The following is a 121,896-nucleotide window of genomic DNA, read 5'->3' as shown; positions in this document are numbered from 1 at the left end:
TCCTTCTCTGCTTCTCAAGAAGCAGTCTATAAGGAAATAAATTTTCTGAGAATTATATTTCTTTGAAAGGGCTTTGTTAGGTTGAAGGTAAGAGCTTGGTTCCTTTTTAGAGCAGGGGGATGAGACAATCACATATAAAATGGGCATGTCTTTTTTGCTACTTACGAGCGATAAAGTTAATAAGGCCTTGTTAAAAGCATTCTTTCATGGGTGTGCCGTGAACTTGCCAGTATAATAACTGCGGTACTTGTTAAGTATTTTCTGTGTACCAGGCACTGTACTAAGTGCTGGGGTGGATACAAGCAAATCGGGTTGGACACAGTCCCTGTCCCACATGAAGCTCACAGTCTCAATCCCCATTTTACAGATAAGGTAACTAAGGCACATAGAAGTGACTTGACCAGGGTTACAGAGCAGATAAGTGGCAGAACTGGAATTAGAACTTATGACCTCCTACTCCCAGGCCCATGCACTATCCACACCATGACGCTTCTATGGAAGATGTATAATACCCAGGTGGCAGAGCTAGAGGCGAGATGCAAAGTGTAATCTCAGTAAGAGGAATGAAAAATACAGTGCTAGACTTGGGGGACTGAAAATTTCCATGGTCAGTACAATTACATCCTACAAAAGTTTCGGCAGTCCCCCTGGCAATCTCACTGGACTACGTGAGGAGAGTTCCAACTCCTAAAAGGGCCCCTGATGAAGGTAGCTAAAGCCTGGTAGGTTTCTGGATATACTCAATGATTTCTTTTGAATTTAGTAGTATTCTCTTTAAATGCTCTTCATTCATTCATTTCATTTTACTCAATCAGTGGCATTTATTAAGTGCTTACTACGTGCAGAACGCTGCACTAAGCTTTTGGGAAAGTACAATACGATGGAGTGGGTAGACTGTCCTCAAGGAGTTTACCGTCTAGAGGGGTAGACTCATTCATTCAGTGATATTTACTGAACATCCTCGGTGTACAAAGCACTGTACTAAGCGGTGTTGGGTGAGACTACAAGGAAGGACACAGTCTTTTAGACTGTGAGCCCACTGTTGGGTCGGGACTGTATATGTTGCCAACTTGTACTTCCCAAGCGCTTAGTACAGTGCTCTGCACACAGTAAGCGCTCCCCTCGTCCCCCTCTCCATCCCCCCATCTTACCTCCCTCCCTTCCCCACAGCACCTGTATATATGTATATATGTTTGTACATATTTTTTTTACTCTATTTATTTATTTAATTTATTTCTACATATCTGTTCTATTTTATTTTGTTAGTATGTTTGGTTTTGTTCTCTGTCTCCCCCTTTTAGACTGTGAGCCCACTGTTGGGTAGGGACTGTCTCTATATGTTGCCAATTTGTACTTCCCAAGCACTTAGTACAGTGCTCTGCACATAGTAAGCGCTCAATAAATACAATTGATGATGATGATGATGAATAAATACAATTGATGATGAAGGACAAGTAAAATTCCCTGGCCCTCAGGAGCCTCCCCACCTGAAATGGGATCAGGAGCATGGCGTAGTGGACACAACACAGGTCTGGGAGCCAGAAGATCATGGGTTCTAATCCTGGTTCGGCCACTCGTCTGCTGTGTGACCTTAGGCAAGTCACTTGACTTCTCTGGGCCTCAGTTTGAGGATTGAGACTGTGAGCCCCACGACGTGGGACAGGGACTCTGTGTCCAACCCAATTTGCGTGTATCCACCCCAGCGCAGTGTCCGGCATGCTTAACAAATGTCACAGTTATTATCTGGGAAGCCGACAGTGGGCACGTGAGGGAACGATGAATACCGAAAGACAAAGCAACATAAGAGCATTAGTGAGCCTGAGAAGACCTCAGGTACACTGGGGTTAAAGGAACCAAGTTCAGGCTCCTTAGCAAACTGGAGCAGCTGCCCAACGTTGTTCACTGTATATGTTCTTAAAAGTTTTGGAAAATATACTGCTGCCACTCGGGTTCTTGCCACCCTCTCAGGGAAGGCAGTTTGGTAGAAGAGACCCAGGAGAATGTAGGAGCCCCACTGATCCCAACCATTGTGGTTGGACTATCGGGGGGCTGGGAGGGTGGGGGTGAAATGCTTCTGGTGTAGAAACATTCTGGACACACTAACCGGGGTGTGTTGTAGGTTGCTAAGCAACAAAGGCTAGTGAAAAGAGCACAGGCCTAGGAGTCAGAAGACCCGGGAAATCCTGGCTCTGCAACCTTGGGCAAGTCACTTAACTTTTCTGTGCCTCCTCTCCCTGGAAAATGGGTTTTCAAAACCTGCTCTCCCCCCTACTTAGACTGTGAGCACTGTGTGGGACCAGATTATAATTAGAGCAATTGGTCTGGGAATCAGAAGGTCATGGGTTCTAATCCCAGCTTCGTCACTTGTCTGCTGTGTGACCTTGGGCAAGTCACTTCACTTCTCTGAGCCTCAGTTACCTCATCTGTAAAATGGGGATTGAGACTGTGAGCCCCAGTGTGGGACAGGGATTGTATCTAACCCGATTTCCTTGTATCCACCCTGGCACTTAGTAGAGTGCCTGGCATTAGTTAAGCGCTTACTATGTCCCAGGCACTGTACTAAGTGTTGGGATGGATACAACCCAATAGGGTTGGACACAGTCCCTGTCCCATTTGGGACTCACAGACTCGATCCCCATTTTATCGATGAGGTAACTGAGGCACAGAGAAGCGAAGTGACTTGCCCAAGGTCACAGAGCAGGCTAGTTTGTTGTGCTATTGTACCTCTACAATAGTAGTAGAAATACTATTTCTTCTTCTACTACTACTGCTGCAGCTCCTACTACTACTTCTCTTACTCTGACTTCCACTCCTGCAACACAGTTTACTATTTACTATTCTATTTAGTTTGTTAATGATGTGCATCTAGCTTTACTTCTATTTATTCTGATGACTTGACTTAGAGAAGCAGCATGGCTCAGTGGAAAGAGCACGGGCTTTGGAGTCAGAGGTCAGGGGTTCGAATCCCGGCTCCACCACATATCTGCTGTGTGACCTTGGGCAAGTCACTTAACTTCTCTGAGCCTCAGTTACCTCATCTGTAAAATGGGAATTAAGACTGCGAGCCCCACGTGGGGCAACCTGATCATTTTGTAACCCCCCAAGCACTTAGAACAGAGCTTTGCACATAGTAAGTGCTTAACAAATGCCAACATTATTATTATTATTATTATTATTATTGTTGATACCTGTCCACATGTTTTGTTTTGTTGGCTGTCTCCCCCTTCTAGACTGTGAGCCCATTGTTGGGTAGGGACCGTCTCTAGATGTTGCCAACTTGTACTTCCCAAGCGCTTAGTACAGTGCCCTGCACAAAGCGCTCAATAAATACAATTGAATGAATGAATGGTACACATAGCAATTAACAAATACCACAATTATTATCTTGTATCTTCTCCAGTGCTTAGTATAGTGCTTGACACATAAGCAGCACTTAATATCACAATTATTATAATTGCTATGGGGGTTTTAAAGGGACTCGGGGCAGATTTGCACAACCTAGTAAAAGTACTAATTGGAGCATCTGTTAAGAGCTGACTTTATGCCAAGCACTGTACTAAGCACTAGGGTAGCTACAAGATAATCAAGTTGGACACATAGTAAGCACATAACAAATACCATAATTACTATTATTAAGAACGATGGATTTTCCTTGGCCCAATCATGAAACATTTCAGGACTGAAATCCTGTATGAAGAAATGGATGAGAAGGACTATTGGTTTGAGCAATGCCACTCACACTCTCTTGTCCATGCCAATCACAGCCCTTACTGGGGCAGTCCTAAGAATATAAAACATTTAGAAGTGGAGGCCTCGATCCAACCAGCTGTGTAAGACTGAAATAGCCCACCTTCTCCATTCTAAGCTCTCTCGTATATTTAAAATGTCTGTGGAGACCAGTATCCACATACACAGTAAAACACAGAAATGTACACAGAAGTATAATTCAAAAGAATATTCAGGGACAGACATAACCATCCTCATGAAAATCGTGATTAAGGCAGGAATTGAATCAGTCCCAGAGGCAGGAATTGGGAAATGCTAATTTAGGGATGGGAACTCTGGTAGAGTCTTGGAATTTTTTTTCCCCCCTCTTTGTTGTTGTCATTTAAGGAAAAATAAAACCAAAGCCTAATTTTCCTTATAAGCAGAGGTTGTTGCAGTCTCCTGGGGGGAACAAGGTTAGAACACTGGTTCACCCTTCAAATGGCAGATGAAGGTACTTTTTGAATGAAACTATCAATCAAGAAGAAATAACAATTTCCGGCAAGTTGGTTTAAATATATCCGAGGGTGTTCGTGAGTATGAAAGGGTCCATTTGGGGCCCTATCTCCAGGTTTCCTTCTCCTTTCCTTTCTTATCCCCGTGTTATCTCTACTGCAGATAAACTGTTTGAATGGGAAGATTAGGGGTTCGATTTGGGAGGGAGGTATGGAATCAGGGGGTCGCCTGGCTTGCTCCCCCCTCCAAAGTCCCCTCCTCCCCAAGAAAAATTGTGGTAGTTAAGCACTTACTATGTGCCAGGCACTGTACTAAGTGGATCCCTGCTCTGCCGCTGCTGTGTGACCTTGGGCAAGTCACTTCACTTCTCTGTGCCACAGTTCCCTCATCTGCAAAATGGGAATCGAGACTGTGAGCCCCTTCAGGGACAGGGACTGTGTCCAGTCTGATCTGTTTGTACTCTTTCAATCTTATTTATTGAGAGTTTACCTTGTGCAGAGCACTGTAATGAGCTCTTGGGAAAATACAATGCAATCAAAAACAGTGACATTCCCCACCCACAATGAGCTTACAGTCCCAGTGCTTAGTACAGTGCCTGACACACAGTCAGCGCTTAACCAACATTATAATCAATATCATCATCTGTTTGAGGGAGAGAGCTGTGAAAAGGCAGAGCTTTCTGGTTCCAGGCTAGGGTACAAGACGGTGGAGGGGAGAGGGGGGAGAAGGTGGGGAGAAGGAGAGATTTGGGGGCAAGTCCTCTGAAGCAGCACAATGAAGTGGACAGATCCCTGGCCTGGGAGTAGAAAGTCATGGGTTCTAATGCCGCCTCTGCCACGGTCTGTTGTGTGACCTCGGGGAAGTCCCTTCACTTCTCTGGGCCTCAGTTTCCTCCTCTGCCAAATGGGAATTGAAACTGTGAGCCCCAGGTGGGACAGGGGCTGGGTCCAACCCGATCTACTAGCATCCACCCCAGTGCTTGGCCCAGAGTAAGCACTTAGCCAATACCACTATTATTATTATTGTTCTGGTATTTGTTAAGCGCTTCCTATATGCCAAGCACTGCTCTAAGCGCTGGGATAGATACAAGGTTATCAGGTTGTCCCACGTGGGGCTCACAGTTTTAATCCCCATTTTACAGATGAGGTAATCGAGGCCCAGAGAATTTAAGTAAATTAAGTAATTCTGCGGCCGAACTGTACTTTCCAAGCGCTTAGTACAGTGCTCTGCACACAGTAAGTGCCCAATAAATACGACAGTGAATGATGTATCTTGCCCGAAGTCACACAGCTGACATGCGGCACATAGTAAGCGCTTAATAAATGCCATCATTATTACTACTACTACTAATATGCTTCACCCCAGAGCCAGCTGCAAGGGGACAGCTTCTCTTTCCACCTGCTGGGACCGACCCCCTCTTCTTCCTCTCCTCCCGCTCAAGGCAGCTTCTCCGGCTGCCTTCGGCTCAAGAAGCTTCTCCGAGAAGCCGCATGGCTCAGTGGAAAGAGCCCGGGTTTGGGAGTCAGAGGCCGTGGGTTCTAATCCCGGACTCCACTTGTCAGCTGTGTGACTCTGGGCAAGTCACTTAACTTCTCTGTGCCTCCGTCTCCTCAACTGTAAAATGGGGATTAAGGCTGTGAGCGCCACGAGGGACAACCCGATCACCTCGTATCGGTGCTCGGCACACAGTAAGCGCTTAATCAATCAATCAATCAATCGTATTTATTGAGCGCTTACTATGTGCAGAGCACTGTACTAAGTGCTTGGGAAGTACAAATTGGCAACACATAGAGACAGTCCCTACCCAACAGTGGGCTCACAGTCTAAAAGGGGGAGACAGAGAACAAAACCAAACATACCAACAAAATAAAATAAATAGGATAGAAATGTACAAGCAAAATAAATAAATAAATAAATAGAGTAATAAATATGTACAACCATATATACATATATACAGGTGCCGTGGGGAAGGGAAGGAGGTAAGATGGGGGGATGGAGAGGGGGACGAGGAGGAGAGGAAGGAAGGGGCTTAATACCATCATTCCTACTACTACTACTAATGTGGTTCACCCCAGAGCCAGCTGCAAGTGGGTTCTAATGCCGCCTCTGCCACTGTCTGTTGTGCGACCTCAGGGAAGTCACTTCGCTTCTCTGGGCCTCAGTTTCCTCCTCTGCAAAATGGGAATTGAAACTGTGAGCCCAGGTGGGACAGGGGCTGGGTCCAACCTGAACCAGCTTCACTTTCCACCTGCTGGGACGGACCCCCTTTTCTTCCTCTCCTCCAGCTCCGGGCCCAAGGCCTTGGGGTTGCTCGGGAGAGGAGGGAGGGGGTCGGGTCGGCTGTGGTCCTTGGATTGGGATGCGGGGGGGGAGGGAGCAGCATCCCTCCCCTCCAGGAATCCCGGGGCCGATCCCTGTCTCTCATAGGCCGCCGAGGAGCCCGGGGGGAGTGGCCAGCCTCGCCGGCATCACACGGAAACCCTCAAAAGAGTCAGAAGCCCAGGATAGCGCAGAAGCGCAAAAGCCTCCGTCCAGCCCGGCCGTCTGAGCCTTGGGAAGGATTGGGAATTGCATCGCTCCCTCCCTCGGGATCCACCGGGATCTTCCATGCCCCTCCTCCCCATTCCCACCCCAGGTCCCCGGGTCCTGGGCTGGCAACAGGTAAGGGACCGGTTACTGGCTCCTCTTTTTGCTCCCTGGAGTGGGAAGGGGAGAGGAGGGGGAGAGTGGATCTCGGAAGCTGTCCATCTTGCCCTCTGGCCGGCTTAGAGGGGTGGCTGGGATTTGGGAGAGGAGGGAGGAGTAAGAGGGGGAGGAAGGCAGGCCAGCAGGAGGAGGAGAGGGCGCCTGGGTCATGCCTAGTGCGCGTCTGGGCGCAGGATTGCCCTCCGAGCTAAAAATACAGAGCCATGCTTGGAACAGTTGAGCAATAAGAACACATTTCTCCCAAGCATCTGTTTGTGCTCATAACTTTAAATGCACCAGCTGCAGCTACAAGATATGGCGTTGGAGAGCCGCCCTGGAGGGTGGGTGGAGAGATTGGAGGCGACCACCCATCTCAGGAGAGGGCGAGCGCCTTGGGGATAGTCGCCATCCCCAATCCCCGCTCTTGGTATTATTATTGTGCTTTTTGTTTTAACTACTGAGCTTTCCAAAGTTGTGTTGCTGGGGAAGAGGGAAAGGCTCTGGAGTTGGATCTCTGCCTAAGGCAATCCATTAAACTTTCCCCTATCACACATTGCCTCCCGTCCTCCTGAGCGGTTTAAGTTATTATTATTGTGATTTTTGTTGTGATTTAAAAAAAAAATCTTTTGGCAGACGGAAGGTATAAGGGAAGGACACTAGTCGAATGACTGTAGAGGGATTGCATCATAACATTGATTCATCATGACAATTGAAAAAAAATTACAGATAGGAAATAACAGATTTATTTACGGCAGTCTCCTCTAAGTGTTTAGGTGGCCTTTTAACCAGATTGTGGCTGCAGGGTCGAATGAAATAACCCTGAAAGGTGGAAACTGACTGGCTCAGAGCACAGGATGAGAGCTGAGGAATCTCTGAAAACCGATGTGTGCGAGCGTCTGTGTGTAAAAGACATCTCCTGTCAGCATCACTTTTCCAATCAAATTAACTTGTAATCAAGATTCTGCGGGGCCTTCTCTGATCCACCATCACTTTGTGGGTGTTGAATCGTACCTTTACACTTGTTTATCTTTGCCATTGTTCCCCACCCCCCTGCATGATGAGAATCCATATCTTCTGTCATCCTCTAGAAAAATCTTGACCCTCTAAGTGAAATGTTATTTCAGGGCAAGGAAAAGTAAATCACTCTCCTTTCTTAATTATGTCTTTCACCGAACTGCACCTCTTGACTGTTCTGTTTTTCCATGTGTTCTTGTCCATCAAGAACTCATCTTCTGAACTTTTCTGCAAACTGAGCTATTGTTTCCCAAAAGCTTAGCCTCCCTTTACCCCCTGCAGGTATACTTAATAACGGTGATAATGACAATAAACAAATTCCCGATAGTAAATGGAGTTGATGCGCAGCTTCAGAGAGGTGCCAAGACAGATAAGGATTGCCACACCTTTTACCTGAACAAACTGCATGGGTTTTGGGGTTGTTGTTTTTTTCAAATATTTCAACTTAATATCTGTGTGCTACATAGCTGCGTAAACAAATGAGCCCTCCTTATATCTGGTATCACGATTCTAGATACGGTTTACCTTCATGAACATACACATAGACACAGACACATTATAATGGCCCTCCTCTGTTTACTGAGCCCCAGTGAGGCTGCTTAGCTAGCAGTTGTGTATACATAGCAACAACCTGTGCCCAACGCCTGCGCACACACATACATACACATATCCAAACCGGGTCTATATGGCGTCAGCTGGGGAATAACTACTCTGAGCACTTATTAGCAATCTCCCTTTCTGCCTGGTAGGCTCCTGTCCGTATTCTCTATCTCCCATAAATCAGAAACCTGGTTGTGCACTGTGTTTCTGATTTTTCATTGCAAATCATTTCCAGGTGAAGAGCCTCATTTTTTTTTTTGACCTGTTGCAGAAATGAATTTTTTCTGTTTTGATGAACCTGCTTTTTTTCCTCTGATGCCTCTCTGAGCAAAAACACTTCTTTTATTACACCCTTTCTATTCCCCATCCCACACCTCCCACAGCTATACTATATGCCTCACTCCCATTATGACATCCACCTAAAATTAAGGTGTTAGAAGCGATTTTTCCATCCCTTCCATTTGAGTTGGGCTTGTGTCTATAAATAGGCTAGACGTGAACAATACCACATGTATCCTGTCAATTTCCCAGGGCTGGAATATGCAGCAATGGTTGTGGGCTGGGTAAAAATACAAGCTCACTTACGTTAAAGTTTGTAGCTTACACTGAAGTCCCTAAAACATTTTTGGTGGCGTTGCGAGCAAAAAGTTCGGTTTTTTTTAAAGAATTAACTTGAGTGACCCCGAAAGTCATCAAAAGTACTTAAATTTTCACCCCCACATCCACACTGGAATATTCCTCAGCACTTCATTTCCTTCTGCACATTGTGTGGAGTTAATCCATTAAAGCTGTACACCTTATTCAGTTCTCCACAGCTGCTCTGTTATGGGTGCATTGTTTACTTACTTTGGTGTCTCAAACACTAGGGCTCACTGACAACAAAAGTAATCATCTTAATGACACATTAAGACAGTTATCGAGCCCTATTCGGGAACGTGTTCTAGATTATTACTCTCTGATGTGTTTCAAAAGGGTACCTTTAAGCTTGCAGAGGTAGGAGATGTCCGAAAGTTCAGCTCCGCGGTGAAGGACGGAGGTGCCAAAATAGGTGTAGCTTTCTGCTTCCGGCAGAGTTATACTTGAAGTGGTGAAGCTTTCAGCTGATTTACTGCACATGGAAAAAAAAAATCTATCATTAGGCATGGAAATAAGACAATCGGCTCTCGATGCATTCTATTTTCAAGGTTCTAAATACAGCAAGCTATTCCTAGGAAGCCGGTACTTTGTGGTTGGAGGAATTTAGACAGATATCCCATAATCAAGACTCTGGGAGAATCATATATCCAAATCCTTTTGATTTCATAGGTTTGCTTGGAGAAGCGAGTGCCAAGGGCGAGGAAATAGGGTCTTAAAGGCTTGTCATCTTGTGTTGTACATCACGGTCTCTACCCTGGGCAAAAATACAGTTCTTGAATCATGAACAGGCAAATCTTATGGCTGATGTGTAAATACAGTAAATCTGCTTTTCTCAGTGAGCTCTTTCTTGTGTGGAGCCAGGCCATTTGCGTTTCTGCAGAAGAACATTGCTTTGAGCTGCTCTCTGAGCCTATCATCGTGACTTGAAATACAGTGAATAATCGTTGCCTTTTTGAAGCGCTTACTAATGTACTAAGCACTGGGTTAGAGAGAAGGTTGTGAGATCAGTTGCAGTTCTCTGTCCCACATCCTGATTATCCCCATTTTATAGATGAGGAAACTGAGGCCTCGTGACTTTCCCAACATCACCCAGTGGGCAGGTGGCAGAGCCGGGACTCAAACCCAGGTTCCCTGATTCCAGTTGCAGAGCTTTTTCCACTAGGCCAAGTAGAAGTCACCGTGATGGGAAGAGTCAAGCACCCTCCTCAGAAAAGTGTCGGTGCATAGATTCCCTCAACGGTGAATATTCTACCAAGTGAAGACAAAATATTAAGCAGCGGAAGGTTCGAAGAGCACCGTAACTTTTTCGTGAAACAATTCAAAGCCATATTCAACTCGGGCATCATTTAGGTGTCAAAAGCTGCCAAAAATGTATCACACATTGCAATTTTAGCAGATGACTAATCTCATGAAATATGTGTTGGGGCGCATTCTTGCATAATAACTTTGGAAAAGGAGGGGAGAGATACAAGGATATACTGGAACAAAAATTTCCCAGAGAAAAGATACCTTGTGTATGTTTAGAATGGACAGGAATAGTTTGGATAAACTGTTTGCTTGGCTTCATATGCATTTTGCTCAATACAATCTGTCCTGTTAACCACACAATCTTAGTGTGGCTTCAGAGAGGAAAAATACAATTCTGGGCTTTTATTATTGGGAGATGAGTTTATTTCTATTATTCAGCATCTGTTGTCATAGCCCTACCCAAAGACCGACTCCACCATGTCCAACCGAAGAATCAATTTTGGGCATCAGCTCAAATTAATTTTGTTAATATCCATTTGTGAAAGAAAACATTTTATCCTCTCACTGTGTTTTTCTGGTCCTTTATCCCAAAATGGGAGGAATTGCTTGGTTTATTAGTGGAAATGTGAAGTCAGTTGTCTTTTTACCTTGGGATGGGGAGGCTGAGGGGGAAGGCTTTTGTTTGTTCATAAAATTAAATCAAGGTGAGTGGTTTCTCCATAGAGACATATCGTATACAACAGCAATTCTGGAGAGACTCATGTGACATTAATGATCGACCATGGATAACTTCATTTCCAGTCTGGGAGGCCAAAACTCAGAGTTTGCCTGAAATGCTTCTGACATTGCTGCTCCTTTTCCAACCCGCTCTTTGTATCAGTGCCCTGCTTCAATCCACATTTTTTTTCTGACAAGTGGCAGCCCCATCCCCCGGGAGAGCTGCGTGGCATTTGTCACTAAGCGACAGAATTGCTTCTCGTTCCCCCAGAGCCAAGCCTACCTTCAAGACAGAATCAACTGCACCACAGAGATGTTATCGGGCATTTTTGCATGCTGGTTGCATACGGTATCCCGGGCGATTTTTGCAAGCCCAAACCAATACCCTAAAAGTAAAAATCCAGCTGCAGTTCAGATAATTACAAAGAATACCCTCCCTGTTGGCTCGAACACACCGAGTCCTGGTTGATTTCTGATTTTAGCCGTGAGGAGAGCCTTCTCCTGTTCTCCCATTCTACACATACGCTCCATCCCGACGTCGCACCTGCGTGACACACGGCCCAGGGCTCTAATAATAATGATGACATTTGTTAAGCGTTTACTATGTGCAAAGCACTGTTCTAAGCGCTGGGGAGGATATACGGTGATCGGGTTGTCCCACGTGGGGCTCACAGTCTTAATCCCCATTTTACAGATGAGGCAAGGTCACACAGCAGACAAGTGGCGGAGCCGGGATTCGAACCCTTGACTAGATTCAAACTCTAGCCCTGTGGCAAACATTTAACCTTACAAACTTGGCACCAATTAATCGGTGGGGATGTTGCCGGGAGGAAAGAGAAAGATGGAGAGTGTTAGAGAGGTAGAGTGCCTTTTCTCCCGATTAGAGGCCATGGTACAAACCAAGATGTAACTCCCGAGCTCTAGGCAAGTCCACCATCTACTCAGTGCTCAGGTCTCTTATGGATGGAAGTTACATCCAAGACCTTTATGGGGATTCATTGGCATTGTGAACTTTTTGAGACGTGCAGGTGAACTCCGCTTTCCCAAGTTTCTTTAGAGGACCGTATTAGATGTACTGTGACTAGCCTAATCAGTGGATCTTACTGCACACTCTCTATGCACAGAACACAGTACCGAGCGCTTGGGTGAATATAGAGAATGTAATAGTAATATTAATAAAAGTACTAGCTAAGCGCTTACTATATGTCAAGCACTGTTCGAAACCCTGGGGTCAATACAAGTTAATCAGGTTGGACACAGTCTCCGTCCCCTGTGGGGCTCACAGTCTCAATCCCCATTTTACAGATGAAGTAACTGAGGCCCAGAGAAGTGAAGTGACTTGCCCAAGTTCACACAGCAGATAGGTGGTCGAGCCGAGATTAGAAGCCAGGCCCGTGCTTTATCCACTAAGCCGAACTGCTTTCTCATGTCCCCTGCCCTCCAGGAGTTTACAATCCACCCTGGATGGGAATGCCCATGCTATGCAGTCCTTCTGACAATAATAATAAGCACGGTATTTGTTGAGCGCTTACTACGTGCCAGGCACTGTACTAAGCGCTGGGCTGGATACAACCAAATCGGGTTGGACACCAGTCCCTGTCTCACGTGGCGCTCACGGTCTCAAGCCCCATTTTACAGATGAAGTGACTGAGGCCCAGAGAAGTGAAGTGACTTGCCTAAAGTCACACAGCAGACAGGTGGAGGAGCCGGGATTAGAGCCCTTGACCTTCTGACTCCCAGGCTGGTGCTCTATCCACCGCGCCATGCTGCTTCTCTTCTAATGCGTGGTCTCTATTTTCTTGCAGACCCATGTTCTCTGGACGCCGGAAAGGTTACTAAGCTAACTACATGTCCGAAGACCATCCTCGGTAGAATCCAGGGAGGGTCCGTGGGGACTCTGCTCGCTCCCCATTTTTACTTTTTTTTTATTTGGGCGGGTCCCTCTGGAGTGTTCAAAACTGTTTCTCCAAAGGGTCCTGCAGAAACTCAGACTGTTTTCCAAAGCAGAAGCACCGGCGTCCGCGACAGAAGCGATGGGCAGCGTGCGGACCAATCGCTACAGCATCGTCTCTTCGGAGGAGGACGGCATGAAGCTGGCCACCATGGCGGTGGCCAATGGCTTCGGGAACGGAAAGAGCAAGGTCCACACCCGGCAGCAGTGCCGGAGTCGCTTCGTGAAGAAAGACGGCCACTGCAACGTCCAGTTCGTCAACGTGGGCGAGAAGGGGCAGCGCTACCTGGCCGACATATTCACCACGTGCGTGGACATCCGCTGGCGATGGATGCTGGTCATCTTCTGCCTGGCTTTCGTCCTCTCGTGGCTGTTCTTCGGCTGCGTGTTTTGGCTGATCGCGCTCCTCCACGGGGACCTGGACGCCCCGGAGCCCTACAAAGCCTGCGTGTCTCAGGTCAGAAGCTTCACCGCCGCCTTCCTGTTCTCCATCGAGACGCAGACCACGATCGGCTACGGCTTCCGGTGCGTGACGGACGAGTGCCCCATCGCCGTCTTCATGGTGGTGTTCCAGTCCATCGTCGGCTGCATCATCGACGCCTTCATCATCGGGGCGGTGATGGCCAAGATGGCCAAGCCCAAGAAGAGGAACGAGACCCTGGTCTTCAGCCACCACGCCGTGGTCGCCATGAGGGACGGAAAGCTCTGTCTCATGTGGCGGGTGGGGAACCTGAGGAAGAGCCACCTGGTAGAGGCCCACGTCAGAGCTCAGCTGCTCAAGTCCCGCATCACGTCCGAAGGGGAGTACATCCCCTTGGATCAGATCGACATCAACGTGGGCTTCGACAGCGGGATCGACCGGATATTCCTCGTCTCCCCCATCACCATCGTCCACGAGATCGATGAGGAGAGCCCTCTGTACGACCTGAGCAAACAGGACATGGACAACGCGGACTTTGAGATCGTCGTGATCCTCGAGGGCATGGTGGAGGCCACCGCCATGACCACGCAGTGTCGCAGCTCCTACCTGGCCAACGAAATCCTCTGGGGCCACCGCTACGAGCCCGTGCTTTTCGAAGAGAAAAACTACTACAAAGTGGACTACTCCAGGTTCCACAAAACGTACGAAGTGCCCAACACGCCGCTCTGTAGTGCCAGAGACTTAGCAGAGAAGAAATACATCCTCTCGAACGCTAATTCCTTTTGCTACGAGAACGAGGTGGCCCTCAAGAGCAAAGAGGAAGACGACAGCGATCACGGGGTGCCCGAGAGCACCAGTACAGACTCCCCCCCCGATATTGACCATCATAACCAGGCGGGAGTGCCTCTAGAGCCCAGGCCATTGAGGCGGGAATCGGAAATATGACTGACTGATGCTCCTGTGGGGGGTTTTCCTTAAAATTCAGTCGGTGGGTCAGAGGCGCGATAGGCTACAAACTGGATCCACGACGGTTGGCCGAGGAAGATGGTACTGGTGGAGAGCAAACGGGCGCGAGGGAACAGAGGCCGGTTTCAGGGCTTCGGAGGAAAGATTACAGAGGACGGACGTTAAAACCTAAAGCACTAAACATGTCTACGCATGACCAGATGGCACATATATGTAGAATAAATTATGTATTTTTTTTTGTTTTGTTTTTATATTTTTGTTTCTTTTTCTTTTGATTTGTTTTTGGGTTTTTGTTTTTTTGGGTTTGTTTTTTTTTTTTTTTTTTGACAAAACTTGAACTTGCAGGCAAGCTTTGGCTCGGTTTTCCACATTTCCAGAATGCTTCTTTCTAGGGAACAAGAGTGTTTTTAATGGCATAACAAAGGCAAGAGACTGCCTTATTATTTGAAAAGCTGCTACTAACTACATGAACACAAACTGAATTTTTGTTGTAGTGTAGTTTTTCTTTTGTATAATTTAAAAATCAGTGTTGAACTTTGGGGGAAGCTCACGATACACTTCAGAGTGGCAAATATTTGGCAATCGGCTGCCAAAACGAGAGCCTGAACTTTTGAGGCCAGTAGTTAGTGAGAGTGAATGTTCTCTCTTCTGTTACATAAGGGGCATTTTGTAACCACAGGCCAAACGGGAGCCTCCGGGGTTCGTTCCTCCCTCCCAGATTTTAATTGCTTCTTTCAAATTTTAAGTGAAACTACCTAAAAGGGATACCAAAGATAATGCGTGATTTTGCACAGGAATGCTTTCTCATAAAAAGGTGGGGGGGGGAGGAGAATGGGGATGGACGGACCCCAAAGCAGGCTGCTTTGGAAGCAAGAAATTGAAATCTTTGAACCTTGCTAAAGATATTGTCCACCTCCTCACGTTGCACCTTATTTAGGAAACAGCGCTCCAGAAATGCTAATTCTCCTAAGTGTATTTTTTTTTTCCTTAGTGCATCCATGAAGTCAGTTATCGGTTGTGGGAGTGAGGGAGAGAATTAAAAAAGCGCAACAACAGAACACGTAACTTCACCCAACATCTGTTCTTCCTGGAAAGCTACTTTAGAAGGTCAGGTGTGTATCTTCTTTGGATGCACATTCCCCAACTGCTCCTAGAGAGTCAGAGCCCTCTCAGTGCTGAACTAGTATTTGGAAAACTGAGCCAAACAGCATGAAAATGCTGTGATTGAATCCCACTGATTGTCAGCAAATTAGCTACCCGGCAAAGCAGCTTTGGGGGAAAAGTGAGCTGAGTAGCCGGGAACATCAAAGGCCTGAGAGAGGCATGAGGGAGGAATAGGTGTGACCCATGATTCAGCACAGTGCTCACTCCAGGCCAAGCACTGTGCTAAGCACTGGGGTATGTACAAGATAACCACAGTCCCTGTCCTACCCAGGGCTCGCTGCCTAAGTAAGAGGGAGAATGGATATTTAATCCCCATTTTACAGATGAGGAAACTGAGGCGCAGATAAATTAAGCGAAGCGCCCAAGGTCCCACGGTAACCTAGGCGCAGAGTTGGGTTTTGAATCCAAGTCTTCTGACGCCTAGGCCTGTGATCTGTCTGCTAGGCTGTGCTGCTTCCCAGAGAAAGCCAAGCAATGGGAGGGAAAGAGAGTGAAGGAGAAACTGAGGGAACAGGTATTCTTCCTTTCCCTTTGCGCGTGATGACGATCTCGGGTCAGCGTCATCTCTGTGGTTAGAGAATCGCACTAGTTTCACTGAAGCTTTTTCGCCCGCCAGCCCTGCTTTCAAACCTTCTGTGCCTTTAGCTCTGTGATGTACAGTAGATGCGCTGTAGAGGCTCCAACGTCTGTGACGTGGGTCCCGGGGGATTTTGGCTTCTCTTTTTAATCCACGACTCCAAGTCAACTCTCACGGTATTAGCTCACTGTATGCCATTAAAAAAACAGCTTGTTCTAGCGACAATGTCTTGGGCGAAGCCCTTCTGGCCCCTGGACCGCCTAACCTGGATGAAACGCCTGCAATTACCTGGTGATCTCTGCTCTCTGCAGTGACCCCGGGAGATGGGTTTGAATTCTATCGACATTTTGCATTGCAACGGAAGAGATTTAAAATCCAAACTTTAAGGCTGGGGTTGGGGGGAGGGGGGGGTCAATGCTCCATGGAGAGTACCGTGTTATACTGTGCTCACCAAAGCGCTTAGTACAGTGCTCCACACACCGCAAGCACTGGATAAGTATGATCGATTGATGGGAAGGGCTGGGTTGGAGCGTGGCGGGGGGAATTGGAGGGCGATCGACGCGCAAGGGTATTGGAGAAGAGCTTTTTCGGTCCTAGACAGTGAAGGGAAACCGAACGGAAAAAGTGCTGCTATTGGGTCGTTCTTGCAGAGGAGATCAGCTAAACCAAAGAGTATTCAGTAACGTGAAAAACAAATGAAGATTCAGAGGCTGAGAAGAGGTTCCCCCCCTGCTCCACACCCACAATGCTGCCACTTGAGACTTGAGGTATTGGAGAGTGTGTGTGTTTCGGGGGGGGGCATCCTGAGTGAGGGCCAGGGGGAACCTTCAGTTGGTTTGTAAGATGAAAAAAAAAATTGAACACTTCTGGTGCACAGGTTTCTTTTTTTCAAGAAAATTTTGCAGAAAATATGTTTTTAAAGTGTACATTTTATAAGATTTATCAGATATTTTCATATTTAAAGCCAAATGTAAATAGAAGTTGGTAAAGGAAAAAAAGAATTGCCATAAAAAGTATAAATTCAGTGCAGCAGTTTCTGTTAGCTAGGTACCTAGATGCTACCGGTTAGCATGGTTTTAACAAATATTTGCAAGCCTTATAGGGCTCTTAATGCTATGGACTTCTGTTATTTATTTAAGCATGGACTTTCATTTGAAGACATTTTCTAGTTACTGACATTGTAAAAGTTAAAAGCTTTCAGGTTGCTAAATTCTTGTCAGGAGCAAAGACAATAGGTAATGCACTGCATTCTTTGTCGTATTTCTTTTGTAAGCTCTTTATCTTTACTGATGGGATCTTGAAAATCTCCTTTAAACAAGGGCAGAGCTGTCATACGCAAACTCTGGCGGTCTATGCCCTACTTTCCAAAGCCAAGCACAATTTGCATTCGGTCTCCTCTCCAGTCTGTTCTGCTGCTAGCAGCTCCTATGCCTTCAGATCTATCTCCTCTGGATTCTTTATTATAATAATAAGGGGATGGAAGAAATCGACGATGTCCTCTTACTCGAGGAATCGAGAGACAGTCTCTCCCCTTTCATGAGAATACTTGAATGAGACATTTTAACGATGTCACAACATAACACTGCATGCTGTTCCAAATTCCGAAAGCAAGTTGGAATTCTGTTCCGTCTCTCTTTCCCCCTTCCACTGACTTCCTCACAAGGCTAGGAGCTACTGAATAGTATCTTTATGTCACCAGCTCTGTTATCATCTCCCTCTCTTTCAGTTCCGGGTCACTGATTCACTCACCAAGTGACTGGATCCCTCATTAAACTGGATCCCTCATTAAAGGCAAAGGACCTGCCTGTTTGATTTTGTTCTGCTAGGTCTTGTTTTTCATATTGGGATTACAAGGTAACACTGAGAAGTACTGTATTGTCTCAAACCCTGCCTGCTCTTGACCATGTTTAATAGGAGAGTGCTGCAGAATTACCATGCCATAGCCAACTAGAATCTCTTTTCTTACAACTTTGGCTTCAAAGCTCTGGCAAGATGAACGATCTAGGCATTTGACAATCGTTGTATGTTACTATTTTCCTGTTTGCCGCCTTTTTGTATCAAAGTCTTCCTATTGTACTGCACAAATCATGGATTGTACAGATTTTTATATATTATTGTCTTATTTTATTATTTCTAAATAAAAAAATGAAAATAAGAACTAGGTCGTGAACAGCCTTTTTAAATGCATAATGGACATGTTGGGAAGTGCAGTGTACCAAAGGGAATGATTCCTAAGGTTCCGAGTGAATGGATAACTAATGAACGAGTGGGTGCCTAAAGATGGAATAGACAGACTCATGCATTCTCTCAGGAAGGATGTCATAGTGCTGTTTGAGAAAACCTACTTCAGGCTCTCTTTCAGACCACAGTTTCCTCTGAGGAGACTCTGAGTTACAACTTTTCAATAGCAAAGACTACAATCATCCAGCTATTCCCCAGAGCTGTGTTCCACTTGACTTTTAATCCGTCTTCCTTAAATACAACCTACCAACACGCCACTTCCCCTATCTGTAATTTATTTTAACATCTGTCTCCTCCTCTAGATTGTAAACTCCATAAGGGCAGGGATCATGCTTAGTACAGTGCTCTACACACAGCACTCAATAAATGTGTTCGACTGACAGTAATAATGATAATAGTAATAATGATGGCATTTGTTAAGTGCTTACTATGTGCAAAGCACTGTTCTATGTGCTGGGGAGGATACAAGGTGATCAGATTGTCCCATGGGGGGCTCACATTCTTAATTCCCATTTTACAGAAGAGGGAACTGAGGCACAGAGAAGTTAAGTGACTTGCCCAAAGTCACGCAGCTGACAATTGGCGGAGCCGGGATTTGAACTCATGACCTCTGACTCCCAAGCCCATGCTCTTTCCATTGAGCCAAGCTGCTTCTAGTACATACAGTGTTCTGCACCTGGTAAGTGAGCAATAAATGCAACTGAGATATATACCACCGCCTCACTCTGAGAACTTTTGACTGACAGGTCAAGTTGTCATCATCAATGGTATTTACTGAACGCTTGCTGTGTGCAGAACACTGCTAAGCACTTGGGAGAGACAAACACCACAGAGTTGGCAGACATGTCATCCCGTTGATTACCCAAGAAGTGGAAGCTCCTGGTAGGCAGGGAGCATGTCTGTTATATTGTACTCTCCCAAGCTGCTCTGCACACAGTAAGTGCTCAATAAATACAACTGATTGTTGGATTGACCGATACTCCAAGTTCATCAGGCCTGACTAAAGCAAAGCTCCCTTTATCTATTACATTTAAAACTCATTAGAATTAACATCGCCTTCCATTAGGTTTGTTCGTGTGTGTTTTCCAATTTAACATTCAGGTGGCGAGATATTTCTCAACCGCCAGCCACAGAGTGCACAGAAGGTCTCGGTGGCAAAATTCATGAAGTCAGATGCTTAAGTGGCACAAAAACAGACTGTCACCCAAGGTACTTGAACAAGGGTTGATTTGCCAATTGTTGGTCATCTTTTGCTGGCCAACATTTCCCCTCCTTCCCTCTCTGAAGAGTGAACTGAGGGGGAAGATGAGATGAAATGTCTATAAACTTGATTCTCCCTGGGAATGGAGCAATAAGCCTCAAAATCCTTCTATTTGGATTGCATACACAATCATCTGATTCTCGTTCTTTTTTTCTAATCAATTGATAGGCTTTATTGAGGGCCCAATGTTGGTTAATTGTGAGATTTATTCAGGGCTTACTTTCTGTGAGCCCTGTCCGAGCCCTGGAATTGATACATATGCTACCTCAGTGCATGATGGGGTAGTGAAGGTAGACAGATGAACAGAACGATAACAGTGAATTATGATCAATGATAAGGAACAGATTCAAGAAACCAAGATAACATCATCAAGTATATAAACAGGTTTTGGAAGGAGGAGACCAAGGAATCCTCATCACTTCCGGCAACACAGTTCTTAGGTGCAAGCTCCTAAATATTTCAAAGCAGAGGGTACTAGTGGAAAGACCACAGGAAAGATCACTTCCTCCAGGAGGCCTTCCCAGACTGAGCCCCTTCCTTCCTCTCCCCCTCGTCCCCCTCTCCATCCCCCCATCTTACCTCCTTCCCTTCCCCACACCACCTGTATGTGTGTATATATGTTTGTACATATTTATTACTCTATTTATTTATTTATTTTACTTGTACATATCTATTCTATTTATTTTATTTTGTTAGTATGTTTGGTGTTGTTCCCTGTCTCCCCCTTTTAGACTGTGAGCCCACTGTTGGGTAGGGACTGTCTCTATATGTTGCCAATTTGTACTTCCCAAGCGCTTAGTACAGTGCTCTGCACGTAGTAAGCGCTCAATAAATACGATTGATGATGACTAGGCATGAGGAGACCCAGGTTCTTATCCAGACACCACTACTTGCTTTCTGTGTAACCCTGGGAAAATTGTTTAACTTCTTTGTGCCTCAGTTTCCTGATCTGTAAAAAGGAATGAGATGCTGCTCTCCCTCCCTCTTAGCCTATGAGCCACAGGTGACACAGGGATTGGGTCTGATCTGATGAGACTATATCTACTCCAGAAACTTAGCACAGTGCTTGGCACATAGTACATGCTTACTATTACTATTATTTTTAAAAGCTTCCAGTGCATGGAGTTCTGGGAACTGAAAATGACCAGTCAGGGCATTAGGCAATGATGATCGAGAAGCAGCGTGGCTCAGTGGAAAGAGCATGGGCTTTGGAGTCAGAAGTCATGGGTTCAAATCCCGGCTCCACCACTTGTCAGCTGTGTGATTTTGGGCAAGTCACTTAACTTCTCTTTGCTTCAGTTACCTCATCTGTAAAATGGGGATTAAGACTGTAAGCCCCCCGTGGGACAACCTGATCTCCTTGTAAACTCCCCAGCACTTAGAACAGTGCTTTGCACATAGTAAGCGCTTAATAAATGCTATCATTATTATGATTCTAGAGGTCCTAGTCTCAAAGGGGTTTCTGGACAGGTGGGATCTCAGTTCTGGCAACATGGCCTAGTGGATAGAGCAGGCGCCTGGAAGTCCAAGGGACCTGGCTTCTAATCCCGGCTCTGCCACATGTCTGCTGTATGTCCTTGGGCAAGTCACTTCAGTTCTCTGGGCCTCAGTCATCTCCTCCATAAAACGGGGATTAAGACTGTGAGCTCCATCTGGGACAGGGACTGCATCCAACCTGATTAACCTGTATCTATCCCAGCACTTAGAAAAGTAAACACTTAACAAATACCATAATTATTATTATCCCATCTCAATCCAGGTCTCTGCAGTGAATGGGGCTTCATGTGCCAATTTGCCAATTTGTACTTCCCAAGCGCTTAGTACAGTGCTCTGCACATAGTAAGCGCTCAATAAATACGATTGATTGATTGACTGATTGATGTAGACAGTTCTGGGGTCTTGGGGAGCCTGATCTGGGCCCCCCTCCTACCTCACCTCACTGTTCCTCTAGCGCCAACCTACTCACTTTCCCTCAATCTCGTCTATCTCCCCACTGACCCCTCACCTACGGCCTGCCCCTGGCTTGGAACTGCCTTCCCCTTAATATCTGACAGGTGATCAATCTCCCCATCATCTAAGATTTATTAAAAGCACATCTCCTCCAAGAGGCCTTCCTCTTCTCCCACTCCCTTCTCTGTCACCCTTGCACTTGGATTTGCATTCTTTAGTCACCCCTTTCTCAGCCCCGCAGCACCTATGTACATAGCCATAATTTCTTTCTTTATATTAATGTCTGCCCCCCTCTCTAGATTGTACACTTGTGGGTAGGGAATGTGTCTACCAACTCTCTCCCGAGGGCTTAGTACAGTGATATGCACACAGCAAGTCAGCAAAGCTGGGGGCAGAGCAGGAAATGTATTTGTTTATTGTTATATTGTACTCTCCCAAGCGTTTAGTACAGTGCTCTGCACATAGGAAGTGTTCAATAAATATGATTGAATGAATGATCTTTGCACGAAGGGCTTAGGAGAGTGCAAGAGAAGCAAAAAACACCATCTAGATTGCAAATTGTGATGGGCAGGGGACGTCTCTGCTAATTCTGTTGTATTGTACTCTCCCAAGCCCTTAGTAAACTGCTCTGCACATAGTAAGCGCTCCATAAATACCCTTGATTAAATAATTCATTGATCTCTTCCCTCAAGCAGTTTTCAGTGTAAGGGGGGAGACCAGCAGGCACAAATAATGAGTGGGAGCAGAATGAGAAACAAGGATGGTAGTTGCCTAAATATAGTAAGACGAAATTGATGAATAATTAAGTAGTATATGTACGTCAACCAATACTTGGGCGATAGAAATATCAAATTTGTCCATTTACACTGTGAAGAGTAACATCATAAATACACAAGGAATATTGATAATCAGCAGCATGGCCTAATGGATAGAGCACAGGTCTGTGAGTCAAAAGGACCTGATTTTTAATGCTGGTTCTGCTACCTGTTTGCTGCGAGACCTTGGGCCAGTCACTTAATTTCTCTTTCCTCCACTTGTCTGTTAAATGGGGACTAAGACTGTGACTGTGGATTGTGTCCAACCTGATTAGCTCGTATTTACCGCAGTGCTTAGTGCAGTGCCAGGCTCATGGAAATGCTCAACAAATATCTGGCAGTCAGTCGTTAAACTAAAAGAAAATGAATAAAGGAGAGCAGGGCTAAAAAGGCCGCAGATTGTTTTCCTGTCTGTCTCCCCCGCCTTTAGAATGTAAGGCCCTTGTAGGTGGGGATTGTATCCGCCAACTCTCATGCAGTACTTTCCCAAGAGCTTAGTACACTGCACAGAGTGAGCACTCAATTGATACAACTGATTAATTGATAGATCTACACTAGGCTCAGTGTTATTAAGAAATCTTATTCTCCTCCCCAGTCTCCAAGCCAGACTGGGATCTAGAAGTTCAACATTTCCATTTTCCTTTTTGGGAGGTGAGAATCCCTGGTTTTAGCAATTGTACCAGGTCACTATCTTGAACTGTTGTGTGTCTTTGAGTTGTCGAAACTTCCCCTTTTGGGTTTCATGCTTCTGTAACTTGTACATAGTGTTTTTTCACTATGTCCTGACAACTGACTGATTTTACCTGATAAATCTGTTTCAAGTTTGACAGAGAAAGATGGGGATGAAAAACCCCACTGTGGCACATGTTCTGTTCTAAGTGGTCACAGAAATGGGCACCGGATTTTCCGAGACATTAACTGTTGCAGCAAGCATCCCTGAGCCTCTTGGATTTTCTAAAGCAGATCGGTAAGAACGCTCCAAGGTTGTCATAGGAACCAGCCGACGCACCTGTTCCAGCAGTATTTTAAATAAAGTCATTCAAATGGAATTAAAAGGCAAAAAGAGGCAGAGGGAAATGATTATGTAAAGATCTTGGTGCTCGATTGTTAATTGCTGCTTTAGGAATATACTTAAACCTAAGCCTCCCCTTAACTCCTACTTTGAGTCTTGTTAAGTCATTATAGAGATGGAATTTAGGACTTGCTCTAATTGAAATGGGATTGTATCGCTCCAGGAAAAGACTCTGTAGTTCGAGTACCTCTACCTAGGTTCATTCTCCTGCTCAGTTCCTTCTGGCTAATTTACCCCTACCTTACCACCACCACTGTTTCATGAGGAACAAGATTTGCCTTTTGGCCCTCAATCTTTAAATGCAATGCAGGTAAGCAAAATCAGTCAGGAGGGAGGAATGTCAAAAGGGTAATTATAAGACAGACAGCAAAATATATATGTTTTCCTGTTACTACCTGCAGCTCCTCCACGCTGGCTGAGGAGAAGAGAGGCCAAAAACTTTTCAAAGTGCCTAGCTATATAAGTATCAGGGAGGACTTAGTCCTGGATTAGCTGTGAGGTTTTAAGTGCTGCCGGGCTGGCCGAGATGGCAAAGATGGATTATCTCTTCATTAGCTAACATACTTCACCCATCTCTCAGAGAATGCCAAGAAGGTGGACTCACATTCTCTTTGGAGAACATCAATCTGGGCCTGCCTGACAACGGGTTTGGAAATCAGATTCACCACCGGAAGTCAGACTCTGACTGATGTGAGGTTGGGTGCGTTTGGGGGTTTAGGAAATTGGAAGGTACACTGTGTTCATCGTAAAAGCCCATGAAACCACACCCGCCTGCTCGAGGCATCTTGTACTCTCAAAGACAAAAAGGAAATCCACCTTCCCTTACAACTGCTCACCTGGTTATTTAGCTGTCAGAAGCTTTCTTTCAGAGGCTTTCTGAAAGCTTGTCTCCTCCAGAAGGTCTTCCCTGATTAACCTCTCATCTCCCTACCCTATTTCCCCCACTACTGCCACTTCAACTTATCTTTAGACTCTGTTGCTTTTTCCCCACCTGCAATTTATTTTGGTGTCTTTCTCCCCTGCTAGATTGTAAACTCCTTGAGGGCAAGAATCATTTTTTTTTTAAACTCTTTTAAAATCTCCCAAACACTAAGGTGCTCTGCAAGGTGTAAGAACATGGTAAATACCACTGTTTGATTCCTGCACTTGGGTTATCACATACCCCATAGCACTTACATCCACATCTTTAACTCTACCATTTATTGAGCATTTACTCCAGTGCTCTGCACAAAGTAAGCACTCAATACAGTGGTCTGCACATGCTATGTGCTCAATAAATATCACTGAATGATAACTGTATTCACCCATGTACTGTTTTGTGCGGTTCACTGCCATAGCAGGTGCTCAGTAAATTCTATTGATTGATAGAACCTTTGCCCAAAGTGGTACTGGGATTCATCATTCCTGTGAAGGGATTGGGATTTGTTTCCCAAGCTCTTAATAGAGAGCTATGCACACAGTAAACACTCCGTAAATATTATTGATTGATTTCTATGTGATGGTACAGATGCTTAAACAAACTGCTACTGTTGGATTAGGCCACGGAGAATGGCAGAAGAGGCTCAGACCAGGTTCAAAGAACCAGCGAGAAAGGATCAATTATAGTGCTCCTGCTTGGTACTGCCAGGAAATGGAGTGCAACGAGCAAACAGGCAGGCAGGGATGCAGCACACCGCCAAACTTCATGCAAAAATTATTTTTATTAAGAATTTGACCTACCAAATCAACTAGCAGCCCAAGGGTGAAGTTGAGCTGTCGTGTCTTCGGCTAATCCGCAGTTACCAAGTTACCACGGTAGGTCTTCCTTTCTAATTCTGGGATTCCTCGTGGCCTTGTCCACCTTGCAGTACTCTGCAGATGGTTCACTGATATTAACTGTGGTATTTGTTAGGTGCTTACTATGGGCCAGGCACTGTAATAATCACTGGGGTGGAAGCGAGGTAATCGGGTTGGACTGAATCCATGTCCCATAAGGGCCTCACAATCATAATCCCCACTTTACAGATGAGGTAACTGATGCACAGAGAAGTTAAGTGACTTGCCCAAGGTCACACAGCGCACCAGTGACAGAGCCGGGACTAGAACCCAGGTCTTTCTGACACCCAGGCCTGTGCTGTACCCACTAGGCCATACTGCTTCTCTAACTTCATCAACCAGCATTGACGCTGCTTCATCAACTAGAAAAATGCTCGGATAAAAATTAGAGTCTTGAATGCAATTCAATTTTGGGCACTCTCTCGGACAGTGATCAAGGGACATTTTTGCTGATTCGAGCATTTGATGGGGAACATAACTTGCATATATTTAAGAATGCAGCCTCAGCCTAAATGAGGCCCGGCTTTGTTCTTTCATCCCCAGGTTTCCTCTTGGTTATTTGAGCTAAGCAAATGAAGATTTTAGATTAACAAAACACCCTCTCCCTGCCAAATTCAGACTAGTTTGAGCCTAACAAGCCTCCATTGGTGTGGGAGATCCTTTCTGGGGGGGGAATTCAGGGCTCTGTGATAGATCTCATGTTTGAAGGACTTAGGGGAGACCCATGGGTGCTTATTTTTTCCCTCCTGCATCATCATTCCTGTGGACATCTAAAAGCCTGGCTTTATCAATTGTCACTTGCTACCTAAGCCTCCTTCTCATAAGCCACTGGAACAGAAATGAATGAACTCCCCTGGAGGTAGGATATGTTTTAGTGACCTTAGTTAGGAGTAATTACTGCTCTGGAGGAGGATATGAAGTTCGGTTTCCAAATGGATTGGGTTACAGAAACGCTATCGTATATAGTGACTTTTGGAATCTACTTGCTTCCTAGCATTTAAGAGCACATTCTAGAAAAGCTCTTGCTCATCCCTGCATTTGAGCTTGCCTTGGCTAGGAATGCTGTGAGCTTTTCCAGAAAATTGTCTTCCTGGATACTTAGACTACTTGGACAGTGATGCTGCACTGCGGAGGGGATGGCTTCAGGTTGGGTGAGCAGACCCACAAGAACATAGCATCTATTAACCGATTGGTGATATTTATTGAGCACCTACTCAGTGCAAAGCTTCGGCAAATGGCTTGCTGCCGACACCCTCCATCCGGCTGGAACTCTCCCTCCCGCCATACACAATAGACCCCTCCCCAACCACCAACTCTCCCCATCTTCAAAGTCTTATTAAAATCACAACTCCTCTAAATCACAACCCCTTATTTCTGCTACACCCTCTCCCTTCAGGGCTGTCTATGAACTTGGATCTGCCCCCTTTAAGCACTTGATGTTCACCCCACCCTCAGCCCCACAGCACTTAATTGTCTCTCAGTCATTTATATATATATTAATGTCTGTCTTGCACTCTAGACTGTTCACTTCTTGTGGGCAGGGCATGTGCCTACCAACTCTGTTGTAGTGTACTGTCCCAAGTGCTTAGTACGGTGCTCTGTACACACTAAGCACTCAATAAATACCACTGTTCGTTTCATTTCCTGCCCTTGAGGACGCTAAAATCTAATGGAAGTGACAGACAAAATCTGTATAAGAGTAGTCAGAGGAGGAGGAAGAAGCAGAATATAACTGGCACTGCTATGAGATAATAGCAGAAGGGCTTTCCTCTTGCTCATGTTCTGACCATGGTAGTGTTTTCCTACTTCTTTTTAATGAGGGGGTTCATTCCCACTAAGGCTGTTGTGTGTGTGTGCTCTCTCTCTCTCTCTCTCTCTCTCTAAAAGGTTTTACTGGTCAGATAAGACTACGTAAGAAACTAAGCCTTTTCTGAATGTCACAATCCAAGAAGAGTGTTTGACTCTATGCCTTTAGAAGGAGAACACGGAGACCTCCTAATCAAGGCCCCATCTTTTTTTTTTTTTAAGGTGTTTTTTAGGTGCTTACTATGTTCCAGGCACTGTAATAAACTCTGGGGTAGATACAGAGAGAAGCAGCGTGGCTTAGTGGAAAGGGCACGGACTTGGGAGTCAGAAGTCATGGGTTCTTATCCCGCCTCTGCCACATTCATTCATTCAATTGTATTTATTGAGCACTTACTGTGTGCAGACCACTGTACTAAGTGCTTGGGAAGTACAAGTCAGCAACATATAGAGACGGTCCCTACCCAACAATGGGCTCACAGTCTAGAAGGGGGAGACAGACAACAAAACATGTAGACAGGTGTCAAAATCGTCAGATTAAATAGAATTAAAGCTATATGCACACAATTAAGAAAATAAATAGAATAGTAAATATGTACAAGTAAATTAGAGTAATAAATCTGTACAAATATATACAACTGCTGTGCGGAGGGGAAGGAGGTAGGGCGGGGGGGATAGGGAGGAGGAGAGGAAAAAGGGGGCTCAGTCTGGGAAGGCCTCCTGGAGGAAGTGAGCTCTCAGTAGGGCTTTGAAGGGAGGAAGAGAGCTAGCTTGATGGATGTGTGGAGGGGGTGTGACTTTGGGCGGGTCACTTAACTTCTCTGTGCCTCAGTTACCTCATCTGTAAAATGGGGATTAAGACTGTGATCCCCATACGGGACAAACTGATTACCTTGTATCTACCCTACTGCTTAGAACAGTGCTTGGCACATAGTAAGCACTTAAATACCATCATCGTCACAAATTAATCAGGTTGGACACAATCCCTGTCCCATGTGGGGCTCAAAGTCTTAATCCACATTTTATAGATGAAGTAACTGAGGCCCAAACAAGTTAAGTGACTTCATTTATTCACTCATTCAATTGGATTAATTGAGTGCTTTCTGTGTGCAAAGCACTGTATTAAGTGCTTGGAAGAATAAAATACAACAATAAACAGTCACATTCCCCGCACGCAATGAGCTTACAATTTAGAAGTGGGGGAGACAGACCTCAACAGAAATAAATAAAATTACGGATATGTACATAAGTGCTGGTGGGGCTGGGCAGGGGGAAGAGCCAAGGGAGCAAGTCAGGGCGATGCAGAAGGGAGTGGGAGATGAGAAAAAGGGAGTCTTTGTCTGGGAAGGCCTCATTGAGGAGATGTGTACTCAGGCTCTGAAGTGGGGAGAGAGTAATCGTCTGTCAGATTTGAGGAGGGAAGACATTCCAGACCAGAGGCAGGATGTGAGTTAGGGGTTGATGGTGAGACAGGTGAGATGGAGGCACAGTGAGAAAGCACCAGAGGAGCAGAGTGCGAGGGCCGGGCCGTACAAGGAGAGAAGCGAGGTGAGGTAGGAGGAAGCAAGGTGGTGGAATGCTTTAAAGGCAATGGTGAGGAGTTTTTCTTTGACGTGGAGGTGGAGAGGAAACCACTGGAGTTTTCTGAGGAGTAGGGTGACATGTTCTGAACATTTTTCTAGACAAATGATCCAGGCAGCAGAGTGAAGTATGGATTGGAGTGGGAAGAGCCAGGACACCGGGAGGTCAGCAAGGAGGCTGATGCAGTAATCCAGGCAGGATAGGATGAGCGATTGCCTTAATGTGGTAGCAGTCTGGATGGAAAGGAAAGGGCAGTTTTTAGCGATGTTGTGAAGATGGGACTGACAGGATTTAGGGATGGATTGAATACGTGGGTTGAATGGCAGAGAGGAGTCGGGATAATGTCAAGGTTACAGCTTGTGAGATAGGACGGATGCCCAAGGTCACTCAGCAGACAAGTGAAAGAGTAGGAATTAGAACCCAGAATCACCAAATATGCCATCAGACTATAGTCAAACACCTTCTTGTTAAAAGAGTGTAGATAAAACCCTGAGGCTGAGTCACTTCTTCGATCCACTGACTGTGTTCACCCTCCCATTATCATGGGACCATTTCTGTGCCTGACCCTTATCCGATAATTTTGGTATTTGTTAAGCACTTATGCCATGACAAGCACTTTGCTAACTGCTGGTGCAGAAACTTGAATCTCCTTGGGAAAACTCAGTGTAACTGTAAGCAGCTACCTAATAAATAACTTTTTGACTGCTGAGGTAGTAAGATACTAGAGGAGGCTGCAAAAAAAAATTGTGGAGTTCCTATTTATGTACCTCTTGACAAAAGAATAAAAACTTGATAACTTTAGCTGATTTGGATGCTCAACTGCTTAGAATGATCACTCTGAATTAGACATCAGTTGCCAAACCCCTCACTTCAAGGAAATGCTCACTTCAAAATGGATTTTCTTCTTCACACCGAATGCCCCACACTTGAATTTAAACCACTTGCCTCCTATAGGACCTGGGTAGGTTGATTCAACTTCCTTGTGCCTCAGTTTCCTCATCTGTAAAACGGGGATGTTCTCCTTCCAGATTAAGACTGTGAGCCCTGTGTGGTGTAGGGACTTCAAGCACGGCAGAGTGGATGGAGCACGGGCCTGGGATTCAGAAGGTCATGGGTCATCTCAGCTCTGTCATTTGTCTGCTCTGTGGCCTTGGACAAGTCACTTCACTTCTTTGTGTCTGAGTTATCTCATTTGGAAAATGAGGATTGAGACTGAGCCCAACATGGGATGGGGACTATCTCCAACTGGACTTGCTTGTATCCGCCCAGCACTTAGTACAGTGCCTGGCACATAGTAAGCGCTTAGCAAATGTCAGCATTATTAACTGATTATTTTGCATCTACCCCAGTTCTTAGCACTGTGCTAGGCATAAGTACATTATTGTTATTGTTTTGTTAATCAATCAGTGCCATTTATTGAGCACTGACTGTATGCAGACCGCTGTACTAAGCGCTTGGGAGACTACAACAGTGTTAGAAGTCATGTTCCCACACACAATGAGCTTAAAATCTAGGGAACTCAAGAGCAGGGACATTATCTTTTACTTTCATTTTACTCTGCCAAGCATCTAGAACAGTGGTGGATGCACAGAAGTGCTCAATCAATAGTATTTCACAATCAGTCATATTTATTTAGCACTTACTGTGCCCACAGCAAAGTACTAAGTGCTTGGGGGAGTGTGAATGAAAGAATGGAAAGCCCAGGAAATAGGATTGAGGACCTTCTTGGTTTTCTTAATGATCATAATTAATAATAATAATAATTATTATGGTAATTTGTTAAGCTCTTACTATGTGCCAGCCACTGTTAAAAGCACTGGGATAGACACAAAATAATTGGGTTGGGCACAGTCCCTGTTCCACATAGGGCTCAAAGTCTTATTTCCCATTTTACAGATGAGGAAACAGACACAGAGAAGTTGAGTCAACTTACCCAGATCCCAGAGGAGACAAGTGGTTTAAATTCAAGTGTGGGACATTTGGTGTGAAGAAGCAAATCCATCTTGAAATAAACAATTCCTTCAAGTGAAGGGTTTTGCATCTGAGGCACAGAAAAGATAAGTCACTTGCTGGAGGTCACACAGCAGACAAATGGCAGAGTCAGAATTAGAACCCGTGACCTTCTGAATCCCAGGCCTGTGCTCTATCCACTAGATCACGCTGCTTCTCTAATGGTATTTGTTAAGTGCTTACTCTGTACCAGGCACTGTACTAAGCACTGGGGTAGAAACAAGCTACACCAGAGAATTTTGAGCAAAGATACATGGTCATTCAAGTTAATTGAGCCTGCTTTGGGAAAAAGGTTTTCCTTGTTGGCAGTTATAGTGTCTACCAATTCTATTATATTATTCTCTCCCAAGCACTCGATACAGTATGCCTTTATACTCTATTTCCTGCTAGAGAATTCCTTCCTCTGTAATTTGCTTCTGTGTCTCCTCCTCGATTGTGAGCTTCTTGAGGACAGATCTTGTCTACTAATTCCATTTAACTTTTCCGAGGGCTTTGGATAGTGTTCTGCACAGTAAGCGCTCAGCAAATACTATTGGTTGACTGAGATACTTCAACATGGTGAAGGCTTTCTATTTTGTCAATGTCTAGGTTATTATGCTTGATCCCTAGGTGATAGTTTAGGCACTATGCTTATCCTTTCGGGACCCTGTTTCACATCAAATGATTCCTCTACAAGCTTCAACGGACAAATTTCTTAACTCATCTAGCCAGGCAGTTGAAAACAACATGCTTGCTCATTACTCAGATAAAAATGCATTTTTCTAATTTTCAAAAACTGCCCCCCTTAATGGTGCACGCTGAGGGTGGCTGTGGCTCTTCTGGCTTCCAATCTAATGGGCCCGGCTGGGCAGTTGACTTCTTACTGACTCCTGGGTAATAGTAATAATAATGATGGTATTTGTTAAGTGCTTACTATGAGCAAAGCACTGTTCTAAGCGCTGGGGAGGTTACAAGGTGATCAGGTTGTCCCATGGGGGGCTCACAGTTTTAATCCCCATTTTACAGTTGAGGTAACTGAGGCACAGAGAAGTTAAGTGACTTGCCCAAAGTCACACAGCTGACAGTTGGCGGAGCTGGGATTTGAACCCATGCCCCTGACTCCAAAGCCCGCACTCTTTCCACTGAGCCACGCTGCTTCTCCAAATGGATCAAATGGAAATGTGGGACTTTTGCCTCCTGATCATTCACCTGTCTGCCACCCTAGGGCACCTCAATTCCTAATTTTCTCCCATTGCTCAATTTGGTTGCATTTTAGTCCTATTTCTGCCAATGGCCTGCTGTGTAACCTGGAGTAAATCACTTAACCTCTCTGAGCCTAAGTTTCCGCAACTGTAAAATGGAGATAAGAGAGATTATAAAGTCTGCATGGGGCAAGGTCTGTGTCCAATAATAATAACAACAATAAAATGAAGGCATTTATTAAACGCTTACTATGTGCAATGCACTGTTTTAAGCGCTGAGGAGGTTACGAGGTGATCAGGTTTTCCCATGGGGAGCTCATAGTCTTAATCCCCATTTTACAGATGAGGTATCTGAGGCACAGAGAATTTAAGTGACTTGCCCAAAGTCACACAGTTGACAACTGGCAGAGCAGGATTTGAACCCGTGACCTCTGACTCCAAAGCCTGTGCTCTTTCCACTGAGCCATGCTGTTTCCTCTGATGGCCTACTATCTACCCCAGGGCTTATCACAGAGTAAGTAATTAATCAATGGCACAATCATTATTAAGGTGAATAGTTCCCATCTCTGTCAGTAGGAGCTCAAAATCGGAGATAGAGAACAATTACGCTGATTTCCCTTCTCTTGTTCTGCCTAATTCTGCCAGGATCAGGAATCCACAAGGCATCCAATCAGTTAATGATCCTCTCCTTTTTCAAATCTTTTCTCAGGGCACGGTCTTTCCGTGAAGCAAAATCCAAACCAACTCGAAACTGAAAAATAAATCCAAGTCTGTGCAGACTGCAGACAGCAGAAATGTAAGGTTATCAGCTGTTTATCTTCAGCTTCTTCTGTTCCTTCCCCCAAAATGGATACACTTTGATTGTTGATGAGGGCTCGTTCTTTAATTAAATATTCAGTATTTTGGGTCAACACAGCGTCAGTGCCCAATAAACGTTAAACAGCCAAAAAGACTTCCATCTCTGTTTGTGTGAAGCTTCCATTGCTTCAGCTTTGTAAATCTGCAAGTCACATTTGCTTTCTGGGCACGAGTTCACACTTATGTAAATCACGTTCACATGCTGTTACAAATCCACTCAAGTCGACTTCTCAGCACATCCCAACACGCACAATCAAAAATTTCCCATGAATTACATTCTTTGTTGTAATCCTGCTTTGACTCATTCTCCTATAGGGGCCACGGTTCCTGCAGTGACTTGACCCACAGAACTCTGTTAAGCACGCTCACTGCATCTCACTGCAACTGGCCAAGAGCTCCCGCCTCCATGGTGTGAAATGAGGTGACTAGGACCCCAATTACTACCATTTAGCTAATGAACCTGGTGCTATACGTCTTCCCTCACACACATTCCGGTATTATACTGTTTTCACTGGACTGTGAGAGTCATTCCGGGCTATTCTCCTCCAATTCCCACAAGGCACCATGCTCTTTTCCCATCTTATCCCTCGCCTTCCAGCTAGAAAATGTAAGCTCAGTGAAAACTCTGCTTAAGACCACTAAGGCTAAATATCATTTGTGTTCCTGTCAGAGAAGAAAGTCATCATCGTTAAGTCCGTGGCAGCACTTCACAGCCTGCTTTATTATTTTGCAATTGTCTCTCTCAGTGGCTGACAGTTTGCAGGGGGAAGAACAGTTCAACACTGTCTCAGCATTATTTACATTTCAGGAAACAGTCGATGATGTGTTAATTTTTTTTTTTTTCTTTTTCTGGCTGGCTCTGTTCCTGATGGAGTTGCACAATACCTCACTCTTTGGGTAACAGGGACAAGTTCAATAGGAGAGAGAGGAAGAAGTGGCACAGTGAACTTCCAAAACAATGATGAGGCTTCTTTACGGCACACAATCTATCTACTCGCCCGGCTGTATCCGCGTGCTGAATCACAACTCTCTCCACATTCAGTCCACTCACTTTTAGTGCACATGTGCTCCAGCCCTTTAGAAGCAAACTGTGCATGCTTCTAGAGTTATTTGAACCTACCTGTTTTTTTTCACCTGAGTCTGAATGGTTCTTTGCCAGCCTTCAGATTCCTATTTCTGAAGGTGCTTTAAAAAACCAGATCCACGCAAAGGAATCAATCAGTAGAATGTACTGAGAGCTTACTATGTGAAGCGCATTGTACTAAATTCTTGGGAGAGTTCAGGAAACAGAATTAGCAGACACATTCCCTGATCTTAATGACCTTACAGTCTAGAGGAAAAGAGTATTAACTGGGGATAGAATGGTAGGAGGAATTCCTAATAATTACTGCAGCATTTCTTAAATGCTTACTATAGGCCATGTGTTTTGGTAGATACAAGATAGCCCAGTTAGTCAAAGTCCTTGTCCCGTAGTCTTAGGGGAGGGTGAACAGATATTTAATACCCATTTTACAGAGGAGGAAAGTGAGGCGCAGAGAAGTTAAGTGACTTTCTAAGACTCCCAGGCTTAGCGCTCTATCCACTAGGCAACATTGTTTCCACTGAAAGGGGTGTGGCCTACCAGCACTATGGGAGCTGGATACAAGTTCATGTAAGGACTTTCCTTTTTTCTGTTCAGATCCTGTCACTGAACAGGCAAACGATCAGTGGCAATTATTTTGCTCCATGAGAAAGCACATGTTTCCTGCCCTTAAGGAGCTTGTAGCTTGCTGTGGGCAAAAACCGTGTCTATTATATTGTTGTATTGTAACTCTCCCTAAAGCTTGGCACCGTGCTCCGCACACAGTAAATGCTCAGTAAAAATTGACTGATTTACTGCTCCCCAGAAAGCCCTTCAGTTTGGGATTAGAGTATTCACTATTGTCGGCCAGTGGAATAACATTTAGCAAACTGATGTTTTGGGGGTTTGACAAAGCCAAGGCTTCTCCTAAAATCCTGATTGATTTATCTAAAAGGAGTGAGCTTAAAAACGCACTTTTCTCTCAAGGATATTTCTAATGAGAATTTGGTATTTATTAAGTGCTTCCAAGTGTTAAGCACTGCTCTAGGCAGTGAGGTAGTGTGATGGTCTGCCCCACACCCATGAGGGTCCCAAATGAGGAAATTCAGGGGCCTACACTGGAAGCGCCGGCATTTGGATTGCTCAACTGGTGAGGTGGCACGGGGTATGTGCTGAAGGAACTTGCTCCACAATGAGGACAATCACAAGAAGAGGACATGGCATCCCTAGGCATTTCAGCATCTGGTGAAAGAAGCTGGACTGAGCTCGTGTCGTTTGTAGCCACCGCAAAGAAGTTATCAGCTGGTCTGGACCTGTTTACATCCTACCCAGTAGTAGTAGTAACAATAATAATAACTGTAATAACAATAATAAAGATGGTATTTGTCAAGCACTTACTATGAGTCAAGCCCTGGGGGAGATACAAGCTAATGAGGTTGGACACAGTCCATGTCCCACATGGCACTCCCAGCCTTAATCCCTATTTTACAGATGAGGCAACTGAGGCCCAGAGAAATTAAGTGATACGCCCAAGGTCACACAGCAGCAGCATGGCATAGTGGATAGAGTACAGGCCTAGGAGTCAGAAGGTCACGGGTTCTAATCCCGGCTCTGCCACTTGTCTGCTGTGTGACCTCTGGCAAGTCACTTCACTTCTCTGGGCCTCAGTTACCTCATCTGTAAAATGGGGATTGAGACTGTGAGTGCCACATGAGACAGGGACTGGTGTCCAACCCGATCTGCTTGTATCCACCCCAGAGCTTAGTACAGCGCCTGGAACATAGTTAAGCACTTAACAAATACCATTATTATTATCATTATTATTATTATTATTATTATTATGGCAGGCACGTGGTGGATCTGGGATTTGAACCCAGGTCCTTCTCAATCCCTCGCCCATGGTCTATCCACTGTCGTGCTGCTTCCCAGTGTGACTAGTGGACATTCACAGTTTTTGTCCAGTCCAAGTTGAAATGAGGAGCTCAGAAGGCCGATAACCGTTAGAGTCATGACAAAATGCTGTCATCGGCTTGTCCCACATGTCGGGACACTGTATCTACCCCAGTGCAAGACACCAGATACCCGCCCTCAAATTCAAGGATGGGCCTGGCAATCAGATGGACCTGGGTTCTAATCCTCGCTCCGCCACATGTCTGTGAGCCTGGGCAAGTCACTTTACTTCTCCGGATCTCAGTTCCCTCATCTGGAAAATGGGGATTGAGAGTGTGACTCCCCCTGTGTAAGACAGGGCCTGTGTCCGGCCTGATTAACTTGGATCTACCTCATCGCTTAGAACAGTGCTTGGCACAGAATAAGCACTTAACAAGTACCATAATTGTTATTATTAAGTTCTAATTATGCCATATTATCTGGAAAACATGCTAGTGAAGACATACCCTATCTCCCGGGCAGGAACAAGTGAGTCACTGGTTAGCAATTCTATTCTATTACTTCCACTAATGGCAACCTGAGGGCTTCACTGCCATCTCTTCCAGAACCAGACGGGAGAGAAACTGCACTGCAGTGCCCCAACGTGTTTCATGCCAAAGCAAAGGTCCAAATGATTCTGAGATGTGAATTCCCCCCGGTGCTCCCTGGCCTGATCAACACCACTTCTCTGAGATTGCCTTGGCATCCCGGGCATCGAATGGCCGTTTTACTCTAATTGCTCTTTTGAATTACCAAAGTGCCTCTGTAATTCTCCTGCAAGCATCAAATCAAAAATGATCTGGATCAGAACCCAGTTTTTTAAAATCATCTCTTGGAGATGTGCCAGCTCTCGGATGGCACCTTCATTCTATCTTTTTTTTTTAAATGGTATTTGTTAAGTGCTTGCTATCTCCCCCTCTGGACTTAAGCTCATTGTGGGCAGGGAATGTTGCCTATTACATTGTTCTCTCCTAATCACTTAGTACAGTGCTGTAATAATAATAATAGTAATTGCTAAGTGCTTACTATGTGCCAAGCACTGTTCTGAATGCTGGGGTAGTCCCTGTCCCCACATGAGGCTCTACACACAATAAGTGCTCAATAAATATGACTGATTAATTAATGTGCCAGGCGCTGTATTAAGTCTGGGGGAGATACAAGTCAATCAGATTGGACACAGTCCAACATGACCAACATGGGGCTCACAGTCTTAATCCCCATCTTACAAAGAAGGCAATGGAGGCACAGAGAAGTTAAGGTACTTGCCCAAGGTCACACAGCAGACAAGCTCTGGAGCCGGAATTAGAACCCACAACCTATGACTCCCAGGTTTGTGCTCTGTCCACTATTCCATGCTGAAGGTTTGGGGGACAAAAGCCAGGTGAACAAACTCACATATTCTGTTCCAGCTTCACACTGAGAAAAAAAATTCATATACATATAAATATATATGTATGTGTGTGTATAAAAATATATATGTGCATATATATATATATATATCAATCTTTGCCTACAGACTGTTGAATTCAGAATTAGCTTTCAACTTAGAACATGCTTGGCATATAGTAAGTGCTTAATAAATACCATTATTATTAGTATTATTATTATTATTAACAAGCAACTTTATAAGGGCAAAATGTTCCTAAACTTATAAAATCAGATGAGAAGGGACACTGGGAGGCCATTACAGCTATCCTCCTGCCTATGGGCAACACCCAATCAATCATATTTATTGAGCACTTCCTGTGTGCAGAGCACCGTACTAAGCAATTGAGACAGTACACTATAACTGAATCGGTAGGCCTGTTTCCTGCCCACAAAGAGCTAACAATCTAGTAAATCATCACAGAGCGAAGAGAACAGAGTACCGTAGGTGTCTGAACTTAAAATCTCGGTCAAAAAAAGATGTGCGCTGACTATACTGTTTTTATCCACTTAACTCATCAGCACATGAGTTACTTGGTATAAGGAGCAGAAGAAAAAATATTTTTAATGGCAAGGGGAGTGAATTCTCCAGGTCACAACAATAGTTTCTGGCAGTTTCACAGATAACTGTTCTTCCTATTTAAGAGTTGCAGGAAATTTAAATTACTGAGCAATAATAATGATAATACCACCCTGAAATTAGGTAGCACTTTCATTTTTATCAAGTTCTGGCATTTATTATCTTGCTTTACCCTCACAATAACCCTGTTAGGTAAGGGCGGTCTGTTCATCACCATTATTCAAATGAGGAAACTGAGGCTCAGAGAGGTTAAGTAACTTCCTCAAGGTCACACAGCAGGCAAGTAGGGGAATTGGGACTATAGCGCTACTCTTCTGTCTCCCAGAACAGAAATTTTCCACTACAATGTTAAAACTTGCAGTCTCTAGCTCTGGACAAATCCTCTAACTTGTTCAAACATGAACCTTAATAGAAAGAGCACTTGGGTAGATGGTATCACAGAGTTGGACAAATACAGTCAGCGCGCAGTTATCCCAGACATTTTTCTTTATAATAACTCTGGGAACTGAAAGCATAGCCATTTGGAAGGAGGAAATATTCAATATTTATGGAATTAATATCCGTGCAACAGTTAAGATCAGAGGGCAATTAATCATCATGGTGCACACATTTTACTTAGAGTAGTCCTAAAACAAGGATTGAAAATGTTAAACCACCTGATATGCCAGTAATAAAATATCACATTCTTTGGATTCTAGATGGTCTTGTGGCCTGAGAATAGGGCCAGAAATTCAAAAATTTCCAAAGAGGTCTACTCCCAAAGACTGCTCTTAATTCTATCATTTGTTGTCAGAATTTAAAAAAAATATAGCTTCACCTCATTTGGACCTCAGAGTTGACATAAATAATAAGAGAATCATTCTTCACCTGGGATTCATGTAGATTCATATTAACATTAGCTGGTTTATATTCTGAGTTGTGCAAACTCTGAGGATCCTTTTTTAATCATTCATTTGCTTGCTTATTTTCTGGGTATGTAGTCATCAGAAAATCAGAGAACAATCGCACACTTTTAAGTCAATACCTCCAGCTCGGGATAGTGGTTTTTTGGTAGGCTGGTGAAACAGCAGTGGCATTTGCTGACTCACTAAATGGAGTAGGGGTTAGAAAAATCAATCAATCAATCAATCGTATTTATTGAGCGCTTACTGTGTGCAGAGCACTGTACTAAGCGCTTGGGAAGTACAAGTTGGCAACATATAGAGACAGTCCCTACCCAACAGTGGGCTCCCATCATTCATCTTTCCAGATTCCTTCCCTCAAATCTGAATAACCAGAGGATGATTCGTATTTGATACGAATTTGATACGTATTCAATCATTCGTACTTAGGGAAAGCAGGATGGAGTTGACAGAGCATGGACTTGGCAGTCAGGAGATCCTGGGTTCTAATCCCGGCTCCACCACTTGTCTGCTGTGTGACCTTGGGCGAGTCACTTCACTTCTCTGGGCCTCAGTTACCTAATCCTTAAAATGGGGATTGAGACTGTGAGCGCCACGTGACATGGGGACTGGTGTCCAAATCACTTTGCTTGTATCCATCCCAGCGCTTGGTACACTGGCTGGCACATAGTAAGTTCTTAACCAATACCACTATTATTATTATTATTTATTGAGCACCTACTTCGTGCAGTGCACTGTACTAAGTATTGTACTAAGTATGATAGTGAGTAGTTTACAATCTAGGGGGGCACTGCTGTAAAAGAGATACAGGGTAGGACTGTGTCTAATTTCAATCTGTGTATTCTTTTCCAAGCCTTAGTACAGTGAGAAGCAGCGTGGCTCAGTGGAAAGAGCCCAGGTTTGGGAGTCAGAGGTCGTGGGTTCTAATCCCGACTCCGCCACATGTCTGCTGTGTGACCTTGGGCAAGTCACTTAACTTCTCTGAGCTTCAGTTCCCTCATCTGTAAAATAGGGATTAAGACTGTGAGCCCCACATGGAACAACCTGATCACCTTGTATCCCCCCAGAGCATAAAACAGTGCTTCGCACATAGTAAGCGCTTAACAAATGCCATTATTATATTATTATATATTATTCTTGCTACTACTCTAAAGCAGGGCATGAGATGGTTTTTTTAGCCCTTCACACACATGCATAGACTCTTAACATCGCTAGTGTCAGTCAAGCAATCAGTCATACTTATTGAGAGTTTACTGCATGCAAGGTTCTGTACTTAGTGCTTGGGAGAGTATAATATAACAGATTAAAGACGCAGCTTGACCCAGTGGAATAAGCACAGGCCTGAGTTCTAATCCCGGCTCTGCCACATGTCTGTTATGAGACCTAGGGAACATCACTTAATACTACTACTACTACTACTACTAATAATAATAATAATGACATTTATTAAGTGCTTACTATGTGCAAAGCACTGTTCTAAGCGCTGGGGAGGTTACAAGGTGATCAGATTGTCCCACAGGGGGGCTCACAGTCTTAATCCCCATTTTACAGATGAGGTAACTGAGGCACAGAGAAGTTAAGTGACTTGCCCAAAGTCACACAGCTGACAATGGGCAGAGCCAGGATTTGAATCCATGACCTCTGACTCCAAAGCCCGTGCTCTTTCCACTGAGCCACACTGCTTCTCTGTGCCTCAGTTATCTCTTCTGTCAAGAGGAGATTAAGTCCTATGTCCTCCTACCTAGACAGTGAGCCCCATGTGGGCCAGAGACTGCGTCCAACTTGATGAACTTTTTTATCTACCTCAGTTCTTAGAACAATGCTTGGCACATAGTAAATGCTTAAGAAATATAACAACAATAATGATAGTAATAATAACGGTAATAATTGTGATTTGGTAGATATGTTCCCTGCCCCTGAGGAGCTAAAGCCTACAGATTAACTAACAGGCTAGCGTCATATTTGAAGTTGAAGGCTAGACATATGTAGACAGAGATTTATATACTTATGTCCCAATCATCATCATCATCATCAATCGTATTTACTGAGCGCTTACTGTGTGCAGAGCATGGTACTAAGCGCTTGGGAAGTACAAGTTGGCAACATATAGAGACAGTCCCTACCCAACAGTGGGCTCACAGTCTAAAAGGGGGAGACAGAGAACAAAACCAAACATACTAACAAAATAAAATAAATAGAATAGAGATGTCACCCCACCTTTCTACCTCCCTCAGCTTGGGCCTGTTTTTTTCTGGCTGGAGGGTAGGGGAATAGTGGCTTGGCCTAATGCAAAGTGCACAGGGCTGTGAGAAGACCTGGGTTTTAATCCCAGCTCTGCCACTTGTCTGCTGTGTGACCATGGACAGGTCACTTAACCGCTCTGTGCCTCAGTTACCTCATCTGCAAAATGGGGATTAAGATTTAAGACTGTAAGCCCCAGGTGGGGCACGGACCATGTCCTACCTGATTAGCTTGTTTCTCTCCTAGCTCTTAGTACAGTGCCTAGCACATAGTAAGCACTTCAATACCATTAAAACATGAAACAAAACAAAACAAAAAAACCCCAAAATAGTGTTGATGGATATGTTGCTTGTCAAGACTTCTGGGGTAACTTCTGAGCTGAGCTTGGTTAGATTCATTTCGATAAACACTATCCCTTGTGCACATTACTGTGACCTTACATGGTCTCAGCATTAGATTTACTCCATTACGTTGGGTAAGAAATGGATATTTCAAATGAAAGAATCATCTCAAAAAATATACTTGTCCTGTGCAGACCCAGCAACAAGACTGAAATCCTACAAGCTCCTGGGCCAGTAATTTGAATAGTATTTATCCATTCTTTCCATATTTTCAGCCACTGTGAGGGATTTTTAGCTCCTACTTATTTATGTTAAATTGCTTCTCCTGACTCCAGGCCTGCTTGACTGATGGCAGTGATTATTTTCACTGGACATTCAAGTGTTCCAGAAATCCTGGAATCTTCTTCGGTGCTTAATTTGTACCGAGAAGGCAACTGAGAATTCAATACCCTAACATCTCTCCCATTGCCATGGGCCTGTTTGTCCTATATCCTCCAGGAGGCCTTTCGAGACTGTTTTCTCTTTAAAAAAATCAAATGAATGTTACTTGTTAAGGACTTACTCTGTGCCAAGCACTGAAGTAAATACAAGATAATCAGATTAGACACAATCTATGTCCCATCTGAGGCTCATAGTCTTAATCTCCATTTTGCAGATGAGGATGCAGAGAAGTTACTTGATTCGCCCAAGATCACCTAGCAGAGAAATGGCAGAGATGGGATCAGAAGCTAGGCCCTCTGACAACTACCACTGTGCTCTTCTCTCTTCATTTTAATAATAATGACATTTAATAATGACATTTATTAAGTGCTTACTATGTGCAAAGCACTGTTCTAAGCGCTGGGGAGTTTACAAGGCGATCAGGTTGTCCCACGCGGGGCTCACAGTTTAAATCCCCATTTTACAGATGAGGTAACTGAGGCCCAGAAAAGTTAAGTGACTTGCCCAAAGTCACACAGCTGACAAGTGGTGGAGCCGGGATCTGAACCCATGACCTCTGACTCCAAAGCCCAGGCTCTTTGCACTGAGCCATTATGCTTCCCAGCATTACTTTATTATTATTACTCAGCACTTCACCCAAAATGTACTACTTCACTCACAAACACCTGTAGCACTTTTATACATAACTTATTACTCAAGCATTCACCTATATATTCACTTCATTTAATCCTTTTATCTGTTTATTTTAGGATTTCTTCTTTCTTTTCTTTCTTTCTTTGATGGCATTTGCTAAGTGCTTACTATGTCCAAAGCACTGTTCTAAGCGCTGGGGGGATTCAAGGTGATCGGGTTGCCCCACGTGGGGCTCACAGTCTTAATCCCCATTTTACAGATGAGGTAACTGAAGCTCAGAGAAGTTAAGTGACTTGCCCAAGGTCACACAGCAGACATGTGGCGGAGCTGGGATTAGAACCCATGACCTCTGACTCCTTAGCCTGGGCTCTTTCCACTGAGCCACGCTGCTTCTTCTCTCCCCGCTTGGATTGTAAATTTATTGAGGGCCGGGATTGCGTCTACTAACTCTTCAGCTAAGTGCATAGTCCAGTGCTCGGCATAGTGTAAGCACTCAATACAAATTATGAGCTGATCTGCTAGGCTATAAACTACATGAAGGCAGCGATCATGTGTATTAACTTGTACATTCCCAAGCATTTAGTACAGTTCCACAAACATAGTAGGCATTCAGTAAATTGGAATTCAATAGATCAGAAGACCCCTGAGGCCAGTAAATGTGTTCCCTCAAGCGCTTAGTACAACACTCTGCATATAGTAGATGCTCAATGAATACTATTGATTAGGTGATAGAGGGGTAAAAATAAAAAATAAATAATGGCATTTATTAAGTGCTTACTATGTGCAAAGCACTGTTCTAAGCGCTGAGGGCGGGGGAATACAAGGTAATCGGGTTGTCCCACGTGGGGCTCACAGTCTTACTCCCCATTTTACAGATGAGGTAACTGAGGCACAGAGAAGTTAAGTGACTTGCCCAAAGTCACACAACTGACAATTGGCGGAGCAGGGATTTGAACCCATGACCTCTGACTCCAAAACCCGGGCTCTTTCCACTGAGCCATGCTGGAAGGGGTTAGTCTGAGGAGAAGAAACTCCTGAACATCTTGAGACAAGTGCTTGCCTCCATTCGATACATGACTGGATTGATGGATCAATCCAGCAAAGGTCTTTGTTAAGTGCTTACTCTGGGCAAAGCTCTTGGGCGGGTACAATGGGGTTGGTAGGCACAATTCTTACCCTCAAAGAACTTCCTGCCCTCAAGGAGCTTACAATCTAGTAATGGATTTGGATAAGGTTAGGAGAAATTCAATATTCAGCCCCAAATTTGGCAGTCTTTCCCTTTAAGACACATGAGCGCACAGCAGTGCTTCCACACACTTTAGAAGTGACGGACGTTTGCCTACCTGGGCTGGCAAACACTGACAAAATGTTGCCAATTTGTACTTCCCAAGCACTTAGTACAGTGCTCTGCACATAGTAAGCGCTCAATAAATACGATTGATGATGATGATGATGACAGCAACACAATCCTATTAACAGTAAGCGATGACTTCAAGGAAGTTCAAAAGACAATTTAGCTCAGGAACAAATACTGGGCTCCCCAATCTGATGTTGATCCATTGTCTTTCAGGTATAATAACTGCGGTATTGGTTAAGCACTTACTGTGTGCTAGGCACTGTATTAAGCGCTGAGGTAGATACAAGCTAACTCGGTTGGACACAGTTCTTGTCAGTCAGTCAATCGTATTTATTGAGCACTTTCTGTGTGCAGAGCACTGTACTAAGTGCTTGGGAGAGTACAATATAACAATAAACAGACACATTCCCATCCCACATGGGGCTCATCGTGGCTCAGTGGAAGGAGCCCGGGCTTGGGAGTCAGAGGTCATGGGTTCCAATCCCGGCTCTGCCACTTGTCAGCTGTGTGACCTTGGGCAAGCCACTTACCTTCTCTGGGCCTCAGTTACCTCATCTGTAAAATGGGGATTAAGACTGTGAGCCCCACGTGGGACAACCTAATCACCTTGTATCTCCCCCAGTGCTTAGAAGAGTGCTTGGCACATAGTAAGTGCTTAACAAATACCATCATTATTATAATTATTGTTATTATTATCCCCATTTTACAGACGATTAACTAAGGCCCTGAGAAGTGAAGTGATTTGCCCAAGGTCACACAGCAGACAAGTGGTGGAGTGAGGATTAGAACCCACAACCTTCTGCATCCTAGGCCTGTGCCTTGTCTAGTGTCATTGCTCCAAATTGCTTTTCAACAATAGGCCTCCAAGTGGAAGAAAGACCCCTGAAAAACCCTATGCTAACAAGTACATTGGCCTATGCTTCACAAAGCCCTTGAGCAATCCTGTAATAATAATCCACACTGAGTGATTTGTTAAAAAGATTAATTATCATCTCCCCTTTAAAAGGGATGTCCTCTGTCTCAGCGGGGATTGGTTGGAGGCATTACTTTGGAGTTTCAATTACACAGATACTTTTATCGGTGTCAAAGCTGGAAATCTGATATTTCACTTCCATTGAGCCTTCCTAAGAAGTGTGTCAAATTTCACTTAAGAAGAATTAGAAGCAAATTTGGTTTACAATGAAGCTGTTTCAACAAAGTGGTTGCATGGCCACAGGGCAGGTAGGAGCAGGAACCAGTTCTTAAGAGAGGAGAAGTTGTCTTGCATGAAACCTGAAGTTATGACATGGGGTATGGGAAACCTGACTTCCCTAAAAAACATTGGAATTAGTTTTCCCACCTTTCAAACCCTAATCTCCGACAAGAAAGCCCGTCCATTTTAGCATTTTGCAGGCTTCAATCAACTGGAGGGAAGCCTCGCCTGCCTCCCTTAAGGGGCCTGCTTGGCCCCTGGAAGGTTAATTTCCTGCCCAAGTGGATTAGCCACCCAGTAGGTCCTACCAGGAAGCAGTGTGGCCTAGTAGATAGAGCACATGCCTGGGAGTCAGAAGAACCCGGGTTCTAATCCCCGCTCTGCCACTTGTCTGATGCAATCCTGGGCAAGTCACTTCACTTCTCTGTGCCTCAGTGGCTTCATCTGTAAAATGGGGATGAAGACTGTGAGCCCTATGTTGTGAGACAGGCACTATGTCCGACCTGATTACTTTCTATCTACCCCATTGCTTACAACAGTGCTTGACACATACTAAGTGCTTAACAAATACCAACATCATCATCATCATCATTATTATTATTATTCCTCCGTACATGGAACAATAAGCTTATTAATGTCTCTTGCCTATGTCTAAGCACGAGAGCAGCAATGAACACTAGGAAGGTCAATGGATGATGGAGAATTTAGGGAAGTCAAATCAAGGGGAGTCACAGCTTCTCCTCCTAGCCAGGATATTGCCTATGGTTCAAAACTTCAAGTCACATGTTGAGTCCTTCTGGTCTCTCAAACGATAGTACTTACTGAGTCCCCACTGTGCACAGAATGCTGCATTAAGAGCTTGGAATGTACAGTTGAGTAGGAGACAAGGTCGCTGACTTCAGGGAATTTCAAAAAGCAGAATTATTTTAGATGGCAGGGCATTTGGGACTTTTTTAATGGTATTTTTTAAGTGCTAGCACTGGGGTACATACAAGATAATCAGGTTGGACACGATACATGTCTCACAGGGGGCTTACAGAATTAATTCCCATTTTACAGGTGAGTTAACTAAGGCCCGGAGAAGTTAAGTTACTTGCCCAAGGTCAAACAGCAGGAAAGTGGCAGAGCCAGAATGAGAAACCTGGTCCTTCTGACTCCCAGGACTGTGCTCTATCCATTGGGCCATGCTATTTCTCTTCTAACGTTTTAGAAGGCCTTCTCCAGGGTAAGGGGCACAAATGGATCTTCTTAAAGAGATATATGTATATATGTTTGTACATATTTATTACTCTATTTATTTATTTATTTTACTTGTACATATCTATTCTATTTATTTTACTTTGTTAGTATGTTTGGTTTTGTTCTCTGTCTCCCCCTTTTAGACTGTGAGCCCACTGTTGGGTAGGGACTGTCTCTATATGTTGCCAATTTGTACTTCCCAAGCGCTTAGTACAGTGCTCTGCACATAGTAAGCACTCAATAAATACGATTGATGATGATGATGAAAGAGGCCTTGGGTTCACCTAGCTCAAGAACCTGAGGAGAAATCTTGAGAGAAAGGCCCTCTTTGGAATGATGGGCAAGATGGCATGCTCCTCCTCTAACCATAATAATAATGATTACGGTTAAGAGTTTATGATATGCCAACTACCGTACTAAGCACTAGGGCGGATACAAACAAATCGGGTTCGACACAGTCCCCGTCCCCTGTGGGGCTCACAGTCTTAATCCCCATTTGACACATAAGGTAACTGAGGCTCAGAGAAGTGAAGTGACTTGCCCAGGGTCACCCAGAAGCCAAGTGGCGGAGCCGGAATTAGAACCCATGACTTTCTGACTCCCATGCCTGTGCTCTATCTACTATGCCATGTTCCTTCTCTATGTACACATGTGCACGCGTATTTCTGTGCGTGTATATATTTATTAGATGGACCAACAATCATGCTCAGTGATATTAAAAGCAAGACTGTATTTCAAAGTGGGCTTGGTTGAAGAAGAACCCCTGAACAATCAGAGCTCACACAACCATTCACTCATCCAGGACACGGAAATGATCCTTTTGAATATTTAAACAGTTCTGTTCCATTTTCCACCTACTTCCTTTGCCCTTTGTTGCAGATTCACTTGTCTTTTCTGTGTGGCTGGAAGTGCCAAAATGTGGCAAGAAGCGATTTAACTGGCTTGACTAGAAACAAGAACTATTTTCAGATGCCTCGAAAAAAAGTACTATTGTGAAATTTCCAGTTCAATTGTGCAACCCTCAAAGTTCATCTAGTTAGCTCTTTCCAAAGTGATTACCACCATAGTTCTGCAGGGGTTAGGAAACCGTATTTAACCTTGGCCAGAGTTTTCCAAATTTCACCAGTTTATGCATTCTTGTTGATGTGAAATGGCGACATGGAGGTTCAAATTTATCTCTAGAAACCTTGATTTCATCAACTAGGACGGTATAGGAATATCCAATAGGATTTGGCTAATTTCTGCATTTTCATTCCACACATATTTGGGAAGTGAACATGCAGCAGGGATGGTATTAGGACTATTTGACAAGATGATAATTGATCAACCAATGGTCTTAACTGAACATTTACTAGGGGCAGAGCACTGTACTAAGCACTTGGGATAATACAACAGAGCTAGTAGACATGATCCCTACCCTTGAGGAGCTTAAGACTCACCAAACTCAATTCTCCCCAGTTTGTTTACCTTGGTTCTGACAGGTTACAGGAGGCTATGGGTGGCAAAGCAACAGAAACTAAACCCATTTTCCACTACTAATGATAGACGCCTTTTCTAGCTCTGTTATGGTAATATAATATAGTAGCTTGGCCCCCACATTAAATTGTTTCATATGTATGAATGTTTCCAAAACAAAGACATTCGTAATTCTTTTCATTCTTCTCTAAACCAAACACTTTCCACATATTTGCTGATTAGAATTGACCAGCAGGATTGAAAAGGAGCTTGGCTTAGTGGAAAGAGAACGGGCTTGGGGGTCAGAGGTCCTGGGTTCTAAACTTAGCATGGCTGTGTGACCATGGGCAAGTAACAACTTCTCTGTGCCTCAGATTCCCCAACTGTAAAATGGGAATTTAATTACTGGTTCTCCCTCCTACTTAGACTGTGAGGCCCATGTGGGACAAGGACTGTGTCCAACCTGATTCATTTCTATCTACCCCAGTGGTCAGAACAGTAACACAGAATAAGCACTTAAGTACAATAATAACAATACTAACTGTAACTTTTGGTTGTTATTTTTCCATGTTTTTCAGAAAACACATTTGATTAACTAAATTTTCTTTTTCCAGTCTCATTGCATTTTCATTTGGGTGGGTGGGGGGGGGGGAATATATATTTTTAACTACCTTGAGTGTTTTCTTCTCCAATGCTGAGAAAAACATGCGTGGAATTCAAAATTCCAGGGATTGACATCCTGACAGTCTAAAATTCATTTGAACAAGACTTAAAATCTAATTCTTCAACTTCTAAGCCCTTTGTAACTATTAGGTTGGATCCAACATCTCTATAAGAATTTTTTGTTTAATGCTCTTGGCCTCTATTTCTCCTTTTCAAAAATCTGGGCTCACTTCCCACCCTGAGTCAGTTGTGAAGCTGAGCTGAAGATGCCATTGCTGATTCAAACTTCTATTTGCTGTCAATCGTATTTACTGAACACTCACTGTGTGCAGAGCATTCTACTGAGGGCTTGGGAAAGTATAAAACAACAATAAAAAGGCACATTCCCAGCCCACAATGGGCTTACAGTCCAGAGAGGGAGAGAGACATTAATACAAATAAATAAATTACAGATACATACGCCAGTGCTGTGGGGCTGGGAGCAAGGGATGAATAAAGGGAGCAAGTCTGCTAACATGGAGGCCACTGACATTCGAGTAACATTAACGTCATTTAGCAGAAATTTCTGTTTCTGTGAAGGGCAACTGAGGGGATTATAGAAGATGAATTCTACTAGCATCCATCATAGCTATTTATACAGAACGGATAACATTTACAATAGAACTCCACTCTCCTTACTTTGAAAGTGTGATTAAAATCACATTTCCTCCCCAAAGTGTTCCCTGATTAAGCTCCCTTTTCCCTACTCCTCTTTCCTGTGTCACTTGTCCACTTGGATCTAAGCTCACTGTGGGCAGGGAATGTGCCTGTTTATTGCTGTATTTTACTCTCCCAAGCGCTTAGTACAGTGCTCTGCACACAATAAGTGTTTGATAAATACTAATGACTACACTACTTGATATTCACCCCACCCTCAGCCCCACAGCACTTATGTATATAGCCACAATTAATTTATTTAAATTAATGTCTGTTTCCCCTTCTAGACTGCAAGCTCTCTGTGGGCAGGGAACATTCACCAACTCTGTTGTGTTGTACCCTCTCAAGTGCTTAGTACAGCGCTGCACACACAGAAAGTGCTCAAAAATACCCCAGATTGATTGATTTATAATGTTAATTTGTATTACTTTGATCTGTGCAACACTTCTCTTGGAGACCTAGCATGCCCTCGTCAAACAAGTTCTCTTTCTGAGTCTTCCACAAAACTGGGCATCTCTAATGCCAACTGTACAAACTGTACAGGCCCGGAGTTGGATTCCATCCTGTACTTTTGGAAATTTTATGATGTGTCATCTGTAATTTTATTTCCTTAAATCTATCCTTAAGGCTGTTACTCATCTTGACTTGAAAGCCCAGGTTGTTTATTATGTCCTTTTTTTTCCCCTTGCAAAACAAGGGATCTTTGTGATCTCCAAAACTCTGATTTTGAAGAACGTATAATTGCAGATCCCCTATGAAGCAGCTCGGCACAATCGTCTGTGGCCAGATGAATTCCTCGGCTGCATTTTAAGTCTGCAGACCTGGTAGATAAGTGCAGTGGACAAAGATTTGGATCTCCGTGTCACCAAGCTAAGTGAGGCCCTGAACTTTGATCTCATATTGCCACATTAATCTGCTTCACTGACCAAATCCCTAACAGCAGACTGTTAATTCCTATACTGTCAATAAATTGAAGCAAGTGATTCAGGCTCTATGCTTCTAATTTTTTTTCCTTTGGAGGAACAGCCTATCATGATTTGAAAAGTGTTTGCCTACACGGTTTATGATCTGAGAAATCTCTTAGGCAACCCAAGCCTTTCTTTTTTTTCCTAGAAGAGCCCCCATGCTTTAATAATAATGATGATGATGATATTTGTTAAGCGCTTACTGTGTACCAAACATTGTATTATGAGCTAGGGTAAATATAAGGTGAATCAGGTTGTCCCATGATGGGCTCACAGTCTTAATCCCCATTTTACAGATGAGGTAACTGAGGCACAGACAAGTTAACTGACTGGCTCAAAGTCACACAGCTGATAAGTGCACGGAGCCAAGGTTAGAACCCATGACCTCTGACTCTCAAGCCCATGCTCTTTCCACTAAGCCATTCTGCTTCTCCAGTAATACTAATAATAATAACAATAATGTACTCATTACGTACTTAACTTGTGCTAAGCACTGTACTAAGGGCTGAGGGGGACACAAGATAGTCAATCTTTAGACAGCATATGCAGAGTTGAACTTAATCCACCTTGGACTTTCATCGCTTACAGAATTTCCCTAGTGCCAACGGTGTGCAGAGCACTGTACTAGGTGCTTGGGAGCACTTCACAAAAGTAAAAGGGCCCTGTCCTTGAGAAGCATATAAACTCAAGGGGAAGGTAAGTAACACCAATTTCCAAGTCAGTCGTTCAATCGTATTTACTGAGCACTCACTCTGTGCAGAGCACTGTATTAAGAGCTTGGGAGAGTTCAACATTCCCTGTCCACAGTGAGCTTACAGTCTATGGATTCTATTAGGATAATGATGGTACTTGTTCAGTGCTCACTGTATGTCAAGCACTGATCTAAGCGCTGAGGTAGAGACAAGGTAATCAGGTTGAACACAGTTCCTGTCCCGCATGGGGCTCACAGTCTTAATCCCCATTTTACAGATGAGGTCACTGAGGCCCAGAGAAGTGAAGTGATTTGCCCAAGGTCACAGGAGGCAAGTGGCAGAGCCGGGATTAGAACCCAGGTCCTTCTGACACCCATGCCCGTGCTCTATCCACTAGGGTAAGCTGAAAGAAACTCTGGGAATCAAGGCCCAGGGCTAACCAGATGGGTTCCACTGATTTTCTCCATCTGAAAAATGGGGATTCAGTTCTCATCCTCCCTCCAGCTTGGACTTTAAGCCCCAGGTGGGACTGTGTCTGACCTGACTGTCTTGTCCATCTGTAAAATGGGGATTCAGTTCTCATCCTCCCTCCAGCTTGGACTTTAAGCCCCAGGTCGGACTGCGTCTGACCTGACTGTCTTGTATCTACCCCAGAGTTAAGTAAAGCACTTTGTATATATTAAGCACTTAGTAAATACCACTACCTAACCCATGCCCTGCCTCTGGCCTGGAACACCCGACCTCCTCAAATCTGACAATGACTCTCCCCCTCTTCAAAGCCTTATTGAAAGTCCATCTCCTCCAGGAGGCCTTCCCCAATAAGCCCCACTTTACCTCATTTCCCACTCCCTTCTGCGTCACCCTGACTCGCTCCCTCTGCTCTTCCCCCCTCCCAGCCCCACAGCAATTATGTATAGATCTGTCATTTTATTTATTTGCATTGATGTCTGTCTCCCCTCAGCTCTAAGCTCTAAGCTCTAAGCTTTGCACACAGTAAGCTCTCATTAAATACAACTGAATATTACCATTTTTATTATATTTATATTAATGGTTGTCTCCCCCTCTAGACTGAAATCTCATTTTTGTTGTTTTGTTTTTATGGTACTTGTTCACCTCCCCCACCCTGTTCACACACTGTTCTAAGCACTGGGGTAGGTACATGTCAATTAGGTTGGGCCCAGTCCCCGTCCTGCATGGGCCTCGCAGTCTTAAGTGAGAGAGAACAGGTACTGAATCCCCATTTTACAGTAGAAGAAACTGAGGCACAGAGAATAATAATAATACTCATTATGGTATTTCTTCATTCATTCAATCATATTTATTGAGTGCTTACTGTGTGCAGAGCACCGTACTAAGCTGTGCCAGGTACTATACTAAGCACTGGGGTGGATACAAATAGGATTGGACACAGTACCTGTCCCACGTGGGACTCGCAGTCTCAATCTCCATTTTACAGATGAGGTAACCGAGGTCAAGAGAAGTGAAGTGACTTACCCAAGGTCACACAACAGACAAGTGGCAGAGCCGGGCTTAGGACCCATGACCTTCTAACTTGCAGGCCCACGCTCTACCCACCTTGCCATGCTGCTTCTAAGTTAAGTGACATGCCCAAGGTCACATGGCTAGCAATTGGCAGAGAAACTGGCAGAGCTGGGATTAGAACCGAGGTCCTCTGATTCTCCGGCCCGTGCTCTTTCCGCTAGGTGACACGGATTCCCGGCTATGGACAGGGAACCTACCTACCAGTTCAATTACATTTTACTGTCCCAAGTGCTAAGTATAGTGCTCTGCACCCAATAAGTGCTCAATAAATACCACTGACTTATCATTATGATTATTATCACTATTATTATTTTCATGTTTCCACCACACCCTCGCCCGTAATCCTTCTGGAACAAAGCCACTACAGTGAAAATGTTCCGTGAGGTGAGCTCTGTTTCCCTGGTCCTAATTCAGGGAGTAGCCACTGGAAGAAGCTGAAAGCCTCCCCCATGGGGTAGGGACAGGTTCACAGGGACAGAAAGGGCAAGGTGCTGTGCGCAGTACACTCTGTTCCCCCTTGCCCCAGGCTCTCAGAAAAGAGTACATGAAATAGCCCTTTCTCATTAAGCATTACGCAGCCAGGTGCATAAAAAGAACTGGAGTTGCTTGGAAACCAACTGTATCCATAGCCATCTGTTGCCAGGGGCATGCCATGGACAATACCCCTCGGCTGAAAGTCCTTTGTTTAGCCCACTCTTCCTCTCCCCTTGCTTAGAAGCTGCTTCGGGTTAATTCCAAACATTCCCTCTTTAGTTGCCTAAAAAGAACAGGCCTCTCCGGCCGGTTTGGTACCCAACGCAAACCCAGAAAAGTGTGATTGTTCTATGCACCTGCCTGAAGTACACATTTGGAGTATCCTTCAGCCTGGTCCCTGAGATGCAGTGTGGCCTACTGGAAAGACCATGGGCCTGAGAGTCAGAGGACCTGGGTTCTAATCTCAGTTCTGCCTCTTGCTTGTGAAGTTGGGCAAGTCACTTCACTACTGTGCCTTCGATTCCTCATCTCTAAAATGGGGATTAAATAATTGTCTCGCTCTCCCTCAGAATTTGAACCCTGAAATGTGTCTCAACTGCTTACTCTGCCCATCCGCCAAGCTAGCTCTCTTCCTCCCTTCAAGGCCCTACTGAGAGCTCACCTCCTCCAGGAGGCCTTCCCAGACTGAGCCCCTTCCTTCCTCTGCCCCTCGTCCCCCTCTCCATCCCCCCATCTTACCTCCTTCCCTTCCCCACAGCACCTGTATATATGTATATGTTTGTACAGATTTATTACTCTATTTATTTATTTATTCATTTTACTTGTACATATCTATTCTATTTATTTTATTTTGTTAGTATGTTTGGTTTTGTTCTCTGTCTCCCCCTTTTAGACTGTGAGCCCACTGTTGGGTAGGGACTGTCTCTATATGTTGCCAACTTGTACTTCCCAAGCACTTAGTACAGTGCTCTGCACACAGTAAGCACTCAATAAATACGATTGATGATGATGATGATGATGATGAATCTACTCTGGTGGTTGATGCAGTGGCAGATAGTAACAAAAGAGCCAGGGCCTGGCAATCAGGAGACCTGGGTTATAATCCCCACTCTGCCAGGGCTTAGGACAATGCTTGGCACATAGAAAGCACTTTAACAAATAACATCATTATTATTATCAGCTGAGTGATCCTGGGCAAGTCATTTAATGTCTCTGTGCCTCAGTTGCCTCAACTGTAATAAAGTCTCCTACTTAGACTGTGAATCCCATGTGGGACAGAGACTATGTCCTAACTGATTAACTGGTATCTACCCAATTACTTAGAACAGTGCTTCACATAGTAAGTGCTAAACAAATGCTCACTATTATTACTACCAATAATAATAATTTCCTTCTCAAGCTGATGTCTAGCTGCTACCACACTGTCAGTTTCTAAAGGATGAGTTGCCCTTCTTGATTCAATTTTCCACTTCTTTGTCTATCACTCTACTTGGGACAATGTGGACTTTCAACTGCCTAGATAACAATATGGTGATGGCCTATAATAACAATAATATTGATAATGATAATCATAAAAAATTATTTAGTAGGTGGTTAGTACTTAATACTGTGCTAAGTGTAGAGAAGCAGTGTGGCTCAGTGGAAAGAGCACGGGCTTTGGAGTCAGAGGTCATGGGTTCAAATTCCGGCTCTGCCAATTTTCAGCTGTGTGACTTTGGGCAAGTCACTTAACTTCTCTGGGCCTCAGTTACCTCATCTGTAAAATGGGGATTAAGATTGTGAGCCCCCCGTGGGACAACCTGATCACCTTGTAACCTCCCCAGAGTTTAGAACAGTGTTTTGCACATAGTAAGCGCTTAATAAATGCCATTATCATCAAGTGTGACAGGGTAATCAGATTGCACATAGTGTCCATCCCACATGGAGCTCACTGTCTAAAGGGAGAAACAAGTATTTAATCTCTGTTTTACAGATGAAGAAACTGAGTACAGACAAATTGAGTGACTTGCCTGAGGTATCACAGCAGTGAAGTTAGGATCAGAACCCAGGTCTTCTGAATTCCTGGACCAGAGTGAACATGTTTCCGGTGGATAGGATTTAGGGAGGCCTCTCTTCATGGCTGTCAAAGGACTTGGGTTCTATTCCTGACTCAGCCACTTGCCCACTGTGTGACCTTGGACAAGTCATATAACTTTTCTGGGGTTCAATTTCAATAAAGTGGGGATTCCTTAATTGTTCTCCCTCCTGCTCAGACTGTCAGCGCCGTGTGGAACAGGAGACTATGCCTGACTCGATTATGCTGCATTCACCACAGCCCTTAGCACAGTGCTTAACAAATAATAATAATAATGATGATGATGAGGTATTTGTTAAGCTTTTATTATGTGTCAAGCAATGTTCTATGTGCTGGGGTAGATATAAGCTCATCATGTTGGACACAGTCCCTGTCCCACATGGGGCTCACAATCTTAATCTCCACTTTGCAGATGAGGTAATTGAGGCACAGAGAAGTGAAGTTACTTGCCCAAGGTCTCGCAGCAGACAAGTGGCAAAGCCAGAATTAGAACCCAGGTCCTATTGACTCTCAGGCCTGTGCTCTAGCTACCAGGTCATGCTGCTTCCCTTATGAGGCCCAGATAGAGGCCAAGTCACTGTCCTCAAATATGTTCTGAGTCTGGTGGGGGGCAAAAAAGTGACTGCCATTTAGGAACAAATGCAATGGCATGCGGGGGACTCTAGATGAACAGTTTAACGGGTGTACTGGAAACAAGCCCACTGGCCTGGAACCCAGCCATCGTCAAGCACCAAATCCCTCTTTTGACTCAATTTCAGCTAAAGAAAAACTTAAGATGAGCTGTTGTTGAATTCACCCACTTTTGAATTTTCATAAGCTCAAGTGACCTTCTTTCCATGAAAGCATAACCAGGAAAAAATAGACGCTCGTGTATCTCTGAACCAATTCACTCCAAGGTGTCTATAAAGGCCTCAAAGACACAATGTCCAGATGGGTAACCTCCGTGCCCCAATGCTGCATTAGGCCAATAAATTATACAGGAACATTGCTGCCTCCCCTTTGTGGAAAACAAATGCAGAAATCTATTAAACCAGTATGGCAGATCTGGGACCCGTTCAGATTACCCTTTTAATTATCTGGATAAACCTGGAGGGCAGCTCTATTTGGGAGCTTTCATCCCTAACCTTAAAAAAAATGCCTGGCAAAATTTTCCATTAAATTTTCATAAGAGGGAGGATTAATAATTTATTTTTAAAATCCAGAGAGAACAGACGATGAGAAAAGAAACACCCCCTGATAGCTTAACATTGAACCCAAGCGAACCTTTCCGCCTTGGCTATTTAAGTATATTCTAAAGGATAAATTCTAGAAATCCCCACAACAGAAATGTGGTTTCACTTCAGATCAGGTGCAAAGCTTGGCCTCACCGTTCTTTCAAAATACAGAGAGTCCTTGGACTTGTGACCCAAGTGGAGAAGCAGCAAATCTTAGTGGAAAAAGCACAGACCTGCAAATCAGAGGACTTGAGTTCTAATCCTGGCTCTGCCAGTTGCCTGCTGTGTGTCCTTGGACAACTCACCTAACTTCTCCGTGCTTCAATTTCCTCAGATGTAAAATGGATTTCAAAACTTGTTGTCCCTCCTACTTGGGTGGTGAGCCCTATTGGAAGGGACTCTGTCCAACCTAACTTGTATTTACCCCAGCGCTTAGAACAGTGCTTGGCATACGGAAGCACTTAACACATACCATTTAAAAAAGTGGTTCTCAAAGGTGCTATCAAGTTCAAGTACTGAAAGTCCAACTAATTTTCCTAAAAGTACGATGCTTTAAATAGGGGATCAGTTCCGGAGTCAACGTATTCTTACCAAAATCAGAGTTGGGTACTAAGTCAATCACAGATGGGTAATATAGCTAAATAGTGCCATAACTCAGAGGGTTCTATCACTGAAATCATCCATCAATAGCATTTTTCGAGAGCAGAGCCTTTGTGTGCAGAGCACTGTACTAAATGTTTGGGAGAGGACAATATAACAAAGTTGGTAGAAACGTTCCCTGTCCCCAGTGAGATTTTAGGATAGGACTTGCCCATTACTTTTTGATCCCGGGGTATCTAAATCATGTTTAATCAAAAATATACTGTTGGAGTTAACCACTCACCAGAATTTTAAGAGATCCATCCCTCTGTCTTTTTTTTTTACCATGTGCTCCTTAGGCATCCAGCAACTTACTACATATAGGGAATGTTTGGTTTCACCCTTAGGTCATGTGTCCCTATTCATCCTACAACTATACTCTGGATTTTCAATATAGTACCAGGGACCTAACTCTGGCTTCATGGGATAGGAATCCTGTGTCGAGAGGGTGGCCTCAGGAGTTTTCTCATACCATTAAATTAACAAGATTTCCATTATGACTAACTTCATGCACTCTGAGGATTTTTCATCACACAGTGCCCTACAACATCATTTTAAAATAGAAATGTCTATAAGAAAGCACTTAATCTTCTTCCCACACGTCTATTTCGTTAAAATATACCTCTGATACTAAAGCCCTATATATTATCATTTTTATTAAATAAACCCTCCCGTTTTCTGTAATTCTACACATCTGCCTCTACCTATGCTATAACTAAAGAAACTCAAGGTTAGACTGGTTTACTGGCTCATGCAAAGAGGCATAATTGATCTGTAGAAGAGTAAATAGTATTTTTCAATCCATAACCAATGATGTCTTTACTACTATTACTATTAATAATTATTATTGTTAACAATAATAATAATACTACTTATGGGAATTTTTAAGCAGTTACTATGTGCCAAGCACTGGACTAGAGTTGGGTTACAGACAAGATAATCAGATGAGACACAGCCCCTGCTCCATCTGGGCTCAGAGTCTAACAGGGAGAGAGAACAGTTATTTAATTCCCCATTTCCAGATGAAGAAATTGAAGAACAGAGAAGTTTAGTGATTTACCCAAGGTCACACAGTAGGCAAATGGCAAGAGATTGTAATAATAATAATAATGATAATATTACTAATGGTACTTACTAACCACTTACTATGTACACCAAGTATTGTTCTAAATGCTGGGGTACATACAAGATTATCACGTTGGATGCATTTTAATTTCCATTTTACTGATGCAGTAACAGGCACAGAGAAGTTAAGTGACCTGTCCAAGGTCACAAAGCAGATAAGTGATGGAGCGGGGCTTAGGACCCATGACCTATGACTCCCAAGCCCATGCCCCTTTCATTAGGTCATGCTATGAAAGAATATATTTACTGAGGCATCTCCTTCAGATATTATTAGCCTCTTTAAACAATTGCTTTTTGTCAAAATCTGCTCTGGTTCTGCGTGTGTTGTTTAGTTCTCCAAGCTGGTCTGTCAGAGTTCACTGTTCCTTGGTAAAAGAAAGAAATCCAGAACCTCCTCCTTAACCTCATTCCATGAAATTGCCTTTGCCTTGCTTACTCTTTGATGGGTCAATTTAATCAATCAAATAGTATTTATTGAGCACTGGCTGCATGCAGAGCACTGTACTCAGCTCCGTGGAGTGTGCAATACGGCCTGCAGGAAGAATTTACAGATAGAAACAAGTACCATAGGTCAAAGTCCTTTGTGGATGTCACTATATGCAGCATCCCTCCTTTCCTACTCCCTTGCTGCACAATTAACAATGATGAGGAAGTGTGTGGGTGCTGAGGAGGCAGGAGAGCACTACGCAAATCACTAGCATGAGAAATTTTCCTATCCTGATATCTCAGCCCTGCTGCACTCTCACTGTTCTAGATGGGAAGCAGATCAAATGGTGTTAAGGCACAAAGAGCTTCTTTACCTCTTCAAATTTTTCAATGGCATTCATTCAGAAGTATTTATTGTTGAAAGAGCATAGGCTTGAGAGTCTGAGATCATGGGTTCTAACTCCAGCACCGCCACTTGTCAGCTGTGTGACCCTGGGCAAGTCACTTCTCTGTGCCTCAGTTACCTCACCCGTAAAATGGGGATTAAGACTGTGAACCCTAAGTGTGACAACCTGAGTACCTTGTATACCTCCCAGTGTTTAGAACAGTGCTTGGCACACACTAAGGGCTTAACAGATACCATTATTATTATTATTATTGTTGTTGTTGTTGTTGTTGAGCATCTAAGGGGTGCAGAGCAGAGAGTACAAGGCAAATCAAACACATAGTCCCTGACACTGAGAAACTCACTATTCAGTATCGGAACATCTTTGAAAAATGGTTAAAATTTGGCCTTTAGAATGGAGATCGTATTGTAAAGCTGGAACTGATATGTCAATTATATCAGTTACATATATAAGTATAATTATCTCATACTTTTTTTAAAAGGGTCTCACTTTCATCGTCATCATCATCATCAATCGTATTTATTGAGCGCTTACTACGTGCAGAGCACCTTACTAAGCGCTTGGGAAGTACAAATTGGCAACATATAGAGACAGTCCCTACCCAACAGTGGGCTCACAGTCTAAAAGGGGAAGACAGAGAACAAAACCAAACATACTAACAAAATAAAATAAATAGAATAGATATGTACAAGTAAAATAAATAAATAGAGTAATAAATATGTACAAACATATATACATATATACAGGTGCTGTGGGGAAGGGAAGGAGGTAAGAAGGGGGGGATGGAGAGGGGGACAAGGGGGAGAGGAAGGAAGGGGCTTTCAATTTGTCTCCCCTAGTAGGTATGGGTTTTTTTTAGGCTATTTCCTTAAGATATAATTTACAAGACTACATCTTGGGAGAATGAAATTGATGCTGAATGGATACTGATTTGTATTTCCCAAGCACTTAGTACAGTGCTTTGCACACAGTAAGTGCTCAATAAATACGACTGAATGAATGAATGACTGAATGGCCTCCTTTAAAGACAAATTTCCACACTGCAGTGGCAAAGATTCCCCAGTACCATGGGGTCAAACCTGAGGAAAAAGGAGTGTTGCATTTTCTGGAACTCTTGAAGTAAACTGGATGCAAGCATGCATGTTGAAATGTTGATTACCTCTTCTGAATCCTGGGGTATTTAGCCACTGGATGCCATTATTTAGCCCTGTCTGTCCAAAGCAAACAATTTGCAAAATTACTGAATCAGTGTTAGTTCCCACACTTCTTCTCCCCACTTCACTGTTTGTTTACAATGAGCTAATGGATGCTAATGTGGAGTGGAATGACAACCATAAAATTTCAATCTATCACCCTGATTAAGAGGGTCTCTCTGGAAGTCATTTGGGAGCCCTACTGTTGCTTCAATGGAAAGAGAGCCTCTTTGGGAATTGGAAGATGGAATCATAATAACAATAATAATGATAGTGGTATTTGTTGAGAGCTTACCAAGTGCTGGGTGGATACAAGCAAATTGGGTTGGACACAGTCTCTGTGCCACATAAGGATCAAGACTGAAAGTGCCGAGGGTTTTTATTTTTCCTGAGAACTGTAACCCATGCACATACGAGCTTAATCTGAACACTTTCCTCCCCCCCACCCCGGAAATTAAAGGCGCTCTCAGAAAATTGAGGTGGACAGTTAACTATATTTTCCTCAGGGCACACATGAACTGCTCAAAAGAACAAGCATAAATTGAAATTCTTCCCAAATGGTCCTTGTCAGTTGATTTCAGTGGTTAGAATCAGTAATTATTTCTTGGGCTTGCTCTTGAATATCTAGAGGCTTCTTAAGCAGAGAGGGAGTCGAGGTAAATGAATTAAAGTGGAATGGTTGAGTTTGAGGTGGAGGTGAATGGGAAACCATAGAATCAACCTTTTTGAGATAAATGGGGACAGCAGAGTGAAGTAAGGATGGGGTGGGAGAGACAGGAGGCAGGGAAGTCAATGAGGAGGCTGATGCAGTAGTCAAGGTGGGCTAGGATAAGTGTTAGGGTCAGCATAGTAGTAGTTTGGATGGAGTAGAAAGGGCAGGTTTTAGTGATGCTGAGGAGGTAGAACAGAAAGGATTTGGTGACAGACTAAATTTCAAGCAAAGCTATTTATTGAGCACTTACGAGGGGAAGAGCACTGTACTAATTGCTTGAGACAGTACAACAGAGTTGTCAGACACGTTCTTTGCCCACAGTGAGCTATATGGGTTAAGTGAGAAAGATAAGTCGAGGATAATGCTGAGGTTATAGTCTTACGAAATTGGGAGGATAGCAGTGTTATCTACAGTAATGGGAAAGTAAGGGGGTGGACAGAGTATGGGTAGGAAATGAAGAGTTCTCCTTTGGAAATTTTAAGTTTGAGGTGTTGAAAGGACATCCAAGTAGAGTTGTTCTGAAGGCAGGAGAAAATGAGAGACGGGAGAGGAAAGAGGAGAGATGGGGTAGATTTGGAAATCATCCACAGAGAGATGACAGTTGAATCTGTGGGACAAATGAGCTCTCCAAGGAAGTGTGTAAATGGAGAATAGAAGGGGATCCAGAACTGAGTCTTGAGGGACTTCCATAGAGAGGAAAGGGAAAGGTGTGGTCTGGTGGCTTGGAAGCAGGTCCAGATGAGAGCAAGGGGACAGAAATGGGAGAGTCAAGACCAAAGCACAACTAGCAGGTTAGCTGGGAAGAATACAGTGGGAAAAGTGGAGCTGGTTACTAAGGAGAGAGCTGATGGGAATGTTTATATAAAGCCAATGGTCAGGAATTCTTTTCTGATGTATGATAATTTCAGGAAAAGCTGGAAAATGTATGTATTTATTAAGCACTTACTATGTGCCTGGCACTGTTTGAAGCACTAGGATAGATACAAGGTAATCAAGTTGGATACAGTCCATGTCCCACATGGGGCTTCCAGCTTTAATCTGTGATTTATTTATTTATATTAATTTCTGTCTCCTCGTCTGGATTGTAAGCTCATTGTCAACGGGGAATGTGTCTGTTTGTTATATTGCACTCTCCCAAGCACTTAGTACAGTGTTCTGAACAAAGTAAGAGCTCAATATATATTATAAAATTAATTAATAATAATAATGGTATTTGTTAAGCACTTACTATGTACCAGGAACTGTACTAAGTGCTGGAGTGGATATAAGCAAACCGTGTTGGACCCAGTCCCTGTTCCGCATAGGGTTCACAGTCTTAATCTCCATTTTACAGACGAGGTAAATGAAGCACAGAGAAGTGAAGTGACTTACCCAAGACCACACAGCAGACAAGTGGTGGAACCGAAATTAGAACCCACGACTTTTTGACTCACAGGCCTGTACTCTATCCACTATGCCATATCTCTTGTTGAATTGTACTTTCCAAGCGCTTAGTCCAGTGCTCTGCACCCAGTGAGGGCTCAATAAATACGACTGAATGAATGAACAAATGAAATGTTGCTTCCCAATTAATTCCCATTTTATAGACGAGAGAACTGAGGCTCAGAGAAGTGAAAGGAGTCGCCCAAGGTCAAATATCAGACAAGTGGCAATGCTGGGATTAGAACTCAGGTCCTTCTGACTCCTAAGCTCGTGCTCTATCCACCAGGCCACGCTTCTTCTTAGGGTCAAAGTTTGTGTGTCAAATGCTCTATACCCTGGCTTAACTGGTGTGTACAATGAATTCAGAGGCCCCAGGCATCCCAGAAAGGGCCTAATGGGGAATGGCAAGGATCACTGCACCTGTTACAAGGCCACTGAGTTTCTTTCTCCCAGTAGGGGTTTATATCCCAACCCCCTTCTTCCTCCCCAACTTGTTCGGAGCCCCAGACTGGTCTAGAAGAAGCATGAGAAGGGTGAGGAGAGGCTGGAACATAGCAGAGAATCAAGATTTTAAGCAGAACTAGAGTAATGCTAACCTTCTCACTGTACCTTCATCTCCTCTATCTCGCCGCCGACCTCTAGCACACCTCTTGTCTCTGGCCTTGAATGCCCTGCCTCACATCCAACAGAAAATTACTCTCCCCGTGGTCCAAAGCCTGACTGAAAGCACATCTCCTCCAAGAGGCTTTCCCTGACTGGGCCCTCCTTTCCTCTTCTCCCACTCCCTTCAATGTCTATCTAACTCAGTCCTTTCATTCCATCCCCCCTCCCAGCCCCACAGAACTTATGCACATACCTGTAATTAATTTATATATATTAAGACTCTAAGCAGAACTAGAGTAATGCTAACCTTCTCACTGTACCTTCATCTCCTCTATCTCACCGCCAACCCCTAGCACACATCTTGTCTCTGGCCTTGAATGCCCTGCCTCACATCCAACAGAAAATTACTCTCCCCGCAGTCCAAAGCCTGATTGAAAGCACATCTCCTCCAAGAGGCTTTCCCTGACTGGGCCACCCTTTCCTCTTCTCCCACTCCCTTCAACGTCTATCTAACTCACTCCTTTCATTCCATCCCCCCTCCCAGCCCCACAGAACTTATGCACATACCTGTAATTTATTTATATATATTTATATCTGACTCGCCCTCTAAACTGTAAACTCATTGTGGGCAGGGACTGTATCTGTTATGTTGTTATATCTGTTACGTTGTTATATTGTATTCTCCCAAGCGCTCAGTACAGTGCTCTGTGCACAGTAAGCGCTCAATAAATATGATTGACTGACTGACCTAGGAGTGACCCAGCTAACGGAGGTTTTCTCCCATCCCAAACTAGGGATGTTTTGGGTCAGGGTACCTCATTCACTCATTCAATCATATTTACTCAGTGCTTACTGGGCAGAACACTGTACTAAGCGCTTGGAAGGGAACAATTCAATAATAATTCAGCTCTCAGGTCCCAAGATGGGCCAGACAAACAGCAAGATGGGAGGGTCCATCTCTTGTCCGGATCCACAGGACACCAGTGTCTGCCAAAAGGAGACTCAAGGATCAGCCAACTGGCAGATCCTGAATGATTCCAGAACATAATTTCTTCATTAGTAGCATTAAGAATGTGACAAAAGTAATAAGGAGACAAATGATTACTTGATTATTTGAGCAAGAGTCGCCTATTAGGACCTCAGGAAGGTCCTGAGAAAGTTTCATACCAGCTCTTGTCAAATATAATACTACAGCCAATTCTGTCAACTTCCATCCACCCTTTTGAGTCTAACTCTTCCCTCCCATTGGTAGAGCCATCCTGTTGATAATAGCCGTCGATTCGCATGAAGCTATTATTTTCTCGAAATGAAATGAGGTAGCCAATCCTGCTTTGTGCTACAAAAAAATGTCATACCACTCACATCAAAAAAACGGTCACTGCTGAACGCATTTTTTGGTTAAAATGGAACTATTTCTGAGAGGTACTTCCACAATCTCTGTAAAAGCAGTGAGTCCTTTATCAGAAACAAATGGAGTCTAAAACCTCATGACATTTAATTTTAAGACAATAATTGCTTATTTCCTTACCCAAATTGGAACTAGATAAAATAAAACAAGAGAAACAATCCTTCTCTACAGTAAACTCTACTCTAAGTTTAATTTTCTTTGCAGAAGAGATAGATATCATCCCTTACTCTCCTTTCTAATAATAATAATAACTGTGGTATTTGTTAGGTGCTTACTATGTGACAGGGACTGTACAAAGGGCTGGGTTGGATACAAGCAAATTGGGTTGGACACCATCCCTTGTCCCATGTAGTGCTCAGTCTCAATCCCCATTTTACAGATGAGGCAACTGAGGCACAGAGCAGCAAGTGACTTGCCCAAGGCCACACAGCAGACAAGTGGTTTTGTGTCCTCTTTGCCCTTGGATCTGTGACCTTTGGATATTTGCCCCACCCCAACTCCACAGCACTTATGTCCATATCTTTAACTATTCCAAATTACTTATTTATTCATATTAATGTCTGTCTCCCTCTTTAGACTGCAACCTCGTTATGGGCAGGGAATGTGACTGCTAATTCATTCATTCATTCGTATTTTTTGAGCTCTGTTGTACAGTACTCTCCCAAGTGCTTAGTACAGTGCTCTGCATATAGTAAGAGCTCAATGAATAACACTGACTGATTGCTCTCTTCAAAGACCATGGTGAGATGAATTTATAGAATAAAGAGGAAATGATTGGTCTCTCATACACTTGTATTATCCCTGTCAGTGGGGCACAAAAGATGATTTTACTGAAGAAAATGAGAAAATCATCTCACATAAAGGAGCGTTTATTTCCTTCCTTGAAGTGGTTGCCTAGGAGGAGCCAAGGAAACGAGGATTTGGTGATGCTCGTATTTTGCCAAGAGAAAGCCTGCCTGTCTAGTTTAATATTAATAATAATAATAATTATGGTATTTGGTAAGCGCTTACTACATGCCAGGCACTGTACTGAGGGCTGGGGTGGATACAAGCAATTCGGGTTGGATACAGTCCCTTGTCGGGCTCACAGTCTCAATCCCCATTTTATAGCTGAGGTAACTGAGGCCCAGAGAAGTGAACCGACTTGGCCAAGGTCGCACGGCAGGCAAGTCGCGAAGCTGGGATTAGAACCCATGACCTTCTGATTTCCAGGCCCGGGCTCTATCCACTACAACATAGGTCAAGGGGACTGGGATTGAATCCAGCATTCTGCAGCACAAAACGGTGCCAACTCCTGTCTTGGGAACTTTCCATTTGGCAAGCTCAGTTTGCAGTGATTTATGTACATGATAACACAGAAGGGAAAGCCGAAAAGCTTCAGAAGTTGGCAGCAGGCTGAAGGTTCAAATCCTACTCCTGCTTCGAAGTGTGAACTTTCACCCGCTATTCGTCTGGACTGTAAACTCCTTGTGGGCAGGGAATGTGTTCTGGACCTCCACATCAGAGAAAGGTCTCAGAATTGGCTTTAAAGCAGGCAATCACCTTGCTCCCTCCTACCTCACCTTGCTGATCTACTAAAACCCAGTCCAAACACTTTGCTCCTCTTATGCTAATCTTTTCACTACGCCTCGGTCTCATCCATCTCACATTAAACCCTCACCCATGGCATGCGTCTGGCCTGGAACACCCCCCTGACTCTGACAGACAATTACTCCACCATCTGTTCAATACTTTACTGAAGGCACATCTCCTCCAGGAGGCCTTCTTGACTAAGCCCCTTTTCCTCTTCTACCATCCCCTTCTGCATCACCCTGGCTTGTTTCCTTTATTCATTCCCCCCTCTCAGCCCCCACAGCACTTACACATATATATATGTAACTTTTTTCTTTATATTAATATCTCTCTCCTTGCTGTTGTGGGCAGGGAATGTATCTGCTTATTGTAATATTGTACTCTCCCAGTAAGCAAAGTGTGGCTCAGTAGAAACAGCATGGGCTTTGGAGTCAGAGGTCATGGGTTCAAATCCCGGCTCCACCAACTGTCAGCTGTGTGACTTTGGGCAAGTCACTTCACTTCTCTGTGCCTCAGTTACCTCATCTGTAAAATGGGGATTAAGACTGTGAGCCCCCTGTGGGACAGCCTGATCACCCTGTAACCTCCCCAGCGCTTAGAACAGTGCTTTGCACATAGCGCTTAATAAATGCCATCATTATTATTATTGACTGACTATTGCATTTTCCCCATGCTTAATACAGTACATCCCACTCAGTACATCCCATGACTACGAATACTACCACACTTAAGCAGCGTGGCTCAATGGAAAGAGCCCGGGCTTTGGAGTCAGAGGTCATGGGTTCAAATCCCGGATCCGCCACTTGTCAGCTGTGTGACTTTGGACAAGTCACTTAACTTCTCTGGGCCTCAGTTACCTCATCTGTAAAATGGGGATTAAGACTGTGAGCCCCCTTGGGACAACCTGATCACCTTGCAACCTCCCCAGCACTTAGAACAGTGCTTTGCACATAGTAAGCACTTAATAAATGACATTATTACTACCACTACTACTGCTACTTCACTTAAAAGAACTGCTTTAAAATGGAAAATGTTAAAGCAGCCTGTAAAGAAGGTTATTGAGCATGGAATGGGAAGATGTGAATCTTTCTCCAGAATTAATATCATTTATTGAGCCGACTCTGTGCAGAGCAATCAATCAATCAATCAATCATATTTATTGAGCGCTTACTGTGTGCAGAGCACTGTACTAAGCACTTGGGATGTACAAGTTGGTAGCAATGTACTGGGTGCCACAGGAATAAAATTCTTGACCTCGAGGAGCTTACAATCAGGTTATGAGCTTTTATTTTCCCGAAATGAAATGAAGTAGCCAATTTTGCTTTGTGCTACAAAAATGTAGTTTTTAATAGAAAGAGCACAGGATGTAAAATTGGAAGAATAAGGTTCTCATCCCAACTCTGCCCTTTGCTGGCTGTATGACATTGGTCAAATCACTTTACTTCTCTGTGTCTCGTTTCCTTTACCTGTAAAAAGTGTATGAAATACCTGTTTTCCTTCTCCCTTAGTTTTTTTTTCCAAATTTATTTTCAGAGTCCATAGATGAATATCACCCAGCCCTGTTTTTCTTTTGTTCTGCAGCATATTGATTAGTCAAAGGACCTGTGTTCTAATTCCTCTCTACCACATGTCTGCTGTGTGACCTTGGGCAGGTCACTTCATTTCTCTGTGCCTCAGGTACCTCACCTGTAAGATGGGGATTAAGACTGTGAGCCCCATTTTCAGTCTGATTAGCTTATATCTACCCCATTGTTTAGTACAGTGCTTGGCACTTCGTACATGCTTAACCCGATACCATTAAAAACAACTGCAACAAAACCGATTTTCATTATAAAGTGACTATCCATATATTCCTCTGAAACTAGGACCTGTCAGTGGCTCAAAATGAAATTATCTTTCCTTGTGGGAGTTAAGGCTAGAGGTTCCAGGAAACACTATTTATCCTATTCATAAACCTTAATTCTACTTCCTTTCCTCAGAAGTTATTCACAGTATCCACAGAAAATAATTCAAACCTCCCAGATGTATCACGGCCCAGTGAAAAGAACCCACATTTAGGGGTCAGGGGACCTGGTTTCTAGTCCCAGCTCTGCCACTGGGGAAATCGCTTAAGTTCTCTGTGCCTTAATCATTCAATTGTATTTATTGAGCGCTTACTGTGTGCCTCAATTTCCTCATCTGAAAAATGGGACTGTGAGCCCACTGTTGGGTAGGGACTGTCTCTATATGTTGCCAATTTGTACTTCCCAAGCGCTTAGTACAGTGCTCTGCACATAGTAAGCGCTCAATAAATACGATTGATGATGATGATGATGATGATTAATTACCTGTTCTCCCTCCCGCTTAGACTGTGAGCCTCATAAGGAACCAGGCTGTGTCTTATTTGATTATCTTGTATGTACCCCTGTGTTCAGCCCAGGAGAAGTGGCAAATAGATGCCATTATTACTCGTTTTACAGCTTGTTTAATCTTTGTGTACCATTTTTTTACCCATGTTCTTTGTCTTTGTGAGCGTTTGTTGGTAGGGTAATTGTACCAATATATTTTTGCTGTTTCAGTATGAGATTTCTATCCAGAACGATGCCAAAGTAAACTATGAGAAGCAGCAAAGTCTAGTGGACAGAGAATGGGCCTAGGAGTAAAAAGGACAGATGTTCTGATGCCGGCTCTGCCACCTTTCTACTGTGTGACTTTGGTTAAGTCCTTTCACTTCTCTGTGCTTCAGTTACCTCATCAGTAAAATGGGGATTAAAACTGTGAGCTCTATGTGGGAAAGGGATTGTGTCCAACCTGATTTGTTTCTATCTACCTCAGCCCTTATTTAGGTGTCTGGCACATAGTAAGTGCTTAACAAATACCACTGAAAAACAACAAAAAAAACTATTATTACCAAAGATTTTTACTCTTACTGTTTATTTTGTTCTTTGCAAAACTCCACATCCTTATCAGTCTGCTCATCCCTCACAGAATTTATAGGCCTACCTCATTTTATCTCATTCATTTTCTCCCTACTGAATCTCAGAGACGCCAGTTATATCAACGCTCTTTATTACCTGGCAAGCCTTCCAAGTAAATGAAGTGTTTTAGTGAGGCAATTATCTAGTTATTTCAGGCCAAGAAAACATTTTCAACTTCTGAAGTACCTAGAAAATTCAGTCCTAATGACAACAGAGACTGTGAGCTCCATGTGGGACAGGGACTGCGTCAACCCGATTTGCCTGTATCCACCCCAGCGCTTAGTACTGTGCCTGGCACACAGTAAGTGCTTAGCAAATACCACAATTATTACTATTATCATCAGACCACACACAATCCCCGCCCCACACTGGACTGACAACTCAGAGGCAGGGAGAAAAGGCATCCCTAGAGAAGCAGCGTGGCTCAGTGGAAAGAGCGTGGGCTCGGGAGTCAGAGGTCATGGGTTCAACTCCCGGCTCTGCTGTGTAACTTTGGGCAAGTCACTTAACTTATCTGTGCCTCAGTTACCTCATCTGTAAAATGGGGAGTAAGACTGTGAGCCCCATGTGGGACAACCTGATTACCTTGTATCTCTCCCAGCTCTTAGAACAGTGCTTGGCACATAGTAAGCACTTAACAACTTGTACCTCCCAAGCGCTTAGTACAGTGCTCTGCACACAGTAAGCACTCAATAAATACGATTGAATGAATGAATGAACAAATACCAAAATTATTATTATTATTTTTATCTCCACACATTTTATAGAGAAGAAAATGAGCCACATTGAGGTCAACAGCTGGTCCATGGTCACACAGCTGGGATTAGAACCCAGGCTGCCTGACTCCCAATTCCAAGCTTTTTTTTTTTTACTAGGCCCCCTTTTCCATAATACACTGTGGGTTGATTCTTTCTTCCATTGTAAGGGCAACCTTCTTACAATGAAACCATGCAAGAAGCCCCTCAATGCCCAGTTTCCCACTTGGAAACCACCAATTCCACTGGAGGTCTTCCTCTGAGGTAGAGAAATGATGCCAATTTTTCATCTGGCCTCTTCACACTCTCAAGGAAAGGGTGTGCAATTCTAACCTTGGGTGGGATTGTTCTGAAATATTTCAGGCCTATACTAACATCACCATTGGCAGGCTCCTTCAATTCCCACTGGCTCATTCAATTTCCAACGAGGCTCCAATCATCTAGTCCTCAGTATTAGATTTATTTTGACTACTGGTGTTTCATTCTTTCAACCAGACATGGTTTATTTCTGAGCTCTGAGTGTCTCCTGCAGCCTTGCATGCCAAGCTCTCTTAAAGAGAACAAGGGGAAAGAAGAATTTGGAGAAATCAAGCCAAAGGAGAAAGCAAAGGGCTGGAGGTTCGAGTAGCAGCAGACTGTGACTACTAAACATGGCTCAGTGGAAAGAGCACGGGTTTGGGAGTCAGAGGTCATGGGTTTGAATCCCAGCTCTGCCACTTGTCAGCTGTGTGACCTTGGTCAAGCCACTTAACTTCTCTGGGCCTCAGTTCCCTCATCTGTAAAATGGGAATTAAGACTGTGAGCCCCACGTCGGACAACCTGATTACTCTGTATCCCCCAAGTGCTTAGACCAGTGTTTTGCACACAGTAAGTGCTTAACAAATACCATTATTATTATTATTGTTATTAAACACGCGACAGATGGAGCAAACCGTCCTTACACTTGCCCTAGGGGGATAGAGCATGGGCCTGGCCATCAGAAGGACCTGGGTTCTAATCCCTGCTCCTCCACCTGTCTGTTATGTGACCTTGGGCAAGTCCCTTAAATTCCCTGAGTCCCTGTTACCTCATCTCTAAAATGGGGACTAAGACCGTGAACCCCATGTTGGGCAGGGACTGCGTTTAACCTGATAAACTTGTCTATACCCCACCACTTAGTACATAGTAAGTGCTTAATAGTATCATTAAAAGAAAAAGCAGCGTGCCTCAATGGAAAGAGCACGGGCTTTGGAATCAGAGGTCATGGGTTCTAATCCCGACTCCGACAATTAATAATAATAATAATAATAATAATGGCATTTATTAAGCGCTTACTATGTGCAAAGCACTGTTCTAAGTGCTGGGGCATTTACAAGGTGATCAGGTTGTCCCACGTGGGGCTTACAGTCTTAATCCCCATTTTACAGATGAGGTAACTGAGGCACAGAGAAGTTAAGTGACTTGCCCAAAGTCACACAGCTGACAAGTGGCGGAGCCGGGATTTGAACCAATGACCTCTGACTCCAAAGCCCGTGCTCTTTCCACTGAGCCACAGCCATGCTGCTTCTCCGATGTCAGCTGTGTGACTTTGGGCAAGTCACTTAACTTCTCTGTGCCTCAGTTACCTCATCTGTACAATGGGTATTAAGACTGTGAGCCCCCCGTGGGACAACCTGATTACCTTGTAACCTCCCGTGCGCTTCGAACAGTGCTTTGCATGTAGTAGGTGCTTAATAAATGCCATCATAATTAAAAAATGTTTCTATCAGAACTGTCAGAAGACGTAAGACCAAGCAGAGCTATTTAATAATAATAATAATGGCATTTGTTAAGTGCTTACTATGTGCAAAGCACTGTTCTTAGTGCTGGGGAGGATATAAAGTGATCAGGTTGTCCCACGTGGGGCTTACAGTCTTAATCCCCATTTTACAGATGAGGTAACTGAGGCACAGAGAAGTTAAGTGACTTGCCCAAAGCCACACAGCTGACAACTGGCAGAGCTGGGATTTGAACCCATGACCTCTGACTCCCAAGCCTGGGCTCTTTCCATTGAGCCACATTATTTGCAAGTCTAATTTGCTGCCCATTGTGTTCATTAACTTTTATAATGTCTGTTATGGGAATTTCAGCTTTCCCTAAAAAACAAAAAAAGCAGATGCAGATAAGCAGAAAAATTTAGCTGGGAACATGGGGCTTTTGCTTAAATGCTTATCTAGGAAGGACCCAATTGATAAAATAGGTAAAAATATTTACACTCCGCTCTCGCTGCCCAGGAAAAAATGGTATACCTAGTCCTAGGTGGGTAGATTAACTAGTGCTGAGAAGACTCAAGTAGGATCCTATACAAGGTCAGGGACTTCCCTCAAGATAATTTTTATAATAATAATACTTATTAAGCACTTATATGGCAGACACTGTATCAAGCATTAGGATAGATACAAAATAATCAGGTCAGTAATTATAATAGTAATAATAATCGTGCCATTTGTTAAGTGCTTACTGTGTGCCAGGCACTGTACTAAGCGCTGGGGTAGATACAAGATAATCGGGTTGAACACAGCCCTCGTCTCATATGGAGTTCACAGTCTTAATCCCCATTTTACAGATGAGGAAACTGAGGCCCAGAGAGGTTAAATGACTTGCCTAAGGTCACACAGCAGACAAGTGTCAGAGCCAGGAACTGTCCCTGGTCCATTTAGTGCTCACAGTCTTATTAGGGAGGGAAAACAGGTATTTAACCCCCATTTTAACAATGACAAAACTGAAGCCTAGAGAGGTTATACAATAATAATGATGGTATTTGTTAAGAGCTTACAATGTGCCAGGCACTGTTCTAAGCACTGGGGTGGATACATACAATCTGATCACCTTGTAACCTCCCCAGAGCTTAGAACAGTGCTTTGCACATAGTAAGCACTTAATAAATGCCATTATCATTATTATTATTATTATTATGGTAAGCAGGTTGTCCCAGGTGGGGCTCACAGTCTTAATCCCCATTTTACAGATGAGGTAACAGACACAGAGAAGTTAAGTGACTTGCCCTAAGCCACACAGCTGATAAGTGCCGGAGGCGGGATTAGAACCCATGTCCTCTGACTCCCAAGCCTGTGCTCTTTCCGCTAATCCCACTGCTTCTCTGCCTCATTATATGTCTCATTCAAGGTTAGATAGCAGGCAAATTGTGGAGCTAGGATTAAAACCCAGGTCTCCCGATTCCCAATCCTATGATCAATCAATCAATCAATCGTATTTATTGAGCACTTACTGTGTGCAGAGCACTGTACTAAGCGCTTGGGAAGTACAAGTTGGCAACATATAGAGACAGTCCCTACCCAACAGTGGGCTCACAGTCTATGATCTTTCCATTAGGTTTGCTTAGATGAGAGGTTGTTCAGAGTTTTGCTTCCAGCCAAGTGTGTAATCTCTCACACTCCAACTAAAATGACTTTAGTTGACTGCTTAAGACCCATCCAGAAACTACCGACAATAACTGACTTTTGACACTGCAGAACATTTCCAGAGAGGGGGAAAAAAGGCATTTTATTCCTGTTTTCCCTGAGACTGCTAAAAACAAGTTTGTTTTGGCAGTTACATTGGAGATGGGATTATTTTATTTTCCATAGTTTGAGAGAGGAAGATTTCACCTTGTGACCAAACTAAATCAATCAAAGACAATTATCGAGGGCTTACTAAGTTACTAAAAGTGCTTAGTACAGAACTCTGCACACAGTAAGTGCTCATTCTTTCATTCAATCCAATTATTGAGCGCTTACTGTGTGCAAAGCACTGTACTAAGCGCTTGGGAAGTACAAGTTGGCAACATATAGAGGTGGTCCCTACCCAACAACGGGCTCACAGTCTAGAAGGGGGAAACAGACGACAAAACAAAACAACGTGGACAGGTGTCATCAGAATAAACAGAAATAAAGCTAGATGCACATCATTAACAAAATAGAATGGTAAATTTCTACAATATGCTCAATAAATACGATTGAATGAATCAATGTGGTGCAGTGTTCTCAGCTCTTAGGAGAGTACAAACCAACAGAGTTGGTAGACCTGTTCCAGTCCGACAAGGAGATTACAGTCTAGAGGAATGAAGCTCAGAAATTACCACAGACTCGTATCCCACAGGGGTCTCGGTCTCATTTGGCTACAGCTACAGCCAGGAGTTCTTCTAGTCTTCTAGACTGTAGGGACCGTCTCTATGTGTTGCCAACTTGTACTTCCCAAGCGCTTAGTACAGTGCTCTGCACAAAGTAAGCGCTCAATAAATACGATTGATTGATTAACACCCACAGACTCACAGAGTTCTGAAATTACAAGTGAATGGGGAACGCCTAAGGTGAGGTTTAGGTGAGCCGTAGTACTGACACTGGCCAACAAAAAACAGATACAATATACTTCCAAGAAAAGCAGAAACAATGTTTTTTAAACCAGGGGCCATGCTGAGTACTGGGACTCAAACTCCTAGCCACTGGTGCTTAGTCAAATCAATGTCACCATCAGAAATCTAGCTATTAAAATGCAAACTCCTTAAGGGCGAGGAGAATTTCATTGTATACTCCCTCCTCAGCACTTAGTACACAGCAAGTATTCACTAAGCACAACTAATTGTGTTGGATTGATTGAAAGGAAAGTTTTACCCCACTGCCCCCCAACCCAGTTGGGTTATGAGAGGTCATCCATTGGGATGCAAAATCAACCATCTGGGAACAACTTCAAAAATGCAATTCAAGGGCCATTCGGAGAAAAGAAATCTCTGGTTTTCCTGCAAGACAGAGCTGAAAGTCTGCAAGGAGATTTCCTAAAAAGTAAAGGATCTGTTGCAGTTTTCCAATGACAAATAGGCCAAGATCACTAAGAGAGAAAGATGGAGTTTCCATTTATTCCTCTGAAATGGGATTCATTCAGTAATAATAATAATAATAATGGCATTTATTAAGCACTTACTACGTGGAAAGCACTGTTCTAAGTGCTGGGGAGGTTAAAAGGTGATCAGGTTGTCCCACAGGGGTCTCACAGTCTTCATCCTCATTTTACAGATGAGGTAACTGAGGCTCAGACTTGCCCAAGGTCACACAGCTGACAATTGGTGGAGCTGGGATTTGAACCCATGACCTCTGACTCCAAAGCCCGTGCTCTTTCCACTGAGCCAAGCAGCTTCTCTAACAATTCAATCATATTTATGGAACGCTTACTGTGTGCAGATGACTGTATTAACTGCTTGTGAGAGTACATTTCAACAATAAACAGACATGTTCCCTGCCCTCAAAGATACGTAAAACATGAAGGTAGCATGTGTGAGCATAGCTGCATATTTATATCAGTCATTTATTAAGTACTTACAGAACAATGTACTAAGCACTTGGGAGAGTAAAACAACAATAGCAGACACGTTCCCTTCCCACAAAAAGCCTATAGTAGTCTATAGGGCACTGAATATAAGAAAAAACATGGCCAATAGTCAAAACGCAATGGTCAAACAGTGCTTGGCACATAGTAAGTGCTTAAAAAATACCACCAAAAAAAAAAAAAAAAAGAATGCTATTACCCCCTCTTATAGAAACAAAGAATCTGGATAATTCGGTTGAAAAAGCCACTTAAGTCCCAATAGCTTGATATTTCATGGAGTGAGGGGCCGGAGGGGAGACTGTTAGTTTTGAGTTGGGTTTCTTGGACAAACTATCTAGATAATTCAGGTCATAATTTTTTATGGTGTTTGTTAAGTGCTTACTATGAGCCAGGACAGAGTCCATGTCCTACATGGGGTTCTCATTCAATCCTCATTTTCCAGATGAGGTAACTGAGGCACAGAGAAATTAAGTGACTTGCTCATGGTCACAGAGCAGACATGTGGCAGTGCTGGGTTTGGAACCCAAGACATCTGACTGTCTCTATATGTTGCCAATTTGTACTTCCCAAGCGCTTAGTACAGTGCTCTGCACACAGTAAGCGCTCAATAAATACAATTGATGATGATGATGATGATCTGGCTCCTAGGCCTTTGCTCTTTCCACTACACCATGTTCCTTCCCATAACGCTTCGTCCTGTAACACTCTTTCCATTTTTGACCTGAATCATCTGGATAATGGGTTACTTTGATTCCACATTAATTTAAATAATAATAATGATAATTATGGGGTAGATACAAGCTAATCAGGTTGGACAAAGTGCCTGTCCCACAGCGGGCTCACGATCTCCATTTCACAGATGAGGGAACTAAGGCCCAGAGAAGTGAGGTGATTTGCCCAAGGGGACACAGCAGACAAGTGGTGGATCTGGGATTAGAACTCAGGTCATTTTCATTCCCAGGCATATGCTCTATCCACATACTTTATAATAATAATAATAATAATAATAATAATAATAATAATAACAACAATAATAATGGCATTTATTAAGCACTTACTATGTGCAAAGCACTGTTCTAACCGCTGGGGAGCTTACAAAGTGATCAGGTTGTCCCACGGGGGGCTCACAGTCTTAATCCCCATTTTACAGATGAGGTAACTGAGGCACAGAGAAGTTAAGTGACTTGCTCAAAGTCACACAGCTGACAATTGGTATGCCTGTATCAGTCTCATTTGACTGCAGCTACAGCCAGGAGTTCTTCTAGTCTTCTAGACTGTGAGCCCACTGTTGGGTAGGGACCGTCTCTATGTGTTGCCAACTTGTACTTCCCAAGCGCTTAGTACAGTGCTCTGCACACAGTAAGCGCTCAATAAATACGATTGATTGATTGATTTGATTACACTTGGTGCTAAAGACAGTGATATCGTGAAGCTTTTGCACACATGCTCAGTGCTACTAACCAGGCTGGAAAATTTATGTGCAGTAAAAATGGCAAAAGAAACACACAGCCATACTATGACAATTAAGCTTGTGGAAGAGGACATCACTTCATGATTTAGCATCTCACACTTCATTATCTGGGCTGGGGTGGGAAAAATATAGGATGATGCCATGTAGACTGTTGGCAAGCTGCTTGCCTTGGACTGATTCCACCCTCTATCTTTTTTTTTTTCCTTTTGGAGCTGTCTCCTGCAAGTACTGACCTTTGCCCTCTCCCAGGCTGTATCCTTGTAAGAGAAAAGCAGGATAAAGGTTATTTAATGTCATTCCTTGACTGCAGGAAAGAGAGAGAATTCAGAGAACACATGTGTTCATTAGTGACTCTGTAAGGGTAATGAAATGGATAGATACATTTCCTTCAGAAGATGGAATTTCACGTGGCAATAGTATTCTGATAGGCAAAATCCCTAGGTTTTACATGCAGTGTCCATATCACACCCAGGGGTCCTCAAAAGTATTATTAATAACAATAATACAGAAAGCTTAGAGGTTGTCTGTTATCAGAGGATGAAAGGGAACTCTAATAATTGTGGGGTTTTTTAAGTATGTGCCAAGCTTAGGGACAGATACAAGATAAACAGATCAGAAACAGACCATGCCCCACATTGGGCTCACGGTCTAAGGAAGAGGGAGAACAGGATTTCACAGATAAGTGAAGCAAAAAGAAGTGACTTGCCCAAGGTTACACAGCAGGCAAAGAGCAGAGCCAGGACTAGAAACCAGGTGCTCTGACTCCAAGGCCTGTGTTCTTTCCACTAGGCCATGCTGCTTCTCTCTAGCTTGAGGAGAAGGTCTAGGACATATCTCTTTCCAATTTTTTCCACAGAAATCTTGCAGTAGAGAGAGGAAGAGCATTTGCTCCATTTTGGGAGGGTTCCAGCCCTACAGCTAAAAGCAGAGGAGGACTTCTGGGGCCTGAATGGTTCCCTTTCTTTGCCTCACTTCCTTTCCCCTAAACCTGGGCCCCCAGACATTTGCGTCACTGTTCCCCCAAAGAGGAAGCAGAAGATAATGCAAAGTCGAGATTGTGACAACCCAATCAGCTGCCATTCCCTAAGCCAAGTGGAAGAAATAACTGAAATTAAAGGAAAGACTGAAGAAGTCTTTAAACCTTTAAAATGTTTCTTGGGAGATTTTCTAACCCAGAGATCTCCTTATGGTTCCCTAAGTGTGTATGCTAACTGTGTTGGGGCAGTCCAAGTTTACAGTCTATTTTGCAGGGTCAGCTGAAATGCCGAAGGGAGGGATGTCATCACTTTGCCTTTCGGCGGGATTGACACAGAGAGAGAGGAGATTAAGTATTGACTTGCTCTGGCCGTCCTAGCATCTCCTGATCAGAGCTGCAGGAGGGAGAGTTTCAAGAGTCTATCTGCAGAAAGGCACTGACAGCTTTGGTGGAAACATGTTATTCGTGCTTGATTATATTGCCATTAAGCCACCACATTTTCCTAAAAGATTTCTGAACAAAGCAGGGACAACTCCCGGGTTATACTATCCTCCCTTCTCTCTGTAAACTCTAGCAATTTTCTGAAGTGATTTTTTTTTTTTTTTTTTTTTTGTGGGGTGAAGGGGAGGGGATTTGTTTAGCACTTACTATGTGCCTAGCACTGTACTAAGCGCTGGGGTGGATACAAGCTAATCAGGATGCACAATGTCCCAAATGGAGCTCACAGTCTTAATCTCCGATTTACAGATGAGGTAAATGAGGCACAGAGAAGAAACTTGTCCCAAGGTCACGCAGCAGACAAGTAGCAGAGAAGGGATTAGAACCCAGGTCCTTCTGACTCTCAGGCCTGTGCTCCATTCATTTGGCCATGCTGCTTCCCTGTGTCAGGGTGGACACAGTCCCTCTCCCATCTAGGTTTATAGTCTAAAATGGAGGCGGGAGGATTTAATCTTAATTTGATAAATGAGGTAAATGAGGCACAGAGAATTTAAATAACTGGTTCAAGGTCATGCAACAAGCAGTTAGATTAGAACCCAGGTCCTCAGATTCCCAGGCCCTTGTTTTTTCCACTAGTTTTCACGCATCCTAGATTAACCCATTTGAGGAAGTAATCTCATGCAAAAAAAATTTATGACTTCAGTCAAAAAGGGAAGCAATGTCCTCCCATGATAAATAATATACCCATCCTTCCTGAGATTGTGAGCCCCAAAGGTGATGGGGATTGTGTTCGAAAAGATCATCTTTTATCTACCCCAGCATTTAGCAGAGTGCATGGTGTATCGTAAGTACCTCTACAATAGGATTATTACTATTTTTATTATTATTATGAAAGGGAAACGAGAATGCTGATTGAGTGGTTTCACTATTCACTCTGATCTAAAACATCTTTGTGGGCACAGGACATGTCTATCAACTCTTTAACATTGCACCCTCCCAAGAGGTTAGTATAGTGCTCTGCACACAGTAAGCACTCAGTAAATATGATTGATTAGAAAGGTTTTCTGCTCTCCATTCCAATACTACTGGCTGGTGGAATCTTTCAAGGATCCACTTTAGGGTGGGGCTTATTTATCCTGGACAAAAAAACCAAGGCTGATGGCTACCATTTTGATTTCAAGAGCCTTAAAATCAACAGTATTTTTCAAAATGGTCTTAGTGGGACACACAAAAATCGCAATTCAAATGTGTCAAAATCATTAATGCATCTGACTGCAGAATAGCCAAAAAGTTGCTTCCCTTCTCACCCAAAAATATAAGTGGATAAACTAAAATAACCATTGCCTCTATTCCTCTGGGCAGTCTGGCTAAGCACTGCGATTGATTTACCAAAATTTTCTTCTTAAAAAGGGAGTCAAGCACTAGTCAAGCCAGTAGGTAGCAGCTGATAACAACTAAAGAATTTCCATGCACTAAACTACAAGCTTGGGTAGGCTGCAATGTGATGCTCTTTGATTTGCAGAAAGTTCAATCTTCCATTTATCTGGAAAATGTCTATACCCAGCTTCCTTCAGCAGACACCATTTAAGTCCAATCCTGAGAAACCTATGTTTGGAAAGCACAAGATTACCAAAACAAGCTGCAACCTCCTGCCTTCTAAGAGTTAGATTGTAAACTCCTCAAGGGCATGGCTCTTGCCTTCTGACTCTATTGTACTCCCCTTAGTGCTCAAAGAAGTGTTCTGCATAAAATAAATGCTCAATAAATACCACCTATTGATTGCAACCCTTGGGAGCAAACTTGGTAAGGGGAGCAAAGAGATCAGAGGAACATTGTTCTGGAGTTCTCTTCGATTATATCTTCCTTGTTAGGAGAAACCTAGGAAATTTTATCAGACAGAAAAACAGTAGATCTAATTCCATCCCTTGAAATGATCTTGTGGTAACTTCCAATGAAGGACCGATGTAAACCAAGAAATACTGCCAATTTCCAAGGGCAGAAAGTTGGCCTTCTGTTCTTTCCTCCCCCAAAAAGATCAGGCTGTTCAAATGGCAGATTAGTCTAATTAAATTTGAAATGGAGTTGGAAAACTCAAAGAGCCACCCAAAGGTCATGTAGTCTACTCCCCTGCTTCTAGGCAGAACTATAGCTAAATCATACCAGGCCTTTATAAGGGATGAGTTCATCACAGTTTAATAAAGTAACCACAAGGAAGAAAGTTACTGGTTCCTGGCCTTTAGAATAGAGCTTTATCAAACCATAGCCATTCACCTTTGATAATGGTGAAAATGAAGACTTTAAGCTCCGTGAAGGCAGGGGTGCCTACCAAGCAATTGTGTAAAACTGCCTCAAGCAGTTAAAAAGGTGCTGTCCATGTGGTATGTGCTCAATAAATAACTTTAATTCATTCTTTTTGGTGTCAGAGAGAAGGTCTTTCCAGTTGAAAATCTACCCCTACTGTTTAAGAGTCTTCTCTTCCTGATCCTTAACTCTTGGTTTAGAATGGTGGCAAGGATCCAGTCAGAGCAAGAGTCCATAGGAGTATATTAAGTTGTTGAAGTATGTGTAAAAGAATAGATATTGTCCTAGCACTTTTCAACGGGCTAATACAGGAAATGAGAGAGCAAAAAACATTACCAACAGAAGTATCTATGCATAGGTGCAAGAATGACAAAAATGAAATCTAAAGGGTCACGGACTGGGCATAGGGTGGGAGGATGGAAAGGATAAATCAGGCGGGCCTTCTGGGAGTGGAGGTTCATGAGCGGTGAGCAGTTGAATGGAAGGTGTAGGCAGCGATGAGTATATTTAGGCAGCCTGAAGCCAGTTGGTGGAGAGGTTGCAAAATATAATTAGAAAGTTTTGTGGCTTGATCCGTCCCCCAGCCTGCTTTCCTCTAATGCTTTTTTCTAACTGGTGCAGAAGAGGAAAAGGAGAAGTGGGAGGCTGATATTTTTATGGTCCTTTTTAAGAACCATATTTCACCAACCCCTTATAAATATCCCAAACTGACTGTCCTCCTTAAAGCCTTTATTTATTTATTTTAATGGAATTTGTTAAATACTTACTTTGTGCCAAGAACTGCTTGAAGCACTTGGGGAGATGCAAACTAATAAGGTTGGATATAATTCCTGTTCCACTTTGGGCTCACAGCCTAAGAGGGAAGGACAGGTATTGAATCCCCATTTAACAGATAAGGAAACTGAGGCACAGGTAAGTTAAGTGGCTTGCCCAATGTCTCATAGCACCAGGGATTAGGACCCAGGTCTCCTGACAACCAGGCTTGTGCTCTCTCCCCTAGGCCTAGTGTCTACCTATGCGGAGCTCCTGTTGTGTAAGAAATACACAGATTCATGAAAAGAAAGGCAGAGGAAGGCTGCGTTTTCAAACCAGAATGTCTAGTTTGTATCTTTCAGATACTACTGGCGCAAGTTCAAAGAACAAGCTCAGCTCCATCTGGGAGTGAGCCAAGTGATTTATGAAGGGAGACTAAAGTAGCTAATGACCAAATACTTGTCTAAGCTATAACTAAGGAGGTGAAATAACAATGTACAGATCATTTAATAAGCAGCAAGAATCAGGGAGGTTATCTAGTACAAGTAAAAAAAACCCAGTAGGAATAATAGTTAACATGAAAAAGGGAAAACACCACATGGAAGAGAAAACAGTCAAAGCTTTCCTGAGGGTGAGTGATTAGATTAAGGAATATGCTATCTGAGGAAAAGGGAGACATTTTCCAATAGCACAGATTTTTTTGGCTGGACTATATCGGAGTAGTTCTAGACAACTTCTAGGGTATAGGTGAGATTCAGTCATTCAATCATATTTATTGAGTGCTTACTGTGTGCAGAGCACTGAACTAAGGCCAGGTGGGCGGTTACAAATCAAAACAATGGTCCTCTACAAGCTTATCTGCTCAGTGTTCAACAACTTCGATGGGCTTTCCATCTGGAGTGACTGGGAACAATCAATCAATGGTATTTATTGAGCAGAGCACTGTACTAAGCACTTTATATTGTATTTACCCCGGAGATTAATGAAGTGCTTGGGAGAATATAACCAAGTTGGTAAACACATTCCCTGCCCACAAGAATTCATTTAGATGGTTCACAAGGACCTCTGGGAAGAAGTGAGACATCAATGAGCCATTTTGCAGCTGCTATCATTTTGTCTTGTGAGGAAGCTATTTTCCAATCGTTCCAATGGGGCAACAGGAGGGCACGCCCATAACAAAATAATACGGCTAGCTCTATCCACCTCGCAAATTCAAAATCGACCGGTATGAGGTTTCAGTTGTACATTTCCCATCTGGCAGTCTCTCAATGAACTTTTCAGTATTTGGGTCAATCTAGGGTACTCAAAGACAAGACCGTTCTTTGATAAGTGACTGGCCCAGTTCAGAAGGATGAGACAGAATTCTATTTCTCAGTTTATGTTAGGTTACAGGCTTGGCCTGGGTCCAAGTGTGAAACAGCTGACATATCTGAATAGGAATTGAAGGATCATTCATTCATTCATTCAATCGTATTTATTGAGCGCTTACTGTGTGCAGAGCACTGTACTAAGCGCTTGGGAAGTACAAGTTGGCAACATATAAAGACGGTCCCTACCCAACAGTGGGCTCACAGTCTAGAAGGGGGAGACAGAGAACAAAACAAAATATATTAACAAAATAGAATAAATAGAATAAACATGTACAAATAAAATAGAGTAATAAATACGTACAAACATATATGCATATATACAGGTGCTGTGGGGAGGGGAAGGAGGTTAGGTGGGGGGAATGGGGAGGGGAAGGATGGGGAGACAGTCTGGGAAGGCCTCCTGGAGGAAGTGAGCTCTCAGTAGGGCCTTGAAGGGAGGAAGAGAGCTAGCTTGGTAGATGTGCGGAGGGAGGGCATTCCAGGCCAGGGGGATGACATGGGCCGGAGGTCGACAGCAGGACAGGCGAGAACAAGGCACAGTGAGGAGATCAGTGGCAGAGGAGCGGAGGGTGCGGCCTGGCCTGTAGAAGGAGAGAAGGGAGGTACGTACGGTAGGAGGGGGCGAGGTGATGGAGAGCCTTGAAGCCCAGGGTGAGGAGTTTCTGCCTGATGCGTAGGTTGATTGGTAGCCACTGGAGATTTTTGAGGAGGGGAGTAACATGCCCAGAGCGTTTCTGGACAAAGACAATCCAGGCAGCGGCGTGAAGTATGGATTGAAGTAGGGAGAGACAGGAGGATCATTCATCCATTCATTCAACCACATTTAGTGAGCACTTACTGTGTGCAAAGCATTGTACTAACTGCTTGGGAAAGTACAGCATAACAATAAACAGACATTACCTGCCCACAAAGAGCTTACTGAAATTACTCAACAGTGTAGATCTACTACAACTACAACCCACCAATCAGAACATAGTTCTAGAATGAGGATCTGGAACTGTGCAGAGGCACCCATCAGAGTGGGAAAGGAGGAATGCATAATAATAATAATAATGGTAATAATAATAACGGTTTTACTGTATAACAAGTACTGTATTGAGCTCTAGGGCAAATACAAGAGAAACAGGTTACACACAGCCCCTGTCCAGCATTGGGATCATAGCTTAACAGAGATCTTCCTGTTAAATTTATGAATGCTTCTCCCAACGTTGAATTGATTTTCATGCCTCCAGATTGGAATCCCCTGGAGATTTGAATCTCCTGGCCTAATGGATAGAGCATGGGCCTGGGAGTAAGAAGGTCATGGGTTCCAATCCCTGCTCTGTCACTTGTTTACTGTGTGACCTTAGGCAAGTCACTTATCTTCTCTGTGCCTCAGTTCCCTCATCTGTAAAGTGGGAATTAAGACTGTGAGATCCAAGTGGGACAGGGACTGTGCCCAATCCAATTACCTTGTATATACCCCAGCACTTAGACCAGTGCCTGACAGTAAGTGCTTAACAAATACCATCATTATTATTAATTCTATTGGACCCATCACTTCATTGTAATTCTTTTGTGGCAATCCTCTTTATCACCACCATTATGGCCATCCTTTTCACTGTCATTACCAATCACTAACTCTCTCCTCAACAGAGAGTTGCTAATAGCTTCCAGGGCATCCAACCCTGTAATTTGGATCTAGGATACTGCTCCCGAAATAAAAGGCAGACAAACCTCTGAGGCAGGATTAGGCAGACCGAAGGGAGGAGGTGCTCTTTAACTAATGGTTTAGTTGTGACAGAGTGTGTTGCCTGGGAAAACATAGGCTAAATCCCCAGACCACAGACCGAAGCTTGCGGTAGAAAAGACAGCGTGTGGCCACAGTCTCTCTTATAGTGTAAGCAACAGCTGGGAGTCATCTGTTCAGTTTTTGCTGATTACTGACTCGTGAGTAAGCATGAGAGAGACACCTGTGAGTCTTGTACATGTGTGTAACACAACTGATTTATTCTAAGGCTAGGGCTTCTGCTCCCTCAAGTCCTTGGGGAAAAAAAATCCTCATTAATAAACCACAGAGTAAGCTCCCAATAATTAGAAATACTCTGAAAAGCAGAGTAAAGCAGAAAACACTCTGCTTTCCTTCACGTTTTTCTCAGACCATTATTAAGTGACTTGTACACATTGTGCTGTACTTTCTCTCTAATCCCTTTCCCCCTGATTCTAGTATCTGGATGAGCCTTTTGGAAACGCAAGCTTTCCTTCTTCTTGCTGGAGACTTGTTTTCACTTCTTGTCCAGTGCTCTCCAGGAGAGATGACTCAGGCATAATTCGGATATTAAAAATCAAGATGAGACAAGCGTCAATGCCTTAGAGGAGTGGGATTATTTTAAAGTCTATGCATTTTCATGTCCTTTACCTGGCTTCTTTTTTTCCTTAAACAAAACCCAGTTTCAAATTTAAACTGAGACAACAAGGCCCTAATCTATGTGTCCTCTCAGCATTCCGATAAAGAACAAATAATTTTCTCCCTCACTCCATAACAATAATAATTGTGGCATTTGTTAAGCACTTTTTACTGAGTGCTTGGAAAGATACAAGGTCCCACATGGGGCTCACAGTCTAGATAGGAGGGAGAACAGGCATTTAATCCCTGTTTTGCAGATGAGGAAACAGAGGTATGGAAAAGCCAAGTGACTTGTCCAAGGTCACCCAGCAGACAACTGGCAGAGCTGGGATTCGAACCCAGGTCCTCTGACTCTCAAGTCCAAGATCTTTCCACTAGACCACACTGCTTCTTATCTTCCAGTGGAGACAATTAGAATCAGAGAGGTTAAGCAATATTCCCTAAATCACTCAGCAGAGCTGGGATGAAAATCCAGAGCCGTTCATTCCCCAGCCAACATTCTCTGCATCAATCCAACTGAAACAGCAGTGTGGCCTAGTGGAAAAAGCACAAACCTGGAAGTCAGAGGACCTGGGTTCTAATCCCAGCTCTGCCACTTGTCTGCTGTATCACCTCAGGCAGGTCACTTCACTTCTCTGTGCATCAGGTACCTCATCTGTAAAACAGGAATAAAAGCTATGAGTCTTATGTGGGGCAGGGCCTGTGTCCAACCTGAATATCTTGTATAATAATAATAATGATGGTATTTGTTAAGCGCTTACTATGTGCAAAGCACTGTTCTAAGTGCTGGGGAGGTTACAAGGTGATCAGGTTGTCCCACGGGGGACTCACAGTTTTAATCCCCATTTTACAGATGAGGTAACTGAGGCACAGAGAAGTTAAGTGACTTGCCCAAAGTCACACAGCTGACAGTTGGCGGAGGGGGGATTTGAACTCATGACCTCTGACTCCAAAGCCCATGCTCTTTCCACTGAGCCACGCTGCTTCTCCAAGCAGTGTATTTACCCCAGTGCTTAGTACAGTGCTTGGCACATATTAATCGTTTAACAAATGCCATTAAAAAAAAATCCAACTTACAATCCTTACCAAGAGTTAATTTGATTGCCCTGGGCCACCTAATTCTTATTTTCATAATGAATGAGTCTGTAAATCAATCTAGAAGACAGGATATCAAAGCTCAAACCCTTTTCTAATTAATAACCTACTGATAGTGATTTGGTAAACATGTTGCTACATAAGATGAAATCATTTTACATTTTCAAGTGCTTTCTAGTAGTAGCAATTCTTGGCAGCCCAGAATTAGCCGCTAACTAAAACAAACATCCAAAATCAATGTTGTACATGATGACTTGGGGTGAGCTGGATAATATCAACATCTCCATTTATTAGCTAATTTCTTGTCTAAATTGATCAACTGCGATAAGAGAATCTGGTGTGCGCCAGAACCAATCCCATACCTTGAAGCCCAGCTAAATAGCTTAAAAGGAAACCAAACCAGCAATTATTCGCGAGCAATTGATTCCTTATTACTGAGCTGTTGGATTGTCTCAATTAGGGTCAGGGTGGACAGACTAATGACATGGGAGGCAGGACTGGATATTACTGATGCCCTATTCTTCCTTTTTTTCCAGTGGAAAATCAGGAATAAGCTCTCACTTCACAGAGCAATTTTGGGTGATTGGAGAGATAGCGCTGAAGCTTATACATATAGCAGTGTGTAGATATAAAATGTATAATTACATATTGAATATGGCATAGATTGTAGCATATTATGGGAGGGTGGCAGAAATGATTCAGAAAACTGCTCAAAAGGAAAACTCTCCCACCTCTCTTGGTGTCTTGGTAGTTCAATCAATCAATGGTATTTGAGTCCTTACTGTGTGCTCAGCGCTCTACTAAGCACTTGGGAAAGCATAATACAAAAGCATAGCTATGGACAATCTTTACCAACAAGGATCTTACGGATTAGAGTCAGTCAATCGTATTTACTGAGCACTTACTGTGTGCAGAGCACTCTACTAGTGCTTGGGAGAGTACAATACACGGACACATTCCCTGCCCACCACGAGCTTATAGTCTAGAGAGGGAGACACACACTAATATAAATAACAGAGAGATAGAGATTAAAATATATTACAGATAGTTGTGTACCTTAAGTGCTGAGGGGCTGGGAAGGGGTAAATATCAAAGTGCTTAAGGGATTACAGACACAAGTGCAGAGTAGATTCAGAAGGGAGGGCTAAGAAAGGGAAATGAGGATTTACCTTGGGAAGTCTTTTTGTGAGAGTTTTGATTTTAATTGGGTTTTGAAGATGGGGGGAGAAATGGTTTGTGGCATATGAAGAGGGAAGTAGTATCAAGTCAAAGGGAGGATGTGGGCAAGGGGTTTGTGGTAAGAAAGGTGAAATGGAGGGACAGTAAAAAAGCTGGTGTTAGAGAAGTAAATTTTGCAGGTTGGATTGTGGTAGGAATTCAGCAAGTTAAGGTAAGAGGGGGAGAGCAACTTTTGTGCCTTAATGTCAGTGGTAAGGACTCTCTGATGTAGAGGTGGATGGGCAACCACTGGAAATTTTTGAGTGGGGAGATATGGACTGAATGTTTTTTGTTTGGTTTTAAGAATAATGATGCAGGCAGCAGAGTAAATGCAAGTACTGGAGTGGGGAGAGACGGGAGGTAGGATTGTCAGAGGAGGAAGCTGACACAGTACTGAAGGCAGGGTAAGCTAAGTGCTTGGATCACTGTGGTAGTAGTTTGGGTAGAGAGGAAAGGGCCGATTCTAGAGAAGGTAGAACTGACAAGGTTTGGTGACAGCCAGTCAGTCAATCAGTCATATTTATTAAGCGCTTACTGTGTGCAGAGCATTGTCCTAAGTGCTTGGGACAGTATAACAGACACATCCCCACAAGTGATTCCCTGGGTTTCCTATGTAGAGGCAAAACATAGTAGTAGTAAAATCTTATCTCTTCCAGGAAGCATTCCCAGACTACATTATCCTCAATCCCACCCTATTCATCCACCCTATTACCTCAGCTATTCATTCATTCAAACGTATTTATTCAGTGCTTACTGTGTGCAAAGCACTGTCTTAAGCACCTGGGAGAGTACAACATAGCAACGGGCACATTTCCTGCCCACAATGAGCTCACAGTCTAGAGGGGGAGACAAACATTAATATACATAAATAAATAAAAGTAATGCGCTTAGTCCCCGGCACTAAGCACTAAGGTACTCACTCTACCCATACCACGCTTATTAGGCACATAACCTAATACTCGGTTGCGTCCACTGCCTGTAATTTATTTCAATATCTGTTTCCTCTGCTAGCTTGTAAGCTCTTGGAGAGCAGAGATTTTTTTAAATGTTATTTGTTAAAGGCTTACTATGAGCCAGGCACCCTACTAATTGCTGAGGTAGACACAGATACAAGGTAATCAAGTTGGAGAGTCTTAATTCCCATTTTACAGATGAGGTAACTGAAGCACAGAGACATGAGTGACTTGCCCAAGGTCACAAATCAGACAGGTGTCAGAGCAGGCTTTAGAACTCAGATCCTTCTGACTCTCAGGGCCATGCTCGATACATTAGGCCACGTTGCTTCTTTACTTACTTGGGTCCACTTACTCTATTGCATGCTCCCCAGCATTTGGTACAGTGCTCTGCACAGAGTTAATACTCAGTGAACATCTATGATTGATGGTAGGGAATATATGTTACATTGTCACATTGTCCTCTGCCAAGTGTTTACTACAGTGCTTGCACACAATAGATGCTCAATAAATACCAAAGACTGATTGATAGCAATAGAAACTTCCTGTATTGTCCACTGGGTAGAAACCTTTGGGAAAAATATATCAAAAGCATAGGACATTTTCCACATCAACACAGAGTTTATGGGAATCAAAGCAGAAAGCAAGGTTTTACCCTCTTACAAACTCAGGCTACATCCAGTAGCTGGTTCTGAATCAGGATACACCAAAACAAGTCAGGGGCATCTTCGGATAACATAGCCAGAGGCCTACGCCAAGGAAACTCATCCCATCGAACCTAATTTTGGAGGCTTCCTTAGTGGATTCCTTCAGAAGTCAGTGCTTGATACAATTTTGGAATAAGTGGGAGAAAGTCAAAAGAGCGAGACCAGGCAGATTAATAAAATCAAGTCATTTACACAAATAAACCACAGCTGTGAGCAAAATAAAGCCACATGCCACAACTAAATTAATTGTCATCTGGATTTCCCCCAGAAAAACGAATTACGTCTGGATAGGGTAACTTTTCTGGCGTCGTTTCTCCCCAAAGAGAGATCTACTTGCGTGTGATAGAAATTCCAGTTCCTCCCTATATCTGGATTGTCAGTGGCCCATCCATTAGGCATAATCGTACTTAACTGAACATGAGATAATACATTGGCCCCTAAGTGTGGCACTTCTGATCCACACCCCAAATCTGGAGAAGGGGGTCCAGAGCCGGATTTATACCTTTGGAAATGTCAGGCAAGAATGTCACTCTGCTAGGAGGCAGCATGGCCTAGTGGATAAAGCAAGAGTCTGGGAGTCAAAAGGGCATGGGTTCTAATTCTGGCTCCGCCTCCACCTCGGGAAAAGTCACTTCACTTGACTTCTCTGGGCCTCAGTTACCTCATCTGTGAAATGGGGATTAAGACTGTGAGCCCCATGTGGGACAAGGACTGTGTCCAACCTGATTAGCTCTTATCTGCTCCAGTGCTTAGAACAGTCCTTGACACATAGTGAATGCTTAACAAATACCATTATTTTTTTTATTTTTATTATTGCAAGATGTCCAGAGCAGGGCCAGAAAAACGGGGTTCAATGAGGGTTTGGAGCAAAGGGGTCTACTGGGCTGATATGGGGAATTCTGCCACGAAGATGTGGTAAGAAGAAGCTAAACTGGTTGGGGAAAAGTTCAAAGGGTAACTGAAACAGCTCTCCGGTTCACATTTAAGCAAGTCCCACTCAGAGCCGCTAATAATAACGGCACTTTTTAAGCGCTTACTAGGCGCCAAGCATTGTTCTAAGCGCTGGGGCAGATACGACATAATCAGGTGGACACAGTCCCTGCCTCACAAGGGGCTCACGGTCTTAATCTCCATTTTGCAGACGAGGTAACTGAGGCCCAGAGAAGTGAAGTGATTTACTTAAGGTCACACAGCGGACAAGTGGCAGAGCTGGGACTAGAACCCGGGTCCTTCTGACGCTCTGTCCACCGGGAGGGAGCTTCCGCGGCTTTGCGGTAAACACAGTGACCCTGAATTCGGCTCCCTCGCCCCGGGGACCGTCTGGATCTCACTCTGTGCCACAGGCCTTTCTCTACATCAGAACCTGCCAATTAAAATGACGAAAGGAGAGGCCATTTACTTTCATTGGTTGTACTTCAGAAGAGACTTAAATTTTTGACTGGAAGAGGCTTGAAAGGGACATGTTGAAGGGTAAAAGCAGGTTTGGTTCTAGGAACAGGAAGATATTTCATCCTTCTCCCCCCCCTTCCCCAGGGCTTTCTCCTATCCCGTCAGACAACTGCTTGAAGAGAGATGAGGCTGTCTGAGGTCTTGTTCGTTCATACTAAGGACTGCGGGGAGAGAACAAGTGTCCCTTGGTCTCTTGAGTGAGATTTTTCACATTTTTTTTCCAGCGAACAAACCCAGGCATTAGGCCACATTAAATCATCATGCACAGTAAATCAATCAGCCTGAACTTAATAAGGCGGGTCTTTTGGCTGCCAAAGAGCAAGTTCGTAAGCTGGTGGTTCATGTCCCTGACTGCGTTACAGAGTTGTGTAACTGTCAGGTAGGCCAAAAATACATCAATAAATCAATCCTGGCTGAACATAAATTGGGACTTGGCTCCTCCGAAGAACAAGAAGAAGAGAAAACGGAGAAACCCGTGCAGGAAATTTCCACATTAAAATCCTATTGTTCCTGCCGAGGACCTGAAACGGCTTGAAAAAAAACAGACATTTCGGTAATTTTAGCAAAAATATTTATGGTACGGCAGACAAGTTCACTAAAACAATCCCTCCTAAGTTCATTTAGAAAATTGCATTCCCTTCCTCAGCCTACTAGCTGCTAGCTCTTGGCTTTCTGTACGGGTTGGAGAGAGCCAGGACAAGAAGTTTCAGAACTCCGAGGATTCTGGCCACCGCAGTGCAGATTTTTCCAGAGACCCCAAAAAAGACTTGCTTGCCAACTGCCCCGCTTGCCCTGTTATAGAATGGAAAGGGAACACGCACAAGCTGGGGAACCACACACACACACACACACACACACACACACACACACACAGGTTCACAGCAATCCCTTTGCACTTGAGTTTATCTCTGCAGTGATTCATTCATTCATTCAATCGTATTGACTGAGCGCTTACTGTGTGCAGAGCACTGTACTAAGCGCTTGGGAAGTACAAGTTGGTGACACGTAGAGAGGGCCCCTACCCAACAACATTGGAGAAGCAGCGTGGCTCCGTGGAAAGAGCCCGGGCTTTGGAGTCGGAGATCGTGGGTTCAAATCCCGGCTCCACCAATTGTCAGCTGTGTGAATTTGAGCAAGTCACTTCACTTCTCTGTGCCTCAGTTACCTCACCTGTAAAATGGGGATTAAGATTGTGGGCCTCACGTGGGACAACCTGATCAGCCTGTATTCCCCCAGTGCCTAGAACAGTCTTTTAGACTGTGAGTCCACTGTTGGGTAGGGACTGTCTCTATATGTTGCCAATTTGTACTTCCCAAGCGCTTAGTACAGTGCTCTGCACACAGTAAGCGCTCAATAAATACGATTGATGATAGAACAGTGCTTGGCACATAGTAAGTGCTTAGCAAATACCATCATCATTATTATTATTATCATTTCATGCTTTTCCCATGTAGTTTGAAGCTTGCTCTTCCTGCTTTCTCTCATTAGAGCAAAAGCCAACTGAGAGCAGTGATTTTTGTCTCACGTCCCCTCTATTTCTTCCCACAATGCTTGCCACGTCTTCTTCAATCCTGTTCTTTAGCTGACTGACTGACTGACCGTTAGGGTGCCTGGGGTCTAGAACAGTAAACGGTGACAGCAAAGCGAGCAGTGCCATCTTCAGAAATGGAGACATGCCCGCAGAACCTTGTGCCTGAGAAGAGGTAGCCTTACTGCTGTCTTGGGCCTCTCAGCTTGTGTAGCGCTTACAGCCTGGGCGTCAAAAGGTGATGGGTTCTAAACCCAGCTCCGCCACTAGTCTGCTGTGTGACCTTGAGCAAGTCACTTTACTTCTCTGGGTCTCAGTTACCTCAGCTGTGAAATGGGGATTGAGACTGTGAGCTCCACGTGGGACAGGGACTGTGTCCAACACGATTTCCTTGTATCCATGCCAGTGCTTAGAACAGTGCCTGGCCCATATTAAGAACTTAACAAATACCACAATTATTATTCTTAACATTATTTTTACCAATTTGTTTCTCAAAAAGCTGCCAGCTACTTTCAAAAAGCAAAAGCCAAAAAAAAAATAAAAAATCCCACAGGTCCATTCTTTAGAGTTCAAACCTTTGAAGCAGTTTGGCCTAGACCCTAAACTTGTCGTCCAGGCTGCAAGCTCATTGTGGGCAGGGAATGTGTCTACTTATTGCTGTATTGTACTCTCCCAATCGCTTAGCACAGTGCTCTGCACTCCGTAATTGCTCAATTAACATGACTGAATGAATGAATCTCTGTGGCTGTTAGGACAGAAGCGGCAGCAGTGACAACAAGAAGCTTCTACCCAATGTTGAAAGTTGGGAAGGGTGCAGAGGCTGCTTGCGGGAATAATGGTCACGATGGCTGTGATGGAGACCATGTTGAACCCTGAACTGGAAGAAGCCCAAAACTCTGGTCCTCCGGCCACGAAACCCTTCTGATTTCTGGTTTTTGTTTCGTTTATTCACGTCCCGGATGGTTCAGTGGAAAGAGCCCTGACCTCGGAGTCAGAGGATGACTCCCAAGCTCCTCTACTTAAATACTACTACTACTACTGCTGCTACTACTAATAATGATGCCAAAATAATAATTGTGGCATTTGTTAAGTGCTTCTTATATGCCAGGCACTATACTAAGTGCTGGGGTGGATACAAGCAAATTGTGTTGGACACAGACCCTGAAGACATGGAGCTCATAGTCTTAATCCCCATTTTACACATGAGGTAACTGAGGCACAGGGGGAAATGAAGCCATTTGCCCAAGGTCAGGCACAACGGACTAGTGGTGGAGATGGGATTAGAAACCAAGTCCTTCCAATTCTCAGGCCTGGGCTCTTTCCACTAGGTCACACTGCTTCTCTTTGCTTCTCAGAGCAGGCAGGCTGCTTGCCCACTACATGACCTTGGGAAACTCATTTAAGGTCTCTTTGACTCAGTTTGGTCATCTGTAAAATGGAGATTCAAAATAGGTTCCAGTAAGACTGTGAGCCCCACGTGGAACAGACACTGCGTCCAACCTGATTATCTTTGTACCAGTGCATATTACAGTGCCTGGCATATAGTAAGCACTTAAATAACATCACCATTATTACTCCCATCTTTAGTACTGTACTTGGCACGTAGTAATCACTTAAATTCCGCAATCATTCCGATTATTACTATTGTCACTATTACAAACTCTATTGCTATTATTATTACTAATTATAGGGTACTCTCCCACGTGCTTAGTACAGTGTTGTGCACAGAATAGGCAGTCAGTAAATAACTGGCTTAGTGGAAAGAGCACAGGCTTGGAAGTCAGAGGACGTGGGTTCTACTCCCGGCTCCGCCACTTGTCTGCTGTGGGACCTTAGGCAAGCCACTTAACTTCTCTGTGCCTCAGTTCAATCAATCAATCGTATTTATTGAGCGCTTACTATGTGCAGAGCACACACAGAGTTCCCTCATCTGTAAAAATGGAGATGAACATCTTGAGCCCCACGTGGGACAATCTGATTACCTTGTATCTACCCCAGCGCTTAGAACAGTGTGTGGCATATAGTAAGCGTTTAACAAATACCGTCAACATTATTACTATTGATTGACTCACTGTTCTTTTGGGTTTATATGTTCTCCATAGCTAGACTGTTACCTCCTTGGAAGCAGAGATTGTATTTTTTACTTCTTCTGTACTCTCCCAAGTACCTAATACACTGACCTGACTACTACTGCTACTATAATGGTATTTGTTAAGGGCTTACTCTTTATCAAGGGTTGTTCTAAACGCCGGGGTAGATACAAGTTAATCAGGTTGGACGCAATCCCTGTTCCCCATAGGTCTCGTAGTCTAAGTAGGAGGGAGAACAGGTATTGAGTCCCCATTTACTGATGAGGTTACTGAGTCACAACTAAGTGAAGCAACCTACCTAATGTCACACAGTATACAAGTAGCAGAGGTAGGATTAGAACCCAGGTTATCTGGCTCCCAGGCCAATGCTCTTTCCAGTAGGCCACACTGCTTCTAGGCCACACCTACTACATACAGCAGGCACCCAATAAATAGCCCTGAAAAATCAAGTAATTCAGATTTAATGCTATGGAAAGGAGGCAAGGTTTGTGGTGCACAAACTCCCAATTTATCTCATGACACCCCAAAATGGGTCTTAGAAGGTAAATAGTTTTTAAATGCCTGTATTCTTTGAAAGCTAAGACCACTTGAATGATAAGTGAGGATTTTTTTTTTGAAGGAAATTTGGAAACAGTCTGAATTCTCAAAGACCATGGGGACTCTCTGAAGACATATCACCGGACTAAATTTCACTTAAACTGGGTCAGGGCACATAGTCAAGAAAGAATTCAGAGGCAAAAGGGCAACCAGCCAGACCCTGGATATGCAGGTTGGAGTTATGTACTTTGCATTTTATTATTCCCCCTTGTAGGATCTGGCAGTCATTTACCTAGTACGTACTGGTATTTCCAGCTTGTAAGCTCTTTTGAAACAACATCTGACCACACAAGATCAGCAGGGTGGATTGAGACAACAACAAAAAAATAAGATGGAAAAGTAATGGCAGACGCATCGTTTCAGTGAAAAACAAGGTGGGTATGGGTGGGCAACAATTTTTTGACACAGTGATTGCAAGTTATATCAAAGAGACAGGAACCGGTCCTGGTCTCTCCTACCTGGGGCACAGAGAATAGAAATCTCAGTCTGGCATTGCTCCTCCTTGCTGTAGATATTAGGGAGACTTGGGTTGTGCAAGGGGAGAGAGAGGCAGGAGCTAAAACAAACAGAAAAAAAAACCTCAGAAATTTTGCCCATGGTGTTGAGTGACCCTGGGATGGTGGAATCACCAAAATGAACTGTTAGAGAAGCTAATCCGGGAGACCTGGATTTTAATCATGGTTAAAAACCACTTGCCTGCAGGTAACTACTCTGTGTTCAGTTTCCTCAACTGTAAAATGGGGTTTCAAAACCTGTTCTCCCTCCCACTTCGACTGCGAATACCACGTGGGACGAGGACTGTGTCCAACCTGATTGCCTTGAATCAACTCCAGTGCTTAGCTTCCACTAGGTACGTGGTAAGCATTTAACATTCTGCAAGTATTATCATTATTAACCGATAGGTCCTGTCAGTGGCTTTATAGAGGAGTGCTCCTTCTGAAGAAACAGTTATTTCCCTGAGCTGAGAAAGTCACATGCAAGTTGGAAAACTGTTTCCCAAAACATTAAGGCAAACCATTCTGTCTTGAAACAAAAAGAAACATTTTTTTTCCTCCCATATTTATTTTCCCCAATAGGCAGCTTGCTCCACATCATCTCCAGTGTTCTCATCAGCATTGTGGAAGAGAAAATCATATACTGGCTGCATCACGAAGGTGTTTGCTCCCCATATTAACCAGCCTCACCCTCTCTCTGGGAATATTTGTCTTTTACAAGTTTAGAAAGAAGATTCTTGGCCTTAGAGAAAAGACAGAAGAACAAATTAACCCTCAGGGAATGACTGGTTGCTTCTGCTCAGCCAATTCGCTTCAGACTGAGAGCTCTTTCTTAAAAGCGATTGACACTGTAGAAAATTCGACTCCCGTTAATGGTATCACCCCAAACTGAAGACAATTATCTTCTTTTCCTGTTCTTATTAGTCTCTGTTTTTCCTGGAGTCACAGACTATACTTCAAATCTCTTAATCTGGGTATGGGTCCATTACCCCGTGCTGTTGGCATCATTTGGATTTGGTTGCTCACAATTGTTTGAATATTTAGTTTATCACACACTTCAAATTACAGGCGTGATAATGACAGGAGGGACAGTGGCATGTGCCACTTTAAATGTAATTCAAAAACACCCTGACAGGGAAGCAGCATTTAGATTCCTTCTCATGCAGTACACATGCTGCTTTCCATTTATTTGATATGCCCACATCTGGCCAAATGACAAAGAGGTCAAGATGATAGGCTGGTTCTTTTTTGTTTGTTTGTTTTAAACTTGCTTGACCTGGCTATGAATCATCAGGAAAATCAACTGAGACCCCCAAGGAGGGCTTCTGGGTCACCTATTACTTAATAATTATGGCACTTGCTAAGCGTTAACTATGTGCCAAGCACTGTTCTACACACTGGAGTAGATAAAAGTTAATCTGGTCTCAGTCCCTGTCCCATGTGGGGCTCACACTTTTAATTCCCATTTTAGAGGTGAGGTAACTGAAGCCCAGAGAAGTGAAGTGACTTGCCAAAGGTCACAAAGCAAATAAGTGGCAGGGATGGATTAGAACTCAGGTCCATCTGCCTTGCAGGCTCATGCTCTATCCACTACGCCACAGTAGGATAGGGGCAATGTCTGATCTGCTTATCATCATCATCATCATCAATCGTATTTATTGAGCGCTTACTATGTGCAGAGCACTGTACTAAGCGCTTGGGAAGTACAAATTGGCAACATATAGAGACAGTCCCTACCCAACAGTGGGCTCACAGTCTAAAAGGGGGAGACAGAGAACAAAACCAAACATACTAACAAAATAAAATAAATAGAATAGATATGTATGAGTAAAATAAATAAATAAATAAATAGAGTAATAAATATGTACAAACATATATACATATATACAGGTGTTGTGGGGAAGGGAAGGAGGTAAGATGGGGGGGATGGAGAGGGGAATCTCATCGCTTATCTTCATCGCCCTGACTTGCTCCCTTTGTTCATTCCAGTTCCCAATCCCAAAGACTTATGCACATACCGGTAATTGATTTATTCGTATTAATGTCCGTTTCCCCACCTCTAGACTGTAAGCTCATTGTGGACAGGGCACGTGTCCATTTATTGTTGTATTGTACTCTCCCAACTGCTTAGTACAGTGCTCTGCACACAGTAAGTGGTCAATAAATACGATTGAATGAATCACCTTGCATCTGACTCAGTGTTCAGTGTTGTACTTGGGCCACAATAAGCACATGACAAATACCTTGAGTTACTCATAGCATTCCAAATTTAGCCCCCGTATCAGTCCTCTCCATCAATCAATCGTACTTATTGAGCGCTTACTGTGTGCAGAGCACTGTAATAATCTATTACATCCGTGTTGTCTCAGAGGACCTCCCAGATTCCAGGGAGTGGGGTTGGGAAGATAGGGCACCAGCTCCTTCAGGGCAGCGATTGTGTCTTAGAACAGTGCTCTGCCCATTGAAGGTATTCAATACATACCGTTGATTGATTTTTCTCAGGCTCCTGGCATGCCCTCTTCATAAGAAGTCTTGAGTCAGTTAAGAGTCTCAGATGAGAAAGTTATCAGTTGACCTTCTAGGCTGTAAGCTCCTGGTGGCCAGCCATCAGAAGCAGCGTGGCACAGTGGACTGAGCACGAGACTGGGAGTCAGAAGGTCATGGGTTCTAATCCTGGCTCCACCTCTTGTCTGCTGTGTGACTTTGGACAAGTCGCTTCTCTTCTCTGGGCCTCAGTTCCCTCATCTGTAAAATGGGCATTGACATTGGGAGCCCCATGTGGGATAGGGACTGTGTCCAACCCAGTGCTTGTATCCATCCCAATGCTTAGTACAGTGCCTGTCACACAGTGAGTGCTTAACAAACACTACTTCTGCCTCCACAATGGTTTCTTTCATTGTGGTTTGGTTTTGTTCTCTGTCTCCCCTTTTAGATTGTGAGCCCACAGTTGGGTAGGGACTGTCTCTATATGTTGCCAACTTGTACTTCCCAAGCGCTTAGTACAGTGCTCTGCACACAGTAAGCGCTCAATAAATACGATTGATTGATTTCATCATATACCTTTCTATTCTGCGTGCTTCTGATTCGTGTTTCCTGAATGCTCCTACTGTCTGTGCTCTATTGGTAACTTCTTTCTCTATTCTATATGTCTGTCCGACTCCACAGAGATTATGAACCACTTGTGGGGCAGGGACTATGCCTTAATTCCTTTATTTTGTGGTACTCTCCCAAGGGCATAGTACAGTGCTCTGCACACAATACTCAATAAACTCCAATGATGATTTCAATTATTAGTACAGTGTCTACAACAAAGCAAACACAGATGCACCATTACTAATATTACTATTACCATTACTCCTCATACTATTACTACTACCAGTACTTCTCTCACTACTACTATACCCCAGTAGTAATAATAATAATAATGGCATTTATTAAGCACTTATTATGTGCAAAGCACTGTTCTAAGCGCTGGGGAGGTTACAAGGTGATCAGGTTGTCCCATGGGGGGCTCACAGTCTTCATTCCCATTTTACAGATGAGGTAACTGAGGCACAAAGACATGAAGTGACTTGCACAAAGTCACACAGCTGGCAATTGGTGGAGTGGGATTTGAACCCACAACCTCTGACTCCAAAGCCTGTAGTCTTTACACTGAGCCATGCTGCTTCTCAGTACCACTATTTCTACTACTATTACTACTGCTACAAATACTACTACTATCAAATTCATTCCACAGGGGTCTTTTTGACTTTCTGTTCTTACATGAGAGGTTTTGCTCTCATTGGGGTCAATTTGGGACAATAACTTCAAACTGGTCAGCAGGGAGAGAGGTCAATATCGGGAAGACTCAGATTTAATTAAAAGCATCAGAACTGCCTGTGTTCCCTGGCTGACAGTTTGGCACCCCTGGGCAGAATGCGTCTTTCAGTGGCACAGATTCCCCTGCTTCATTCATTCATTCGTATTTATTGAGTGCTTACTGTGGGCAGAGCACTGTACTAAACACTTGGAAGAGCAGGACACAACAATAAATGGTCACATTTCCTGCTCACCATGAACTTACAGACTAGATGTGGCTCAATGGAAAGAGCACGGGCTTTGGAGTCAGAGGTCATGGGTTCAAATGTCAGCTCCACCAACTGTCAGCTTTGTGACTTTGGGTAAGTCACTTAACTTCTCTGTGCCTCAGTTACTTCATCTGTAAAATGGGGATTAAAGCTGTGAGGCCGCTGTAGGACAACCTGATCACCTTGTAACCTCCCCAGCACTTAGAATAGTGCTTTGCACAGAGTAAGCGCTTAATAAATGCCATTATTATTATTATTATTATTGTTATATCAATACAAATTAATCAAGTTTCAGCCTCCTGGCTCCTTGCTGCTTCCTCAGATACTGTAGGCCAGAACAAGGTGAACTGGAGAGCAAATTAGCTATGGGTCTGACCTAATAATGCTTTTGCTTGAGAGAATGCTTGTCAACAGATCAAATAATAGCTCGGTAAAAAGCAAGGCATGCCAAATTATGGTCTTCTCATAGCTGTTCATCTCTAAGATTCATCCATTCAGACAGCAAAGCGTCCAAGCTGGATGAACTTTTGGGTGTTAGCTTTTTCCGTTTGACCTCCTCATTCCCGTCTCAATCTCTCGGCCACTGGATTTGGTTTGCTCGAGTTTAACTGAGCCGTTTATTTTTACACAAGCACCCAGGGGCCTGCCATCGCAGGACTGTTTTCCCTTAATGAGACAAATCGAATCATGAAAGCTATTTTATAGTGGGATTGGGTCAGGTCCCATTGATGTTCTAGTCGGTGTTTTCTTTCTTGTTGTTTTTGGGAGAGAGCCTTATAAACATGTCCTGCTGTTGGTAACAAGTTCTTTGTGGCCAACAAAATGTTTATGAATATAAAAGCCAAACACACAAGCGCTGGGGCTGTATCACATCATTCTGCATTGTGTTCCTCACAGGGGTAGATTGTAATCTCTGTTGTGCACAGGAACTTTGCTCTTTGTTTGGGAAATTTCATAAAGGGCATTCACACATTCTATAGTGCAAAAAAACGTTTATTTATGAAAAGGCAGAGTCCCGCTAAATCTCTCTGAAGTGAGAAGGTTCTGCTGGCCTGTGCAATTCTGGCTCCGTAAGAGAAGAGAAAGCATCAGTGAGTAAATCCTGTCCCTATTTTCAGTGACAAATGAGTGTGGCCTAGTGGAAAGAGCACTGACCTATGAATCAGGAGGCCTAGATTTTAATCCTGGCTCTGTCACTTGCCTTGTATGTGACCTTGGCCAAGTCATTTAACTTCTCTGTGCCTTGGTTTCCTCACCTGTAAAATGGGAACTAAATAAATACTTGTTCTTCCTCCCCTTTAGACTATGAGCTCCATGTGCCACAGGGACTGTGTCTGACCTGATTATCCTGTATCTACAACAGTGCTTGGCACATAGTAAATGCTCAGCAATACAATAATAATAATGATAACTATTATTAATGACTGGAGTACCTTGATCACCAGCTGCTGGGGCTCTTTTAGAGTGCTCCCTCACTCAACCAGGACTTGACCTCTCTCACAAGTCTGAGAGATTAACATGGATTGCGTTTATTTTGAAACCTCGCTTCCACAGAGATCTCATAACACACGGATTTCCTGACCCAGAATGCAAATCCGGTTCAAAATGAGAGCTAAATTCCCCTGGTGGTGTGCTGCCAGGTTCTCTTGAAGCCTGAGAAAGAAAGAAGTGACTTCTGTTTTTACCATAGGCTTTCATGTTTACTGAAAGTCCGTCTGAAATCCCACCTCCTCCAAGACACTTTCCCCGATTAAAATTTATTCTCCCCAGATTACACCCTCACAACTACTATTTCTGCACTTTTGTGCACACAACCAATCATACTTTTGTACATAATAATAATATTGATAATTATAATAATAATTAATACTAATCATGAATGGCATTTGTTAAGTGCTCTATGGTCCAGGCACTGTGCTAAGCTCTGGAGTAAAAACGAGGTAATCAGGTTGGACATACTCCCTGTCCCCCATGGGTCTCACAATTAAGTAGAAGGGAGAAGAGACATTAAACAGGTACATATCAACTTATAGCCTCTATTTTTAAAAATGCTTACTCATCTGCATATTCAACTTTCCATTAACTAATTATAGTAAGAATATTAGTGCTATTTGCTGAGCACTCACTACGTACAGAGTACTAGATAGATGCCATTAAATCAGGCCCAGGGACTGTCCTCCTTGGGATTCAGAGTCTAAGGGGGGAGGGGCAATGGATATTTTTCTAATTCCCATTTGATGGATGAGGAAACTGAGGCAGAGACATTTTAAGGCTCAGGGTAACACAGCAGGCAATGGCAGAGCCAGGATTAGAACCAAGGTCTCTGATTCTTAGTAATAGGCTCTTTCTACTAGGCCACACTGTACAGGAACTGTACTAGCAACACTGTACAGGAAGAACTGGAAATATTTGATGATGATGATGATGGCGTTTGTTAAGCGCTTACTATGTGCAAAGCACTGTTCTAAGCGCTGGAGCACTGTTTCAAGCGCTGGAAATGGAAATGGACAAAGTGGAAGGGGAAGGACAGTGAGGAGTCAGAGAGCTCAGAATGACTGCAAGCTTCTGAGACAAGGAGGTTGATGGTATCTTTGACAGAAATTAAAAGGTTGGGAAGAAGAGATGACTGAGAAGGGAAGAGGAAGCATTTAGATTTGCGCATATTGAGTTTGTCAGTTGGTCAGGCCGTCAATCATTCTGCTAAACCCATATGAAACATGGGACTCCTTGTGCTATCACCTTACATAGCTACAAAAGGCATTAATCTCATATCTTTTGCTCACACTTGAGAAGACACTTACATACTAAAGCCACGGACAAGACAGGAAATAAACAATACCAGAATGGCAACCTTCTCGCCTCCTTCAGCTCCTTAGAAATTTTATTCTCTAATTTCTCACTGTGGCATGTGGGAAGCATACCGGATCTAGTTGAGACTCCCTCAGCTCATAAATCCGGCCCAGCCACTCAAATTGGCCATCTGACCTTTAGTTTACTCTTCTTGGACCTAAATGTGGGCTTTTTCAGTATAGATTTAGAAAAGAACTAGCTTGTTTATATGACCCAGTAGCTAACACGGAGCTGTAAAAAGCATATTTATTTCTCTTTGTTGCAACATAAACACTGTTTGCTATTTTTTCCATTCAAGGCAACTTCACTCTCCCCAGCCCCCACTTTCATTGTTCTTGTCAAAATGTTATTTTCATTGCAGTCTAAATGAAAAATAAAAAGGGGAGGGAAGGTGGGCTTTTCCCTGTTAATGAGACTTCATTTGGTGATTCTGGAAAAGGCTCATTCCTGTATTTCCCTAAACTCCCTGGACGGCTTGCTCGTGGCATGGAGAATGAAGCAGCTAATTGGAATTCAAAGATGGGATGGGATGAAGGGTTTGTCAAGTCATGTTTTTGGTTGTCATCCAGAGGGGGTGGAAACTATTCATTTGAGTGAGAAGAAGCTGGGTATTATAGTCATGCAGGTGTCCTTCAGGGTGGCTTTCTGACTGGTCCAGTAGTCTGTGTGATTGACAGATTCTCCTGGAGGCAGTGAGCCCTCTGCCTCCCCCTGCTTAATAACAATAATAATAATGGCATTTATTAAGCATTTACTATATGCAAAGCACTGTTCTAAGCACTAGAGAAGTTACAAAGCAATCAGGTTGTCCCACAGGGGGCTCACAGTCAATCCCCATTTTACAGAAGAGGTAACTGAGGCACAGAGAAGTTAAGTGACTTGCCCAAAGTCACACCGCTGACAACTGGTGGAGCTGGGATTTGAACCCATGACCACTGACTTCAAAGCCCGGGCTCTTTCCACTGAGCCATGCTGCTTCTCAGCTTGCTTCCCTTGCTTGAACTAGTAGTAGTTATTTGGGCGGGGGGAATTATTGCTGTGGGTTCCCCAGGCCTAGAAACCAGGCAGACAATCTGCTGTTCAGAGTACTGGTAGCAGTACTTGTTAAGCGCTTACTATGTGCCAGGCACTCTACTCAGCGGTAGGATAGAGACAAACTAAGGCAGTTGGACACGGTCCATGTCCCACGTGGGGTTCACGGTCTTAATCTCCTTTTTTACAGATGGGATAACTGAGGCACAGAGCATTGAAGGGACTTGTCCAAGGACTCGAGGAGAACATGTGGAAGAATAGGGATTAGAACGCAGGTCCTTCTGACTTCCAGGGCTGTGCTCTATGTACTGGGCGCCACGGTGAGGTTCCAGGGATGGAATTGGAGGTAGGTCTATATAACAGATGACCTGAAATTGCTACTGTTACCCTGCAATACACACTCTGGTCTGTAAACTCCTTTTGGACAGTGGAAGAGTCTACCAACAGCTGTTGCATTGTACTTTCCCAACCACTATGTGCTCTGCTCATAGTAAATGCTCAATCAATACCACTGATGATGGTGATGTTGCTTTAAATTTTCCAAGCCCTTAATACAGTGCTCTGCATACAGTAAATGTTCAATAAATACCTCTGATTGATCGATTGGAACACTGAAGATAAGCTTATTCTGGGCAGGCACCTAACTCCCCCCTCCTCCCTGCTCCCCCCAACACACACACACACAGTTTTTTCAGTGGATAACTTCCTTTCCCTCAAACTTTGCCTGCTTTATCGAAACTCACCCAGTGATTCCTAAATAAGAGAATTAAAGAACCATTTTTCACCTCTTAGGCACAAATGGAGTTTTAGGAAAAAAAGGTATGACTGGGAATTGATCCAGGGCTTTAAAATAATGATGACATTTATTAAGCTCTTACTATGATCTAAATGCTGGGGTAGGTATAGAGTTATCAGCTGAGAGCTCACCTCCTCCAGGAGGCCTTCCCAGACTGAGCCCCCTCCTTCCTCTCCCTCTCCTCCCCACCTTACCTCCTTCCCTTCCCCACAGCACCTGTATATATGTTTGTACATATTTATTACTCTATTTATTTTACTTGTACATATTTACTATTCTACTTATTTTATTTTATTAATATGTTTGGTTTTGTTGTCTGTCTCCCCCTTCTAGACTGTGAGCCCACTGTTGGGTAGGGACCGTCTCTATATGTTGCCAACTTGTACTTCCCAAGCACTTAGTACAGTGCTCTGCACATAGTAAGCGCTCAATAAATACGATTGAAGGAATGAATCAGCTCAAATAGCCTAGTGGGAGTCAGAAGGAGCTGGGTTCCAATCCCCGCTCCACCACTTGTCTGCAGTGTGATCTTGAGCAAGTCACTTAACTGCTCTGTACCTCAGTTACCTCATTTGTAAAATGGGGATTAATATGCTAAATCCCGTGTGGGACATGTACCTACATTTAGTATAGTGCCTGGCGCATAGTAAGCACTTACTGAATACCATTAAAAAAAGATTCTCAATCTATTTATTCACAGTTTACAGATGAGGAACTGAGCCCCAGGGAGGTAAAATGACCTGCCCGGGGTCATACAGCAGAATAGGGAAAGAACTGGTATTTGAACCCAGATCAACTAGGGAATAATAATAATAATAATGGCATTTATCAAGCACTTACTATGTGCCAGGCACTGTTCGAAGCTCTGGGGTGGATACAAGCAGATTGGGTTGGACACAGTCCCTTGCCCCACGTGGGTCTCACAGTCTCAATCTCCATTTTACAGATGAGGTAATTGAGGCCCAGAGAAGTGAAGTGACTTGCCCAAGGTCACACGGCAGACAAGTGGCAGAGCAGGGACTAGAACTCATGACCTTATGACTCCCAGTTATGCGTTCTTTCTATCAGAGAAAGTTATGTGTTCTTTCTATTGGAGAAGCAGCGTGGCTCAGTGGAAAGAGCCCGGGTTTTGGAGTCAGGGGTCATGGGTTCAAATTCAGGCTCTGCCAATTGTCAGCAGTGTGACTTTGGGCAAGTCACTTAACTTCTCTGTGCCCCAGTTCCCTCATCTGTAAAATGGGGATTAAGACTATGAGCCCCATGTGGGACAACCTGATCACCTTGTATCTCCCCAGTGCTTTGCACATAGTTAGCGCTTAACAAATACCATCATTATTATTATTATTATTCTCTGTGCCTCAGTTACCTCATCTGTAAAATGGGGATGAAGACTGTGAGTCCCCTATGGGACAGCCTGGTCACCTTGTAACCTCCCCAGCGCTTAGAACAGTGCTTTGCACTTAATAAGCGCTTAATAAATGCCATTATTATTATCATTATTAGGACCCAGGTGCCTCCCACATCTGGGACATCTTGGCATAACTAGGGAATAATAATAATGGTATTTATAAAGCACTTATTATGTGCCAGGCACTGTTCGAAGCTCTGCGGTTGGGTTGGGTTGGACACAGTCCCTTGTCCCTTGTCCCCCTCTCCATCCCCCCATCTTACCTCCTTCCCTTCCCCACAGCACCTGTATATATGTATATATGTTTGTACATATTTATTATTCTATTTATTTATTTATTTTACTTGTACATATCAATTCTATTTATTTTATTTTGTTAGTATGTTTGGTTTTGTTCTCGGTCTCCCCCTTTTAGACTGTGAGCCCACTGTTGGGTAGGGACTGTCTCTATCTGTTGCCAACTTGTACTTCCCAAGCGCTTAGTACAGTGCTCTGCACACAGTAAGCGCTCAATAAATACAATTGATTGATTGATTGTCCCACGTGGGTCTCACAGTCTCAATCTCCATTTTACAGATGAGGGAACTGAGGCCCAGAGAAGTGAAGTGACTTGCCCAAGTCACCCAAGTGACCTGGGCAAGTCACTGCACTCCTCTGGGCCTCAGTTCCCTCATCTGCAAATTGGGGATTCAAATAACTGTTCTCCTTCCAACTTAAACTGGAAGCCCCATGTGGGACATGATGATCTTGCATCTAACCCAGCACTTAGTACAATACTCGGCAGCTAGTAAGCACTTAACAGATACCTCTATTATTCTGACATATTTTTGTAATCATCATCAATCGTATTTATTGAGCGCTTACTATGTGCAGAGCACTGTACTAAGCGCTTGGGAAGTACAAATTGGCAACATATAGAGACAGTCCCTACCCAACAGTGGGCTCACAGTCTAAAAGGGGGAGACAGAGAACAAAACCAAACATACTAACAAAATAAAATAAATAGAATAGATATGTACAAATAAATTAAATAAATAAATAAATAGAATAAATTTAAGGTCCACCCCCTCCATTAAAGTATAAGATCTTTAAGAAGCAGCGTGGCTCAATGGAAAGAGCCCGGGCTTGGGAGTCAGAGGTCACGGGTTCTAATCCCGGCTCCACCACTTGTCAGCTGTGTGACTTTGGGCAAGTCACTTCACTTCTCTGGGCCTCAGTTACCTCATCTGTAAAATGGGGGTGAAGACTGAGCCCCCACCCTTGGGACAATCTGATCACCTTGTAACCTCCCCAGTGCTTAGAACACTGCTTTGCACATAGTAAGTGCTTAATAAATGTCATTATTATTATTATTATTAAAAGCAAGGATCACATTTAAGAAACAGCGTGGCCTAGCGGAAAGGATATGGGACTCTTCAAGTCAGAGTAGTGGGTTCTAATCCCGGTTCAGCCACATGTCTGCTGTGTGATCTTGGGCAAATCACTTAACTTTCTGTGCCTCAGTTACCTCATCTGTAAAATGAGGATTTAGATTGTGAGCCTCACATGGGACAAGGACTGTGTCCAACCTCCTTGTATCTACAACAGTGCTTAGAAAAGTGCTCGGCACACAGTAAGTGTTTAATACCACAGATATTATATTTACTACCTTTATTGTCTTCTCCCAAGAGGTCAGTAGAGTCCTCTGCCATCAGCCAGTCAATCGCACTTATTGAGTACTTACTGTGTGCAAAGCACTGTACTAAGCACTTGGGAGAGTACATTATAACCAATTCATTTCCTGCCCACAACGAGCTTACAATCTAGAAGGGGAGACAGACATTAATACATATAAACTTTTTACTGATAATTTATAATTCTTCTAATTTATTATCATTTATTCATTCACTCAAATGTATTTATTGAGCTCTTACTGTTTGCAGAGCCACGTACTGATCGCTTGGGAGAGTACAATATAGCACTAAATGGAATATTTATTTATAGCACTCAGCCCATAGTAAGTGCTCACTACGGGCTACTGATTGAATGAGCTCTATAGATTTGAACACCGATCATGAAAATACCCCTCTAGGCCCACAATCATCTCTCCAGTCACTCTCCATGTCTTTGGTCAGAGCGAGCCGCTTGCCAAGCTCACGATCAGGTGCTGTAATGCGATGGGTATATTATTTTCAATTGTTCACTCGCAAATTAAACTGCAGCTGCTGCCTCCGGTTAACCTGATCTGCATGGAGACGCATCATTAGGAAAAATCGATTAATTTTTCCATTCTCCTGGTTGGTGCCAGAGTTGAAGAGGGCAGAGAAAAGAATGAAAAAAAAAATAGGACCTCACTACCCATTGTTCTGGGGAGTTGAAACCAGGCGTATTGAGTAGCTGAGGTAGGAGGTCAGCTAAACCTGGGATGTATTTTCATTTGAAATTAATTTGAGATGTAGCTAAGCATTAGAAGACCTGCAGGGGACATTCACCTGTTGTGTTTGTGGTCTTTGTTAAACACTTCTTTTGTGCTGAGCACTGTGCTAAGAGCTGGGGTAGATCCGGCTCCTCCACTCACCTGCCGTTTGACCTTGGGCAAGTGACAACTTCTCAGTGCCTCAGTTACCTCACCTGTAAAATGGTGATTGAGAGTGTGAGCCCCATGGCTCAGTGGAAAGAGCCCGGGCTTTGGAGTCAGAGGTCATGGGTTCAAATCCCGGCTATGCCAATTGTCAGCTGTGTGACTTTGGGCAAGTCACTTAACTTCTCTGTACCTCAGTTACCTCATCTGTAAAACGGGGACGAAGACTGTGAGCCCCCCATGGGACAACCTGATCACCTTGTAACTCCCCAATGATGGGGACATTATATTGTATCTATGCAAGTGCTTAGAACAGTGCTTTGCACCTAGTAAGCACTTAATAAATGCCATTATTATGTGAGACAGAGACTGTCGAACCCAATTACCTTGTATCTACCCCAGCGCTTAGAACAGTGCACTTAAATACCATAATTATTATTATTATTATTATTGTCCAACTCAATCAGGTCAGACACAGATTCTTTCCCTTTCCCACATGGGGCTAAAAGTCTAAAGCAGAGAGAGGAAACAGGTGTTTACTTCCCATTTTACAGATGAGGGAACTGAGGCACAGAGAAATTAAGCCACTTACCCAAGGTCACACAGCAAGCAAGTGAAGAAGCGGGGATGACAAGCTGGGCCTCCCAACTCCCAGGCCTATATTCTTTCCTTTAGGCTCTTCACTCCACACCCTAATCCCTCCCTCCCTCCCTCACCCCAACTTTCTCTCCTGTGTACACAGAACTTCACCAACCACCGGAAAGAGGAATTAAAGGACATGACCTCTGATCTCAAGAAAGATCTATTAATCAATAGGTCTTGATGTTGCTCTGTGCATTTCTCTCTTTTTCCAGGTATACTCATTAAGTTCCTACGAGGAGCCAAGTACTGAACTAAGCACTTGCATAGATACAATATAATATCCCCAACATTGGTTAAACTGTGAAGACTGGCCTTGCTTTGCTGAGCTGGCAAACGCTTTGCTCTGCAGAGAGGGGAAGGTAAAGGAGAGTCTTTAGTAGCTGTCCAAAAAATCTTGGCTAGGATATTGCCAGCAATAATAATAATAATGGTTTTTTTTAAGTGCTTACTATGTGGCAGGCACTGTACTATGCACTGGAAAAAATATTCCCCTAGGAGGAAAGGCACCGATTCTGGAAGCCCAGCCTGATGCATGGCAACTTGTACTTCCCAAGCACTTAGTACAATGCTCTGCACACAGTAAGCGCTCAATAAATAGGATTGATTGATTGATTGAGAGGATTGAACAAGCTCTGGACCCAACTCCCTGTTCCAAAAATCCATTTATTACATCATCCTCGAATTGAGGACATATCAGACATTAAACTGATAAGAACAGATACTACACTTGATCTTAACCAAAAGGCCAAGAAGTGAATAGAGAGAAGAAAGGAGGAGGAGAGAGGAGAGTGATGGGGGGGGGCGTGAGAGAGAGAGAGAGAGAAAGCAAAAGAGAAGTAAAATGGCCTAGTGGACTAAACACAGGCCTGGGAGTTGGAAGGATGTGGGTTCTAATTCCGCCTCTGCCTCTTGTCTGCTCTGTGACCTTAAACAAGCCACTAAACTTCTCTGTGTCTCAGTTACCTCATCTGCAAAATGAGGATTAAGATTGCAAACCCTATGTGAGCCATGGACTGTGTCCAACCTGATTAACTTGTAGCTACCCCAGTGTTTAGTTCAGTGCCTGGAAAATAGTGAGAACTTAAATACCATTAACAAAATAGAGAGGGAGAGAGAGAGAGAAGTGAGAACCTGAGACTCTGACAGTTTCCACAATCAGTTCTGTCATCTTACAGCCTGTCTCCCACTATAGAATATCACCATACTGTGGGCAGGGATCATGTCCATCAATTTAGTTGTACTGTACATTTCCGAGGGCTTAGTACAGTGCTCTGCACACAGCAAGTGCTCAATAAATACCATTGATGGATTGATCTCATCATGTCGCTTCCAAGCCACCTCTTCCATCATGTACACCTTGCCTATCACTTCCAGACAAGCCTGTCCAATTCATTTTCCAGATTAGAATATTATTTCCAATCAGAATCTTATTCCGATTGGATTAATTTGATTGGGTTATTCCGATTAACTTTAACACAATGTTCTCTCAGGGAGACCACAGGGAAGAGGCACACACAGCTTGAGTCACCGACAGAAGCTCTTTCTGAGTGCCTGCTGTTTTCAATACACCGAAATTGAAGTTCACGGCTTTTCATTCTGAAATCCCTCACATGACATTGCGCACATTCAGAGAAACCACTGCAGATGACTCTGAAAAAGCCAAAATATTATGGAAATGACCCTCGGACCAACCTCGCACAGAAATCATGTGCCAGAAGTACTGTCTGTGGAAAAAAAAAATTGTTTCAAAAATCCAACTGCTTCATATTCCAGCCCAAGGTCATCACCTCTGGGGCCAACTATTCTGTCTGGCATGAACCATGCATGGAAAAAGCACAAATGTGATTTACCCAATTGGCATGGAATAAAAGTTTACCCTGCAATCATTTTTCATGCCTGTTTTTCAGAGAGGATCCCACATGCCTATACCAGGAGAGATGGCAGAGCAGGGTTGAAGTGTGCAAAGAGCAACCGGTATTGTGAAACCCAACTCTTACTGACCAGGCGAATTGCGTCAACTCTGACTTGTGCTTTCCTGCTGGCCAGTTTTAAGCCTATGGGTTTTACCGGATCCAGGGCTGTTCGTGGGGAAGAATCCAGAAATTCTCCCCAGGCTGGGTCTCCCGTGAACAAAGACACTGGACTGGGTGGTGGCTCCATCTCCATTCACCCAGGCTGGGACTTTGCTTTCAGACCCATCCTCTCCTTCCATCTGGTGCCCTTGGAAGCCAACCAGTAGACGTGCTTTTGGGATGAGACAATCCATTTCTTGGGAGATAGCCATCTGGATGGACCCAAGTGGAAGACTCCAAAGGAGGATCTTTCCAACAGTAGATGAATTTAAGTGCCTAACAAGAAGATTCCTGGAAATATGGTGAACAAAAGAAGAGAACAAAGGCAGTTCTGTCGCAAGCCCTGGAACCTGGGAGCCCCTGCCTCAGACTTCGCAATTCACATGCTTTCTTAGCTGCTGTCAGTGGGTGTCTTTTATTCATTCATTCATTCAATCGTATTTATTGAGCACTTACTGTGTGCAGAGCACTGTATTAAGCGCTTGGGAAGTACAAGTTGGCAACATATAGAGGCGGTCCCTACCCAACCACGGGCTCACAGTCTAGAAGGGGGAAACAGACAACAAAACAAAACATGTGGACAGGTGTCAAGTCATCAGAATAAATAGAAGTGAAGCTAGATGCACATCATTAACAAAATAAATAGAATAGTAAATAGTAAACTGTGTTGCAGAAGTGGAAGTCATAGTAAGAGAAGTAGTAGTAGGAGCTGCAGCAGTAGTAGTAGAAGAAGAAATAGTATTTCTACTACTATTGTAGAAGTACAATAGCACAACAAACTAGCCTGCTCTGTGACCTTGGGCAGGTCACTTCGCTTCTCTGTGCCTCAGTTACCTCATCAATAAAATGGGGATCGAGTCTGTGAGTCCCAAATGGGACAGGGACTGTGTCCAACCCTACTGGGTTGTATCCATCCCAGCACTTAGTACAGTGCTTGGGACATAGTAAGCGCTTAACTAATGCCATTATTATTATTATTATTTATTGAGCATTTTCTGAGGGCAATACAGATTAGCACTGGGAAAATACAATAGAAGCAAAAACCACATCCCCCTGAAGTTTAAGGCATTTACAAACTATGGGGTAAAAATAATGGAGCAGTAGGAAAAACAAAGTTTAGATAGGGAGTAGAGAAATAGCAGGATAACATGCAAAATGTGTTCTATAGTCTAGGTCCATTATTTGCTTGTTCATTTAAAAATACAATTTCTCTAGAAAAGGTATGTGTGAGAAAAGGAGAGGGAACTGCTCATGGAAAAATAATATCTCTCTGGGGACAACAGATTGAGTTTTCAATCAACATAATTCTCCTTATTGATTTGCTTTCTCTGGAACTATGGCCCCGAGTGCTAATGACGGTCGATTCCAAAGCACTGCCCTAGAGAATCACCATAACCAGAAGTAGAAGAGATGGCAATTCATTTTCTTCCCCAACTTGCCACTGAATGTATGTTTCATATTACAGACTTCACAGAAAAGGTATAGGTCTTGGAAGAAGTGAGCCCAGAAAAGATAATTAGTGTACTTTTCTTTGTAAGGCACATGACAGATTGAAGGATGATGGTAATATCCAATGTATGACAATCGATTTAAAAAATATTGTACAGATTTTAGGAAGTATAGAATAGTGTTTTTCTTAGTCAGGATGTGACACAGATCATAAACCTATTTATCTTCTCTCTTCTTCTCACTCTCTCTCTCCTGCCTCTCCTTTGTTTTCCCTTCTAAGGGGAGCAGAACATGACAGAGGAAACCCCCATCTCCCCGACAAACACAATTCTGCAGTTCTTAAACATGGGATCGATATCTTCACTCAATCATTTAATCAAATTTACTGAGCACTTCCTGTGTGCACAGCATTATACTAAACTCTAGGGAGAGTATGATACGACAATAAACAGGCACATTCAGGTAGAAGTACATACAATAACACAATCTCACAACAGCTTCTTTCCCCACCCAATTCCATCCTACAATCAATGGAAGCCCAGGTAAGAGTTGAATCCACTGAGAGTGAGATATACACAGAGGCCATACTGTCACCTGCCAATCTCTAGGTTAGTAGCAGTCAGATCTCGGAGTTCAAGGGAGTATATGCATATTAGCAGGAGTATATTTCTTTCGTCCTTCAAGTCATTTTTCTAATACTTGGGCTAAAATGCTTTAAGACCCAACCGGGTCTTAAAAAGAAAGAAGTTGGTTGAGACTGCTCGATACTGGCGTTTTCAGCTACACGTGTTTCCATTGGTGAAGTACTAGAATAGTCATATATCATAAAAATTCATAATCAGACCCATCCTTTTTCTATTCCTTAATGCTTACAATTACTCTACTCTTCATGGCCCAAAAGGCCCTATATCTCTAACCTTACTGAATTATGGCAGAAAAAAAAAAAAACAGAGAGTTCAAGGAACCTGCTTGACAATTTTAACCTTAGTGCAATAGTCCCTGCCAACATGAGAAGTAGCATGGCCAAGTGGATAGGGCATGGGCCTGGGCGCCAGAAGGACCTGGGTTCTAATCAGGTCTCCACCATTTGTTTGCTGTGTGACCTTGGGCAAATCACTTACCTTCTCTGTGCCTCAGTTACCTCATATTTAAAATGGGTGATTAAGACAGTGAACCCCTTGTGGGACACAGACTGTGTCCAGCCCAATGAAGCCTGATGATAATAATAAGCGTTGCTCAGTGGAAAGAGCACGGGTTTTGGAGTCAGAGGTCATGGGTTCAAATCCCGGCTCTGCCAAATGTCAGCTGTGTGACTTTGGGCAAGTCACTTCACTTCTCTGGGCCTCAGATACCTCATCTGTAAAATGAGGAGTAAGACTGTGAGCCCCCCGTGGGACAACCTGATCGCCTTCCCCAGTGCTTAGAACAGTGCTTTGCACAAAGTAAGCGCTTAATAAATGCCATCATCATTATTATTAAGCACTTACTATGTGTCAGGAACTGTAGTAAGCATTGGGGTAGATACCAGCAAATCGGGTTGGACACAGTCCCTGTCCCAAATGGGGCTCACAGTCTCAATCCCCATTTTACAGATGAGGTCTCTGAGGCCCAGATAAATGAATTGACTTGCCCAGGGTCACCCATCAGACAAGCAGCGGAGCCAGAATTTGAACCCATAACCTTCTGACTCCCAGCCTCGTGCTCTGTCCACTATACCATACTGTTTCACATCTACCCCAGTGCTTAGTACAGTGCCGGGAACATAGCACGCACTTGACAAAAACCACTAAAAACACCCCCAAAACCCAAAAACCAATAACAAAAAATTCCAGTCATCTTCCAGGATTGTATAGCAAATGTTTTCAAATGGTTTCTAGAGACCGTTTTGGTGTCTTTGTTTTGACAAGGCCATCACCATCAACTTGATGGTGTTGGTCATGCAATCTGGCACACAAACTGACTGGGGACAGGAGGAGAAGAAATGGACAACGTACTGAAGGATTTAGCTGCTGTAGTGTAATGCCAAATGAGAAAACATAGAAGCAGGAATTGACTCTCCTCTGCTATTTCGCCACATAAAAATGACGACAGGAAGTTGAAAGTGGAAACTTAAGGGATCCAGCCAAGGACTAGTCCATTGGGAGGGCAGGACTGTAAAACCAGGATGGCCTGAATTCAGTGGGAGGCCTGGTTGGCTTCATTATCCTGAATTTGGAGGTGATCAATCCTTAGCTAGGATACTCTTGGAAGAGCCTCCTGACCCAAGCTTGCTCCAATCCCGTAGCTTATTTAAAATACCTTTGATATTAATGTCTGTAATAATACTGATAATTGTGGTATTTGTTAAGTGCTTACTATATACCAGGCACTGTTCTAAGCCCTGGGGTAGATACAAGGTAATCAGGTTGGACACAGTCCCCGTCCCACTTGGGGCTCACAGTTTCAATCCCCATTTTACAGATGAGGTAACTGAGGCCCAGAGAAGCTGAGAGACTTGTCCAAGGTCACACAGCAGGTAAGTGGTGGAGGCAGGATTAGAACCCAGGTCCTTCTGACTCCCAGTCCTGTAGTCTGCCCACTAGGCCATGCTGCTTCTCTCCATGATTCATGAGGGCAAGTTGTCTCTCACCCCTATTGTACTACTCCAAGCATATAGTAGTACAGTGTTCAATCCATGCTTTTGACCAGTTGCAGCATTAAATTCCCTCCAGATCTATTGATTTTAGCTAAATAAACATAAGGCTGCTTCATTCAATCACTCAATAGTATTTACTGAGCACTTACTGTGTGCAGAGCACTGTACTAAGCTCTTGGTATGGTACAGTGGAATTAATAGACACCTTGCCTGCCATCAAGAAGCTGACAATTTAGTGAGGAAGGCAGACATTCATTCATTAATTAATTCATTCAATCGTTTTTATTGAGCACTTACTGTGTGCAGAGCACTGTACTAAGTGCTTGGGAAGTACAAGTTGGCAACATAGAGAGACGGTCCCTACCCAACGATGGGCTCACAGTCTAGAAGGGGGAGACAGACAACAAAACAAAATATATTGACAAAGTAAAATAAATAGAATAGTAAACATATACAAGTAAAATAGAGTAATAAATATGTACAAACATGTTTATGGTGATGGAGAGTCTTGAAGCCAAAAGTGAGGAGTTTTTGCCTGATGTGTAGGTTGATTGGTAGCCACTGGAGATTTCTGACATGAAAATGAAGTATGGATAGAGGGTTCAAAAGAACATAAGATGATATACATAAGTGTTGTGGGGCTGGGGATGAGGGAAACTCAGCAAACTAAGGATGGAATATTGCAAAGTTGCATTCCCATCCATGGTAACAGCAGGTGCCAACTAATTCCACTGGAGCCTTAACCCAAAGAATCAGGTTAAACAATATTTCCTAGGAATGATAACGACAACAAACTGGCATTCCCTTTGCGAACCATGTATTTTTCAGGAGCTCACATAACTCTTCTGCAAAGCATCAAAAATTGCATATTAAAAAAGCAAATATCTCTCTCGACAGAGAAATGATGACATCGACTAAGAAAATCACGCCCCTTTTGTTACCTGAAGTAATTCTCTTCTAACAGGAATTTGGAGGAAGTTGTCTTGTCGGTATAGACCGAAAGAGGAAAGGATATTAAGAGCAAAAAAGGAGGCGTGGACGAGTGGGGAATGAGATGAAAAAGAGGAAATGAGTGGGGGGAAAAGAGAACATTTGGGCCCAGTGGAGAAGAGTTTAGAAGGATAACGGCAGAAGGAAGCCAGAGCAGAGGGGAAGTCAAACTCTGAAATGCTCCCTTACCCATGACTTCAAGAAGGATGTGCCCAATTTTGCCAGACCCCTCCCACCACCCCCTCACTCCCATGCCACCTCCACCTGCTACTGTTTGTCAGCTTTTACTAAGCTGTCGGGTGAGGGTCAGTGAAGCTGGATTGGCAAATCTGACGCTCCCATGTGACTTTCTGGAGGGTTTCCCAACTCTTTCCCTCCCCTCCCTGAGGCCCATAGGGAGTGTGAGATGACTGGAACGGGATCTGTGGGGTTTTCACGGGAGAAGATTACCTGCCAACATCAAATCTCTGGAGGGCTCGTGACATTTTTCTAAGGGGGAAGAAAAGCTTTTAGCAGCTTTTCCCTTCTGGATCATGTTACAATTGACGAACCCCACGCTCTGCTCACCACAAACACTTTGGCGCCGTCTTTATTTTGGAAACTGACTGAAATGGCCTGACAAGGAAAGGGAGGCTCAGAAACCGCAAGAGGAAACAGGCCCCATTCCAGTCCTCAGGATCAAAGAGGGCAACTGATCAATCCCAGTGGCTATCGGCCACCCCTCCACACATTCTCCCTTCGGGCCAGGGGCTGCTGGGCCTCTTAGGTTTAGGAAAAGACAAAATTATCATCACCCCCAAAGCTAACCTGTCCATGGTTTTCTTCCCTGGGATGGCCGTTCCAGACTAATAAATACTGGGTCTATTTCAATGGCCAGGAATGCACAGGGATTTACCTAAGGCAGGACGGAAAATGTGTGTGGAATCAGCCTGCAGTTTCATGACGGTAATGCTATCTTATCGTCTGGTATTAGGATACTGTGTTGCAACAGAGCACGGAAAGGACGAGAAGCTGTGAGATCTGGTGGAAAGGGTGTTTTTTTTAGCAGAATGAGTTCTCATAAATTCCTTCTTATTGGCTCCGGTTCTGCTCTACTGACAGTGCTCTCGAAGAGAGAAGGGCAAGGGGTGTCTAGGAAACTGGCCTCAGTGTACTTGTAGCCCTCCTAACTGGACTCAGAGGACTCAAGGTAACAGTCCTGGGAGAAAGGAGCTCTGCTACTGGGCTGCTGGGTGACCTGGGGCAAGTCACATAACCTCTCTCAGCCTCATTTCCTCAATGGGAACAGGGAGATAAAATACCAGCTCTTCCTCTCTTTTGGACTGTGAGCCTCTGTAGGCGGGAATTAGGCCCAAGCTGCTGATCTTGTTTTATTCAATCGTATTTATCGAGCGCTTACTGTCTTCAGAGCGCCGTACCAAGCGCTTCATAATTATGGTACTTCTATGCCAGTGCTTAGCACATAGTAAGTGTTTACCAGATACCCTGGTTAAACTGCAATCTCCCCTATTAGACTGTAAGCACTCTGAGGGCAGGGATCATGGCTACCAACCAATTTTTAAAAATGATAGCGTCCCTATCCCACATGGGGCTCACAGTCTTAATCCTCATTTTACAGAGGAGGTAACTGAGGCCCATGGGGCTCACAGTCTTAATCCTCATTTTACAGAAGAGGTAACTGAGGCCCAGAGAAGGGAAGTGATTTGCCCAATGTCACACAGCAGACAAGTGGCAGAGCCAGGACTAGAACCTAGGTCCTTTTGACTCCCAGGCCTGCTCTATATACGATGCTTCTATATTTTATTGTACTCTTACAAGCCCTTAGAACATTGTTGTGCACTAAGTGCTTATTAAATACCACCAATTAAGTGATAACTAGAATTATTGGCTTGCGGACAGATAAGTTCAACCAATGCAATCATTCAAAAAACTTTCCACCTATCAGATCAGGCTCTTTATAGAGCAGTCTCTTACCTGCTGCAGAATCTAGATCTCTAGCTTCAAAGGGAACGGTTCGCTTTTTAATATTAATGTGTAGATGTGAGGTAGGAGTCTCAATGATTTGCAAAGTGTCGTGAACATCTCTTTCCACAATTGCCTGAGACCAAAGGTTTATTATACATTGTTCAGACCGACAGGGAGACTCTTAGACTGTAAGCTCCCTGTGGGCAGGGAACATGTCTACCAATCTGTACCTTACATCTACCCCAGTGCTTAGTACAGTGCTTGGCACTTAAGCGCTTGACAAATAACACCAATAAATATACCAATAAATATTCATTTCATTTGTTATACTGCATTTCCCAAGTTCTTCGTACAGTGCACACAGTTAGCACTCCAAAAATACAACTGATGATGTTTTGAGAAGCTAATGCAGCTCTGGTGTAGTTATACCAATTCTGTTATATTGTACCCTCCCACGGGCTTAGTACAGTGCTCTGCTCATGGTAAAAATTCAATAAATAGGATTGATTATGCATCTGCCAGACACTTTTAAACAGGATATAGATCTGCTCATTGTCCTATAATGAGTGAAAGTGATGGAAAGTCTTTTAGACTGTGAGCCCACTATTGGGTAGGGACTGTCTCTATATGTTGCCAACTCGTACTTCCCAAGCGCTTAGTACAGTGCTCTGCACACAGTAAGCGCTCAATAAATACGATTGATGATGATGGAACTTTCTGGCATAAACAGCCTGAAGATTTACCACTGATAACTCCAACCTGACTTTAAGAGCTGCAACTTGGGCTTGACTAGGATGTCTGAGTCTTCACATCAACAAACCAGTAAGGCCAATCCCAAGGTAAAAGAGCAAGACGTTCCTGGATCCGATTTAAAAACTCTCTACCCTCCTGCTCCGTGATCAATCAGTTAGCTATCTGTATTTGCTGAGTGTTTACTCTGTGCAGAACACTGTACTAAGTGCTTGGGAGAGTACAATATAACAGTAAACACATACATTCCCTGCCCACAATGAGCAGGCAGTCTAGAGGGGGAAGACAGTTGATATAGATAAATAAATTACAGATATGTACTTAAGCGCTTGGGGGCAGGGATGATTACAGGGATCAAGTTAGGGTGACATAGAAGGGAGTGGGAGAAGGAAAAAGGAGGGCTTAGTCAGGGAAGGCCTCTTGGAGGAGGCGTGCCAGTGGCAGGTGACAGCACCCGGAACAAACTGCCCCATTAAGCACGTGATGTCGCACTCAGCCTGAAATGCGGCATCATGTTTTGACAATATCATACGTATGCCATCTTTTCCCAGATGCCCTTGACTCCACTTGATCCCACCTCATTTTTCCGGGGTAGAGTGAGAAGAATAATTGTGGTATTTGTTAAGCAGTTACTATGTGCCAGACACTGTAGCAAACACTGCGGGAGATACAAGGTAATTGGGTTGGACACAGTCCCTGTCCCACATAGGGCTCGCGGTCTTAATCTCCATTTCTTAGATGAGGTAACTGAGGCAAAAGAGAAGTGACTTGGTCAAGGTCACACAGCAGACATGTGCAGAGGTAGAATTAGAACCCAGGTCCTTCGGAATCCCAGGCCCGAGCTCTATCCGCAAAGCCACACTGATCCCCTCTAACTGTTCCTGATGACTTCCAGCCCCTTCTGAACATGTCTGTCACTTTCCAGCCTTGGAACTCAGCCACAGGAGATATGCCAATACGATTGAATGAATGAATGAATATCCTGTATATGTGTATATATGTTTGTACGTATTTATTACTCTATTTTACTTGTGCATATTTATTCTATTTATTTTATTTTGTTAATGTGTTTTGGTTTGTTCTCTGTCTCCCCCTTCTAGACTGTGAGCCCACTGTTGGGTAGGGTCCGTCTCTATATGTTGCCAACTTGTTCTTCCCAAGCGCTTAGTACAGTGCTCTGCACACAGTAAGCGCTCAATAAATACGACTGAATGAATGAATGAATATCCTGTATATATGTATATATGTTTGTACGTATTTATTACTGTATTTATTCATTTATTTATTTTACTTGTACATATTTATTCTGTTTATTTTATTTTGTTAATATGTTTTGTTCTCTGTCTCCCCCTTCTAGACTGTGAGCCCACTGTTGGGTAGGGACCGTCTCTCTATGTTGCCAACTTGTACTTCCCAAGCGCTTAGTACAGTGCTCTGCACACAGTAAGCGCTCAATAAATACGACTGAATGAATGAATGAATGCCAGAGGGAAAATGGGCACCAAAACCCAGGGGCATCTTGGGCCACGTCAGCATCAGACAGGCTGGCTTGTAAGGGCCTGAGAGTCAGAAACTCATCCCACTTCTGCCCCTTGCCTGCTGGATGAACTTGGATAAGTCATTTTAGGTTCTCTGTAACTCATGTTCCTCATCTGTAAAATGGGGAATAACTGCTCCAAGCTCCTACTCTGACCGTAAGCCCTGTGTCAGTCAGTCAGTCATATTTATTGAGTTCTTACTGTTTGCAGAGCACTGTACTAAGCACTTGGGAGAGAATGATATAAAAATAAGCAGACACATTAATGCCTTGCCCACATCAAATTTATTCATTCAATCGTATTTACTGAGCACTTACTGTGTGCAGAGCACTGTACTAAGCGTTAAGTTTACAGTCTAGAGGGGGAGACAAACATTACCATAAATAAATAGATGACACATAAATTAAAGACTTGGATCCTGGGTCTGTATCTGATCTGTATATACTGCATCTATACCAGCATTTAACATGGTAGATAATTAATACCGCAATTATTATTATACTAAATAATGCTATGATATTTATTATTATAAGAATGGCATCAGAACCACGGGATTAAAGTGTTAATTGAGCTTCTAAAGCTCAAATAAAGAAACATATGAGCACTGTGGGGAAGAGGATTCAGAGAAGCCTCTGGGGATAATTAATTCAGATAGAAAATAGGACTAGCATTGGCATTGATTACAGAGAATGTATCTACCAACTCTGTTGTACTGTCCAATGCTCTGCACCCAAATGATTGATGGTTGCACATGATGTGACATGATAAGAGCAGAAAAACAAAATAGAAAAGTTCCTACTCCTCCACTTTTTATTCATTGGAGACAAATGTCTTTCTTCTTTAGCATTGGTAGATGCTATATGACAGGGCATCAAAACATATCCAGGATGGTGGTAATGCTTTAGAATTATTGTTTCACACGTTTAGATTACTACCCAGAACAAAATCTACTAAAAAACAGTGTTGCCTCATTGAAAGTTTTAGTGCAAAGCAGCATAACCTTTTGCACTGGGAAGTTGAATAAAGCAAGGCAGCACAATATACTGTGTATACATCAGCTTGAGGCTACAGCCCACAAAACAATGGTACAAATAGGATTAGAGTCAGAGCACATTTTTTCTGTCTATCCTTTAGCTTCGTCTTTGCTTGTGCTACTGATATTTTTAATGTGGTTGGTAACTCTCCAGGAAGGAACAGCCCTTGAGCAATATTTCCTTGAAGAAAGACGAGACAAAGGAAAAGAAATCGTTAAGGCTTATTCATCCAATGAAGATAACTTGTTTTTCCAGATCCAAGTATCAGTGAGTGCTCTGCTTTCCTATTCCTAAATCTTAACAAAGATCACGAAGATATTTATACTATACTAATGGTGCCATTTGTTAGGCCTTTATTCATATATCAAGCACTTTACTAAGCAGCGTGACCTGGTAGAAAGAGCAGAGATCTCAGAGGCAGAAGACTTGGGTTCTGTCACTTGTCTCCTGGGTGACCTTGGGCAACTCACTTAACTTCTTTGTACCTTAGTTACCCCCTCTGTAAAATGAGGACTGAGACTATGAGCCCCATGTGAGACGGGGACTGTATCCAACCCGATTATCTTCTATCAACTGCAGGGCTTATAACAGTGCCTGGCAAATAGTAAGCACTTAAATACTATTATTATTATGACTATTATTAATAAGCACTGGGGTAGATACCAGCTAATCAGATCAGCCTCAGAACTCGTCCCAAATGGGACTCACAGAATGTAGGTGGGAGAGCAGGTATTTTTCTGATGGGGAAACAGACACAGAGAAGTCAAGTGACTTGTCCAGGGTCACACAATAAGCAAGCGGCAGATCCAGGATAAAAAGTTGTTCCAGACATTTAACTCCTTCCTCAAACCCCCTGTAGCTCCGCCTCCCCCATCTTGCCCCTAATGACCTGGCCACCTACTTTATTGAGAAAATTGACACTATCAAGAGCAACCTCCCTAAAATTTTACCTGCTCCTCTCCATCCTCCATCCTCCTTCCCTTTCTTCCATCTTCCTTCCTTCCTCTTTTCCCATCTTTCCCAGTAGTATCTCAAGACCAGATCTCCTGCCTTCTCTCAAATTCCTCCCTCTGCACCTGCACATCAGACCCGATCCCTTAAACACCTTAGAGCACTGTCCCCCCTCCCTTCTTCCTTTACTAACCTCCATCTTCAACTGTTCATTCTCCAGTAGCTTCTTCCTCACTGCTTTCAAACATGCTCACGTCTCCCCTATCTTCTTTTGACCTCCCCAACTCCCTCCGATTATCCCCTCATCTCCCTCCTGCCATTCCTCTCCAAACCCCTGGAGCAACTTGTTTACACCAACTCTCTCAGGTTCCTCTGCTCCAATTCTCTCCTTGACCCTGTCAAATCTGGCTTTTGTTCCTTGCACTCCACTGCAACTGCCCTCTCTCAGTACACCAGTGATCACTTTCTTGCCAAATCCAACAGCCTCTACTCCTTCCCAATTCTCTTCAACCTCTCCGCTGCTTTTGACACAATTGACCACCCCATTCTCCTGGAAATAATACCCAACTTCAGCTTCACTTACGCTGTCCTCTCCTGGTTCTCCTCTTACCTCTCTGGTCACTCATTCTCAGTCTCATTAGTGGGCTTCTCCTCTGTCTCCCACCCCCTTACTGTGGAAGTCCCTCAAGGTTCAGTTTTGCGTCTCCTCCTATTCTCCACGTGCACTAACTCCCTTGGAGAACTCACTCTCATGGCTTTAACTACTGCCTCTGTGTAGATGATTCCCAAATCTACATCTCCAGCCCTGATCTCTCTTCCTCTCTGCAGTTTCACATTTTCTCCTGCCTTCAAGACATCTCCATTTGGACG

General features: G+C 43.6%; 1 protein-coding gene, 1 long non-coding RNA gene and 1 pseudogene across 3 annotated transcripts; 2 read left to right on the top strand and 1 right to left on the bottom strand.

Moving 5' to 3' along the window:
- The first annotated feature begins 6,791 nt into the window (after nucleotides 1–6,791).
- On the top strand, nucleotides 6,792–14,658 carry KCNJ2 (potassium inwardly rectifying channel subfamily J member 2). The gene is made up of 2 exons (XM_038757326.1): nucleotides 6,792–6,882; nucleotides 12,927–14,658. The coding sequence occupies exon 2, from the start codon at nucleotides 13,155–13,157 to the stop codon at nucleotides 14,436–14,438; it is 1,284 nt and encodes a 427-aa protein (XP_038613254.1). The 5' UTR covers nucleotides 6,792–6,882; nucleotides 12,927–13,154; the 3' UTR covers nucleotides 14,439–14,658.
- An 8,970-nt stretch (nucleotides 14,659–23,628) lies between these two features.
- Nucleotides 23,629–49,893, top strand: LOC119937469. 2 transcript variants are annotated; one of them, XR_005454117.1, is made up of 4 exons: nucleotides 23,629–23,849; nucleotides 32,639–32,725; nucleotides 33,103–33,208; nucleotides 49,689–49,893. It is a non-coding gene; the product is annotated as an uncharacterized LOC119937469 (long non-coding RNA). The 2 variants fall into 2 exon arrangements; XR_005454116.1 differs by lacking the exon at nucleotides 23,629–23,849 and adding an exon at nucleotides 25,252–25,333.
- A 58,330-nt stretch (nucleotides 49,894–108,223) lies between these two features.
- Nucleotides 108,224–108,399, bottom strand: LOC119937908 (annotated as a pseudogene).
- Nucleotides 108,400–121,896: the final 13,497 nt, after the last annotated feature.

This window comes from Tachyglossus aculeatus, chromosome 15 (assembly GCF_015852505.1).
Source record: "Tachyglossus aculeatus isolate mTacAcu1 chromosome 15, mTacAcu1.pri, whole genome shotgun sequence".
Taxonomy (NCBI): Eukaryota; Metazoa; Chordata; class Mammalia; order Monotremata; family Tachyglossidae; genus Tachyglossus; species Tachyglossus aculeatus.
The sequence above is the reverse complement of the archived record's forward strand: the minus strand, read 5'-3'. Positions and strand labels throughout refer to the sequence as shown.

Excerpts from the sequence above, each read along its gene's own strand:
- KCNJ2 (XM_038757326.1), top strand. The coding sequence starts at position 13,155 with ATGGGCAGCGTGCGGACCAATCGCTACAGCATCGTCTCTTCGGAGGAG.